General features: G+C 37.5%; 1 protein-coding gene across 4 annotated transcripts; it reads right to left on the reverse strand.

Moving 5' to 3' along the window:
• Positions 1-13,040: 13,040 nt before the first annotated feature.
• Positions 13,041-99,453, reverse strand: KITLG (KIT ligand). Of its 4 annotated transcripts, none has more exons than XM_078076396.1 (11): positions 98,849-99,453; positions 87,836-87,962; positions 65,800-65,913; positions 54,186-54,248; positions 39,759-39,929; positions 37,226-37,385; positions 36,441-36,524; positions 26,989-27,098; positions 26,234-26,301; positions 25,096-25,172; positions 13,041-18,202 (listed from the first exon to the last, which is right to left on the reverse strand). In XM_078076396.1, exons 2-10 carry the CDS (start codon positions 87,854-87,856, stop codon positions 25,133-25,135), a joined length of 831 nt encoding a protein of 276 aa, XP_077932522.1. In that variant the 5' UTR covers positions 87,857-87,962; positions 98,849-99,453; the 3' UTR covers positions 13,041-18,202; positions 25,096-25,132. The 4 variants fall into 4 exon arrangements, with proteins under 4 accessions (XP_077932522.1, XP_077932523.1, XP_077932521.1 ...); XM_078076397.1 differs by lacking the exon at positions 98,849-99,453 and adding an exon at positions 98,278-98,754; XM_078076395.1 differs by lacking the exon at positions 98,849-99,453 and adding an exon at positions 70,633-70,679.
• Positions 99,454-144,179: the final 44,726 nt, after the last annotated feature.

The following is a 144,179-nucleotide window of genomic DNA, read 5'->3' on the forward strand; positions in this document are numbered from 1 at the left end:
TGTGAAAAAATAAATTTGTGCTGTTCAAGCCATCCATTCTATGTTTTTGTTATGGCAACATGAGATGAAGAATATAATATATAATGATAATACCATTATCACTCTATAAGAAGAAAAAAAGCAAGCTTATAACCCATTTTCCAGCCTGAGTTTTAACTTCCTGAATTGCCTCAGAAACTTTTCTTGTTGGATTGTGAGCAATAGGACCCAATTGTTCCCAGGACAGATCTATAAAACAAACATATTCAACAAAGCTTCTCTGGAAAAGCTTCTTTGAAAAGTGTCTTCCTTTTTCCTTTCAAGGGGTATAGATGATAGATAGATAGATAGATGATAGATAGATAGATATAGATATAGATATAGATAGATATATCACATCTTCTTATCCATTCATCTACTGATGGACATTTGTTTCCATATCTTAATTATTGTAAATAGTGCTGCCATAAACACAGGGGTGCATATATCTTTTTGAATTAGTGATTTCATTTTCTTTTGGGTAAATATCCAGTAGTGGAATTACTGGATCATGTGGTATTTCTATATTTTAATTTTTTTGAGGAACCTCATACTGTTTTCCACAGTGGCTGCACCAATTTATATTCCCACCAATAGTGCACAAGGTTTCTCTTTTCTCCACATCCTCATTGACACTTGTTATTTCTTATCTTTCTGATTCTAGCCATTTTGAGAGGTGTAAGGTAATAGCTCATTGTGGTTTTGATTTGCAGTTCCCTGATGATGAGTGATGTTGAACATCTTTTTATTTGTCTGTTGTCCATCTGTATGTTTTCTTTGGGAAAAAAAATGTCTATGTAGGTACTCTGCCAATTTTTAAATTGGATTATTTTTTGTGTGTGTGTTAAGTTGTGTAAGTTCTTTATATATTTTGGATATTAACTTTTATTGGATATATTGTTTGCAAATACATTCTCCCATTCAATACGTTGTCTTTTTGTTTTGTCAATGGTTTCCTTCATGTGCAAAAGCTTTATATTTTTTGTAGTCCCGATAGTTTATTTTTGCTTTTGCTTCCTGTGCCTGAGGAGACATATCCATAAATACGTTGCTAAGGCCAATGTCTAAAAGATTGCTATGTTGTGTTTTAGGAGTTTTATGGTCTCAGGTCTCAGATTTAGGTCTTTAATCCATTTTGAGTTTATTTTTGTTCATTGTGCAAGAAAGTAGTCTAGTTTCATTCTTTTACATGTAGCTGTTCGCATTTCCCAGCACTGTTTATTGCAAAGGCTGTCTTTTCTCCATTGTATATTCTTGCTTCTTTTGTCATAGTTTAATTGACCATATAGATGTGAGTTTATTTCTAGGCCCCCTATCCTGTTCCATTGATCTGTGTCTATTTTTTGTTCCACTACCATAATGTTTTGATTACTATAGCTTTGTAGTATATCTTGAAATCAAGGATTTTGATACATCCAACTTTGTTCTTCTTTCTCAAGATGGCTTTGGCTATTCCAGATCTTTTGTGGTTTCATACAAATTTTAGGATTATTTATCCTAGTTCTGTGAAAAATACTATTGGTATTTTGAAAGGAATTGCATTGAATCTGTAGATTACTTTGGGTACTATAGACTTTTTAACAATATTAGTTTTTCCAATCCATGAGCATGGAATATCTTTCTATTTGTTTGTGTCATCTTCAGTTTCTTTCATCAGTGTTTTACAGTTTTCAGAGTGTAAGTCTTTCACCACTTTGGTTATATTTATTCCTAGGTATTTGATTCTTTTTGTTGGAATTGTAAATGGGGTTGTTTTCTTAATTTCTCTTTCTGCTACTTTATTATCATTGTATAGAAAGGCAACAAATTTCTATATATTTTGTATCTTGCAACTTTATTGAATTCATTTATCAGTTCTAATAGTTTTATGATGGAGTCTTTAGGGTATCATGTCAACTGCAAATAGTCATAGGTTTACTTCATCTTTATCCATTTGGATGCTTTTTATTTCTTTTTCTTCTCTGATTGCTACAGCCAGGACTTCCTATGTTGAATAAAAGTGGTGAGAGTGGACATCTTTGTTGTGTTTCTGATGTTTGAGAAAAAGCTTTCAGTTTTTCACCATTGAGAATAATGTTAGCTATGGTTTTTTATATATGTCATTTTTTAAGTTTAGGTCTGTTCCCTCTAAACTTACTTTATTGAGAGTTTTTATCAAGAATGGATGTTGTACTTTGTCAAATGCTTTTTCTGCATCTATTTAGATGACCATATTGTTTTTATTCTTCTTCTTGTTAATGTGACTGACTGATTTATGAATATCGAACCACACTTGTATCCCTGCAACAAATCCCGCTTGATTGTGGCAAATGTTTTTTTAGTGTATTGTTGTGGATTTGGTTTGCTAATATTTTGTTGAGGATTTTTGCATCTATCTTCATTAGAGGTATTGGCCTGTAGTTTTCTTGTTTATAGTATCTTCGCCTGGTTTTGGTATCAGGGTAATCTGGCCTAGTTGAATGAATTTGGAAGTTTTCCTTCCTTTCCTATTTTTTGGCATAGTTTGAGAAGAATAGGTATTAACTCTTCTTTAGATGTTTGGTAGAATATTTTTGTGAAGCCATCTGGTCCTGGACTTTCGTTCGTTGGGAATTTTTTGATTACCAATTCAATTTAATTACTAGTAATTGGTCTGTTCAAATTTTTTATTTCTTCCTGATTCAGTTTTAGAAGATTGTATGTTTCTAGGGATTTATCCATTTCTTCTAGGTTGTCCAATTTTTAATATAATTTTTTATCATCTCTTATAATTCTTTGTATTTCAGTGGTGTTGGTTGTTATTTCTTCTCCATTTCTGATTTTATTTATTCGAGCCCTCTCTTTTTTTCTTAATAGGTCTGGCTAAAGATTTATAAATTTTGTTTATCTTTTTAAAGAACTAGCTCTTGGTTTCAATGATCTTTATGTTCTCTTTTTAGTCCTATTTCATTTATTTCTGCTCTAATCTTTAATATTTCCTTCCTTCTACTAACTTTGGGCTTTGTTCTTCTTTTTCTAGCTCCTTTAGGTGTAAGATTAGGTGGTTTATTTGAGATTTTTCTTATGTCCTGATGTTGGCTTGTATCACTCGGTACACATTTCCCTCCTAGAACTGCATTTGCTATATCTCAAAGATTTTGGACTATTGTGTTTTCATTTTCATTAGTCTCCATGTACTTTTAAATTTCTTCTTTTACTTCTTTGTTGACTCATTGGCTTATAATAGCATGTTATTTAGCCTCCATGTGTGTCCGTTTCTTTCTTTCTTGGTTTTTTTTTTTTTTTGGTAATTGATTTCTAATTTCATACCATTGTGGTCACAAAAAGATACCTGATATGATTTCGATCCTCTTAAATTTATCAAGATTTGTTTTATTATCCTGGAAAATGTTCCATGTGCCCTTGAAAACAATGTATGTTCTGCTGTTTTTGGATGGAATGTTCTTTATATGTTTGTTAGGTCCATCTGGTCTAATGTGTTATTCAAAGCCACTGTTTTCTTGTTGATTTTCTGGCTGGATGATCAATTCATTGATGTTAGTGGGGTGTTAAAGTCTCCTACTATTATTTTATCACTGTCAATTTCTCCCTTTACGTCTGTTAATACTTGCTTTGTATATTTAGGTGTTCCTGTGTTAGATGCATAGATATTTATAATTATTATAATCTTTTGTTAGATTGATCCCTTTATCATTATGTAATGCCTTTCTTTGTCTCTTGCTACAGTCTTTGTTTTAACATCTATTTTGTCTGATACAAGTATCGCTACCCCAGCTTTCTTTTTTTGCTCTGTTTGCATGGTATATGTTTTTCTATCCCTTCACTTTCAATCTGTATGTCTTTAGGTCTGAAGTGAGTCTCTTGTAAGCAGCATATGGATGGCTCTTGTTTTTCATCCATGCAGTCACCCCATGTCTTTTGATTGGAGCATTTAGTCCATTTACATTTAAAATAATTATTGATAGGTAGGTACTTAGTGCCATTTTGTTAACTGTTTTGGGTTGTTTTTTTTTTTAGAAGTAGCTACTTTTTATTGAATTATAATTAGCATACAGTGTTATATTAGTTTCATGTGTACAACATGATGATTCAACAATTTTATACATTACATAGTGCTCATCACAGTAAGTATAGTCACCATCTGTCATCAAACAATGTTATTACAATATTATACACTGTATTCTCTATGCTGTACTTTTTATCCCTGTGACTTATTTTATAACTGGAAGTTTGTACCTCTTAATTCCCTTTTGTAGTTCTTATCTGTTCTTTTCCCTTCTCTTGCTCTCTTCCTTTGTGGTTTGATTGCCTTCATTAGTATTATGCTTTGGATTCCTTTTACTTTTTTTGTGTTTGTATTTATTATAGATTTTTGGTTTGTGGTTACCATTGGGTTCAAATATAACATCTTACATGTATAAGAGTCTGTATTGAGTTGACAGTCTCTTAAGTTAGAACACATTCTAAAAGCACTAATTTTTTACTTTCCACTTCACGTTTTATGTATTTGATGTCATATTTTACATCTTTTATTTTGTATATACTTGACTAATTTTTTGTAGATATAGTTGATTTTACTACTTTTGTGTTTTACCTTCTATACTGGCTTTATAAGTGATTAGTACCTTTATATTTGCTTTTACCTGTGAAATTTTTTCCTTTCATAATTTATTCTAGTTATGACCTTTTCTTCTCACTTAAAGAATTCTCTTTAACGTTTCTTGTAAGGCTAGTTTAGTAGTGATAAATTCCTTTGACTTTTGTGTGTCTGGGAAACTCTTTATCACTTCTTCTATTCTGAATGATAACAGTATTCTTGGTTATAAGTTTTTTCTTTTCAGCATTTTGAATATATTATGCCACTTTCTCCTGACCCACAAAGTTCCTACTAAAAAATCAGCTGATTGGGGCTCCTGGGTGGCTCAGTCATTAAGCGTCTGCCTTCGGCTTACGTCATGATCCCAGGCTCCTGGGATAGAGCCCCACATCGGGCTCCCTGCTCAGCGGGAAGCCTGCTTCTCCCTCTCCCACTCCTCCTGCTTGTGTTTCCGCTCTCACTATCTCTCTCTGTCAAATAAATAAATAAAATCTTTAAAAATATTTAAAAAATCAGCTGATTACCTTAATATGGTTTTCCTTGTATGTAACTGTTTTCTCTTGGTGCCTTTAAAATTCTCTCTTTATTGGGGCACCTGAGTGGCTCAGTTAATTGGGTGTCTGACTCTCAATTTCAGCTCAGGTAATGATCTCAAGGTTGTGGGATTGAGCCCCGTGTTGGGCTCCACACTTGGTGCAGAGTCTGCTTTTCCCTCTCCCTCTGCTCCTCCCCTGGTGCTCTCTAAAATAAATAAATAAAATCTTTTAAAAAGTTCTCTCTCTTTATTATTATTACTCTTTGCCATTTTAATTATTATATATTTTGGTGTGGACCTGCTTGGGTTCATCTTTTTAGGGGCTCTCTGTCCTTGCTGGCCCTGGATGTCTGTTTCTTTTCCCAGATTTGGGATGTTTTCAGCTATTATTCTTCATATAAGTTTTCTGCCTTCTCTCTCTCTTCTCTTTTTGAGATTGCTATAATACAGATGTTATCATACTTGACGATGTCACAGAGCTCCCTAAATGTATTTTCATTTATTATTATTATTTTTTCTTTTTGCTGTTCAGCTTGGTTGCTTTCCATTATCCTATTGTCCAGAATGCTAATTTGTTCTTCTGCATTTTCGAATCTGCTGTTGATTCCCTCTGGTATATTTTTGTTTCAGTTATTGAATTCTTCAGCTCTAACTGGATCTTTTTAAATATTTTCTCTTTTTTGAAGTTCTCAATGAGTTCATCCACTCTTAAGTCCAGTGAGTATCTTTATTACCATTGTTTTGAATTCTTTATCCAGCATACTGTTTATCTCCATTTCATTAACCTATAATGTTTATTTTGTTCATTCTTTTGGGACATATTCTTTTGTCTCAACATTTTTTCTCTCTGTGTTTTTTTCTATGTATTAGGTAGGTCAGTTATGTCTCCTGGTCTTGAAAGTAGTGACCTTATGTAGAAGAGGTCGTGTGATGCCCTGTAGCACATTGTCTTCTGGTCAACAGAACCAGGCACTTCAAGGGTTTCCCCTATGTGGGCTGCATGCACCCTCCTGTTGTGGCTGAGCTGTGGTTGCCTTCAGCCCAGTTAGCTGCAGTGATCTCCTTTGCTTGCTGTGGGCACACTGGGCAGGGGTTGCTCCCCGACTTAATTGAGAGACCTCTCTGTGGCCCATTTGGGCTCATTGGTGGGTGGAGCAGGTGCTCACCCTAGTTCTCTGCAATTAGCCTCTCTGTCACAGCAGAAGGTGCACCAAGGCAGGGCTTGCTCCCTGCTAGGCCAACAAGAGGACTAGCTGTAGGAACTAGAGGTGCACTGGTGTGTGGGGTTATCTTCCTGCACCCTCACCAGGGCATGAGTCACTCTGGTGTGGTGCCAGTCATGGCTGGGGCTGCCTGCCAGGTGCAGTGGGTCAGAAGCTGATTTGGAGGGATGCCTGTTGAGGCAGGCAGGTTAGATGCAGTGGGTTCATAGGGGAATACTGGGGCAGGTCACGTGGTTCTAACAGGTTCTGGAGGGTGTTAGCACTGGTTCCAGAAAGTGCCTAGCTATCTTGGTTGGGGAATGGGAAAACAAATGGCTTCCACCAGCACTTTTGTTCCTGGAGAAATCTCCTGCAGATCCTTGCACCTCCAGCAAATGTTCTAAGATTATTCAATGAATCTCCTTCACATATACCCCAGGCGCTTTTCAAACTGCTGCTTCTGAACTGTGTGTCTTGGGCCAAATTATTTAGTGTGCTGACTTTTTAAGGGCAGTGACTCAGTTTTCTACCACCCTCTGGCTCTCCTGGAGTTAAACCTGCTGGTTTTTAAAGCTGTTGGCGTTACGCCCCACTGATTTTTAAAGTTCTCAGAATTAAGCCCCACTGTTTTTCAAAACTAGATGTTATGGGAACTGTATTTCCAGTGCAGGTCCCCAATGCCAGGGGTGCTCATTGTGGGGTCTGATCCTCTTGTTTTTCCATACTCATGATATCCTTCTTGTTTGTGGTCAGTCTTGCCAGGCATTTGGTTCCCAGCTATGTCTCTATCCCTCCTACCCTTTTTGATGTGGCTTCCTCTCTATGATTAGCTGTGAAAGGTCTGTTCTGCCATTCTTCAGGTGGTTTTCAGAGTTAGTTGCATGGATGTAGCTGTGATGTATGTGTGTCCATGGGACAAGGTGAACTCAGGATTCTCCTACTCCACCATCTTCTTAAAATTCCTAGGTTTTTAATAAATAAATATAAAGATTACAGAATCTTTATATCCATTTAATATATTTGAATTAGGAGTTTACAATTTCTCAGTTGTTTTTATGAGCTATTCCAAAACATTTTTCCAGATTGGAGTTCAATAATATGTCTGAGTTTTATCACTTCTTTGTTCTAATGTGTTTTGATTTTTTGAGTTTTTAAAACTATATGTTAGGTGTCCTTAAAAGTCAGAAGTCCTTAAAATGTCATTATTTTCCAAAAGCCTTATGTTGGGGAGACTATCTTGTTACACAAAACCTCTTTAGAACATTTTATAGTATGTTTAAAGAAATGCTTGAAGCTGCTCTGTGAAAGACATTATTAGGAGAATGAAAAGATAAACCACAAACTGTAGCAAATATGTGCAGAACACGTATCTGACATAAGATTTGCATCGAAAATATACAACCTTTTAAAATCCAATAGTAAAGAAACAACCCAATTTAAAAATGGACAAAAGATTTGAAAAGACATCTCACCAAAGCAGATAAACAGATGGCAAGTAAGCTTATGAAAAGATGCTCACCATCATTTGTCATTAGGGAACTACAAATTAAAACAATAATGATACACTATTCCCTATCTATTAGAATGGCTAAAATCCAACAAACTGACAATAAAAATTGCTGGAGAGGATGTGGAGCAGCAGGACTTCTCATTCATAGCTGCTGGGAGTGCAAAGTGGTACAGCCACTTTAGAAGACAGTTTTGTGTTTTTTACAAACCTAAACATAGTTGTACCATATAGCCCAGCAATAATGCTCCTAGGCATTTACCCAACTGATTTGAAAACTTATGTCTCCCAAAAAATAAATGTTTATAGCAGCTTAATTCATAATCACCAAAAAACTGGAAACAACTAAAGATGTTCTTAATAGTAAATGGATAACCAAACTATGACACATCCAGACAATGCAATATTATTTTATGATAAAAAGAAATGAGCTATAAAGCAGTGAAAAATATAGATGAACATTAAATGCATATTGCTAATTGAAAAAAGCTAGTCTGAAAAGACTACATATTGTAGAATTTCAATTATATGACACTCTGGAAAACATGAAAACTGTAAAGAAAATAAAAAATCAGTGGTTTCTAGAGGTACAGGGGAGGGTAGGAATGTTGAATACATAAAGCACAAGCGATTTTTTAGGGCAATTAAGCAATTCTGTATGTTCTATAATGGTGGGTGTACAACACTACACATTTGTCAAGACCAGTACATTGAGAAGCCTAAAACATGTGTCCTCATATACAGATTTTCTGGTTCTATAAACATAGCAATTTTAGGGGCGCCTGGGTGGCTCAGTCATTTAGCGTCTGCCTTCGGCTCAGGTCATGATCCCAGGGCCCTGGGGTCAAGCCCCGTAACAGGCTCCCTGCTCTGCGGGAAGCCTGCTTCTCCCTCTGCCACTCCCCCTGCTTGTGTTCCCTCTCTCACTGTGTCTCTCTCTGTCAAATAAATAAAATCTTTAAAAAGAAACATAGCAATTTTATTAAATTCTATTGTATTTCCTCATAATTAAGAGGAAAAAAATGTATGGTTTTGTTTATACTTATATTACTGAGCATTTTCTGGTTGGGAAAAGCTACCAAGCCTTGACCAGGCATTAATGAAACCTGGTTCTTCCACTTATAATTTTATACATCAGGTGATTGTGATGATTGTGAGAATTTTCCACAAACTGGTTTCTGCCTCCATTCATTTCAAACCTTGTTTCTCATCCATCACCCACATACTTCTGGTACCAGGTTCATAAGACACATTTACTAGGGCATCCTGATACAGCCTCTGCTCACACAATTTTGAGTCATGGTGTCCTAGTGAATCGGTACAGTGGTCAGTGGGAGTGTTTCTAGAAGCCATTCCCACACCAGAACACTAATACCTTAAGGATAAATGGAAGTGGCTGCAAATTTTACAACAATATATTACTACATGAATACATTGCTAGCTCCTTCCTATGATGTATAAAAGACCTACAATGTGTGAGGACCAGAAATTTAAGTTTCTTTAGCTTCACAGAAACTCAGCCTCCAGGTGTTAGGAGCCTTTGGAAGTCTCTTTTATTTATTTAATTTTTTTTTTTTTCAATTTTCAAGGTAAAATAGCAATCAAGATTATGAGCTAAGAGTGAGAATGGGGAATGCAGTGGGGGGTTTGGGAGACAAAATAATGTATAAAATAGCTATGAGAATGAAAAAGCAAAAAAGACTAGAGAAGAGCAATAGACTAGAAATATAATTGTTGGAGCAGCATTAAGACCTACTTGACAGGAAGGAATCTATAGAGAAACTAGTAGGCATGATAGTGTATTGTATACCAGTCATGTTTAGCCATACAAGCACAGATAAAGAGTGGATGGAGAACTGTATTTGAGCAGGGTGTCATTTACCAGGCAAATATTAGGAACTGAGAGGGATCAAGAAGAAAGTATATGCAAGAGAATGATTATAATGTTGGATGGTGGATTTTAACCCATTTAAGGAGAGAGGACATCAAAGATTAACAGTTAGTGGAAAATGGTAGAATCATAAATTGACAGGCCCACTGGATCAAAGGGAGTAAATTGGAAAGATACAAAGTGATGGTCAGAGATGGAATATATGGAATTGAGATATGAATGCGTTACACTTAATGGAAATGATAAAGTCTATAGGAACACCATCAGACTAAGTGGCTAGGGTGGTGTTGAGAACTGGTTCATTAGGAGAAAAGTTCAAGGACCTGAAAAGACAAGATGTTGAAAGGATCACTTATGTGCATATCAAAATCCCAAGAATTAAGACCGGAATATAAATGAATTGAGTGACAGTGAACCCAGGCCTAACACCATCAAGAAATGAGGGAGTGGAACCTGGGAGTTATACATGGAAGCAACAGTGAGTGGCAGTGGATATATAGTCTAATAATATGAGATTGAAATCTGGGAGGGCTTAGGGAGGAGAAAATAAAACAGAAGCAGTAATGAAGAGCAGAGTACCCACTTCTGGACCCAGTGACAGTTATGGAGGAAACACAGCCACTAACTGAGAGGGCTGAAGAGGTAGATATATCCTCAGAAGAGATCCTCATTTTGAGTAAGATGATGAAGGAAAAGTTCTGAAAGTACATTGGATTTTGCTAAGTATGGACTGAAATTCCAAAGGGCACACATTTTATTACAATCTCAATGTCCATCTATAATTTCCTGGCCCTAATGGCACAGTGGATAAAGGCTTATCTGGGCTGATCCAGAGTGTTACACATTCTTCTAATAAATGGAAAAGGTAAGGTTAGAGAATAGTATTATACATATTATATTCATATACACATATACATACATAGAGACATATACATATATGATTTGCTCATGCCAAAAAGTTCTGGAAGTTAACACAAAGTAGTTAGTGGTGTTGATCTCTGGGGGAACAAAAATTCAATGTTAAAGGGAGACTTTTGCCATTATTTTATACCCTGCTGTAGTGCAATACTGACATGTACAATGATGTGAGACAATTGACATGTGAATACTTACTGACTCTTTAATATTAAGGAATTGTTCATTTTTCTTTGGTGTGACAAGTGTACTATGGTTATGTTTTAAAAAGTTATAATTTATAAATACACACATAAATATTTACAGGTCAAATATTTTTAGGTATTGACCTACAAATAATATGAAAAGGGGAGTGGAGAAGGAGTATAGATAGGAGACTTAGATAAAACAAAATCATTCAGTAGTGGAGTCAAGTTGAAGCTAAGTTATGCTTATATGGGGTTTCATTATACTAGTCTGCCCACTATTATATATATTTCAAAGTTTTCATAATAAAACATTATAGAAAATAACTTATCAGACATTAGGTAATATCTGTTCAGTTCAAATTTTGTTTCAATTACACACCTTATTATTTGTATTAAATTTGGGGAATACAGCTGTATAAATATTCATGGTCCTATACCTCACATTGGTCATGGCTTAAAGGGGAAAGAAATCAATTACTAATCCCCCCCCAAAAAAATTATGAGATGGACCAAGGAGGGCCTCGTAAGCCATGTTAAGGCCTTTGGGTTTTCTTCTGAAAATAACGAGAAACCATTTAGGTGTTTTAACAAGAGAAAAATAACATCACATGTCTCCATATTATTCGCTCTAACTTAAGGAACTGATTGAAAAAGGGTTAGTGATGTGTGATCAGTTAGAAGATTATAGTTGTCTAGGCTTATATTGGTAAAAGTTTGCAGCATAAACATTGAGCAGAGGAGGCAGAAACAGCAAAGTTGAAAAGAAATGGGTGAATAAATACTGTGTTATAAAGCTAGCGGATGTGGTCTCAAGAGTCAAAAACCAAACAGAGGTTAAGCAAGATAACAATTTATTGCCTAAATCACATGAGCCACCATGGTGTTTGATCTTGCCATTCTTCTTCTCAGAAACACGCAATGGGAATTTTCCCATGGCCCCTAAGAATATCTACCCTCAGGGCACCTGGGTGGCTCAGTTGTTTAAGCGACAGCCTTCGCTCAGGTCAGATCTCAGGGTCCTGGGATGGAGCCCCGCATGGGGCTCCCTGCTCAGCAGAAAGCCTGCTTCTCCCTCTGCCTCTCTGCCCGCTTGTGCTCGCTCTCTCTCAAATAAATAAAAATCTTAAAAAAAAAAAAAAAAAAATCTACCCTTCTTGTGGCATTCAAGAAGGCTGTGCTCTCTTCTCTCTTTTTGTATTATATGCTCAGAGCACGTTGGTTTGTTCCAATAGAATAAGCTAAGAAATTTTATTGCTTCTTGCTTTGGAAAGTGTTGCTCAAACTGGGTATAATTCTCCCGTCAAAATTTCTCTCACCCTTGTAAGTCTTAGCCCAAATACCAACTCCTTCATAATCTCACCTAGTCTATATCCATTTCTCCTTGCATGCTTTAAGGACATGCTCTAAGCTTTGCACTTAGGTAATTACTTCAGTGTGGTTTTATGCATAGTACAGTGGTTTTCTTATCTTTTCCCCATTAGAAACCTCTTGAGATCAGTGTTAACTTAATAGGTCAGGTAATCAAAGACAATTTTAGTAACCAGTGAATATTTATTGAATTAAAATGATTTATCTCATGTCCATATGACAACAAAATCTAGATTAATGAATTTCTATAGAAAAATTTGATTTTAGCTTAATTGCTCAACCATTTTTTTTTTTAAAGATTTATTTATTTGAGAGAGCAAGAATGAGAGAGAGAGAGTACATGACGGGGGGAGGGTTAGAGGGAGAAGCAGGCTCCTTGCTGAGCAGGGAGCCCGATGCGGGACTCGATCCAGGGACTCCAGGATCATGACCTGAGCCGAAGGCAGTCGCTTAACCAACTGAGACATCCAGGCGCCCCACCATTTTTTTTTTTTAAAGATTTATTTATTTTAGAGAGCAGGAGCATGAGGGGGAGGGAGAGAAAATCTCAAGCAGACTCCTTGCTGAGCGTGGGCTCAATTTCACGACCTGAGCTGAAACCAAGAGTCAGATATCCTGCCGATTGCGCCAGCCAGGGGCCCCCTCAACCATGTTTTAAATATGTGTGATAATCTTGAGATATCAAATGACAGGGCAAACTTCTGAGAGTGCATAAAATTCTTTATTTAGAACAATAAAGTATATGTATATATAATGTAATTTCAAATTCAACCTGTATAAAAAGGGGTCAGGACATATACCTAGTTTAAAAAGTACACATATAGTATATACACATACACATCACATTTTACAACCTTTTTTATTTAATTACACTTCAGTCATAATAAACTAGAATAGTGTTGACATACATTTACATTACAATATGCAAACTCCAATCTATGACTGAACTAGCAATATATCTATGCATCCATCTAAATGTCTGAATACTTTTCAAGTCCATCAATTTAAAAATAGTGACAAGTGGACACTATAATCACACATTAATCCTTAGAATATAGAATAGGATATTCTTATTGAAAGTTCTTGAGTCTTATAACTGAGAAATCAAGTAATTGAAAATACTATGGTTTTTAGGTTAAACAATTATCTTAATTTTATTTTTAAAAATAACATCATAAGGATGTAGTTGGAGATGGCAGTTATAAATTTACAGTGCTTAGGAAACATTTTAGGATTATGAATATCTACTTTAATATAAATTACTTCTAAAACATCTTTTAGGAAATTAAAGTACCATTATTTTATCTGTAACAAAGGCATTTCCAGACTTGTTAATGGAAAGCAGCAACACCATAAACCGTGTGATCAAACACCATAAATTACTAGAATTTCAATTTGAATGTTTATATTTTAATGCCAATTTCACAAAATAATACTGTTTCAAAGACAAGCTGGCTTAATTAAAATTCTTATCCCACTTTCTAATTTTAATATGTAATTTATGGATGACCCCTTTCCAAATGGATTATAAATTATCTTTTGGCACTCAAAAACTTTGAGCATCTTACATTTTATGCTCTAAGCTTTTAATAAAATGAAAGCATTTAAATAAGCTTAATTTGGTGCATTTCCAAAAGTTACACATATCTTATAGTATCTTTTTCTAAAATGTACTTGTGGTTTTCATTCTTCAGAGGCGATCCAAAAATGTTTACTTAAGCAAAGGAAAAAGCCATCTCTTGTGTAAATGGTTATCCAATTCACCCTACATGAGATTTAATTTTACTTTTACTAACGGATCCTATTTACATTACAAACAAGAACAGCAATGACTTTTTATGTTCAAATTGCTTATTCACAGAGATCAGAGTTCAATATTTTATATGGAATAATTTCAGATCTATTTTATTGTGTTTGTCAGTCATATATCAATAGGTTTCACACCTAAGGAGATGTGACCTCCAACTTCACCATAAAGGTGAATAAAAAATTGAGATCCAAAGAGAGGAAGTGACTTACCAATATTAGTTAACAGCAGAGTGGAGGCTTCTGACAATTTTCCCCCACATCCACCTTGCTATGCCAAACTGTCTTTTTGAAAAATATTTCTTAAAGAATAGGTGGGAATGGAAATGGCTAAATGCCTCATGTTGGAATTACATTTTGAAACCAAAACCTAGCTGCACAAAGACATTAAGAGATATCAATGAATTCTGAATGGATTTTTCTGTTACTTTCAAACCTCAGTTGAATTAGAATACCAAAATATGCCACAGAGTTTCCCCAAAGTACTTTAATACTCAATTAAATGTGTTTAATTCTTACTAAAAGCAAACATTGCATTATAAACACATACTTTCTCATACATTTTCATTCTTCACATACTTAATCCTTTTTAAAGAGAATAGGGTACTTATTCTATTATCATATTGAAAAAAATCAATTTGTCTCTGACTCATTAAAAAGTGGCAGTGTGGTAAGCACATAAGATTATAACACAAAATCCAGCAACACTTCAGTATCACTGAGCAGGCACCATTTATCACAGAGCCAGTTTCTTTATAGGCTTGCGTTCTACCAAAGACGTGCAAAGCTTTTAGTATAATTTAGAATCTGCAGACTTCTGAGATCATTTTAAAAGGTAATTTTGAAATGTTACACAAGATAACTATCAGATACATGGCACCAATTTAAAAGGTGATTTCATGGTTTATAGTATCATTTGTGAGTTTTCCATGATTTCTAAAGGATATTTAGGACACATATTGGATAAAATAAAGCAAAGATATATATATCTATATATATCTATATCTATTTATCTCAAAGCAGATATGACAATTCCCAAGCACCTAGCATCCAAAATAATGTTCAGCCTTTTTCTACTGTTCATGCATTTTATCGAACTTTAGTGTTTTAAAAATTGGCAATTCACATAACTCTCAATGAACCAATACATTTAATTAGGCAGAATATATTGCCCCTCACCTATCATGCCATATTTCATAACTTGCTGAATTTGTTTCTTTAACTCTATTGATTAGAACCATGTCCTTGAGTGTTAAAACCCAGCTCCTAGCTTTGAGAACAAAAGTGCATTTATTGTACTCTCAAGCTCATTAAACAGCATTTTCTCATGCCTAAGAGAATCGAAACCATTGGTGAAATAAATCAAATTATTAAATTGAGAAGTATCAATCTTCTCAATCTACACCTGACCTGCACACATAACTCATACTAATTTATATCTATTTTCCTCAAAACAATGTCACACACTAAGACAGGTCCTTTCAGCAATTAAACTGACCTCTGATTTTATTACTAGTCGATTGTATCAGGGGATATTTAAGGGCCTGAATAAGTCAATGCAGCTTCCCAAAGCACCTGGGTTGTATCTTAGAGAAATGACTACCTTTTAAGGAACCCCAGCACTTTAGAGAAAGAAGGATCATAGAAATCATCTGGGCTCTTTGGTACAAAAAAAGAGCAAAGGCCACTTCACTCGAGTTTTATTTGGATCTGCTTTGAACATAATCTAAAATCCAACTATGCTAGAAATTCTTGGACTTTTGAAATCAAAGGAAAGCTCACAGTTTTTCATGCCCTCCCTTTTTTTTAAATCACGACACTGAAAATTGTCATCTGAGGGGGTAGAGCATGACAATAATGTTATAACAAGAATTAAGTTATAATAGAAAGCTTTGGGTTCCTTTATGTATGTGTTCATGATATAGTAAAAGAATCTTCATCAAAATAAACCACAAGAAATCATTTTAGTCAGATGTTTCTTTGCCTATAAAAAAATTGGTAATGGAAATTCACATAATGTCTTAACAAGTTTTAGTTTAAAAGCATGATGTCCATCTTGGGAATTCTTACCAAATTCACTCTTAATAGGACAAACGCAGTTACACATTTTAAATAGCAAACTGACATGCATAACTACATAAAGCTCGCTATTTTTAATTCATAAACATTAATGAATATACAGTGCCTGATTTTAAATAAATGGATCCTTTAAACTGATAATGGTGATTATACGAGAAATAACTAAAATTTCCTGATTCCTTGCTGCCTTATAAAAGCCAAGTAACCTAGTTTTCAATACCCATATTACCATGTGGGTGTGGTTTTCTAATTTTAGATACTAAATATCATTTATTTTTACTTTCTCTCATGATGTAAATTGAAAATGGGACCGACATATATTCAGCAATTTCTCTTAAGTCCCTTTACATAACTCTGTAGTAGTTTTAGAATATAACCATTTCATAATATATTTTGGAAGCACAATTTATACACCCTTACAGTGGCAGGGGAAAAGGGTGTCGAATGTGCTCCTCAGTGACTGTCTTGCTGTTCAGTGTTCATAGCTTTGGGCCATAAGTCTTTTGGAAAGTCTCCTCTCTGCAAAGGCATCAATATTTTGGGTTTTTTTTTGGGGGGGGGCTTATTATCTTTTTTTACCTTTTTATTCAACTTAAACTAAAAAACAAAAAACCTAGTTCATCCATTTATTCCCCCACCCCATCCTTTGCAACCACCAATCTTTCCTTTGTATCTGTGAGCTTGGTATTTTTAATTTTTTTTAGATTCCACATATAAGAGAGATCATATGGTATTTGTTGTTCTGACTTATTTCACTCAGGATAATGCCCTCAAGATCCATTCATATTGTCACAAATGGCAAGATTTCATTTTTAGAGCTGAATGATAATCCAGTGTGTGTGTGTGTGTGTGTGTGTGTGTGTGTGTGTGTACATATACCACATCTTCTTTATCCATTCATCCATTGATGGACACTTACATTGTTTCCATATCTTGGTTACTATAAATAATGCAAAGAACATAGGATTTATACTTCTTTTAGAATTAGTGTTTTCATTTTCCTTGGATAAATACTCAGAAGTAGAATTCCTGGACAATATGGCAGTTCTATTTTAACTTTTTTGAGAACTCAAAATTTTCCATAGTGACTACACCAATATACATTCCCACCAACAGTGCACAAGGGTTCCCTTTTCTCCACATCCTCACCAATACTTATTTCTTGTCTTTTTGATTTTAGCCATTCTGACAGTGTGAGGTGATATCTCATTGTGGTTTTGATTTGCATTGCTCTGGTGATTGATGTTGAGCATCTTCTCATCTGTAGGTCTTCTTTGGAAAAATGTCTATTCAGATCTTCTGCCCATTTTTAAATTAGATGTTTTTTTTTCTATTGAATTGTATGAGTTCTTTGTAGATTTTAGATATTAGCCCCTTATCAGATATATGATTTGAAATCATTTTCTCCCATTCAGTAGGTTGTTTTTCATTTTGTTGATGACATCATTGTTCTAATTCAATACTGGCTCCCAGGCATGATTAGATCCAGCTAACCATGTCCATTTGTCTAGTGGGATATAGGTTTATGTTGAGAAGAGACTGAGATCAGACCCAGACCATTAATTAGCATCTACAAGGCTGACATGTCGCCCTACTCCAATTATTTTGTTTCCACTGCTTTCTGTACGTAGAGTTGCTGATGCTACTGAGTTTTTGTTTTTAAATTTTTTTCTAGATCCCTTTGAGAAAAATTAATTATTACCCCCCACTATTCAGGATGAAATCTACTTGCAGAGACCAAGATAACTATGAACTGCAGGTTGTAACTGAAAATAAAGCTATGTGGCTTTTCAGCAATTAGACATTTCTGGAGGCATGCAAAATGGTGCATGCAGTCTGGGACACGTGCTTTCTCTCCCAACATCAGTTGCAAGTTCTAAATGAGACCATAAGTCCCCCAGGTCCTTAAAATAGAGTCCTGCTCCATGCAAGTTCTTCTTTATAGATGATTAATTCAGTGCCAGTTTCACAGTAAAACACTTTGTTCCAATTCGTGAATCATCCATATAGAGTCATGGGTAGCAAGAACAGATAAAAATGCAGTCTGTCACTCCAGACAGATAATGAATTTGTTTAAAGCTGCTTCATTTATGAAGCAAACATGAACTGTTACCCGCCTAGAGAGGAAAGAAAAGAGAGAGGTTATGGTGTATCTGCTTTCTGCTCTTTTCATTCTCGATAGCTGAATTCATAGGACTACAGATTGAGTAATAGACTTAAAATAAACACTTCACTTACACAGCCTAAAAGAACTTGACAAATCTTTTCCTAGATGCAATGGCTAGTCACTCCCTCTCTGATCTTTCTGGTAATATTTAACATTATCTGAAATGATCTTACTGTTTGAGTCTCTCCTCCCATTAGAATGTATGCTCCATGAGGACACAGCTTTGTCCACCTTTTTTTTTTTGAAGATTTTATTTATTTATTTATTTATTTATTTATTTATTTATTTAGAGAGCGAGCAGGGGGGAGGGGCAGAGGGAGAAGCATACTGCCGGCTGAGCAGGGAGCCCTATGTGGGGCTCCATCCCAGGACCCCAGGATCATGAACTAAGCCTAAGGCAGACACTTAACTGACTGAGCCACCCAGGCACTCCTTTTATCTTTTTTACTGCTGAACTCCAACACCTAGAACAGTGCCTGACACAAAGGAGATACTCAGTAAATATTCCTTGAACATAAGGATGGATGAATGCATACGGTGGCTTTCACACCCGTTTGCATACCACAGATTGTTTCCATTTGTGGTAAGAGGGTTATCTTGTAGCCTTGAATTTCTCTAACCAGGCTATGAAAAGGTGGTGGGTAAGTGGTAAGGGGAGAGGCTTTGAAAGACAAAGGCAGTGTCTAGAGAGAAATGGAGTAGCATGAAGGAGATAACCAGTGGGGAAGTTGATCACCACCAACAAATAGCAGCCTTCTGGCCACTGAGCAATGCCAGAGTCTTGACTGCCTAGCCAGGTTCAAGCCATCACTTCTCCCAACTGAGGAATAGCTGCAACAAGATCGCTTTCAATACTGTCAGCCAAGAAAAGAAAGACAGAAATCCTGGCACAGCATCCTGACGAAGCCCCTGGGGAGGTTCATTTGGCCTAACATAGCTTCTTGTACTTGTTGAAACACGAAAGCCAGACACTGTTTCATTTCTTCAGAGCTAGTGTTAATCCACTGAGTTTTGGACTCGGCTTTAGGATTTTCAACTTTCAAGTCAAGTATCTATACTTCCTTAACTGTTTTTTTCAGTCACAACCCCTAAATAAATGTGTATGTTGCTTTTTCTTCCCTACTCAATACTCTTTCTCTTTGTCCTTATCAATTCCAGAGTCTCAGTTTTTAAATATTTGAGATCAATGCAGAGGTTAAATATAAATTGTGTAAAATTCCATAGTATATGTGATAAGTGCAGTATTTTTTCCAGTCTCTCTAAATGAATATACCAAAAACCATATTACATGACAATTTACCAAACAGAGAACTCTAGAAACTAGAGAACCTACATTTGGGAAAGGAGAATTAAATCCTGAAAGAAAAATTAAGAAACATTAATAAAACTTCAGAAATCCAAAATATAGAGCAGATATTTTAAAATAAAGCTTGATTAAAAAAGCAAAAGGGAATCACAAAAAGAAAGCAAAAGGATATATTTTTTAAAAAGCTAGTAATAGCTTAAAATTCTAAACTTAAGTAGAGAAGCAAGACTGGAAATCTATTTCTAGTTTTGTCCCCAGGTCTCTTAGCAAAGAAAATAAACTTGAAGGTTTGACAACTGTTTTCCCATAAAACAAAAGCTACAATTTTTATAATGATACCCTAGGTCCTAGTAACAACCTCATGAAATGAGCAGGGTGAGTCATATTATCCCCTTATTATCTGTGAAAAACCAGGGATTAAAAGACAACGGACTCATCCAGGAACATACAGCTTAACTAGTTGCAGAGCCACGGCCTGAACCCAAGTCTAATCCCTTCTAATCCTCTATATTATAATGTGCCTACAGAAGGAGTTCAAAGACAAATCCTCCGAAGCTCCAGAAATTCTTAGGAAACATCTAGTAAAGAGTCACAGATCTTGCCCAGTCCTGTGTGTGTGCTCAGTGACCAAACTTGACTCAAGGTCATCCATATTCCAACTCTAAGATCTATTATCTTCTGTCTTAGCTCAGGTCTGCAGGAAATGTCCAGGTTGTGTTTCTTTTGTGAATCTCTCCACCAGCCTAATTGTAATAAGAATTATTAAATAATATATTTATTTATTATTATTTTTAACACTTACCCATGCTGGGGTGTGTCAGTCCTAGTGTCTACAAATTCATGCTATTTACGGTCAAACAAACTGGGCCCTCTCCGTGACGATGCAGTCCTTCTCCCAAGGTCTCAATTTAAATTCTTTGTAGCTGACTCCCAAATCCCAAATCTATTATTTCCAGCCCTGACTGTTCTTTGAATTTCCAGTCTAATGTATTTGGTCACTGGTATTTCCTAACAGCTCCTTCCCTTATTTTTTTTTTTAATGGCACCACCACCTGGTTAGTCCCATAGGCTCTAAATCATCCTTGAGTACTACCTGTGATGTCAAGCCTCACATTCCACAGTAACCAGAATGTGTTGATTCTTTTACTGCATATCTCCAAAGTGGTTCATACTTTCCTATTTCCATGGCTGTGACCCTAGTACAGGTCATCCTGTTTGGAAGATTGGCCTCCTAAGTGGAACTCCCTGACTCCAGTTCACTGCTCCTATCCATGTGGTCTGGCCACACCAACATCTCATTACTTTCCTAAACCTTGGCTTTGATTGTATCACTCACATCTTTTCTAAGCCCTCCAACATCTCTTTACATTACTCAATACAGTATACGTCCTATACTTGGAATTTTTCAAACCGATGCCCACACCCTTGTTTCTCAGCCTTTTATCCCCTCATGTATGACCTTCCACTGGAGTCCAACTGTACAAATGCACTCTTGAACTCACACTCTGCACTTTTGGCCTCCCTGACTCAGTTTATGCCATCTGCAGTATCCGGATTACTCCTTCCCTATTGCTATTAAAATTTTACCAATCATCCAAGATCTGGCTCAGTATGCCACCTCCATCACCTACATTGTGATGAAGACTTTCTTCTGTTGCTAGTGATTTCTCTCCCTTCAGATAAGGCAACTGTGTATGGTCCATCCGTACCACACCTATGTTGAGGACACATCCTGCACAACCATAAGCAATGGTCTTGCCTTTGATCTCTTATTGCATTTGCCTTGTAAGCTCCTTTCATTGTTTTTTTAACTTCATAAACTTCTGGTTTCCTTTTAAAAATAGGTTATTATGCATATGCCTTATTTCCTTTTGTAGGTTATAAGCAATTTGAGGACACAACTAGGTTATATTAAGCTCTGCATCTAACAATCTACCTACTACAGCGTGTTGGAACCACATTTGTAGGAAGAATGAAGAGCAAAATTTTTCTATAAATATTTTACTTCTTTCTCAAACTGCTACATACAAGCTAATAAATGAAAAAAATTCTTGTGGGATGCCAGCTATGAATACTTGGCATCAGCTCGTTGATTAAATCAATTTTTAACTTTTTGTATGGATATTTTCATGTTTGGTGTTAAATAAACCCCACTCTAGTATATTTTCACTTAGAGCCAATTTCTTTTGTTTCTAGCTCATTACCTTGTAATCCTTCCATCTTCTTTTCTTGTTTTTAAAATATCAAACCAACCTTCTCTTCATTTTCCAATTATAGGTTATTTCATTTGAAGAACTAACTATTCCATTTTCTATTCTAGTATTCCAATATTTGTCTTAATTTTAGTTGGTGAAACTTACTTACACTTCAGGGAGAAATCCCTGCCATAAATCTGAGTCATTCCCTGAACTTTCCCCTTCCTTGTAAACCAAAAAAAATGGCTATAATCCAAATTATATCTAATTTTTAAAATATATAATAACAACTGCACATTACATTTCCATCTTGGTACTTTTTAATACTATTTTATTTCTTGGCAAATTTCCTCTCCTACCATGTCATATTCTGCTCTCCCAAACCTTTTTCTTTATCACACCCCTCTCCCCAAATTATACTTCAAGTTCTTTGGCAGGTTTTAAATCTCTGTTGGTATAGGGACAAGCAAAAGGCTTTACTCTACACAACTGGTACTCAGTAAATGACTACAAATGATACCTATATATTTTGACTTTGGGGTCTGTAGATTCATGATGACGAGCTGGATCTTTTGTCTTCCTTTTTCCTATCCTTCCCATGTCTATTTTTGTTTTTATTTTCATAAATTTTATTCTCTTGTTAATGCAATTCTGAGATTCTTCTCCATTTTTTTTCCCAACAAATATTTATTCATCATTTGCATGAACAAGGTATAAGCTATATAGTTTGATGGGATTCCAAAATGAAATTCAGAAACAAATCCTGTCCTGTAAGAGCTTATGGTTTAGCAGAGGACACAAAATGTCTACAAAAGTATTTGTGAAGTCTTATTAATGTGTATTACATTTCACATGAAATGTAACATGAAATATAATTAGAGGGCCATAAATTTGGGAAGTCAGCTTTTTGGAGATAGTGGTATCTGAGCTGAGCCTTGAGAGGGAGACCCTTGCAGACGTGATGAGTAAGGTACTTTATGAAGGAGAAAGCCACTTCATATTACTTATCCATTTCACACTGACTACTCATTAATGTGTGAGGAGTTTATTTCTAAATAATCCCGAGCTCCTTTTTAAACCTAAGTTGATTCATTGTAAACATGAACAATATTTCACATTTTAAGAAAAACAGTCATTTCCCATGACTCTCTTTCTCCTTGCTTTGGACGCTTTACTTTCCTATTGACCCAATTCAGTAAATTACGTGTGCGTGCACACAAACACACGCACGATGAAAATAAACCCAACTTCGCTTTCTTAAAGATTTTTAAAAATTTATTTTTTTGAGGTAAGAGATCTTACCTTCTTTCCACATATTTAAGTACACAATATAGCACTGTTGACTATGGGTGTAATGTTTCACAGCAGGTCTCTAGCACTTATTCATCTTGCAAACTAATAAAAACCCTACTTCAGAAGGACTGTCTTCCTTACCAGTGGTTAAACTTTCATTCAGGGTTTATCCACTCTGTCACACTCATTCAACAAGCATTTAGTGAGGGTCTGCAACACGTAGGCAACAAGTGAGTTGCTTGTGAAGGAGACACAGTAAGAACCAGCCAGGCTCAGTTCCTGTCCCTGACTGTTCCCTGACAACATATAACTACGCCTAAGTTGCTTGACTATGGTTGCTTTAAAATGCAATTGTTTTCCCTCCTAAACAGGTGCCCTGAGTTTTCCCAGCATAATCCATTTTCCAAATGTCATAGGACAAATGCCACAATTAAAAACCACATGATTAAAGACCTGTGTGCCAAAACAGGATCCCAGCGATCAGTGCAGTCCAAAACCAAACAGAGGACATTACTTGAGACTTTAAGACTCCATTAACCATGTAGTGTGTGGTTTGTAGATGTCTAGCTTAAGGGAACTGAAATGGCAGAGAAGCAACAGTGAGGCTCAGGTTGGGATTGAAGGGCAGAGAAATTATTTTTCCTAGAAACCTATAGTTTCAGCTTGCAGAGTATTGCTCCAGAAAATAAAAAGTATCAAGTGAAAGGTCTATTTGTTAACATTATTTGACATGAGCTTAGAGAGAAGGTAAGATGGTGAGCAGGAAAAAAAAAAAGTGCTATTTATGCTCTGGATATGATCAAGGGCACGATTAAAGGCCTAAATGAAGTCCGTGTAAATAGCATAGTTAAAGTGTTAGAGAACTATGTGACATAATTATTATATCATGTTACTTGGGGCTGTTGAAAAATGTTTTCCAACTACCAAAGTGAAGCCCTGGAGGAGTTAAAAAGCTCTCTGACCCAGCTTCCCTGGGGACGGTTCAGTCTGGAGATAAATCTCTGAATCTGGGACAAAAATGAAGCTGGAAGGACAGTGACCTATAAAGAAAAGGCAAAGCTCACGACAGACCATCTATCTAATAACCCCGGAGAGTAAATGATCTTCTGACAATGAGGGAATGCAGGGAATGAACTGAAGACCGAGGAAGATGAGAGGACATTCATGTTCCACTGTAATAAATGCACTTGAGAGCCCATGGCCATAAAAAAACGAACAGCCAGTTGGCAGCTGAAGTGGAAATGAGCAGAGCAGGAACTGATGCGGGGTCAAGTTAGCGCCATTCCGGGTGCTCGCCCACCCCCCCCCACCCCCCCCCCACCCCCCCGCTAATCTGGCGTCTGCAGCTTGGCCCCTGAGAAAGTAGACAGGAGAGGAAATAGGAGCATCAGTGCCTCCGGGCCGTGGTTTCTTGCTCTCTTTTCTCCCACAAGCCCTCCACAGACCCACACTATCTGTTTCTGGTTTATGTTTACTGCATCCTGGGCTCTGGACTGTGATGAGGCACAATTACTACCAGTCATGTGGCAGGTGGCACTTTACCTTGACAACTTTCTTCTCCTGATTTCTAAGATATTTTGGTCCTTTCTCTTTTTCCTTAAAATAGCAAGGAAACATTTTTGCCATTCACTTGTTTCAGCATCTAACAATTGAGATACTTTTTCTATTATGTTATAGTAGTCACACCTAACTGAAAGGGGTTTTATTTACTCTTCCTCTATTGATATTATTTTATTTTAGTCCTAATTTGTTCTTTCCCCTTGTCTAATTTTTTTCTGGCCTCAGAATTGTAAACACTCCACTGTTAATTTTTTGTATACCTCCATACAAGATGAATCCACTAATCAGGACCACTAATCATTGCTTGGCCTTTCAAAATGTCAGAACACACATAATTGAATTATGCATATCTAATTCACTGTAACAGTTTCAGTTAGCATACTGACATCAATTTAATAGTCAACTTAATAAATTTTATTTCTAAATTTTGGCATCTAAGATGCTGTATCATTTTTTAAAAATCTTTCATCTTGAATTCTAAAAACTTACCAAGATACGAAAGTAACAGTGTTGATATAAGCCACAATTACACCTCTTGAAACTCTCTCTCTTTTTCTTGCAACATACTGAAAAACAACAAGAAAAACACTTATTTGCTTTTGGACAGAGATTCTGAAGTACACCGTCATCTGGACATTGTATAAGGCAGTTTTTCTGTAAATACAGTAAAAAAAGATGGCAGAATTGAGTGGAAAGCTTACCTTCATAAGCAATACTAAAGAGAAGAAGAAAGACGTTATCTGCTTCAATATAGTCTTCCCAAGTAGTGTAAAAATTCTCTCTGCATATGCATATACACATACTAAAAATGCCTATCTGTACTTAATATGTGTATATTTATATACAAAGGCATGACAGAAGAGAAAGTAACATGCCAAATGAAACTATAACTGGAGGTAAATCCAAATATTAGTGTTCAGGCAATATGCGGTAAGGTAAAAAGTGATCAGCATCAGCTATAGTAAATGGAAAGTTACCTTAAAAACAATTTTTGTGTTTGGCTTTGGAGAAAATACTAAACAGATTGAGAATAGTTAAGGGCTCCAAAAACTAGAGTGAAGTCAAATACATCAAATATGCAAGAGAAAGTCACTGCAAGTATCCTGACTAGGAAGTAACCTTATGAACTGGGTTTTAAGGGAGAATGAGACAAAGGTACAGTTTAGAGGGGGAAAGGAAAAGCAAGATCCTGTGGCAGCTCAGCCAAGATATCATAAAGATATGAAGATGTTGACTATTGCCGAAGAGCTAAGAGACACAGAGAGGAGGACTCAGTATATCCTGTTGGTAGCATGGAAAGGAAGGAGAATATGCAGACATGCCTCCAGAGCCCCATGACTGGGCGTCTAAGCAAGATGCTGCTGCTTATAGAAATGGAGCTGAGAAAACCTCTAGTGATACCTTAAGATGGGTCACGAAGACACCAGTGTGAAGGTCTTCTGCAGGTAAGTGGAGATGTGGGATGGAAGCAAGTGTGAGAGGCAGGAAATGTGGATAAAGACCATCCATATGTGTTGGGAGCTGCCATGGAGAGCAAACAACTTCTTAAAGACATACGAGCATGTGCACGGTCAGTGAATTGGCAACGTCAAGCTTACTTATGCACATACTGAGCAAAACAAAGTACCTTATTTCATTATCCTCTTCATTAATCTGTATATTTTCAACTGTCCTTGTGAGATTTGGTTGTCTCTTCTGGGAAAAGAACAAGGATACATGTTATAAAAATATCAATAAATGGTATAATATTCAAGAGGTTAATGGTCTCTACTTTTATGTCAATAACTCCAATATCAGGGTTTTCCTTTTTTCCAGCATGCAGCATATAAAATACTTTTGCAATAAAAAATATGAATAATGCACCGTATTACTGACTCAACATTTTTAGGGGGCTGGAGGTGAAAAAGTAATAAAGAAACTGAAAGATTTAAATGGTAATCAAATTCAAAAGACATTTCAAAAAGTTGAATCACAATGATTTAGCACATTTCAGAATTTTAGACAGGTCTCTGTGAGAAGAGAACATAAGAACAGAAATCCAAAATAGCAGATAATACAAATGGCATTTCTATTTGGCTTTAAGCACATCATATGATTTGCAGCATATTTCTTCCTTTTTATATTTAGTGCAGGCTATTAAAACCAGTTCCCATTTCTTAAGTGTGCATTTTCAGTGCGAGGGGTTGTCTCCTAAGCATGATAAGGAATCAGGGGAAAACCTTAAGATTTAGAGTCTGCTGAGACTAAGTTAAGGTAGGACCTTTTCTCAGAAAAGGGCAGTGTGGTAATCGTTTATGTAAATATAGTATGCACAAATAAATACCTAAAGTTCACGAAGTTTTGATCAAGAAAAAAAAAAAAAAAAGGAATAGCAACCCTTACCTTCCAGTATAAGGCTCCAAAAGCAAACCCGATTACAAGAGAGAAGAATGCTGGCAATGCCATGGCGGCCCATTGTAAGTTGGAGTCTCCAATGGGGTTTGAGGCCTTCCCTGTAATTAAAACAGTATAGTGGTGAACACAGCATATCCCTGCTTGAGGTTGTCCTCTTATGCTGTGGTTGTTCCCAACTGTTTCCATAATGTATTCTTGACCTAGCTCTGTTTAAAATATTTGAAATGCTGATTTTTCTGCTGAGTATTGTTTTGGGACAGCAATACAAGTCCATGTCGTCTCCAAAATATGTTAAGTTGAAAAATAAAAGAAAGCCCACAGAACGATATCGGACATGGCTGATGTTGACACATACGGAACACAGAGGACATCTTCCTAAAAGTGATTTATACTCTCAAGCAAATCCATTTTCTATGACTTTAAAACCCTTTTGTTTCCTCACTCTTCACCCTTTGCCAAGAAATTGTAAAGAGGGCATTTTGCAACCTGGATCCAGGTCGGTATGCATTAAGCTGTTCTGCCTGCCACAAATAATAAGTCATTAAGTGTACTTAGTGGCTGAAGTATTTTAGGTACCTCATGCTTAGAGTCATGGCGTTTCCTCATCACATCTGCAGTGTACGTTCACTGGATGCCAGAGAGTGCCCAGCTCTGTGCTAAGGACTAAAGATTTGATTTTTCAGACCTTTTATGTTGGAAAGCCTGAGACCATTAAACACTAAAGAATGGCTGCAAGCACTGGTATCTTCTCATTGCTTACTTTAATAGCGAGAGACAAAGACAGAGACAGACAGAGAGAGGGGAAAAACATGTGAGATGAACTTGGGACTCCTTTTGATCTTGCTCAGCTCCTCCGTGAGCAGCAGAATGATTCATGAATTAAACAAAACACATCTACCACAAGGGTCTCTTCTCTCTGTCTCCTTACAAGGAACAACCTGGTTGTTTATTAGAGACACGGACTCATGTGCCAACCTGTACAAAAAGAACTGAAAATCTTCAGTTTTCTTTTGATGAAGGAATACATTTAGAAATTATACATTTCCAGCAATTATAGGATCAAAATGTAAACTAATCCAAGGTAAAGTGACTGTTTTGGGCTATAATATTTTGCAATATTTGGGATACTGTGTCAGCCTATAGTCACCTATTTAACATATTAAGTACCTAAAGTACATAATATAAAAGAAACAAACCACTGTATGTGTATAAACATTTACAGGGAGAACATGAACTTAGATTTAACCTGAGAGGCAAGAAACAAATCTTATCTACTGCAGAGAGAACAGGAATTGGCTATTTCCCCACCATTTGTAAACTGGGAGCAGGAAATTCACTAATTCCAGGACTCCTATTTCCAAAGGGCTCTAATAGGAAGTTTGTGTGTATGTGTTGGGTGGAGGGTGAGTCATGGGTGCCCCTTACACTTAAGGAAGGGCGATGGGGATGGAAGTGGGGTCTTCCATTCATATAACTATGAATCACTTCCTTGAGACTAGATTAGCGTATCTTCTGATCCACCCCCCATCCTACAGCCTCGTGGGAAATAAGTTTTAGGCATTTTAAAGTAGAATTCAACATGAATTCTTTCATCAAAATAAAGCAGAGTTATAACATGGGATTTAGTATAACTTAAGTGGTACTAAAATTATTGTAATAATATAGCTATTTTAAGGGTTATATAAGATTGTGTATACTAGTCTGGGATTTAACTACCATTTATAAAAGTGTTTTCTCTCAGAAAATGGATTCAGAATTATAAACAATTCTTGCCATTTTGGGAGTTTTAATACCACTATCTGTACATAACTTGGCTCTTTGCGGTTGTATTCCAGTAGCAAGTTTGAATTCTCCTTCATGGCCACTGGCTATATTGATGAAGGATAATTGGAAGGCGGGCAGGTAGGGACTTGCCCCAAGAGGAAACCACCCTTAAAAGGATTTTACACCGCCCTGGAAGGAGCCCTCCCCCCTTTCCCATGTGACAAAAACCTGATTGGATGACTGGCACAGGGAGGGTTAATCAGATTGAAACAGCCTGTCAACAAGCCCATAAAAATCCCTAGACTTAGAAACTCTGGTGGCAACCCCTTTGGGTCCCCTCCCTCCTTGGGAGCTTTGTACTATCACTTTGCTACCACTCAGTAAAGCTTGCTTTGCTGCCCACCACTCTGTCTGGTCTACCTCTTCTTTGAAGTGGCGTGACCAAGAACCGTGGGCACAGAGAAAAAAATCCTGCAACACTACAGCCCACAGCGTCTATTGGGACTGCTGTGTGGTTATGGGATAGATTTGACCAGGTCACCTCCTGGAGGCATACAGAGAAAACAAAGGAAGCTATTGATATTTTTGTCCCCAGACTCCAATGGAAAATGAATGAGCTACGATGATGCTATGGAGAATTCTATTACATATGTTTGGATAGCCAGATGCCCTGGAATCAAGGCGGCCAACACCCTATTCTTCCTGTTCTTTCCAAAAGCCAAATCTTGACTTGAACCATTCAGACCACAGGAAAGACAGGCCCATTAGCAACAAGCAGAATTGGCTTACTAGAGAGTGAGATATTCTGGGATTCCCCACTCACAATCTTTCTCAGGTAGGACAGCCCCTAAAGAAGGTGTTCCAAACAAATCCATGCTGGATGAGAGACTAACTAAAGAGAACTCACCGCACTCTTCCAGAGTAGTGACTTTTTAACCACTTTAAAAGTTCCATTCCCAGGACTATGGCCCCAAAGTCCTAGAATCTGACTAACACACTACAGCAGTCCACCTGCAGGAGACAGAGAGGGAGGGGCCTGATAAAGACAGAAGGGGAAAGGGACCAGAGGAACTGAGCTTCACCTTCTTGAGGGGTCAATGTTAGCTTGCTTTTGTTATTTCTCATTAATGCAAAGAGTTTTAATAGCCAGCCTTCAATTCTCTCCAGTGATACTGCCATCCCTCTCGCAGAGAGAGAAAAAGGATGTTATCAGAAAAGGCCTATTCAGACCTCCAGGGCATGACTCCCAAGAGTTTCTACTGCTGCTATCTATCAGGGATCAATGAGATTTAAACTGTGTGCCTCAAGGCCCAAGTGGTGGGTATTTGGTGTGGATGCCCAATCTAGTACAAGGCTTTGCTTTTATGTAAAGATTGCCACGGAAAACTTGTAGGGTGAGGGAGCACATCTGGACAGGATTTGAGCAATCCCAAATCCCTGGGTTGTTGTTGTAATTGTATCTCATTATTATGAATGCCCAAAATTCGTGGGCACTGACTTGTTTGGTTTGACGAATACCCAACATCTGTTCAAATACAGAACATGTAAAACTGTGCTACAATTTTGCTGAACTCTTTTTTGAATGATTTTGCTTATAGGCATCACCATGCCTGTGAACATAGACCTCTTGGTGCTTAGAAAACCTTCAACTCAGTACTCCTCCTTAATTCAGATTCAAAGCTCATTGTAGGCTTGCCACAAGTACTGACCCACAGCCTTGGTGCACCTATTTGATCTAATAATGACGAACACATATTATACATAAGGCATGGCTCCACATTCAAGCGTGTTAACACATTTCAAACTCAGAAAACTCTATGAAGGAGGTACTATCATCCTTCATTTGACTGGCAGGTCCAGAGAGATTAAGTAACTCACTCAAGGTCACACAGTTATCCAAGGGCTAACACTGGTATAGAAGCCCAAGCAGTCTGAGTCATAGACTGTCTTTTTAGATGTATGTAATGTCAAAGTAAGGACTTCTTCCGTAACATTTAAATACTGTTTGCAAGGATCTTAAACATTCTTTTAGTGTGGTATAAAGGAAATTACTATTATTTTGAAAGCACAACTCCTTTAGTGGATAACTTGAACACTTTTATAAGGGAGATTCATGGGATAATATAAGATACGGAGAGGACACTCATATCTCAGGACTCCTTCATATACAGTGGTCCTCCACCTAGCATGGCCACTTTTTGGGATTTTATCCTGCAAACCAGCCTGGTCACTTCAAATTTCTCTGCCCATATTCCCCCCAAAAACCTTACCTCCTTTATGCTACAACTAAAAACATTTACATGCTTCTATTAAAATACATATTGTAATATATACACAATACATATGATAAAATACAAGGACTGTTTCTCTTACAAGAACATAAGCTCTACAAGAGCTAGTCTTTGCGCATGGGTATCTAAGTGCCATATTGATGAGTGATGTCTCCTGACAAAAAGCAGCAAATTATGCAAGACCCATACTTTTCTACAAAAAGGAAAAAAAAAAAAAGGAAAGCAAAACAAAGAAAAAAGAAGGCTGACCATTCATTTTGTAATAAAAAAAATGAATATGTGTTTTATATTCAATTGTCTTTTGAGGTAAGTAGAAAAGACTTTTGCTTCCAACCATGATAATAGCAGATTAGCCTCCCCAACCTAAATAATTATTATACTAGACAAATTATTTGAGGCAATTATTTTCATACACTAGACAACAGGTAGCTCAAAAATGTAATCCCTAAGAGAGTAAAAACACATGGTGAGGCCCATGATTGTCTTCACTTTCTGGCTGGGAGGTATGGAAGATAGAAGCCAATTAGGGTTCAGTGGTCTCACTGAGATAGGGAATCAGAGACTGAAGTTCAGGGTCTCCAGGTGTGGCTGGAGTTTGTAGGGCAGGGTTGCTGTGCAGAAAAGGAGCTATGCAGAAAAGGAGCACCAGAAATCTCTGGAGGAATATCCTTGTCATTGGTTAAAAAAATAAGCTGTACATCCGAAGGAAGAGACTTCATAAAACCTGGTAATAAACAATACCTGGGAAGCTATGACTTGACAGTCAATCAGAGACAAAGGGTCTCTGACAAGCAAGAATGGGGAGATTTTCTAGGCATTCAAGAGGTATCTCAGAAATTCCATACCTTCGAAATAAGCCTATTCTCCCCCTTTCCTCTAAGCAAGCTTAAAAACAAGACTGGGAAGGAAAATAATCTGCCACTAACTGAACTGCCTATCTGTACAAAACTCAAAAGTCTCTAAAGTAATGCTACAAAATCTGCATTCTCATAAACATAGTATCCACAACATCCAGCATGTATTCAAAAATTACTAGCCATGTAAAGGAAATGCGACCCAAAATCAGGGGGAAAAAAGCAGTCAATACACACCAACCCTGAGACAACCTAGATGTTGAGATTAGGAGACAAGAACTTCAGAGCTTTAGAACTACCGTTGACCCTTGAACAATGCAGAGGTTAGGGGCACCAAGCTCTTGCAAAGTTGAAATCTACATATAACTTTGACTCCCCTAAAACTTAACTACTAATAGCCTACTGTTGACTGGAAGCCTTACCAATAACAAACAATTAGAACATATTTTGTATGTATATCTATTATATACACTGTATTCTTAAAATAATCTAAAGAAAATGTTAAGAAAACCGTGAGAAAATACATTTATAGTACTGTAAAAATCTGTTTATAAGTGGACCCACATGGTTCAAGCCCTTGTTGTTCAAAGGTCAACTGTATATCCAGGGGCCAAAAAAGAAAATATTATCATAATGAATATGCAGATGGAAAATCTCAGCAGGAAAATATAAAAAGAATTAAATGCAAATTCTAGAATACAAAATACAAACTTAGCAATGAAAAAATGTACTAGATCCAAACCCATAGAATATATATCACCAAGAGTGAACCCTATGTAAAACAGGTACTTTGAATGGCTATGATGTGTACATGAAGGTTTATCAATTTTAACAAACGTACCTCTCTGTGGGGGATGCTGATAACAGGAGAGGATGCACATGGGTGTGGGCAGGGTGTGTGTGGGAAATCTCTGTACCCTTCCCTCAATTTTGCTATGAACCATAAACTGGTCAAAAAAAAAAAAATTAAAAACAGCAAAAAAAAAAAAAAATGTATGGATGAAAAGTTCAACAGCTTACAGATGGCAGAAGAGCCAGGAAACTTGAAAATAAATAAGTAAAAATTATGCGTTTTGGTGAACAGAGAGATTGGGGAGAGGGAAAAAAATCTGAACAAAACCTCTATGAACTGTGAGAAAATATCAAACTACCTAATATATGTGTGATTGGTATGTGTGTGATTAAATATACTACGTGTGATTCTTTTGAGAGGAGAGAAAATGAAGAAAAAATATTTGAAAAAGTTACAGAAAAATTTTCCCCAAATTTTGGGGTCAATACACTTATATATCAAAGAAGCTTGACAAAAAGCAAAAGAAAAAAATACAAAAAAACCCAGTCCTAGGTACACCTTAGTCAAACTACTACACAGAAGAAAATTTTGAAAGGCAGAGGGAAAAAATGACCCAGCACATATTAGAACAAATATAAACTCTGAATGCCTTTTTGTCAGAAAGAATAAAAGCAGGAAGACAATTGAGTGACACCTTTAAAGAACCGAAAAAAAATTCTGTGAACCCAGAATTCCATATCTAGTAAAAAGCACCTGTAATACTGAAGACATTTTTTTTTTTTTCCTTATGTAGGCTCCACACCCAGCACAGAGCCCAATGTGGGGCCCGAACTCATGACCAGGAGATCAATACCTGAGCTGAGATCAAGGGTTGGCCGCTTAACAGACTGAGCCACCCAGGTGCCCCTGAAGACATTTTTTAATTAAAAGAAAAAAAAAAAAGATGTTGCCAGTAGATTTACACTACAAGAAATACTAAAAGAAGTTCTTCAGTCTGAAAGGAATTAATACTAGGTGGAAAGTTGGGTTTACAAGAGGGAATGCAGAGTTTAAGAAATAATATATGGGTAAATATAGAAAACAACTATATTCTTTTGCTTTTTAAAAAAGACATAGGATAGTTTAAAGCAATAATTATAAGGCTATCATGAGGCTTATAACCTAGACTATATGTCAACATAGCACAAAAGAGGATTCTCACATTTTTTCTTAAGTGCTACAATATTAAGTAGACCATTGCAAGATGTATATTGTAATTCCTAAAACAACCATAAAACAATGCAAAGAGATCTGTTGAAAATAAAATAATAAAAAAAAAAATTAATCCAAAATCAACCTGGAAAGGATAAATACGCAAATGAGGCAAATAGGAAACAAAATGGTAGGCCCAAATCCAACCATACCAATAACTATATTAAATATAAATGGATAAAACACTCTAATTAAAAGTCAAAGACAGCCTAGCTAAAATAGCAAGGCCCAACTATATACTGTCTACCAGAGATGTTCTTTAAAAATAAAGATAGTAGGTTGAAAAGAAGAAAGGTATACCATGAAAACAGTAAGCATAAGAAAAACTGGCTCCACTATTGTAGACAAAATACACTTCAAGACAAAGAATTCTAGCAGAGGTAATGACAAATATTTCACTAACAATATAAAGGTCTGTTAATCAGGGAACCCATAACAGTAATCAATCTATAACCACCTTATAATACAGCTTCAAAATATATAAAGTGAAAACTCATAATCAAAAGGAGAAATGGCCAAATCCACAAGCAAAGATTTTTAATGCTCCTCTCTTAGTAATTGATAAAAAATTAGACAAAAAATTTAATAAGCATATAGAAGATCTGAACACTATCAGCCATTTTGATCAAATTTGAGAATGCTACACTCGATATTTGAATGATACACATAAGTTTCAATAAATTTTGAAAGATTACAGTGCATATTTTCTGATAATAGAATTTAGAAACCAATAAGATATCTAGAAAAACCAAATATTTTTAGACATTAAATAACCCACTTTTATATTACCCATGAATCAAAGAAGAAATCACATGGAGAATTAAAAAATATTTTTAAAGAAATGATAATGGAAACACAACATATCAAAGTATGTGGGATGCAACTAAAGTTGCTTACAAGAAAATTTGTAACTTTAAGAGCTTATATCAGAAAATTAGAATGGTTTAAATCACTAATTAAATTTTTCTACCTTAAGAACTTCAGCTATAACTTAGCTGAACAAACTAAACCCAAAGTAAAAAGAAGGAAATAATAAAGATTAGAAATCAATGAAATATAAATTAAGAAGCCAAAAGTTGCATCTTTGAAAAGATTAATAAAATAAAATCAGTAGTTAATAAGAAAGACCTTAACTGGCTAACACACAGTCCTTTTTTAAAACTTTTCAGATCTGATGTGTTTTGTAATTCAGAATTTCAGATTTTAGAAGGTTCTGTCTTACAGATATTCTATATAATATCCTCAGTGAAGTCTAGGTAGCACGCTGTAATCAAACACAATATTTCTGTAGTGAAATCTATAAATATTCACTTTTAGAAGGAAAAAGACTACAAATAGCCTTATCTCAGTTTAGGTCAAGTCAGGTTTTGGTGGCAAAAATTCCAAAACAAATGGATTTTAGAGGTTTTTAAAAAATTTCTGAATTGCAGAATTGCTATTGTGGATTTGTACTAAATTGATTACTCCTTTTTATAGGTAGGTCCTCTATGTCCCTGAACATATGACAGTGCCCAATTACTAAGTCTTCAGGGATGACATTCTTAGCTAAGATCATAGGATGAATTTATTTTCCTTCTACAGCTTCCATGAAACTAGAGGATCAGAATATTTAGTAAAATCCGATGACCTTTATAATGACCTTGCCTGTATTTGAAAAGAGGACATGAGACTTCCAGGAAATTGGGTTCTTAGTCAAAGAAGACAGAAATTTCAGGCAAAGAAGCATATTCTCCTCTATATAGTAAATAAAATCATCAGACATACAAACACATAATAGTAAATACTGATATATACAAAACTGAAAAATATCCTTGGAATTCTATATAACGGACATCTACACTTTCAATTTTAAAATTCCATTTTTGTCAGGCAAATTCCACAACAAATATATTAAGTTGACAATGAATAAAGCTTAAATCATATTTCTAAAAGTAATTATATGACTTATTTAAAATAATCTTAGCAGATTTTGACCCAATTTTCTAAAGATCATCTTGAGATGTAGGGAAACCCATTTCTACAAAGCTAATATTTATTTATTTAAAAAAATATTTAAGGAAGATTTATTTATTTATTTTAGAGAGAGACAGAGCACACAAGCGGGAGGGGCAGAGGGATAGAGAATCTCAAGCAGACTTCGAGCTGAGTGAGGAACCCATGTGGGGCTTGCTCTCACGACCCTGAGATAAGGAGCTGAGCCAAACCAAGAGTTAGACGCTTAAGAAACTGAGCTACCCAGGCACCCCCAAATTTTTATTTAAACTCTAGTTAGTTAACATCTAGTGTAATATTGATTTCAGGAGTAGAATTTAGTGATTCATCACTTACATACAAACCTAATAATTCTCAAGAAGACCATAACAGGAAGAACAGTAACAGAACAGTATTAATAGTAATAACTGCAGAAATTTCCTTTAAAGCCCATGCAATACTCCCATAGGTGCTAATTGGAGCCATGCATGCATTAAATCAGATGTATGTACTTACTATTACTGCTACTGCTGTCATTCCTAAGGGAGCTGGCTGCAACAGGGGGTAACATAAATGGTTTTGTGACACTGACTCTGGAATCTAAATAGAAAGCAATAATGTGTCAGTGTTGTATGATGATTTACATAAATTACAGAGTGTGCAAAAGGTTGAAGTGCAATACCAGAGTACTTTCAAGGTCTGCCTCCCCAATTTTGATTATTCAGATCCTATTTATTTCTTACTGGGTCCTGTTCTATTTTTATTAAGAAATTCATCACAGTCACCTTATAGAACAAAGATTCGTTGCCTACACATGTTAATAAATCTAAGTAACACAAGTTGTTGGTAATTAGTCTTAAAAAAAAAAAAGCAATGGAAGTAGATTTTGTACTACAGGGACCCAGTGGGAAAAAAGGTCTCAATACAGATTAACTGGTGAAGATCAGAATTCATGACTCAGAGGTAGACCTTAAGGAAAAGATTTGAAAAGGGGACATTAAGAAAACTGAAGATGAAGAATAACATATACTACACAATACTAGCAAATTCACTATATCCCATATTGTTTACCCACACAAAATTCTTATATTTGGAAATGATGAGTGTTGCTTTGGTTTGAAAACCAACAAATCAACTGATCACTTCTTTCATGCCATTGATATATGTCTTTGTATTAGACATATACACATACATCTTTCTCTAGCTACAAATATATTTGAGTCAGAGGTAGATTCTTACCTACACATACAAGATTCAAGCTTGCTTTTGGCATTTAAATTGGAAATTCTTATATATCTTACCTTTTTCAGGACTTAATGTTGAAGAAACCGCACATTCACTAGTTTTAGATGCCACGGTCTCCAAGTCCTTGAGGGCATCAATGGATCTATTAAAAATCCTGAAGAATTCTTCAGGGGTAAAATGCCTGAGTTCTGGGCTCTTAGGTGTTTTTTTTACGTTCTAGAAGAAAACAGGTTTATATTTTTCAGATAGTTTACAGATTTAACTGATGTCAAGGTAATAGGCTATAAATACATTCCCCAAAGATTCAAGTAAAACTAATACTTTTAGACAACTGTTTTAACACCCATAATTCAAATTGGTACTACAAGATAGTGATCCCATCCAGTCTGGTCTGGGGCTCAACTCCAGATAAAGGAATGGAGTGGTGGAGGGGGTAAGGTGAATAGAACATCAAAACAAAATAATGTTAGCAAGAAATTAGAGACACTGTTCTTTAGAGATGCTCATTAAAATAATTATTCATTAAAAAAAAATACCCCTCTGTAACACATGCTCCAAACAGCCCAAAATTAAAAAGTCTGATGATACTAAATATTGGCAAGAATATGGAACAAAGGGGACTCTTACATACTGGTGGAATGATATAAATTGGCAATTTGGTATCATCTGGTAAGGCTGGACATGTGCCCGTTTTGTAACCCAGAAATTCCACTTTTAGGTGAATACTCTAGAGAATTCTAGAGTATTGCACATATGCACCAGGAGACATATAAGAAAGTTCTTAGCAACAGTGTTATATAACACTTACATCAAACAACAGAAGAGTGGTTAAATCATGAGAGACTCTTAACTATAGGAAACCAACTGAGGGTTGCTGGAGGGAAAGTGGGTGAGGATGGGGTAACTGGGTGGTGGGCATTAAGGAGGGCACATGATGTGATGAGCACTGGGTGTTACAAGCAACTGATGAATAACTGAACTCTACTTTTGAAACTAATGTTGTACTATATGTTGGTCAATTGAATTTAAATGAAGAAAAAGAAAGAAGAGTGGTTTAATAAATATTGGTATATTAAGTCCACTCTATAAGCAGGAAAAACTTAATTTCAGCTATATGCCTCAAAGTGGATATATCTTATAAGCATAGTGCTGAGCAAAAGAACCAAGTTATAAAAGAATAAAGAGTATGATTAATTTCTAGAAATTCCCCAAGAAAGCAAACCAGACTATATTTTAGAAATTCATACATGCATGATTATCTATAAATAAAAGTAGGTAATAATAACACCTATGTAGCATTTGCTATGCACTACACTAAGTGCTTTATACATATTAACTCCACCCCCAAAACAACAAAGAAATACCACCTGGGTTCTAGCCACAGTGCCATGATTAGTAAATGTATACTCTTCAGTATTTGGGATGCTCTTCTCGACATCGCCATTTACCTAACACTTAACTCATCTTTCAAGCCCCAATGGGTGGATTATTTCCTTCATGACACTGTTCCTCATATGCCCTACTTTTTGTGACCTCTTGCCATCAGAACACTATTTGTACTAACATGATATAAAAAGACATGTTAACTCTAAGATGTCATAGACTGTAAGACACACCAATTTAGAAATTAAAAAGTAAAGTAATAGAAGTGATGAAATGTAGTGAGGAGGCTCTTAGTACGGTAAGAATTCTGAGTTTGAACACAAATGGGACGGATATTGGGTCTTAAAGAGAAATTGGAATTTGAATGAGAAGGAAGTATTTAAAAGTACAGAATGATATTTAAAACCTTAGGTTTAAACATCTAGAAGGCCTGTAGGGTAGACCCTGAATTGTGAACTCTATGCCAAAGCAGGTCTCCCAAGATCTATTTTATTATAGATGTGGTATTCTAAAATAATAATAAAAATGTTAATTAGGATTTATTTTGCCAGACATGGTACTAAGGCATTAATCGCAAATTATCTAATGTCAACTCCATGAGATGGATCCTGTCATTATCCTCATTTTAGGCATAAAGAATGTGAACACAGAGAGGTTAAGTTCACAAAGGTAACTAGTGACAGAGTCAGGATTTGAACTCTAACACCTCATTCTTAATCTCTATACACTGCCTTGTCAATAAACTTCAATCTCACAGCACTGCCATGCCCACATTCTGAAGCTGGTGACAACTAATCATCAAATGACCTGGAGATGTTAAAATGCACTTCATTGTTGTGACATGATTACTATGGATAGGAGGTCTAAGTGTTCATTATAGACAATTTTCCATTTAAATGTAAATGAACTTTTGTAACCTAAAAGGTGGGTTATGAGGACTTCACGCACGAAATAAAGGTCTATTTTTTTTTATGTTTAGACGGAATAAATTTAATTTTTATATTAAATGACATCTAAGCCTTTATGTATGTTTCAGTATTGCAGTGACTACAACCACCTATTTTCTGTGCTCACCTTAAAAAAGATTTTTAATTAAAAATATATAAATTAAAAATTTCACAAATAAAGATATTGTCACCCTTGCCGAGGTCAGCATAGGTCTTGGGGAAGAGTAGTAAGAAGCAATCCCAAAGAATACAAAGTTACCTCAAATAAGTGTTCTTCCATGCACTCCACAAGGTCATCCACTATTTTCACAAGTTTGTCTATGATAGAGTAATTACTCAAGCCTTCAGAAATATTTGAAAACTTGTCCAGAAGATCAGTTAAGCTGACTGACAACTGTTCCACCATCACGCTTATCCAACAATGACTAGGCTGCAAGAAAGTGAAAGAAAGGAAGATAAAGGCATCTATTGTAAATACAGTAAACTTGGAGTACCCTTCTTCAAAGACATCAATGTTTCAGTCACTGCTGGACAAAGAATTTCCTTATATCAGAACAGGTCAATTCTTGTGTTTTGTTTAACTTAGATTTAACATCTGCTTCAAAATTTGCAAATGAATAAAGACCTGAACAAAGTATTGCTGGTAAAGAATGTTGCTCTTCCATGGAAGTAAATTAAAGACGAAGCCAAGTCTTACCCTTGACAAGGTTTACTTACTTTACTCACAGTGTTTTTAGAAAAGCTTTATGCAGAGGGAGTTACCAAAAAAAACCCCAAAAAACCCCCCAAAAAACAACATTATTGTAGGAGAGAGTCCTAGCCCTCAAGGACTCGCAGTCTTTTGGTGAACTGGAATATGAAACAATGGATTAAAATAGCTTATTTTTCCGAGGTGCTTGATAGATTTCAAGGCTTCTTCATAGATAAATTCATGTGTATGTTTAAAAAACAAACAAACAAACAATAGCCCTGGCAGGAATGTGGTCTCAGAGAGAAGCATTTTTGCCTTAGCAGCGGGACCAGCTACATAATTTGTGGAGCCAAGTGCAAAATGATAACATATTCACTGTTCAAAAATTTGTCCAAGAATGAATGATTACAAGATGGTAACAGCAGAGTATTAAACCAAGCACGGAACCTTGCCCATGAAGCTAGCCCTGCCCATTGGTTAGAAGCTCAAATCTGTACACTCAGGTATAACTGGGTTCGATTCTGGCTAAGAAACTCCAGACACCTGCATAAATTCTCTGAATCTCTCTATAGAATGGGGATAATAGAACAAGGTAGTTGTGAGGAGATAATGTACATAATTTGAATGTAAGTTTTATGAAGGCACTATTTTTTTTTTTTAAATATGGCCTAGAACAGTGTCTCTGGCATGTGAAAGTTGCTCAGAAACTATTTGTTGAACAAATGCATGAGTGAATAAAAAATGAATGAGAAAAAAATACTCTGTGTCAGGGGTCTACACTTTCTGTAAAGGGCTAGATAATATTTTAGGTTTTGCCTGCCAAGAGGCAGAAATAAAGGGTATTATGTAGGTGCATTTATACAGAGAAAACAAATTTCTACAAAACTTTTATTATAAAATTAAAATGTAGTAATAATAATTGAATATAATGTCTTTTGCAGAATAATCAAATTTAATCTTTTGGAATATAGGTCTACCAATAAGAATGGAATTCTTTATTTTGGGTCAACATTTTGTTTAGCTGGGTTTCAAAGTATTCTCGATTATCAGACAGACTACAAATGTTCATCTGTAAAAACCAATCTCAGCTGGCTGGCCATATAAAATCAGGCAGTGGATTAGATCTGGCCTACAGGGTATAGTTTACCAGCCTCTGTTATAAATGGCTCTGGGCCAATAAAGGTTTAGATTATCAGGAAAAAGATCTCCTTGATGTATTATTAAAATCCATTCTATTTTTTAAATTAGTGTAACATTACTTAAAATAATTACTTAAAATAAGTTCATATACTTTGTATACTTTAACATTATGTTTTCTTACATAAACATCTTTTAAGTAGAATCTCTGATTTTTTTTTTTTAAACTTGTCTAAAATGTAACAAGTGAGAAAAATAAGATTGGGGATAGCTATAATTGCCATGGTGTATAAGATACTAAATAATTTAAAATAACTTCTGCTGTAATAAAAATATTATAATCAGGGCGCCTGGGTGGCTCAGTTGGTTAAGCGACTGCCTTCGGCTCAGGTCATGATCCTGGAGTCCCGGGATCGAGTCCCGCATCGGGCTCCCTGTTCAGCAGGGAGTCTGCTTCTCCCTCTGACCCTCCCCCCTCTCATGCTCTCTCTCTATCTCATTCTCTCTCTCAAATAAATAAATAAAATCTTAAAAAAAATTATAATCATAGGGAGTACCTGATGCCATGTAAAATGAATCAAACCACTAAACTTGATTTCTCTTCTTACTAGCAGAATATCTCTATGGGGGAAGGCCAAGTGATTTATCCTAAATTATACAAGGGGGCCACCTTCTATTCATTTAACAGAACAGTTTTAATTAATACAACACAGCCAAAAAGGAAACGGGTTTATCTACAAATTGGTAAGCCCCAATTCCTGGAAGCACTAAATGTCATTCAAAACTTTCAGGAGTGTTGGCTCCGGCTTCAGAAAAGTATAACAAACAAACCCCCAAATGGGAATTAGTTCAATTAGGCCATTTCACTCAACTCATCAACCGAGTTCTCAAAGACTATGTGTTTCCAAAGTATGTTCAGAATGGATTCTTTGTTTTGTTTAATCAGTGCTTATCTCAAGCACATGTAAGTTCACATTTGCATCATTCACAGGTCTCTTTCCAAAATGTCAGTCTTTCCTTTGGGACTGAATCGCTCTCCAAGTCTCCATCCATTTAAACAGTGATAATTCCCTTTTAGATAGTCAGCCCTGTCAGCAAGGGGCAGATTTCCTAGAATCTGGGATACAGCACATACTGCAAATACTGTTTGAAGAGTATTTATACGGGAGGGCAGCCTTCCCCAATTAATTCATTCTGTTGTAATGGTGCAAATTTTTCTGTGGCAAGCTGATTCTAGGTGTCAGTCTCTTTAAATTCTGTCTTCACTCCACTTTATAAATATGCTTGCCTATCCTTTCCTCAGATCTTCTGATATAGAGGAACCAAAATCAAATTCCCTTATTCTGAACTAAGGTACTCCTTTAGCTTCTGCAGTCTTGGCACCTTAAGTGAGCAGGTTTTTTCTTTTTCCTTTTTTGTGGTTAAAGTAGAAACGATTTTGTTTATAGGTTTATTTTTAACCAGGCAACTCTGGGGTGCTTTACTACCACCACTTCTGTTTATCTCTATTTTCAGCTGAACTCTTATGTTTGCAGTCTGTATTCAAGTTCTTTTTTTTTTTTTTAAAGATTTTATTTATTTGACAGAGAGAGATAGCGAGAGAGGGAACACAAGCAGGGGGAGTGGGAGAGGGAGAAGCAGGCTCCCCGCCGAGCAAGGAGACCAATGCGGGGCTCGATCCCAGGACCCCGGGACCATGACCCGAGCGGAAGGCAGACACTTAATGACTGAGCCACCCAGGTGCCCCGTATTCAAGTTCTTATTTAGCTATGACGACTCCCTCACAGCCACCCATGGTCCCCCACGGTCCCCAACTTCCATACACCTAATCAACAGCTGAAGCAATCAACATTTCCCAGCAAAGTTCTCAAGCCTAAACTTCTAATTTCTTACAGTTAGATCCTGGAAATCTCACCATCTAATCCTAGCCCAAAATTTGCCCTTTAAAAATTATGAAGAATTCATTGCTAGCTGATACGAGCTACTACACTGCTGAAAAACACATTTCTAAACATCTTGTAAATTATATTTCATGCATTATTCATTCTTGCCAAATTTCCTTGGAAAAAACGATATAATCAGTTCAGAGTTCTATCTTCTCATTAATTTGCTTAAAGAGTTACATGTTAGCTTTTTAGGATTCTTGGACTTATTAAAGATAGATCTAAGGCTGAAAAAACAATTAAATATCAGCCAGTTTTGACCTGTCTGCAAGAGAGAAAACCAGTTTTGACTAGATCATCAAGCAGTTTCATATCTTCCTTTTAATTAAATATAGTCAATGATTTGCAAAGAGAATGAAACACAGGAAACTCAGTATTTCATTTGTGAGATGATAGATCTGCTTCTTGACTCCTCCAAGATGATGATTAGGAAACGGATGATTGAAGGCTCTAAGTTTCCCAAATATAATTTTTCCTTTTGCCTTCATAATAGGCATTATTATCACTATTCCTTAGCTTTTAGAGACCATTTTAAGCTTAAATAGTTCTGTATAAGTATCAACTCACAACATTCATCAGAAGAATGTAAGATACAAATAATGTTCTCTATTTTACTAGCAGAAGAATGTGAAGAATTAGGAAAGTTGATAAAACCACACAGGAGGCCAAAGAAGTGAGGTAAGAGGTACCTCTCAAATTTTTGAAGTACATACAATTTAATTTTCCATTCACCTATATATACCTACAAAACAAAATATACTCCTTGCTTTGAAAGGGAAAATCTGTCTGGGTTTTCCTTAACTCCAGACTCTCAATTTCTTATCTTCTTTCTTGGTAGCCTCCATCTTACATTTTCTGGGTTAATTACAGCAACTCTGGCTAAGACAACTGGAAAAACATGCTTTCAATTCCTATGTAACATGTATCATTCTAGAATGCTAACTGAATTAATGCATCGGTAATTCTTGACCTGCCACCATGCCACCACCATTAAAGATTTGTTTAAAAGCTGTAAATTTCCTAAGGGATTTTAAAGCACCATGACCAAGTTAATGATTTAACTAAATGATTAAATAAAAGATATAAAAACTCCTATACTTAAAAGCATTCTAAACATAACTAGAATAGGACTGCTTCCGAATACCAATAATAAAAATATCTTTGCACATTTTAAAACCACACATAAATTTAAAATAGGCCATATACGAGTATATAAAATACATAATATATGATATGTGATATAACACCTCTGCAGTCCCAGAACTGATACATTTGAGACCCTGGCTGAAACTGTGTACTTTACAAACATCCTGGGGACTTGCTCAGTCTGGCATGCTTTTCTCTTCTTCTATCCCCTGCTTCATTCAAGAAATTGTTCTGGTTTATTAGCTGAAAGAATTTGACACAATATTCTGCATCAGTCTTAGATGCAGAAGGAGTCTCTAAGAGCAGGTACCATTAGCTTTATGGAATTAGAGGCTGAAACTGGACAAAACGACAATAACATTTCTTCACGCACACACTTGGCGCTACTCTCCATTTGGTAGCTGTAAGTATAGAGATACCTCTGTGCTTCCTTAGTGGGTCCCAGGTAGGTATCTCCATTGTGAGAGTTCCCTACAAAGGAGTTGGGATAATGTATCCATTAGAGATTTTCAGGGAGAAAAGCACTGACTCATAAAACCATGAGCCCTCTGAGGAATATTCACAAGCATGCACCCTGTCTTCTAATCCAACTAATCTAATTACCAGCATTACTGCCCAGTTAGATTGTTTTTGTTTTCTTTGATGTGTGTGTGTCAAAACCAAGTCTAGCCAGAATTAGAGGTATGAATGCCCAGGGCACAAAGCATTCCTTTCTTTCCTCTTGTGCTTCCAGCATTTACCTCCTGGCTGAGAAATCAAAAGAACCTAGAGCCATGCCATTGAGAATCACAATAGTTTAGATCTGGAAGGAATACTGAAGACCACCTGCTCCAGTCCCAACAATTTCATAAATGAGAAAACCAAGACCTAGAGCAGGGAAGTGGTTTGTTCAAGGTTGTACAATAAATTTAAAACAGAAACATTAGAACACCAAACCAAGACTCACCTAGTTCTTTTACCAGTGGTACAAAGCACATGCAGCTGCAGTATTTTTTCTGCCAAGTTGGCCATGAGTCTTGTGGTCTCACATCTGGACCAGGCATATTGGTCCTTAGACTCAACTAAGAGCTCTGGGGAACAAAACTGACTCTTTCTGTGTTACTTCAGTGAATTCAGAGTCATACTGATGAAAATAAATTTCTCTGAGCCAATTGTCACAACCAAACAGCAAATGCCAACTGCCTTTAGTGGACTTCCTTTATTCTCCTTCTAGTATTTACTCTTAGGGCTGGAGAACAGACACTCCCCTGCTACTTTCAAACATTCCACGGCAGGCAAATTTCAAACATTTCTATAAAAGCACTTTGCAAAACAGTGTGTGCTCACAATCCTGGTGTGGAATCTCTAAAATCTTACCTCCCTTTTGGAGGAGCTGGGTTTTGTCATGATTTATTTTGGTCTTCTCCCTAAACAATTAATTTGGGTCTTCAGTATTCACTTTAGGCATCTAACTTTCATTTTCTTGCTTGAATTAAAGTGATGTAGAAACCTCAATCTGATTAAGATGGTAATCAGCCCAAACACTATAAATATATGTTGTTTCCCAGGGCAGGCCTATAAATGGTCCCTGAGCCAGACACAAAATAGCACAGTGAGGAAGGAATAGCATGGTAGGTAAGGGCAGAAATGATGAACTAGAAGCTCAGTGTCTAGTCCCAACTGTTAACACACTTTGTGATTTTAGTCAAGTCACTTAATCTATTCAGAGCTTCATGTTTCTCCAGAAAATAATGGGGTCTATCTAATCTGTGCTAGCTAATACAGGGGCTATTAGCCCCTGTGGCTACTTATCACTCAAAATGTGGCTAGCATGACTAAAGCACTAAAATTTTAATTTTACTTATGATTCAGTGACTGGAGAAAGGTTTTTTTAAAGAAGATTTTATTTATTTAGAGAGCACGTGCAAGCAGGAGGAGGGACAGAGGGAGGGGAGAGAGAAAATCTCAAGCAGACACTGTGCTAAGCATGGAGCTCCACAGGGGCTCGATCTCACAGCCCTGAGATCACCACTGGAGCCCAAATCAAGAGTCAGATGCTCAACCTACTGAGCTACCCAGCTGCCCATGCCTGGAAAACTTTTAAGTGTATTTGGAAAAAACTTAGGTATATGAATCTGCACTATCAATGGTAAATTTTATGAAAATCTAAATATGGAGTAAATATTTCTGATGAAAATTTAATGTCTGCACAGAAGTATGCTATAGGTATGAAATACACAGTGGATTTTGAATATGAAAAAATTTAAAATATTCCATTAATTTATTTTGATAAGGTAGAATGTTATTTTGGATATACTGCAATAAAAACTATTTTACTTATTCCCATGTTCCTTTTTACTTTTTTTTATTTTTTTATTTTTTTTTAAATTTTTTATTTTTTTTTTTAAGATTTTATTTATTTGCGAGAGAGAGAATGAGAGACAGAGAGCATGAGAGGGAGGAGGGTCAGAGGGAGAAGCAGACTCCCTGCCGAGCAGGGAGCCCGATGTGGGACTCAATCCCGGGACTCCAGGATCATGACCTGAGCCGAAGGCAGTCGCTTAACCAACTGAGCCACCCAGGCGCCCCTTTTTACTTTTTTTTTAAATGTGGTTACTGAACAATTTTTAAGATTACATATATGGCTTCCATTATGTTTCTATCAGAGAGTAATGGTCTAGATATTCTGAAGAGTGTCTTAATATAATCACTTATTAAGATGGGCCCTGTACTTTCAGTACACAAAAGAGCCACTTAAAAATAGTATTTAATATTCTATTTTATTCATTTAACATTTTATACTTACTCATTTTAAATACATACTTTAAATACATACAACATTTTATACTTACTCATTTTAAATACATACTATAGGAGGTAGAAGTAGATAAATACAGTGTCTACTTGGCTGATTTAATCTATTTCTATAGGAAGTACTTCTAATCGTAAGGGTTGAGCCTTAGGTATGGATCCTATGAACTTGCCCTGTGGCCCTAACTGATTGGATAATGGCAGATCCCTCAGCCAGTTGGACCAGTCGGGAAGTCTCCCCCACCCAAACCTGTAAGGTAATAGAAACTAAACAGTCTCTGAGCAGCTCTACAACTGCAAATATATAAAGCTGGGAGTCTGGGGTAGCTACATTTCACCAGGTGACTGGAACACAAAGAAATTCTGCACAGACAAAACAGAATAAGGCAGAGATGCAGAGACTCAGAGAGAGGAAAAGGAAAACCTGGTAGTTTTCCAATCCTGGCGGAGTCCCTTCATGAAGCCTGGCCACATCCTCGCTTTTTTACTAGAATGTTGTTCTTCAGCATTCTTATAACTGGAATTTTTCTTTCTTTCTTTTTTTTTCTTTCTTTCCTTCTTTAAATTAAGTTTCAATTCATCACTGTTAGTGAGAACCAAAGAACTCTAAACAAATAAGATGGACTCCTTCAAGATTTGGAAATCAGGACATTTTTTGCTAACAGTTAAATGTTTACTGGTAAGCAGTTTTTGAGTAACACCTACCTGCTTGAATGGCGAAGAATACAGAGAAGTGAAAGATTTGATCCCTAATCTTTAGATAAATAAGATACAGTAAAAAGAGAAAACATAACAAAATAATGATAACATCTGACAAATGTATATATTCTATATCTTGGGCTTTTCTGATCTTAATTATTTCTCACAACACTTTGAGACAAATATATAACATATACAGTTTTAAAGAGCTCTGTAAGCAATATATGATCAGGTACCCAAAAGGAATAGCTTCTGGACAAATTCTATAAAAATTCAGAGATGATGAGCTAAAAGGTAAGGTCCACAGATCAGATACCATGTTGGTGGTTATTGACCACCATGTCTCCCGAACCAAGTGGAGCAGGGGTAATGCCAGTTTTTACTGGCCAAATGATACAGGGAAGAGAGCATAGTCTTGAACGGTAGGAAATGGGCCTGGGGAGAAAGTGGGATCTCATCCTGACCTTGGATGAGAAGACCATGAGGTTGCCTTCAGCTACAAGATATTGCATGATTCTGCAGGTAGAAATGGAATGAGTGGATGGAAGAGGAAAGGGCATTCGTGGCAAAGGGAAGTAGCACTGAGCAAAGTCTTGGAGTTGAGAATAAGCACGGTAATTTTAGGAGGCAGGGATGCATCTTGCTGGGGTGGTGGGTTTGTGTTGGGGAGTAATAGATATTAAGATGAGCTGGTTAGGATGAGGCAAGATTATGAAGAGTCATGAACATCAGATTCAGGAATTTGGCATTCAGCCTTTAGTCACTGGAACAATGAGAAAGTCCTTAAATACGGAAATGACTCAATGAAAGTAGTTTAACAGGCGCCTCAAGGAAACCATGATTCCTAAAAATTGCATAATACTTTATACATAAGATTTTTAATAAAATGTACATATATCTAAAAAAAAGACAGCAATAATGTTGTGCAGATATTATTTGAGGAGTTACAGGCACTCAATCAATACAATAATCTTGTGGACTCTATTCAGGTCAAATTTGTGCCTCAGGGAAACAACAAGACATTACATAAGAACTTTTCTCCTTCCTTCTTCACTTTCTCTCAGCAGATATTCATGAAGTGCCTATCAGTCATTAGGCACTGACGATATAAAACAGAGCAAACAGAGACAATGCCTGCCCTCATGACGTTGACAGGTTTAAGTGGAAGGTTATCAATTAAATAAATCCACAAACGGAAAACTGCTACTTCGAAGAAGGTCACAAAGAGTGTTTTCCAACCAGAGGATTTGGTTTCATCAAGGAGGAAAGGGAAGGTTCCCTTACACAAGTGAAAATGAAACCAGCAGTCTGGAGTTACTGGAATCAAAGGTCTGATTAGGTACAAAGGAAGCTGCGCACAGAGGAACAGGGGCCACAGGGAGCACATGGGGACGTGGGGCTGGAAAAGGATTTGGAAAGGTGCCACATCATGAGGGTCTCGGGGGCCTTGTTTCAGGAGCTCCTTTTTTCTGTTTCCTAAGAGCTACAGGCATACAGACATTCAAAGCATATGAAGAAGGAGGGGTAAAATAATTAGGTATGTGTTTGTTTGTTTAATCACTCTGTCTACTCAAAAAGAGTCAAAACCTCAAATGGGAAGTGCTGGAATGGCAAGGGAAATGGGAGGAGCCCAGAGGCAGCAGGACCCAGCAAAAGAAGGCCGGAAGAATTGAGAACTGGAATCCTGCAGACCCAGGGAAGGGTGCTGCTCAGGGAAGGCGGCCCGCAGGATGATGCTTAGAATGATATCCCATATTCCCAATGACTTCTTTGTTCAACCTTGCCTTTAAAAATAATTAAAAACTGATGTGACATACAGTAAAGAATGATTTAGGTAAGAATCATCAATGGATGCTAAATTTTTAAGAGAAACTTTGATGAGGAACTGTACATGGTCTTAAGACATCTCCCTCAAATATTGCTTGAGAGTTGCTAACAAGTAAATACACAGAACTAGTGGAACACCTTAACCAGGGGATCTGTTTAAGCACCTCAAGGGGAAGATGGTCACTGTGTGCCTCTAGGTGTGATAACCTGAGGATGCTTCATCATTTACGCAGTACCATGGCTTGAAATACATAATCTGAGGAACTCTTAAAGTAGACTAAAGAGACATGAGATATTAGTTTACACAAACTTAGTGGGCTTAAAACGGCACCAATTTATTATTTTACCCTTCCTGAGGTCAGAAATCTAACACAGGTCTTACTAGGCTCAAATCAAGGTGTTCACACGGGCTAGGTTTCTTTTAGGGGCTCTACAGGAGAATTGCTTTCCTTGCCTTTTCCAGCTTTTATTTTATTTTATTTAAGATTTTATTTATTTATTTGAGAGAGAGCGAAAGAGAGCACGGGCTGGGAGAGGGGCAGAGGGAGAGGGAGAAGCAGACTCCCTGCTAAGCAGGGAGCCCAGGCTCAATCCCAGGACCCTGGGATCATACCTGAGCTGAAGGGAGACACTTAACTGAGCCACCTAGGCGCCCTGCCTTTTCCAGCTTTTGGAGACCACCTGCATCCCTTGCCCTGTGGCCCCTTGCCCCATTTTCAAAGCCAACAGTGCAACATCTTTTAATCGTTCTCTCTGGCTCTCACACTCCTGCTTCCCTCTTACAAGGATTCACAAGATTAGATCATGCCCATCTGGATAATCCCAGATAAACTCCCCATCCCCAAATCCTTAATTACATTTGCAAGTCCCTTTTACCATGTAAGGTGATATATTCACAGTGTAGCACATCTTTGGGGAGCCATTATTCTATCACACGTAATATCAAAAATGCAAAAACCATTATCCTAGACTGGATCTTGTACTGGAGGAAAAGAAATACTTAAAAAAAAAAAAAAGATAAATTTTGATAAAACTGAAATACAGCCAATAGATTTAAATATTTGGGTTACTGATAAATTTATTGAAACTGACAACCATACTGTGGTTACATAAGAGAAAATCTTTTACTTAGGAAATAAACACTTAAGTATTTAGGGGTAAACAGCCATTAAGTATACAAGTGACTCAGTGAGTTTAGAAAAATAACAGCCTGTGCACAGAAAGCAAGCATTTAGTAAAGCAAATGAGGCAAAGTGTTAAAAATAGATGAATATGGGTTAAAGAGTTTGTGAGTGTTCTTAGAACTCATAACTTTTCTGTAAATTTGAAATTATTTCTGAATAAAAAGTTAAAACTGATGAATCTAATTAAAACTGAAATGTCTTTCTTAAATACTACAAGCAAGTCATAGTTTATATCATTTTATAAACATTAGAATGACTAGATCTGTGGCACAAATTCAGCAACCCAATTTTTGGTCTTCCTGTGGTAACATTACTGGTAAACAGAAGGATCAGAAATGTTTAGGATTTTTATGGTTAGTGACTTAAAATCCTAACAGTCTGGCAATATTATAGTTTCAAGAGTTTAAAATAGAATTGGTAATTATCATCAGATTTAAGTACCAACTGGTTGGTCACATCCTGCTATTTGTGAGAGAGAATCTGCTAGGTAATTTTCTAGGAGGTCTCTTAGAATAGTGCGCCCCCCCCACCCCACCCAGGAGTATTTAGCAGATTTTTAAAGCAAAAGCATGACAATGAACTGTATTCTATTCTAGAGCCTTTTTCTGCCTGGTGCCTCAAGCAGAATTTTATTGCTTTGGCCCCAAAGAATCTTTCTGGTACCCATTCTGATTTCTACTCCGCCCTCTATTGTTTAGAAACAAAAGATAAGGCAGCTGGGATTCTGACCACTGACAAATCATCACTGGCCTCTCCACTGGGAAACTCCTCTGGTCTTGGCAGAAACTCACATTTTAAAATAAAGGTAAAACAAAGCCTACGACCAGTTTCTGCCCAAAGCCTTCTGCACGGGCTTATTTTTCTTGCCAATTGTGGTAGCCAAGAACAAAGTTTCTCCAGTTGTGCCAGGACAGTATGCCAAGATCAAATAATAGTGGACTTTTCTCAATTACAGAAACACGAAAAAAAATGTGGCAATGAATCAGCTTTATTTTTACAAGTTTGGCTCTTGCTACCACCAGCCCATACTGAGATCTGTGATTTAGCACAATCTATGATTATACCAGCACAAACTAATCTATTTTGTTATTTTCAGTTTAACATTAAGAGCTGCATGATTTCTTTGAGTCAGTTTGGCAATCACACACCTAAATGCTTCTCCAGTCAGGGTCAGGATACATCTTTATTACTTGAATGTTTCACTTAGAACACCTTCCTTTGGGGCGCCTGGGTGGCTCAGTCGGTTAAGTGTCTGCCTTCAGCTCAGGTCATGATCTCAGGATCTTGGGATTGAGCCCCATATCTAGCTCCCTCCTCAGCAGGGAGTGTGCTTCTCCCTTTCTCACTCTCCCTCTGCTCTCCCTCTCTCTCAAATAAATAAAAAATCTAAAAAAAAAAAAAAAAAAAGACGAAAACCTTCCCTTGCTATTGTAATTATTTAGATACTCACATTCTATAACCCAAGGTTAAATGTCAGATGACCTAAGGTTTCTTTTTAAGACTGTCACATTTTAGTTGTATAACCTTGGGTAAATACTTGTAAACCTCAGTTTGTGTCATTTGTAAAACAGAAATCACACAAATCACAGTAGCTATCTTGCCTTCCTGGAAGGGTTTTTCTAATCATCCAAGGAGATAAATATGTGAAATCATTTTGAAAATTAAAAAAAAAAAAGCATTATATAAAGGCCCAATCATCCCCCCACACCTAGTTATTATTAAAGTCTTTTGCACATAAGGCTACGTGATGTGTTTGTTTCTTAAAGTATCTGGTAAGGTGCTGGCTCCATATTTTTTCCTAAACAAATACTGTACTTGTTCCCTGAGTAATTGAATGATTAATTAACTTCCAGTCTGCTATGATTTTACATTCCTATTTCCAGAGAACTCCCCCTAATTCAATGGGACAGACACTGACCTAGATTTGAGGATATCTGGTTCAACATGAAGAGAAATGTTCTAAGGAACTTTAGATAGTTCATGCTAACTAAAATGCTTACTTTCCTAATGAAAAGAAATAGGCCTTTGGCATTCTCTTGAAATGATAACATTAGAGTCAGTCTTTGAAAGACTTTTTAAGCACAAGCACTTAGTGACGTGTTAGCACACTGAAACTGGTAATAATTTTGATTGACTAACCCACAAAAAGTACTCAAAGCCTAAGACAGCCTACACAAAGTAGATCTGTAATAAGTACTTCATAAATCATGGAAAGATGTCTACTTGCGGAGTCACCCAAATGATTTTAAATTAACTCAAGGAACACAATACAGCAGTTAAAATGAATCAACATGGATCAGCACATGTCAAATGTGTGTTACAAAACATAAGCAAGGTGCAAAGTGGTATATACAGTATAATGCTATTAAGTCTGCAAAAAATACAGTAACTTATGTGTTAGTACAGATTTGCAGTAAATGGAAAAGAGCAGGCAGCGTTACTATGGGTTGTTGCACTCGACACAACCCCAAGGGATGCTATCCCCATGCCAAGCCTTGAAAACATGCAGTGGAATGAAAAATTCCAGCACAGAAGACTTGTTCCTAATAGTCAAATTGTCTGTAAGAGACAAAGTGGGGACCAGTGGAGACAAGAAAGAGGCAATACAGGGGTCTTTAGTAATATTTATAATGTTTCATTAAAAAATATATTTGAAGCAAATATTGCACCACGGTAAGGTTTAACAAGCTATGCGGTGGGTACATAGGCATCTCTATGCTTGCAAGATTTCTTCATGTATGAATTCTGATAACTTGTAATCGGGAAAATAATTAAAATTTCTTGGTTGCAGTAATAAAGGTGTATTTATAATCATAACCTCATATTTATATTGTAAGTTTCTCAGAATCTTTTGACTAATAAATTCTGAGATAAAATACATGGTGGTCTCAAATTAAATAGGAAAGAGACTTATAAAGGACCTTTTCAGAATAAGCAAAAAATGTGCCCAATTTTACACTCAAGCATTTTTTAGGAGGAAGCTAAAGGAAAGAGAAATCTGTGGCTAGCTCTAAGGAAGATGATCTTTTTCACTTTAGAATTAACAGGTCTAAGACACGTGCTGAAATGCTTACCCTTAAGTAAAGTTTAGCAGTCACTTGAGGATAAAACAAAAACAAAACCATCCAAGTTGAATTCCAAGGATACTTTCTTCAAATACTGACAATTAGCTAACTCCTAAATGGCTGGTAATTTCCTGTCTCAATAGAATGATCCCATCTCTTTTGTCAGCTACTAAAAAGGAACTCAGAAATGTACAGTTTACTTACCAAAACATCCATCCCGGGGACATATTTGAGGGCTATCTTATAGTCTTTTGGAAGATTTGCCACCTACAGAGACCAAAAAAAGAAGAAAAAAAAGGGAAAAAAATCCATGAGAAAATTCACACACAGCAATTAATCATACTGTTTTTAGTGGGAAAAAAATACATACAAACCTGTTATAGTGTTTTTAAGTTACCATTGCATTTCAATATTTACATAGTAATTTTCCATTCTTGATTTCCTTTTGTAATCAAAAGCACTCTCCAAAAATACAGTAATAATACAAGTCTTTTAGACTTCACATTCAGTAATGAGTATAAGTATAATCCAGTGAGTTTTGGAAACATCTAAATTTCGATTTCTATCTGTGGTCTTGGAATCCCTTCCAGGACTGTTTTCGTACTGTTTCACCAAAGAATCAGTAATACAATGTTCTGTTTTGGTTTTTTTAGTCAATCGTTCTCAAAGTGATGTGTCAACATCACCAGGGAACTGCTAAAAATGCAAATTCTCAGGCCACATCAGCCCTACTGAATCTTACTTAAGTCCTCCAGGTGATTTTGATGCAAGTTTGAGAACTTGTTGATCCTAGAAAAAAATGTCAGTGAAACTCAAAAGAACGCTACTACTCATGAAATGCAAATGGTTTCCAATTAAATAATTTGTAGAGATTCAGTTCTGTGAGATAACTTAATCTGCTTACATAGGCCTGAACATTGGAAATGTGTCAAATGTCTGCCTAGCTTCTTTTAAAGGCTTTTAAAAAATATCTAACTCATCTCCATCAGTCACTGTGGCATGTGTTGAACAAACACCTGATTTGTAACCAAATCAAATTCTGTACTTTGGTTTCTTTCTCTTATCTATAAAATGGAGATGAAAGTACCCATGTCAAATAGCCAATTTATGAACTGTGATAACTGAATGTGCCAAACACATCATAAACAATCCATATTCTATACTGAGGGATATATTGGCAACTGACTTCCCAGGTATGGATCCTGGGGTTCTAGGTTCTCTTATCAGAGTTCTAGGTTCTAGATTTCTAGAGTTCTAGGTTCTCTTATCTCCTTTCCTACATACAGCACCAGCTCTGTCATACCACCATGATTACAATTTCCAGCTAAATACAGCCAACAACTGATTTAGACCATGAGTCTTAAGACAATATACGGTGTAAAAAAGTGGTTTTGCACTATTACATCTTTAGTAGGTCTACCTTACTTTTGCAGATTTTCCCCTTCATCCTTTCTCTGAAATCTTTGCTCTTCCCCATATTAAGGTAGGATCTTGCTCATGTTTGCTGGACTAGGTCACCTCTGACAAGTCTCCCATAACACAATCTGTAGGTTTCTTCCTGGCCATGCCAAAAGCTTCTAGAATCTGAGAACAATTTGGTGAGAAAGGAATATAGGCAAAGGCCTAAGTGAGTCAGAAGGGAGCCAAGGTAGGAACTGATCCCTCTAATGGTACCACCTCACACTCATCTCAGTCTCGAGGCTGATATTTTCTCAGTATGTGCCAGGTACTGTGCTCAATCAGGGCTTATGTTGCAGGATCACATCCAGTCTTCTGATCCCTGTGACATATTATCTCTATTGAACAGACAAAGAGGTTGAGGCTCAAAGAGATCAAGTAACTAGACCAAGGTCGCACAGTTACTGGGTGTCAAGTATGGACTAAAACTCAGCTCTCTGACAGTCAAGCCTCCCTCGCCACTGTGGTTGTACTACACATTTCATCCACTCTCTGCACATCTGTCCTGGGTACTTCCTTCCTCTCGGTCAAATTTCCCACCAGGCTTCTAAAATTTCTTTTGTCTTTGGATCTTCATGCCCATTTTTGAAGAGCAAAATGACCCATTTTATGTAAGCTCTGCTGGCAAAGACACAGCTGACACTTTTGCAGGTAGAAACACTGGAATTAGACTGAGCAGCAACATTTTACTATGTTATGAACCAACCATGTCAATTAAAGCCATTCCAGATGGAGAAACATGACAAGAAGTGGCAGGTGTTCTGAACACAACCTGCTTGACATTCTAGCCCCTCCTTAAGAATAATTCACATTATCTGTATCTATCTACCTATATAAAATTGACAGAATTAGTATTCAGAAAGCTTAGGACCGGAGTATATACATAAACCTAATGAGCAGAAAAAAATGTAAGGGATATGGCCAATTCCATTTTATTAGTAATTTATATATAAGAATCAGTTGAAAGAAGTCAAAGAAACCTTACTGAAACACACTGAAATCTCCATACCTTACTACTTGGAGGCGGTCTATAGTAATAATTTCTGTCTTAAACTGATTTACGGAGATTTAATTTCCGATGGGATGAAAATTCTATTTTTGAAAAATGCTTTGCAATTTATAACAAGTTTTCATATACAGCCTTTGCCATGATCTCATGAGATATATACTATTAAGCCTGTTTTATAGATGAAGACATGGAGGCTCCGGGGGGCTAACTGGTATCTCCAGGTAGCAGGCATCAGGAGTTCTTGATGGAGGGAGGATACAAACCCAGCCCTCCATGCTTTGCTCAGCACCGTCCTCTACAAAGCAGTCTCCCTTTATTACTCTCTTGGCTGACATTGGTTCTTTTCCAATTACATTTGGAAGAGAACTTGGGAAGTCAAGGTGTAGATTTTTATGGTTGCTTCATGAATTATTATATGACTTTCTAAGCACTTGGGAGTGTGTTGAAGAGCACTCAGAGAACACAGATATTTTTGTGATAAATTCAGCTTCTTTGATATACATTGATCATTATAGAAAGTCTGACAGTGCAGAGGGAGGGAGCCTCTGGCCTGGAATTTAGAAGATGTTAGTTTAATGGAGGAGTCATGGCACAGGTTCTGGGGACACACTGTTGGATCCAGGGCCTCCTGCGTGTTAACTCAGATCTTAGGCAAGTTACTTAATCTGCTTTAATTTCGACATGTGTAAAATGGGAATCATAACAAAAATCTAGCTAGTGAATTTCTAAAGACTAAATAAGGACTAAATAACTCATTTAAAACACCTAGTGCTTAAGCATGGTATGTACACGAAGATGAGTTTCTATTAATTGCAAGAGAGTGGGACATTCTAGATGGAGGAGGGGTCATATGCAAAGAAAAGGAAATGGGAAAGCACAGGTGTGTTCGGGAGACCACGGACAGATAAATCAGGCTCCAGCAGGTAAGAGAAAGGAAATATGCCAAGAAAGCCACATTAGAGAAGGACTTTACTGTTGGGCTAAGGAGGCCCAATGGGAGGCAGTGACATTCAGTAGGACATGCTCTACCACCAAACCCTACAAGCAAGTCACTTCTGCCTCATTTCCTCTCCACAGAACTTCTACCACTTGTCTGCAAAATAAAGGGTACTAGGTAATTACTAAAAATGTAGTCAGATCTAAGTTTCTCATGGAAGTAGTGGTGCTACACCAGGCATCCAAACAAGGAGGGATCAGGATAGTAAATTCAGGAAGACAGGTTTGGAAGGTATGGATTGGACTAAGGATAGAACGGAGACCAGGAAAAGTTTAGAAGACCACTAGAAAAGTGCTGAATGTGTATTAAATATTTATATAGAGATTGGAAGATGAAAAAACCAGAAATGAGGTTTAGATTCCAGGGAAGTAGCCTGATGATAGGGTTAAATGGATGAGTAATCTAAACTATAGATTTTGAAAACAAATCAATTCTAGTAAAATAAGTCCAGGACAAAAAAACCCAAAAAACAAAAAAACAAAAAAAAAACCCAAAAAACAAAAAACAAAATGGAACTTAATTGATGGAGAATTTTGCCAAAAGCCAAATTATCCTAATGAGCTTTTGTGATTTGGCGTTTGAACATGTCAATACTATGCCAGATTGTAAAATGCATAAAACTGCAAAAACAAGTCACTTTATGATGGGCTTGCTCTACTAGATGGGCCCCATTGGGTGTCTTTAGGATTGACCCTACTCAGTGACACTGGGAAACACAAAAACAAAACCAAACGCATAAGGGAACATCATGAGAAAACGCTGAAAACTCAGCCAAGAAAAAGTCTTTTTATGCCAACAAGCACTGGCTGCATACCAGGTCCTAAAGGTATTTGGACTCAGAAGAAAAAAGAACTCATAGTTAGAACGCTTAATGCCCTCTCTAGATCACTAATCTAAAATCTTTGGATCTCATGATTCAAATGTCATCGAGGTCTCTAAAGCTCATGAAATCAGTGGCTTCTTGGACATCTTTGCTGAAACACTTCCTTGTCTCAGTTGTTTCTCCCTGGTGCAAGGTTAAGAATCAAAATGCAGTAGTGGTAACTCCTGATTCCCTTGGTACTGTACATAAAATGTTGTGCATAAGTGAACGTCTCTGGAGAAAGAGTTCACAGTTTCCAGAGTCTCATCAGACCCAGAGAAGTTTAAGAATCACTGCTACAGAGGGGGGGAAATCTATGCTTATATTTAAATATCCCAACTCACTCATGTATAGCAGCTTAGTATAATGCTGGTTTTCAGAAATAACACAGGAGAAAGCTTTTTGCTTTTTTATTTTTCCTTATAAGTCATCCCCTGTTAATACTAACAATTAAACCCACCAGGAGAACTGTCTTTAGTTTTCAAAGGTATTTGTTTTTTGATAATAACTCAGAGCTTAAAAAAAAAAAATAAGATGACAACTTTACAAGACTTTTCTGAGTCCTCTTTTCTCAGTGAAAAATACCTAAATAGTTAGAGGACTCATCTCCCTCCAAAAAATAATAAAAAATAAAAAAAAAATTTTAAAAGAGAGATTAAAAGAAGATCTACAATAGGACCACTTCTTAATCATAAGGTGACTACTACCTAGGAAATAAAATTCAAGAGGTTACAATGATAATTCTTAAACTGCAGTTGATATTTAAATCTTAAATTAAGACATTGTAAATTATGAACTAGGTTCATGTGTTCCAGAGACAGGTAGTTATGGGTTTGAACTTCTCCACTCAGTTTTCTATTTCCAGGTAAGGATGGTCAAGTTAGTTATCACTAGGTCTCAGCTTCCTAATCAATAAACTGGGGGTAAAAATAATTACCTCCTAGGTTTGTAATGATTAAAGGACAGCATCCAAATAAAATGCTTTGCATGGTTGCTGGATACTCACACAATAACTTGCTTTAAAAAGTCAAGGAACAAGAGCTATAGTACCTAAGTGGTTCATTCTATAAAGGAAGAATGATTTTTTTCTTCACAATAAGACTGCCACATTTGGTAATATAGCAGGGCATTTGTCAGTTTTTACAAATATTCTTTCCAATACACTTCTGTCCTTTCTTTGAATACTGCTAGTCCAAAATTTAGTTTTAAATAGAAGAGGAAATTTCTACCGCCTGCAGGAGAAGAAATTAAAATGCTAAGTGTAGCAAACTAATAAAAATAAACTAAAAATTATCCAGCTGCCAAACCATTGTTCTTCAAAGGTCCAAAATAGAAAAAGGAAAACCCAACCCCAAAAGACTGTAGGAGATCTCTGCTTTCATTTTATTTATTTATTTATTTTTTTTTTTTGAGAGAGAGAGAGAGAGAGAAAGAGAGAGAGCATGCAGGCACAGTGCGGGGGTGTGGGCAGAGGGAGAGAGAACCTTAAGCAGGTTCTATTCTATGCTCAGCCTGGAGCCTGACACAGGGCTCAATCTCAAGACCCTGAGATCATGACCTGAACCGAAATCAAGAGTTGGATGTTTAACCAACTGAGCCACCCAGGCGCCCCCATGAGATCTCTGCTTTTATTTTATTTTTTATTTTTAAAGATATATTGAGAGAGAGAAAACATGAGTGAGGTAAGTGGGAGAGGAGGAGAGAGAGAATCTGTCAAGGGCAGAGCCAGATGTAAGGGACTCAATCTCATGACCTTGAGATCATTACCTCAGCTAAAATCAAGAGTAGGAGGCTTAATTGACTGAGCCACCCAGGTGCCTCTGAGATCTCTGCTTTTATTTTTTTATTATTTTTTTTACTAAAAGATGTTTTAAAATTTTTATTTATTTATTTGAGAGAGAGAGAGAGAGAGAGCATGAGCAAGGAGGAGAGGCAGAGGGAGAAGCAGACTCCCCACTGAGCAGGGAGCCTGACACAGGGTCCTGGGATCATGACCTGAGCCACTTAACCAACTGAGCCACCCAGGCACCCCTGAGATTTCTGCTTTTAAAGAGAAGATATACTTAGAAAAGCTCAGAATTCATCTAGAAATGGAAAGACTCAGAGACTCCAAAACTTTATTTTAATGCAGTAGTAATTCTATTTGAAAAACATTGTACTTGAAGAAGAATAAAAATCAGGATTATTCAAAACTGTCCAAAGTGAAATTTATCTGAGATATTTTTATAAACTCCCATTACGTTACACTCTAAGAGTCATGTGTTAAAATAAGTGCCTATCATAAGACCACAAAAACCATGAATTCCTGAGTTTTAATTCTATTCTGATTTGTAGACTGACCTGGGAAAGACAGAGTAATTTCACCTTTATAAGATGGAGCTGGGAAGCAACCTGCCTTGAACATTTTGAGGAAGACAAATAATTACTTAGTAGATATTTTAAAACAAAAAAGTTTTTAAAAAGCAACATAGTCACATTTAAATTCCCCCAAATGAAAGAAAACTATGATCACAAATGAAGGGAACAGTACGAAGAACAAAAGAGGAAACCAATTTGAACTATTTCAATATTTGGATGCCTCCTTCTAGAACACAACTGTTAAAAGCTGCAGCCTAATTGTCCCAGAGATACAAGTGTTTAAAGTTTGTTTCATCCTCTTCCCATATACTTGACCCTTTCCTTAGGTAGGTCTGAGTTTGTCATTTAAAACAAGTCTTGCAACATTTTTTAGAAACAAAGCAAAATGTTCTGTAAATAGATGAACTATTCTGCTGAGCAAACATGCCAGAAGGATTTCAAATGAAAACCATGGGGACTATAGGGGCAGCACAAAGTGTCCAAGAAGAAATTAAAAAAAAAAAAAAAATGACCGTAAGGTCATAAATCATGTGCTTCTGTGACATGAGAACCATCCCAAGGAAACAGACTTCAGATCAGTGGGCACAGTACCAGTTGCACCTCATGCAGAGGAGGAACCGGTAGAGACTGCAAAGAAATGATTTCAGTCAAAGAGATTACTGGGATCACAAGGTAAGAAAAGTGGTACTGTCAACTTACTTTTTTTCTCTCCAATCGAATGTACCAAGGTTGTGCCTGTAAAGCAAATCCCTCTGTTCTATGTAACCTCCTTGAGGCAGGGCATTGCTGAATTATTCTAACAGGTGCAACCTGACAAAGTATCATTATGGAATTGCCCCACCGTACTTCAGAGAGAGGCCGTGATTCTCTGTATCTATATAACTCTGAAGTCCCTCACGTTGCTGTCTGAATTAGTCAAATTAATGAGTTTTAGGCTAAGGATAAGAACACAGTTTTGTTTTTGTTCTTTTTTTTTTTCCCCCCAAAATGAAAAAACCCCAACATTAGAAGTATGATCGCCTAAGCAGTTCTGGCACTTCCATGCAAATCCCTATCACCTACGATGCTAGTTGGAAACACCCCATCCTCACAAGCTGAGACTCAGTATTTCCGCAGTGGGAGCCCTGGCAGCTGTACTTTTCATAAGTATCCTAAAACGTGGTAATTGAATGATTCTCAAATGATATCCTACAAATGCTGGTTTATAGCAGTGACTTCCAACATTTTTTCAGCTCAATTCTTTTTTCCACATCAAGTCTTATTTGGACATCCAGATACACAAATGAAGGCAGAGTGGCTGTGTGGACGCTAGGAGCCACTTTGAAAACTACTGTTGTAGAAGGCACAATGCTGGTAACGGGACCCAGAGCTGGGCTTCACCATTTCTGGGTCTCAGTTTCCTTATTTATTTATTTTTTTTTTAAAGATTTTTGTCAGAGAGAGAGAGAGAGAGAGAGAGAGTGCAAGAGCAAGTGAGCACAAACAGGGGGAGCGGCAGGCAGAGGGAGAAGCAAGCTCCCCGCTGAGCAAGGAGCCTGACATGGGGCTCGATCCCAGGACCCTGGGATCATGACCTGAGCCAAAGGCAGAGGTTTAACCGACTGAGCTGCCCAGGCGTCCCTCAGTCTCTAAATTCCCTTTCAGCTCCAGTATCCTCTGATCCCACAACCACTACTACCACTTCTAATAGCTAATATTTAGCAGGCACTTGCTGTGTTCCTAACACTGTTCTACTGATTCAATCCTTATAATCACTCTATGAAGTACTATTAATCTTAATACTGATAAGGAAACTGAGGCCCAAAGAAGTTATAGGACAATAACTGTGATAAAAATAAATTTACATATACATTCTCTTATTTAATCTATAAGATAAAATTGAGAAGTAGAAACAGATTTAGAAAGGTAGTTATTTAAGGTCAAAAAGCTGGGATTTAAATGCAGGTCTACCAAATTCCAAAATCCATTCCTTAACCAATATATTGGCACAGGGTGGTCCTACATGAAATCTTTTAAATGGCATCCATGTATGTGTTGTTACTGTGGTATTAATGATATGCATTCATATTTTTATGGAGATAATTTATCTCCCAAACTAGATCATTAACATTTTGAGGTCAGGGATTATTCTTCTATTTCCTACTCTATGAAATATGGGTTGTGAATTATGTAGGTCTTTATTCAGTTAGAAGTAATCTGAGTCCTATTTTTTTGGGGGGGGGAGAGAGAAAGAGAAGGGGGGAGGCATAGAGAGAGGGAGAGAGACTCTTAAGCAGGATCCACACCCAGTGTGGAGCCCAACATGGGACTCAATCTCACAACTCTGAGATCAAGACCTGAGCTGAAAACAAGAGTTGGACACCTAACCGACTAAGCCTCTCAGTCACCCCTGAGTCCTATTTTTTACTAACTTGATTTTTTTTTCAATAATCCAAATTAAACACACTAATTTCACTAGATCAACTCTAGAAATTAAAAAATTTCCCTGAGTCATTTGCTGGAAGGGAGAAAAAAACCCTCTTTTTTCAGTCTAATGATTTTACATTTGCTTTCTTGGGGTGAGGATTTATCTTTTAGTGTCAATATTAATAAATATCTCTTTTCCAGGCTCTTCTTTCTCAGTGATGCTTCTTGCCATTTTTCATTGTATCAGCAGATAGGGACCAGACTGAAAATAAGCAGATGGTCAAAGACAAGGATGGATAATCTTGGAAGGTGCTTGTAATACCTACTTACACCACTTGAAAAAACAGGTTCGATATTTCACAGGAAGTAATGCTCATTAAGTAGTTTTCCTTAAACACTTAGCAAGTAATAATGCATATAAGTAATTTTTCTTTTTTTTTTTTTTTTAAGATTTTATTTATTTATTTGAGAGAGAGAGAGAGAATGAGAGAGCACGAGAGGGGGGAGGGTCAGAGGGAGAAGCAGACTCCCCGCCGAACAGGGAGCCCGATATGGGACTCGATCCCGGGACTCCAGGATCATGACCTGAGCCGAAGGCAGTCGCCCAACCAACTGAGCCACCCAGGCGCCCCTAAGTAGTTTTTCTTCAATACCATGTTAATTTTGGATATGCTTGGCCTGTGGTCAAATATACCATCCATCATCTTCCAACTATGATTCATTGCCAATATATTTGATATTTGCTCCTTAGGACCACTGCAGATCTCCACTGATCATCCTCAGCTCCACAGTCAAGCCCCATGAGAGCTGTAATTTCCCAGTTGTGAACTACTTTAAGCATCATATTTTTGAGACTCATGTTAATCTGACATCCATATAAATTTATGTAACATAGATAAAACTAGTCATAATAAGAATTGGGACTGAATTAGGATCAAGACACTTTGGTCTCCAAATTTTGACTGAACAGACCATCTAGAGCAGTAGTTCTTAAATCTCCTTTCAGAAATTTCTTTAAAATGAGATGCCCGGAGCCCTTCTTCAGACCTATCATTGTATCCGTTTCTTAGAGTGCAGTCCAGACACCTGTAATTTTAATAAGCACCACAGGAGATCATGATGTTTACCACAGTGAAGCACATTAGGTCTTCATTCACTGAACGAACATTTTTTTACCAATGAGTGCCTTTTACCAACATAAAATTTATAATATAAGCATATATTTTCTTTTTAGTATAGTTTCTTGGGTCACAGATTAATAAGCAACTTGAGGAAGAGGTCTATGCTTTATGGTCTTTGAAAAAAACAAAACAAAACAGGGGTGACTGGGTGGCTCAGTTGATTGAGCGCCTGACTCTTGGTTTCAGCTCAGGTCATGATTTCAGGTTCTGAGTCCCGCATCGGGCTCTGTGCTTAATGCGGAGTCTGCTTGAGATTCTCTGCCTCTCCCTCTGTCCCTCCCTGTGCTTGTGCTTGCTTCTTAAATAAATAAATAAAATCTTTGAAAAAAAACAAAAACTTTTCTTACCTCATCCTTAATACCTAGATGGGCACATAGCAGGCAAATGCTACATTGCTTTGATCACCAGCCCCTCAAATAAAACGTGTTGATATATCTTCAGCTACTGCATCAGAGAATAATTTTTAAACCTGGACCCTGTAGACATCCTTCTAAGGAATCCACATAAACTGTGTGTGTGTGTGTGTGTATGTTACTAACTGCATTGAGGCTAAGCCAGAAAGACTCTGACCATAGAATTAAACTTCTGTTTTGAAATTTGGCTATAAACCCCAAATAAAACATAAACCAGGAAATATATATCAAGAGTAGGGAAAACAAGTATCTCAACAAATATAATTTTCTTTCTTTTCTCCATTTCATGACCCTTATTTCTTCCCTATGCTCGTATCATCTGTTCTCTAGACAATTTTCAAATAACAGAATGCCACGTGGCAATTTTGAACCAGGCACTTACAAAAAATGCTTCTCAAAGTTTGCTCATCCTGAAGTCACACATTGTAGCTCAAATGGGCATGTAAAATCTCCCCTAGATCAGGAGAGCTGGGTAGAATGCATTCCAGATGCTCTATTATCTCTCTCTCCTTGGTATGCATTTTAAGAGAATCATGGCATGAAGCTAGCCATGACCAAGGGGCACTGGTGTAAAATGGCTTTTGCTGAGGGATGAGTTCCAATGTGACAAATGTGGGAGATGAGTCTGTTCAACATTTGGGTAACGAATCACTTCTCCAGCTATGTTCCCAGAGGGAGCACATACCCACCCACATGTGACGGGGTCTTCATGCTGTTGGAAACGGGAGAATGGCTATCTCAGGTTTTTTTTGTTAGGCTTGTTAGAGAAGAGAAGGAAGGCATGGAGGGGACAAAAGACACACTGAGGAACCCACTACAGAGATAATGGGGAACAAGTTAGTGCTACCACATCAGCACACAGAGAACTCTCCAGTGTCCTTCGCTGCCTGTGACTGAGACAAAAAAAATGAGCAAAGAAACAAAGTCACTGCAGCGATATTACCAATTTTACCAACAGATTCTCCTTCATCGTAATATCTCCCTACTTGCTCTCTATACACCCTTTAGAATAACTCATTGATTTCTTCCTTTGTCTTGGAAAAATACTAACTTGGGACAAGAAAAAAATGAAATCTTTTCAAAAAAACACAAGGAAAAAAAACCCCACAGCTATTGAAAGCATTCCTTACTTACCAATTTTGTAACGTCTTTCACATCATCAGTTACACGGTTCCTGCAGATCCCTTTAGTTTTGACCAGAGGATTAAATAGGAGTAGTTGAAGATAAATGCAAGTGATAATCCAAGTCTAAATGAAAACAGAAAAATTGCTGGTGATGACCAGTTAACATCTGCAATCAAGCAAGCTCTTACATCTTATATCATAATGTGGAAAAGACAATCTACATTTAAAAAAAAAAAATGCTACTGGCTTAAATACAATTCAGTGTTGAGTAATTGAAGTATGCTCACCAAATTTTTAAAAAATTGTCCTTAAAATGTGGTTTGGGTTTTTCATTTCTATGACATTACTGTTAACTTTTGTCCAAGCATTCTAGAGCCAATTTCTTAATGGGAATTAGGAATGAACGTGCAGCAACACATAAAGGATCTACCACTTGAGGTGATTTTCTAAAAATTAGGAATGCATAAAATTCATACCTCAAGGCACCAAAAGAAACTTTCTCTACTTTAAGTGTAGACTGTTTGGCAAGTAGCAGCAAACCTGAGCAGTGCTTTAAATCTAATAGTGTAGGACAGTACACCAAAGTGAGGGAGAGACATGTATTTTTATTTTTTATTTTTTTTATTTATTTTTTTTAAAGATTTTATTCATTTATTTATTTGAGAGAGAGAATGAGAGAGAGAGAGAGAGAGCACATGAGAGGGGGGAGGGTCAGAGGGAGAAGCAGACTCCCTGCCAAGCAGGGAGCCCGATGTGGGACTCAATCCTGGGACTCCAGGATCATGACCTGAGCCGAAGGCAGTCACTTAACCAACTGAGCCACCCAGGCGCCCGAGACATGTATTTTTAGATCTAGCAGAGAATTTAACCTTTTATGAGACATCAAATGAATCAGTTTTTAATCACAGCTTTTTAACCATTTGCTATGGAAGAACATTTCCTTAGTGAATAGGAAGAAATTCTTGAACCCTAGCGTGACGTAATCACCTACACACGTGCGCTTACACATACCTCTCCTTGAAAATAACACAACCATGTTTTATAGTTACTTTTATGCAGGACTTGTTTTTTCTTATTATATTATATTTGAGGTTTTTAAGAAATCGGGCATCCAATTCTCTTTTTTTAGTAACTTGAGAGCCCATAACACAGCACCTTGCATATTAAAAGTTCTTAATAAATATTCGCTGGATGAATCAGTGACGAAGGTAAAAATGGTCTAATGCTTCAAATTCAAATCCATTTTATTGAGCAGATATTATGAGATAGGGACTGTGACAGTCACTAGAGAAACAAAGGTGATGAAGGTGCCCTTGCAACTCAGAGGCAGGTACATAAATAAAATGCACACTCTGCGATAAATGCTTTGGGAACACAAAGGAGGAAGCAATTAATCAATTAACCTTAGGGAGGAGAACCCTTGGCAGGAAGACCATGCCAAGAAAAGCCAGAGAGAAAATGTGACTCTGGCTGGCTTTTGGAGGATAAGGAGGAGTTTGTAAGAGTTGACAAGGAAGGGATGAAAATTCCAGGAAAGACAAACAGCATGAGCAGAGGCATGGAGATGTGAAGATATTTTAAAATGTCAGAGTTCTTTTATGAGTTAACATTCATTTATGGCATCTTAAAATTACACAAAGTCCATCTGCGCATGGCTAGAAATCTTCCCTATTTATGTAGCTGCCATGTATTTAAAAAAAAAAAAACCGGGGCGCCTGGGTGGCTCAGTCGTTGAGTGTCTGCCTTCAGCTCAGGTCATGATCCCAGGGTCCTGGGATCGAGCCCGGCATCGGGCTCCCTGCTCGGCGGGAGGCCTGCTTCTCCCTCTCCCACTCCCTCCCCTTGGGTTCCCTCTCTCGCTGTGTCTCCCTCTGTCAAACAAATAAAATCTTTAAAAAAACAAAACAACAACAGCAAAAAAAAAAACGGATTATTTTCCACTAATACCTGCATGCTAACTAGATATTATACTGGACCAAATGATGATTATCATTTACTGAAATTTCTGAGACTACAATGTTACCTACATAGATAATAGTGGCTTGTAAACAAAATTCAAACTTTTTTATTGTTTTACCAATGTGATCTTCTATTTTAGCAGTAATCCCGGTTTAAGTTTTGTTAAAGCTCCTTTCAGCACTGTGGGGTCACACTCTTCATAGCACTGTCTCCCTTGGACTTAAATGAAGACTAAATTGTGCAAATGATTTCTTGGAAGCAACCAGGATGTTCTTTGGTAGGTGGTAAATAAACTGTGGTATATTGGACAATGGAATATTATTCAGTAGTAAAAAGAAACCATCTATCAAGCCATGAAAAGACAGGGAGGAAACTTCAATGTATATTATTAAATGAAAGAAGCCAATCCAAAAAGGCTACATACTCTACGATTCAACTATTACGACATACTGGAAAAGGTAGCAAAAAGATTAGTGGTTGCCAGAGGTTGTAGGGGGAGGAATGAAAAGGTGGAATACAGGATTTTTAGGGCACTGAAAATACTCTGTATAATGGTAGGTATGTCATTGTACATTTGTCCAAACTCATAGAAGGTACAACACCAAGAGTAAACCCAGTGTAAACTATGGACTTTGGATGATTAAGATGTATCTGTGTAGATTTATCAATTGTAACAAATATACCATTCTGTACACGTGTAGGGTCAGGAAGCATAGGGGAAATCTCTGTACTTTCCTCTCAATTTTGCTGTGAACCTAAAACTGTTTAAAAAAAAAAAAGGCTTTAAAAAAAAGTCACGTTGGGGGCACCTGGGTGGCTCAGTCCATTAAGCATCTGCCTTCGGCTCAGGTCATGATCCTGGGGTCTTAGAATCGAGCCCCACGTTGGGCTCCCTGATCAGCAGGAGCCTGCTCCTCCCTCTCCTCCCACTCGTGCTCTCTGTCGCTATCTCGGTCTCTTTCTTTCTCTCAAATAAATAAATATTTTTTTAAAAAATCACTTTGATTGCTGTGGTGAGAACCAACTTTAGGGCAGCAATAGGTAGAAACAGACCAGTTAGGGGCTCTTGTTACAACCCAAGCAAGAAAGGGTTGTAGCAATGCACTGACCAGAAGTGGTTAGATTCCATGTCCCCTGTAGGCTCAGCCAATAAGATTTCCTGATAGTTGGAATGTGATTTGAAAGAGTCAGAGAGGACTCCAAGGATTTTGGCTTGAGCAAATGGAAGGATGGTGTTGCCATCAACTGATATAGGGAAGGCTCAGGGTAGAGAAGGCCTGGAGGGGAGATCAGGAGCTGAATTTTGAGTGTGCTAAATTTGAAATGTCTTTGAGATACCTTAGGGAGGATATTAGAGGTCATGATATTTGAATCTGGATTTAGAAGGGAAGTTTGGGCTAGATATATAAATGATAGCCTTTGATGTATAAATGGAATTTATTCATCATTCAAAAGAGTGGATGAACCCATCCAGGGAGTGAGGACAGACAGAAACAAGAACAAAGAATTGAGTCCTATGGTGCTCTAACTAGAAGAGGTCTGAGAGAAGATTTAGAACTCACAAAAGAGCTGGGGAGCTTGAGAGAGAAGCCAAAGGAGTAGGAGGAAGCCAAGTTTAAAAAAAGAAAAATTACCTGGAGGAGGAGGTCAAACTATGTCAAATACTCGTAATAGGTCAAGTAAGAGGAGAACCGAGAACTGACCCCTGGACTTGGCAGGATACAGCTCACTGGTGACATTAATAAGAACATTTTTACTGAGGCAGTTATGGAAAAGCCAGTCTGGAATGAGTTTAAGAGAACATAAGAGAGTAATTAGAAACCATGAATGTAGACAGCTCTTTTAAAGAGTTGTCCTTCAAAGGAGAGCAAACAGACAAACGAATAAATAAATAAAAACAAAGTGGGGTAGCAATTGGCAAGGACTTGGGGCGAGGGGCGAGTTCTCTCTGTAAGCCGGTAGAAACATCAGGTTGTCCATATGCCTGTGTGGATGACGCAGCAGGTGGGTGTAACTGGCAACGTGGATTAGAAGAGAGGCAACTTCTTGAGCAACGTTCTTGAAAAGGCAAGAAGGGGTAAGATCTAGCTGTCAATCACAGGGCCTGGCTTTAAATAAGAGCATGGACAGTTCATCAGTGCTATCAGACAGGATGTTGAAAAATGTGAGTGCAGATGCTGGTGTTGTTTCAACAATACAGTGAATAATGGCTACCATTTACTGAACATTTATTATGTACCAAACATTTTGTATATCTTATCACAAACTTTAAGTTTCATATATCCTAATTTTATTTTTTTATTTTAAATTTTTTTTTAAGATTTTATTTATTTATTTGAGAGAGTGAGAGAGAGACAGAGATCATGAGCAGGTGGAAGGGTAGAGGGAGAAGCAGACTCCCCTCTGAGCAGGGAGCCCAATGTGGGGCTCGATCCCAGGACCCCAGGATCATGACCTGGGCTGAAGGCAGACGCTTAACCCACTGAGCCACCTAGGTGCCCTTTTCTAAAAAAAAAAAAATTTTTAAAGATTTTATTCAAATATTGTCACTTTAAAGATGAAGAAATTGAGCTACAGAGAGATTTGGACTTCTAAGTGATAAAAAACAGATCTGTCCAATTCTAAATCCTGTCCTCCATCCCATACTGTCACAGCATTCCCACAAAGAAGTCAGATCACTGGTCAGGGCTCCAAATAGCACAGCTCCAAAACTTCAGTGATTTTTCAGATATCAAGCATATAGAGACAAGTATGTTCCATAATCCATGCCACAGCAGAATAGTCTGCATTTTTCAGGATACCACAATTTTTAATATATGTTCTATCACAGTTTTAACAAATATTCTAATACAGACATCTATAATAATTGCAAAATAATCTCACCAGGGTAGCCTCCATATCCTTTTTTTGCATCAGTTATATACAAACACCTGTAAAGATAGGATTTTGCTCATTTTATAGGAATCTATTTGGCTAGGGCTAAAATTAAATCTGTTAATACAGTCACACATCTCTGACAAACTATTTCTTGAAGCACTTCATTTAAAGCTGTTACATAAACTTGTAATTTATTTTTGTATATACTTAGCTAGTAGTATGGGATATTCGCCTTTTGTAACAACAATTCACTCTGGCATAACTAAACATTAGAACAGAGGAGGAGTCATGGGAGTAATGTCCCTCATCAGTATTCACGTGAGAGGAGAGGGCTGAAATGCAGAGCTTACTTCTTTATATAGAAAAGTAATTTTTCAGTATTAGTCTATATAGATTATAGACATTTTTCTAATATATAGTACACACATTTCCTTTATTTCTTAAACAGTGGGTAGAAGTATTAAACCTTACTTTTTTTGATGATTCAGGTTCATGAAATAAAAGACTACGTGAAATAAGCCAGACATAGACAGATATTGTATGATCTCACTTACATGTAGAATCTAAAAAAAAAAAAAAGAAAAAAAGAAAGGGAAAGGAAAAAGAAAAGAAAATTAAAGAAGAGAAGAGAAAAGAAAAGAAAAAGTCAAATTCATGGTAACAGGGTAGAATAGAGTGGGGGTTACGAGAGGCTGGGGAAGACCTAGATCAAAGGGTACAAACTTTCAGTTATAAGATGAATAAGTTCTGTGGACTTAATGTACAACACAGGGACTATAGTTAATAAGACTATATTATATACTTGAAGTTTGCTGAGAGTAGATCTCAAGTGTTCTCACCACACACAGAAGAAAAGGGTAACTATGAGGTGATAGTTGGATTGTAGTCAGTTTGTGATGTATACTTATATCAAACATCACACTGTATACCTTGAATATATACGATTTTTGTCAGTCATACCTCAATAAAGGTGGGTAGGGGGAGAAAGCATTTCAAGTATGTAGTTGTGACCGCCTTTCTCTAAGTAGCTCCAAAGTACAGTATTTGTTTGAAAGACTGTTTTTCAGATTTTATTTTTTGTTGGTTTCTCACTTTACCTGTTTCTCCCAGGCTGTCAGGTCAATATCTGCAACATATTTTACTGCTAGTATGCCTATTTCTAGCCTCCTGTAGTCTCAATAGCAACACACAACACATGTGTTGTGGATTTGATGGGGGTGGATTTGATAGGCAGAGTAATGGCATAAAGATGGCCAGGCCCTAATTCTTGGAACTTGTGAATTTTTTCCTTGTATGGCAGAATGGACTCTACAGATGTGATTTAGCTCAGGACCTTGAGGTAGAGAGACTACTCTGGATTCCCTGGGTTCAAAAGAATCCTATGGCTCCTTACAAATAGAACCTTTTCTAGCTCTGGCTAGAGAAATGCAATAAGGGAAGAAGGGGTAAGATGTGACATGATAAGGACTTTACTTGCCATTGCTGGGAAGGGGCCAGGAGTCCAGGAATGCCAGTGGCTTCCAGAAGCTGAAAAAGTCAAGGACCAAAGTCTACCTTAGAGCCTTCAGGAAGGAACATAGTCCCACGGACACCTTGATTTTAGCTCAGTAAGCCCACCAACTTTGGATTTCTGAATCCCCAAAACTGTAACCTAATAAATTTCTATTGTTTCATAAGTCACTAAGTTTGTGGTAATTTGTTACAGCAGCAATAGAAAACTAAGAGCTCAAGAAATTTTGAATGAATTAATGGATGAATGGCATAGTATTGTGATGTCCAAGCTTTCCTGGTAAGGAAAATAAACTGCCCCTGTCAGTATTCTGGGCCCCCAACCCCTGCTTTAAGCAAAGCAGCTTGGTTTTTTTCTGTTTTATTTGTTCATGCTTCTGGGTAAGATTTTATTTGAACAAAGGTTTCCATGGGCAAGAAAGAAAAAAGAAAACACATGCTTTTGAAAACCGGTGGTAGCAGAGAGCAGAACGTGGATCCCGGAAACCTCTTGAGCCCTTTACCGTGTGACCTCAAAGAAGCCAATTAGTCTTTCGAAGCATCTGTTTATCAGTGTAGAAGATGAGAATAAGAATAATTTTTGCCTTACCTACTTCATGGAGCAATGGTGAGGATCAAATGAAAACTTTTCAAACTGCAGGTGCTGTGCAATTATTTGTTGTGTGGTTTATGGGTTTTGGATTGTCAAGGAAACCAGGGAAACAAGGACTTTTCAAACTGAATAGGGAAGAGGACTTTATAGAGTCAATCTTCCATGAACAAAGAGTATGACCTTTAGTATACAGATATTTTGACACTGATTTTGGATTCAGAAGCTTTTTTCAATTTATTTCTCTGTTCTCAACTGTGTTTAGAGTAGTGTCAGTTAACAAATGACTTCCAGTTAAGTGAGGTATTTCTGTGTAGCACCAAAATACTTATCTTTGTTTACAGGTGCCTAAATGTGGGGGGGTGTGCTCGTGCACACACCCTATCGGAGATAGAATGCTGAAGCAAAATGTCCCTGTGTTTGTGACTTCTGCTCTAAAATGTATCTTTTCAGTTTGGGCAATCATCTCACTGTTTTTTTTTTTTTTTCCTCTAACATTCTCTGCTTCTGCCTATGACATTTTTCTTTGGCTACTTTGTTTTAGCATCGTACAACTTTTCTCTCTAGGTCACACTCATTGTGTGATAACCTCTCATTTCATGATAACCTTTCATTGCACAGACACACTGAACTAATCTTATTGTCGGCAGTTCTAGATGTTTTTATTTAGAGGCATGCGTCAAAAGTGTCCCCCACATACTCCCCACATCACACACAATTCCAATAACCCTTTCACTGCTAAAAATTGCCTTTACATTATTTACATGATGAAAAAAAAAAAGACTAAGAAATGTGGTTGTGTTGTTAGAACTAAGCCACATGAAAGAAACAGTTTTGGTAGAGGGAAGAAAAGTGACAAACATTCATACTCCATTATGAATGACAGATACAGCAGATCTTTTTCTGGGAGGTTTTAACAGTGGCAGATAGTACTGAAAAGATACTTTGAAGAAGATGGGGGAAAGCTACAGGAAGATGAGGCTGGAGACCCTGAAAGGCAAAGGTCTTACCGATGGCTCATGTTTGTTGAGAACCAGTCTCGGCAGACCCCGGTGCGAAATTCACCCAATCATCAATTCTTTCTGAACCTAAGAACCTTCCTTACAATAAAAAGCCACATGCCAGGAAAAGGAGCTTCAAAGTCCCTCTAAAGCAAACTATTTACTTGATCTGAACATGTGTGTGTTATCACAGAAGTTGCTTTGCACACTTCTTTCCTTTAGTACAAACGGACATGCAGGTAGCCCAAGTACATCAGGGTAACAAATGCTGTTTGAGAAATCAGAAAATTCCAAGCTTCTAAACTTGGAGGAAAACAACAACAATGACAAAAACCAAACTTTTCTCTCTGTGAACTTGAGAAGCGATTTTAAAAATATGCGTTGCCAGGGCCCACATTACACACTTCCCAAAGTTGGAGAGGTAGTGGAGTGTCTGTGTAGCTTGTTTTCTTTATGCACAGACCTACAGAGTGGTATTAGGTCTGCCCCGAACAAAACAGCAGCTGCTGCCAAAAACAACATTCATCTTCGCTTTAATCTTGAATGCCAGCTAGCAAAGCAAGCAGTTAGTTCCCTTGTAGCCCAAATGTGCTCTGGAAGCGGGCCAACTGGCTTCGCTACCCAGAACCAGGAAAGCAAGTTACCAAGATACAGGTATAGTAATTAGTCTTGAGTTCAGGTCTTTTGAGGTCATATGAACAACATCCTTCAAAAATAACCTTAATGTAAACCAACAACAGATTCTGGTTCAGGGAAGAACCATTTAATTCTACGTGACTTCTTCCTTCAGATGTTTAATTTTTAAAAAATATACCGTTACACATTATAGAGAAAATACCTAATCATCCCTACACAGGCTCAAATTCTTCTCTAGTGGTTGTCCAATAAGCTCAAAGGGGCAAAGGAAACATGTAATAGTAAAGTTGAGAAAAAATAAATCTGCTACCAGGAGATTGTTAACAGGATAGCTAAGTGAAACTCAAACCAGCTTCTTCGAGTCCAAACTGGTGCACTAAAATCTTGTGAAGATACACGTCCGCATCTCTCCATGTAGATCCTTTTGTGAGGTGAAATGAAAATATCCTAAAATATGGATGATCACTAAAATCTGTGGTGAATATGCTCTACTAACGAAAACTGAACAACCTAGAAATAAATTGTTTAATATAAAAAGATAGGCAACAGCTTTAATGTAAACAGTAAATTCAAGAATTTCAATGGGAAAAAAATGAGAAAAATTACCCTTGATGGTCAGTCCTTACTCTAAATGTAAACGCTATTTAAAGGGAAAATGACTCACATACACTGACGTCTAACTAAGGGCCACACATAGGAGGAGCAGTTTGCAGATATTATTACATGTAACCTTCCCACCAACCAGAGTTTGCAGGTGAGTAAGACATGCTTCAGTGGGTTTAAACCAAGACCTATACTATATATTAGGAAGAAAAATACCAGGCCAGTCAGATAATAAAACTGACTTTATTTATATTTAATGAACTATTCAATTTTATTTAAAATACCTATGCAGTGGATGGCATATAGGTCCATTTGGCTGAATCAGTTTTTGATTGAAGTCACAGTGTCAAATTATTACTAGGCTGGGTAAACAAGTAGTACAGGTAAATCAAGCTATACTTCACTATAGCTTTTTAAAAATTTTCATAGCTAGAGGGAGAGGAAAAACAAGAAACAAATGTGTAAGTTGTTCCTTCTGGTAAAAACAAAATTGAGTACTTTTCAGACTTCTAAGAAGAGCTACCTATACATTTAACAAACATTTATGGAACACCTGATAAGTATATAAGTGTATAAGATAAAGACAGAAGATATTGATTTTGGCCTCTGGAAGCTCAAACTACTAGGGAACACAGCAGGGAGACAGGCAGAGAGGGGAGGGTCCCAGGAGGGACAGCTAAACCTGACTTTGGGAAAGGGGAACTGAAGGAGGGGCTCAGAGAGAGCTCCTGGGAGAGGACCTATTCTTCAAAGGTGAAGTTAACCCAATCAAAGAGAGCAGGGGTGAAGACCCCTGACAGAGGAAAGAGCAGGTGCCCACAGAAGTGAGAAAACAAGGCATTTTCATAGAACTTCACATTGATGATATGACCGGAAAATGAGTTTCAAGGAATAAACAATAAAATAGACATAGCTAGAGAGATAGGCAGAGGTCCTCCCAATTCTGATAATTGATTTGGATTTTATCTTAGAGACATGGGGCGCTCTGGAAGGACTTTAAGCAGAGGAGTATCAAGATCAGATTTATTTTTGAAAGGCTTATCAAGCATCAGCCTGAAGGATAGACTGGGGGGCATGGAGGTCACTGAAGTCATCAACTGGGGCAGAGGCAGTGGGAGTGGAGGGAAATGGATAAGTTCAAGAGGATATGGAAGTAGACTGGGACATGGGTGACTGACAAAGTGTGTGGGGTAAAAAGGGGAGGAGTCACAAATGACCTCAAGTTCCAGTTTAGGTGACTGGGTAAGAAGTAGTGCTTTTCACTGAGCCAGGATATGTAAGAGAAGTGGCAGCTGGAGATTGGAAGTTATCACCCAAAACCCTGCAGGACAGATACCACATCTAAGGAGGAAGAAGAACTATCTGCATAGATGCGACAATGAGAAGCCAAGCACAGGAGAGGCAAATCAGTTGACTGTGGGATCTGCAGCCACTGTAAAAAGAAAGCACAAAAGGGCAAGTATGAGCAACAAAACAAGCACTAAAAGATGTCAGCCTTGGGGTGCCTGGGGGCTCAGTTGGTTAAGCGTCTGCCTTCAGCTCAGTTCATGATCCCAGGGTCCTGGGATCAAGTCCCACATTGGGCTCCTTGCTCAGTGGGGAGCCTGCTTTCTACCCGCGCCTCCCCCTCCCCACCGCCTGCCGCTCCCCCTGCACTCCCCCTGCTTGTGCTCTCTCTCTGACAAATAAATAAATAAAATCTTAAAAAAAATAAAAATAAAGATGTCAACCTGACGGTTGCCGAAAAACACCTCATGGAGTTGACACTGACAAGGATCATTTCTGTAGGACTGATAGAATTGGAATCCATCCACCGTGGGTTCACAGGGATAAATGAGTGTGGGGAATCTCAAGGATATACCAGGAAAGCTTGAAAAGGAAGGAGAGCAGGTAATTCGGAAAGGCTAGAGTATTAACTTTGGTCTTAGTAGAAAAGAAGGCAGCTCAAGAACAGTGGAGCTATCGTGATAAGCTCAGCCTTCCTCTTTCTTAAATGGTCTGTGCCTGGGAACAACTCACCTGTGGCTACTGAAAGCCAGGTGAGCTCAGAGGCTTCACCACTGTGTGAAAACCCATGCAACGAACTACCTCAGGCTAGAATCTAGGGCCTAGGTGTTCAAGTTTTGTTATTCCTATTTTGTAAGACACTTACATGACAGAAGAAGTATTTATGCCAGCAGCAGACCTTATTTCATTAGAAACAAGGGTAATACAGGTCATTAGCTCTTCAAAAATATAGCAGTTCTATAAAAACACAAGGAGAGACTTCCCCTGAACAGTATAATCCACTGTATTCTAGGGAGATACTGATGACTAATTCTAATCAATTTTATGAGGAGGATATGTAACAAACCAAACTACTCTGGAAAATTGGTGGGTGCTAGTTTAATGTTGAACCTAGATTTACATATTTGTTGCCAATTCTCTTTGCGAGTAAATATATTTTCAAGGAAATAGGAGATAGGCCCCCCAAATTGGCCAAAGTATAGAAACATAGCAAAAAAAAAAAAAAAAAAAAAATCATGACAGTTCTGAAATGCACCTCCAGTACTCCACCGGCCCTTGTTCTTTTTGGACGGCGTTGTTCACTATTATGTCAGTTAGTTGCTCTTAAAATTAAACCACAATATGTACTCTTGAGCGTTGTAGCTTTCCAAAAAAAAAAAAAAGGGTATAAAAACAAATTCTAATTTATACTCTTTCAACTACATGACTCACTTCTGAAAGTGTAATCTCAGGTAAATCAAAAAGCTCTGCAATTTTTCAAAATCTGCAATATCTTGTGCATTCTGAACAACTGAGAGATGGAAAAATGAATGTAGGTTCCAGTTGCTATCTGATCCCATGTACTGAATCTGGACTGAAGGACTGAAGTTCCTAGAACTTCTTGTGTTTTTTGTTCTCCTATGGTTGCAATTAAATGTACTCAGATGTCTTGTCAGATCAGCTACCAGGAGTCTGACAAGTTTGGTTTCTCAGGGCCTTTTAAGTTTTAAGAAAACTTAATCTGAGGAAGCAAGCTCAGGAAATCGCCAAAGTTTTTTTCCCCACCTAGGCTTTTTTTTACTACATTAAAATAAACGAAATCTTCGTACTCCGCTTCCAAACAGCATCAGAACCAGTGGGGATTAAAGGCATGAGCTAAAGCACACTCACAATCTTGATCATTTTCTACATCACATCAGATGGCAAGCCTGATTTGCAAAGGTCATGGCCTAAGCATTCCTGATTGCTCAGTGTGTGCTGGACACACCAACTGCCTTTGGTTAAGTTGAATAAACTGTTGAAATGTCCCCCCCACTTTCACTCAAAATGCTCTAACTGAAACAGGGAGTCAGCTGTCTTTCCTTTAGATGAAAGTGTGTAATCATCTGGAGGTGTTTACTGAGATTGTAGATTCCTGAGCATCATACAGAATCTAAATTTCTGTACATCTCAGGAATGTACACTTTTAACAAGCCCTCCATGTGATTTTTAGGTATCCTCTAAAGTCTGAAACAGGCTATTTTAGGCTGTCCTAGCTCAGGGGTACTGTATCATTAGGGAAAACAGAAAGGTCTAAAAAGGTATACAAAGTTGCATTTGGTTCAAGGGCTACATATTAGAAGCTCCTGATTTAGATCAACTTGAAAGAAGAAAAGTGAAATGTAATGAACAGTATAGGAGTAGTGAGTGTAGAGGATACTGTGGATTGGCTCTTTCAAATTCCACTCCAACCCTCTCCTAGCATATTCTCCACTTCTGCTCCTTTGCAATTAGCTACAGTTGCAGAGGTGACTCGGCCAATCAGGTACAACCCTGCAAGACTGATATGGGAAGGATATTTTTGAGAAAAGAGCTGGATGCTGGGCATGCATTTTGCTCACTCGGATGGTAGTGGGAGCAAAGAGTCCCTTCAGTCAGGAGCAGTAACAGCTTCCTGCACTAGCTGTAACAGTTTTAAAGGAAGCAGTGGACTTAACTGGGTTCTAGGTGACCAAAGGATTCTGGAAGCTCAGCCTCCTCTTCTGGCCCCTCCAGTGGTTTTATAAGCCATCAAATACCTTTCATTATATCTCCCCTTCTGTTTAGCTAGAATGGATTATACCACATGTACCTAAACCCTAAGTAATACTAGGAGAAAAGAACCCAAGTTATTAAGCAATTATTTCTCATAAAGCTTAGTCTAAACTTTCCTTAGGAATTTTGCAGTAGTGTTCCAAAATTCAAATTGTAAGATAAGCATCATTTTAAACTTTAAAAAAAAAAAAAGCAATTTTTTGATTGGCAATCCATGAGAATGTTAATGTAATTCTGCTACCTAAAGCACAACAAAGCATTTATCCTTGACATGCCCAGGACATGTTCCTTTGGTAACAAGACAATTCCAACTGAAAGTTCATTGTTGATGGAGCTGATGTTTAGAGCAGAAGAACATCAGCAAAGACATGGATTCTAATCCTAATTCCATCACTGACATGCTGTAAGCTCTGTGAGCCTCAGTCTTCTCTTAGGGATAGCATTTCTTTGGGTTTTTGAAACGATTAAATAAGACAGTGTTATGTAAAGCACCCACAAGATGCCTGGTACTGACAGATCATGACATGACTGCCATAGTTATTTAATCATTACTACTAATCCTTTAGATGTTGAAGTCAAAACTAAAAGTTGTATTAATAGTGAAGGTCACATTCCATGTATGTTCTGCTCCCTGTAGATTAAAGATCAGCACAGGAAGAGGATAAAGAGGTTGTGAAATTCCCCCAGGGCTTGGATTTGGATCAGCTCTCCCAAAGCACGCAGGCCCATCTTGACCCGGTATAAAAGTGAGGCTGAACTGTTTGGGTAATGGGTGAATGTTAACCTAAACAGCAGAGTTTCAAAAGTCAACTAGAGCTTCAGTAATAAATTCAAGACAGTTTTAGAAAACATTCGTGTTTACTCATGCACAGAGAAGCCCAACTTTGAATCTCTACTCTGCTGCTGACCAGCCTTGTGGCCTCTGAAAAGTCACTTCATCTTTCTCTGCTTTGGTTTCCTCACCGGCAAGATGGGCCTAATCGTAGAACCTACTTCCCAGGCTTGTTGAGGGCAAAAAGGAGTTCTAGTTGGAAAGCACTTGGTATAGTACCAGACAAATCGCACACCCCTATCCATTCTTCCATGGTTATTATTGTTGCAATCTTTCCAACCACACTTAGCACAAGCATCCCCAAACTCGAAGCACGAAGCACGGTGGTTCAAGCCAAAACCCTGGGCCCCATCCTTGATTCTTCCTGTTCCCCTATTTCCACAGCCAGGCTGTTACATCCTAGTTCTACCAGCAAAATAAATCTTGCAACATTCACCTTTCTCCATCTCCTCCTGTACTGCTAGAGTACGAGCTCCACTCCTGCCCAGGAGGCTTTCAAAGGCTGCTAAATTAGCCTCCTTTGCTTGCATGCTTGCTACTTAACAATAGCGTGGTTCTCTGGCAATATAAAACAGCACTTGCTGCCTGCTTAAAATCTCGGAATACCCTTCTATTCCATTTACAGCAACATGCAAGCTGCTGATCAAGGCCTATCAGGCCCTATTTAACGTAAACTTGCCTACCTCCGTGCTCATATCTTAGCACACAACCCTTTCTCTCCCCACCAGACCCAACAGCCACACCGGCCTCCTTTCTGTCCCTGAAACACCTGAAATATATTCCTGCCATAGGCCCTTTGCACTTGCTGCTGTGAGCTTTCTCCTCTTGGGCTCTGCAAAGGCAAGTCCTTCTCATCATTCAGGATTCAGTGTGAACACCACCTGCTCAGAGAAACCTTCCCAGGTGACCTATCTTAAGTAGCCCCAAACGTTCTCATATCACAGTTTTATTTCCACTGAAGCACTTTTCATCGGACATTATCTTCATTATCCAATTAGTGGACTTTTTGATCACCTGTCCCTACTGAAAAGAATGTCAATGGTGTGAGGATGAGAATTGTATTATTCTTGTTCTTCACTTTTATCTCCAGTACCTTGAGCTGCCCCTCACTCATAGTGCATGCTCCTTCACATTTGTGGATTGCATGCAGTGCAAATTGCCACTGAAGTACCCACAAAGTTCAAATCCTCTCTTCTATAGAACAGGCCATGATGGTTACAGTACAAGCTTGGGTTTAGGAACTGGGGCACAGATGAGGTCTGGATAATGTAGGATTCAATTCTCAGCAGATGGTGTCCACATTCACACAACAGAATTGCAACATCACCCACCAGTTTTGCTTATAATTTGTCTCCTGCACTTGAGTTGGAGCACGATAAGGCCAGTACTTTTCAGTGCCTCACTGTTTTGTCCAGAGTGGGTAGAGCAGGGCTGAGTACAGAGAAGACTCTCATAAATATTTTTTAGTTGAATGAGTACAGGATAAACAGAAGAGTTTTACTCATCAGCTGGCCATAAACCACTGCTGCACTTCTCCCTCTAGGGTCCAATAACTGCTAAATCATAACGACAAGTTTGAGTAATGTTGTGACATTGTCTTAATTATTCAAAATGGGACATCAGCTAAAGGCTTTTTGGTTTGAACTTCAAGTCATTTTCTCTGTGCCTTTAAATACTTCTCTAGCTCCAAAAAAATATTCTTTAAACCCTCAAGTTCTTACTCTAAAATGGTAAATTAGGATATAAAACCAAAGGTAGACTGTAAGCTCCATGAAGCACAGCAACAAGATAATTTTTGCTATTATATTTCTAGCCTCTAGCACAGTGTCTTGCAGTAAAAATACTAAATAAATCTTTAAAAAAAATTGAGAGAGAGAGAGAGAGAGCTCACACACAAAGCGGGAGAGGGGCAGAGGGAGTGAATCTCCAGCAGACTCCCTGCTGAGCATAGAGCCCAATGTGGGCTAAATAAACAATTTTTAATGAACAACTAGTAGAAAAATGCCTTTCCCAGCAGATGTGGCCAAAGTAGGATAATAGACCAAAGTGCTGACCTTCCTGTAAAGTCCCCAGAATCCCCCCTCTAAAGGAACTAGGTAAGTTCAATTTTGGAGTTACTTTCCCTTATTGACCCAACAGGTATTAAAACAAAACCACAACAAAAAACTCCCCACAGATCTGGAATGTAGGTACTTTGCTGTAGTAAGTTCAATGGAAGTCTCTGAGAATTCTACAACTCTGTACTTCAGTTAGAATTCAGAATATGGTAACTATAAATTTCTCCCTGTCTCCCCAATGAGTTGCAATGGATCAAAATTTCTAAAGCAGCCAATAAAAAAAATATATATATATATTCATGGGGATTCTGCACTGGGAACACATGCGGAGAAAAGGACTTCACTTGGGAGAAGACATGTTCAGAAGTGATGACATTAGGTTCAGCTTTTAAATGCTAATCTTATGGCTTCCCAAAGCAATGGTTGACTTATACCTACTAAAGCAGGCCAAAAAAACTTCATAGAACTGAATGTGGTTTTTTTTGTCATCCAGATCCATTCCTAGTTTGACTTAAGAGTAAAAATGGTACCTTTCTTCAGAGTAACTGAGGCATACTATTACTGCTCCTCTCTCACATGACCTGGATGTAAGAAACAGAAAGTTGCATGCCAGAGGACTCATCAGCTGACTCAAATGACACTCTCTGCCCCCCCCCAAACAGGCTTTAGGTGTACCTATTAGTGTGAAAATGCAATAATAAGTGGCAGGCTCTTTTATTGTGATTTTTCACCATGATGTTCATGAAATTATACTTAGCATTTTCCATAATACCACTATGTAGAAGGAGACTCCAAATCCAGTAGAGAAAGGAAGATGTACAACAGAAATTAAAAAGAAGATCTTTTCCAATGTAACAGGATGTAAGTATTGGCATCATAGATTTTTAAAATTTTTAAAAGGATTCTGAGTTCATCTTCAAAAGAAATGTAAACTGTAAACTATTTTGTGTTCTAAAATTCTCCCTCAAGTTGGATTTGGAAGCTTACTTGATAATATTCCCTAGTTAAAAAAAAAAAAAAGAATATGAAAAAATATTCTTTAAACCCTCAAGTTCTTACTCTAAATAATGCCGGGAGAAAAAAAAAAAGGAACTTTTTCTTGGGTCAGGAAAGAGGGTGAGTGGGTAGCCAATTGCAAGATAATCCTTTGGGCTTCTTTTCAAAGCAGCTGCTTTGCTGGGGAATCAAAGGAGGATGGGGGAATAAATGTAAACAGGGGGACTGCTTGGGTAGCACAGAGACTCTCTCACCATAGGGGGGAAAATGGGGATCTACTTCCTCAGGAAGTGAAGAGAGGCCTGTGTGAGCAGTGCATCCAGCTAAGTGAAATTTAAAAGATATGCTTCAGCTGCTGTAGGATTTAAGTGCCAAATCTGCACAAATAATTTTGCACATCTACTTCATTGTTTAATTTTTGTGTGTTAGCTCTCATTTAGGGTACTTTTTGGAGCTTTCACTTGCAAATTAGGGCAGGAGGTAGACTTTGCTCTTTGTGATATAGTAATTACTTAAAATCTGAGAAGTTTTATAGGGTCCAGAACTGTTAACTTTTTCGTTCTATGCCCCAAACTGAGCTAACCTGATTAAAAAAAAAAAAAAAGAAAAAGAAATAGACCACGCTACAAGTTTACCCACCTTTCAAACTTCAGAACTTGGAAAACTTGGCATCAAAAGAGTTTTAGGAAGTTTTTAAAGTACACTACATGTTGCTACTCCAGCGCTGTACGGCAGTTATATTACCTCTCTGGGTCACTAACATGGTGGATTCTCGTCACAGAAGAAACGTGAAAACATCACTTTTTATTACTCCTTCTCCGACCTTCCTCCACACGTAAATAGATCTTTGATCTTAAGTACTGAAACATCATTTTTTGCTAAATTCCTTAACCACCCCATCTTAAATTCTTAACTACTCAAATTGAACCATCTAAAGCTTCTATTGTCATATTTGTCTTCCCTCACTTTCCTAGATAGAGATTATACACATCAGTGTCTGAATCTATAGGACACCCTGTCCTTGTCTACTGCACTGACTATTAACTAGCACAGACTATGAAAAGAAAATCTAAAAGGAAGCATCTTGAATGCGGGTAAGCTGTGGAAGAAGAATCTGTTTACTCTATTTACAACAGTCTTACTATTATTATATATCAAGAAAAACACCCTATCTAGGCAATACAAGATGACAAAGACCAGTATGAAGCAAAGGCTTAGGAGCGAACACACCAGGTCTGAAGACTGACGAGATGTTAAGATGTGGAGTAAGTTGCCCAATCTCCCCAAGCTCATATTCTTCTTCTGCAAAGAGGAATATCCACACTACCACTCTCATAGATGGCGAGAATTGGGGGAAGATAAAGTGTGTATTTTCTTTATCAGCAACAGCATTACGTCTAACATCTTTTCTGGCTCTTAAACCTTCTATACATCTTGAATTAGCAGACACTCACTGGCACTTGCCATTCAACCTATTGTATTATTTCCTTAAAGATGGCCAGCAACTTGCCCACCCTCCTTTTTTTTTTTTTTTTTTTTAAATCCATGGTCTCCATGCTCTTCTAACAAACCTAAGTGGCCCATTTCTCTCTCCAAACAGAATTAGGTTTGAACAATGTATGTTTGTGTGGGCCAGTGCTGAGGGTACGTTATATGTATTTCTTATTGACATCAATGCATAATAGTAATGTTCTAAAGTTCTTCCTACCTTCCAAATCACTCTCCTTATATCAACTGAGGTCAGACATCAACTGAGGTCAGCAGGCATAAAGATGATAAATACCCAGATCCACTCTTAGAATACTGATAGGTGTTCGGAATGCTACATCTAATCACACTTTGGTTCAGAAAATCTTTACCAAGATTTTGGTGCTGAGCCACTAACTGGAGATACCAATTATGAGGCAATTTAGCCAGGTAGACAGGTAAGTAAGAAGATAATTTCAGTACAGTGTTTTCACACTATATGATTTTATTTATTTTTTTAAAGATTTTTTATTTATTTATTTGAGACAGAGAGAGAGAGAAAGAAAGTACAAGTGGGGGTGGGCAGAGGGAGAAACAGACTCCTCACCAAGCAGGGAGCCCAATGTGGGGCTTAATCCAGGACCCTGAGATCATGACCTGAGCCAAAGGCAGACACTTAACTGACTGAGCCACCCAGGTGTCCAGTATGATTTTTTTAGAAGATTTATTTATTTTAGAGAGAGAGAGAGTGCGCAAGCATGTGAGTTGGGGGGAGGGGCAAAGGGAGAGGGAGAGAAAGAATTTCAAGCAGACTCCCTGCTTCACATAGAGCAGGATGCGGGGTTTGATCTCATGACCCTGAGATCACAACCTGAGCTGAAACCAAGAGTCAGATGCTTAACCAACTGAGCCACATAGGCGCCCCCATTTTTTTTTTTTTTAATGCTATGGAAGTACAGGGTAAGATCACTAAACACAAGGGAAGTGGGAGTGAAGAATAAGGGCAAACAAACATCACAGAGGGCTTCTGAGAAGAGAGACTGTCTCAGCTAGACAAACGGCAGATGGATGAGGAAGGGCCCACAGCACCTTCAAGACCAAGTGCAGTGTGGTAGGTACATCACCGTACCACTGTACGTTATTAGATGACACTGTAATAAAATGCACCACTCAGAGCGGTGGAAATAAGCAACAACCAAATCAGAGAACTCTGTGTAGTGCATTGAGGGTTTGGACTTTATCCTGCTCATAATGAAAAGTCAGGGGAGGATTTTAACCAGAGTAGTTACATAGTGAGACTTCCTCTAATCACTCTAGATTGTGTGCATTAGAACTTTTGAAATGACAGAAATCACCATTTGTTTTGTTAGATAATGAAATGGACACCCTTGGAGGGACTAAAACACCAATGCCACATAGTTAAAACCAAGACATGATCTTCAGTGTTAGCAAATTCTTGTTCTGATGTTCCTGCAGAACCCCTCAAATGCCAGGACACAGATTTTCAGAGAAAGATGCAAGTACAAGATCCCTTGTACTCCAGCTCTCCTCCTAAATCACTTAACAAAAATAATGTATGTCAGTGATTCCATCCTGTTCTCCTTTGAGTTTGAAAATAATGGACGTTGTATATATTAGCATTTAAAAGAAATTTTGCTCCTTGGTTTCACAGTCTTGGTTCAAGTTTCTGTGTTAGATCTACTCTGAACTGAACCCAAAATTACTTCACACATTTCTAGATTGGTTATTTAATCACAGAGGTAGCGATGATCAAAGATTCAGTCAAGAAACCTCTAGAAACTGCCTTAAGATTATACACTGTCAGAAAACAGGAGCTGTTTTTAGTCTTTCACAAATGCTTAAACAAGTCAGCACTCCATCAAAGGAACATAATGGTTTCATGTTCTGTCAAAGAATGTAATGCTTGTTTACCTGAAGATCTGTCTTGATTGACACAAAACTTACTTGAAGATTAACCTGGACAATCAAGCCCTTACTCTTGAAACACAATTACCTACAAGAAAATAAAACCTGAATTCATACTGAAAACACTCCCAAACTGTTGATTCTGACACAGTATTAAATTAAACACAGGAAAAAAATGTTTTGAACGCAAAAATGCATTTTGCTTGAAAGCAACTAGCATTTGCCTGGGTATTTGGCTCATTTAATCCTCACAACCATCTGAGGAATTAGACACTATTATAAACTTCATTTTACAAATGAGATAATCAGAATGTTACAAGAATTAAGTGACTCAAAGTCATCCAATCTGAAAAGGTGACTGCAGATCCAGGAGTCTCCAAAGCTATCACTACACACTATACATAAAGTTGTTTCAGGCTTATTCTGGAAGACATTAATAAACACAAAGCTTTTAAGGATTTGGAAAGTTTGAATTTTTTTTATCACTCAAGGCTTAGAATAATAATATGACCCTAAGCCCCTGAGTAAAACAGCACAGTCTACAGAGCACTACTCTAGTAATTACCTCTCTCTCACACACACACAAGCTTGTGAGGTAGTCAAGACCTATGTCAGCATCCGTAGTTACAAAGGAGGGTGCTGACCCTGATCCAGACCCCTTACTAATCTCAGTTTACCATTTCATAATCCCATTTCCCATAATCACCCATAATCTCTGCTTTTCAATGACAACAGATTTTTAAATTATTATAGCCACCACACAAATGGAACAAACCAAAACAGTACATAGTCTGATGTATACTAATCTTTTGCTGGTAAAATACAGCCCAAAAGATTACGGATACCACCTATCAAACATCAGTTCTGGGTCAGCGAACTTCCATATATTATCTCATTTAATCTTTGTATTCTTCCAACTGCATACTATTACCCATAATACTCCATTATACATATGAGAACATCAAGGCCTAAAGAAAGAATGTTAATAACATGCACACAATCTTGGTGAATAACAGAGCTAGGACTTGGGCCTCCTTCTAACCCCAAAGTCTGTGCTCTTTCAAGTATCTTTGAGGCCAATGAGTCAAGCACTTTTGCACAAACATATAATTTTGTGCTTAACAATATAGTAGGAAAATGTGTTAAGCCTGAAAATTATTTATAATAGTGTAATTCTGCGAGTGACAATCACAAAGCAGGTACACAACATACTATTTCTAAGTTAAAAAAGTAAGGAAGGGGGAAAACAAGGAAAGGATGGGGTTGGAGGGAGGAAAAGAGATGAGAGAGGCAGGAAGGAAAGCTGCTAAGAATTATTATTTTATGGAAGAGAAAATTCTGGGTAAGAAAAGGTAAAGCAAAGTTGAATAATTTACCTAAGATCCCTCAGCAAGCTAGAATCAAAAGCCAGAGGGAAAGCTTTAGGAGCTCTGACACAAAAACTCTTTTCACTTTCCCTTGACAAGTGGCTATATTTCTGCTGATGCTGAAAATGACTTCTCCTCCCAGATAGGGAAAATAGGAAATCACTCACCAATTCATGGAAAGGACTCATGTTCTGTCCCTCCAGTTCCAGGTGTAGCACAGAGTTTAGGAATGCAGACTCTGGTTCCAGACCGCCTGGTTCATAAAGCAGCTCTACCTCGTATTAGCTCTGTGACCTTGGGCACATGATAGAAAGAAGTAACTTTGCTCCTAGGTAAACTATCTTGCAATTATAATTATGCACATTTAGCTCTTTTTCCATTTTTGTTAAAGTAGGGAATGAAAACAATCAAATTATTCAGGACTAAAGTGAATCTGAAGCCTGACTTATCTGGATGAACGGCTTCAACTTTCCCTTTCATGCTGACAGTGGAGACTTTGCAATTAAGAGAAGTCATTGATATTGATAAACTTACCATTTGTTTAATGCTCATTATAATAGCAAATGTTTGATTTAGTATTTCCAATGTGCCAGGCACTGGACTAAGGGATTTTTGTGGATTATTTAATTTAATCTTCATAACCACCTTTGAGAAAGGTACTATTGGTCTGCCTGTTCAGCAGTTGGGGAAACTGAGGCTCAGGATTACGTGCTTAGCCAACCAAAGCAGGCCATCTAACTGGTGTCTGTTTGGTCCATCACACCTCTGTTCTGTTGTCTCCTTCACCTGCTCTCAAATGATTCCTTCTAGCTAACACTTTCATTTCCAATAGAGTATTACTAAGTTACATAGTGATACCGCTCATAAGGGTACTCGGACAGTCATTTGTTTAAACAATCAAAACATCAGGGTAGAAAATGATTTTTACTGTTCATGCACTTGGACTGAACTGACAAGGAATTACAAAGCAAAGGTCACAACTTAGATGGCTGATGGTTTTAAAAGCCAGACATAAGCATAAGGACATTATTATTAAATAGTTTTCTAATATGATCACAGCCACTTAAAATTGTCTTCAAAAATAGCATGAAAGAGGGTCAGAGCAAACTGATTAAAGTAATCCCTGATGCATCACTTTTTTCCCCCCAAGAAATTTTTTGAAACACAATTTTAAAATATTTTAAAATCTGCCCTCTGCCAAAAACAGTATCATTTTCTTTGAAAGACACCAAGGATTTGGCAGTAATTCTTAATTCCATAAAGTAAAAGGCATTTTTAAAGTTTCTAAGGGGGGGCCTCCCTCACAACAGATGAGGCCTGCATTTGATGGCTAAGGACACAGGGGTGGAAGAGGCTGGTGACCAAGCCCAGGCTCCCTGACTTGTGGGAGTCTTGTTGCTCATCACAACCATTTACGCTCCTGGGTAGTGCTGAGGAGGTGGTGGTCAGAAGCACTGGTCCCTCATGCAGACACTCAACTTTGCCTGTTCTCAGTCTTGCCCATATAAGATTAAAAGACATCATCTACACACACACAAGCTCAGGTCTTTCAGATCGCATGGATACGTACATTTACACTTAAATATGGGTGCATTCTATTGCAGTGGTTAGGAGGAATCTAGTCTTTAGAATTAGACAGGCTTGGTTTGTAAACCAAGCTCTTCCACTTACTTGCATTTTTTTTCCTTTTAATCTTGGGCAAATTTTCTTAATATCTCTGAACTTTAGTTTCCGTATTTGTTTAAAAAAATCAATATCTCCTTCTTAACATTTTCTTTCTTTTTTTTTCTTTTTACTAGAATCAAATGAGATACCTGTGCCGTCTGTGGCATGGTGCCTCATCCATGGTGAGCAGCCAGATACTAACTTATTAACTAGTCATATCATTTCCTTATTCAATAAGCTATTCTTTCTCTTGTTAAGCAACTTGTCTTTTGGCCTATTTTGTACAACTGTTTCCTTTCTCAGAAAGGGAAGAAAGGTAAAGGAGATCAAATTGGGGGAAAATTTTTTTGAATTTACTAAGAGTGCTTATGAGTGTTAAATAAATAAAGTAGATAATATATAAATAAGGCAGTTAAGGCATTAATCTCTAAGGATTATTTTAATTCATTTATTTAGAATGCAAGTCTTATAGCCAAAGCCAGGTATTACTAATAATGAATTTATTCCCTATAGCATGTGGATTTGCGGTAATGCTCCATGATTCACTAATCTAGCAGAGAATGAAATGATTATTTACTAAGTGCAAGTCACTGTACTGTTAGACACTATCTTACTTAATCATCACATCAATACTATGATAGGTAGTTATTTCTGCACCCATTTTAAAGATCAGGAAAGTAAAGTTCAGAGAAAAACACTTACTACAAGTCATACAGATAATAAGTGGCAGAACCAAGAATATATTTGATGTAGAACTCAATCCAATGTTTTCTATTTTCTTGCATGGTCTCCTGTTTTGGTTAGTAAATGATATTGCATATTCACTGAAAATTAATGCTGCAAATGGTGAACCAACTAGCCCTTCCAATCATCAACCAAACACATGTTTGTATAATAGACTCAGTATGGTAATTAAAATTTGCCTTCTGTTAAAAAAAAAAAAGCTTCTTAAAAATATATCAGCACTGAACAACCTGAATCAGGTATCTACTCATTCCACAACATTCAATATGTATTTACTAAGCATCTACTATATATAAGCCACTCTGCTAGGCAACTAGAATCATGAAATTTTTGTTGTCCAAATTTTTTTTTTAAAGATTTTATTTATTTATTTGACAGATAGTGAGAGCAGGAACACAAGCAGGGGGAGTGGGAGAGGGAGAAGCAGGCTTCCGCTGAGCAGGGAGCCCGATGCGGGGCTCGATCCCAGGACCCTGGGATCATGACCTGAGCCGAAGGCAGACGCTTAATGACCGAGCCACCCGGGCGCCCCTGTTGTCCAAATTAATATCATTGGCAGCTGTTTTAATATCTGAACTGCTTTTCTTTTTTGATTCAATGTTTCTATAAACAGAATGTATATCTTTGGGGTACTGAATAAGCCTCATGGATTCACTGTGGTTGGGCCAGCTGAATCTCTTTGGGTGTTAGTCTTGGCAATAACCACTTGGAGTTGGCAGAAGAAAGACCTTATCTCAGTTTCCTCATCTGTGAAATGGGATTTGAAAAAATAGTACCTACCTCCCAGAAGAAAAGTTCTATGAATTAATTGATCTTGGAACAGTTTTCTACTAAGTGCCATTTGGCATGAACTTAGTATGAGGGTGATTTGATTTTATAAAACAGTGACGGAAACTATTTAAAACAGCCACACATTTAAATGTCAAACACTTGACACAGAACTACAGTAAATTTCCTTTCTTCAGGCTGAATCATTTGTGTGTGACATTTGTACAGAAGTACAAATAATGGTCAAATCAGTTTGGGATTTAAAAGTGTATTGAAATGTTTAGGAGTAAAAAAGATCCAAGTTTCAAATAGTGGGGGGATGTCTACTATTTTCTAAATATTGTTAAGACATAGTACTATGGTCATGGAACATTATAAACAAATGTACTAAAATCTTAAAAATATTTTCCTGGGCAGGGGTTAAAAAAATGAAAAATTTTAAAACTTAAAAAAAAAAAAAAAAAAAACCTGTTACAATTATTGCCAAAACAAGAATTATAGAAACCCTGTTTTGTGGCCCTGTGGCTTTTCTACATAGAATTTATTTCATCTAATATTAAAAACATGCTAATAACCTGCTTTTCATTTTTTGCGAATGTTTTCAAGCTCCCTTTTTATTCCTGCAGTTAAGTGCCCATTTTAGACCACCTGGAGGCAGAAAGCACCAGCCACCCTCCTCTACTATGATAATTTATCTTTCTAACAAGCAGTCAAATAACGTGTTGGTCCGTCCTCTACTTAATGGAACAACACATCAGAGATGTCTGGGCAGGGCCAAATAAATAGAGCAGTTTTCTAAAATCACCAGAAGATCCAAACTAAAGCAATCACAGGAAGCTTTAGTTGATCATCAAAAACGTAAATCCCTAATGTGTTGACTATTTCAGAAGCAGTAAAATGTAGGTTGACACAGAACCCTAAATAATGATGTGTGACTGCCAAGGCTTGTTTTGTAATCCTTGGGTTTTCGAGATCACATTAGAAACCATTTCATATGAAACCTTGCCACCCTTCCTCCCTCTGCTCTCATCTGAAGGTCTGCAGTGAATATAAATTTTGATAGCCATCCACATGGACAACACATCCCAGGAGGGGTGCAAGGCCTTTATAACACAACCCACTTTCTCTTCAACACTCTTCTTGGAAATCAAGGAATCTGTGTGTTTTCACAAGGCAGTTGCTTAGGAGGGCATTGAGAAAGGGACCCCAAGAAGCAGTGGAAAACTGCACAAGAGGGACCCTTACAATAGACAGCCACTATTAAATTGTCATTTCTATAGGTGAGCTGGTTACTATACCGTTCAAACGCTTACATGAGGAGAAACAAGCCAATTATGAGAGGAGTCTCCGTCCTGGAGTTTAGTCAAGGCACTTAAAATGGAAAGGTCATTGGCTTCAGAGATTTTATGTCAAGGTAAAAAAAAAAAAAAAAAAAGAGGGAAAAATTCTCAGCACCTACGGGGCTTTTGTTCAGAAGATGAACTTTTGCTCCGGAAAGGGCGACAGAGTGTGTGTATACAAGACAAACACAAGGGCCCCCTCTGGGCTGTGCTCTTGCCTCCCAAGTCTGCAGGGGGAGGCACATTATGCAGTGGGGACCGCCCTTTCTGTAAAGGTGAAAGAGACCAAGGCTTGCTTTTTCAAGTGAGCACTGGCAGTGGGTTTGCTCTTGTTCTTGCCCTTTTCCACGGGAGCAAGGCATTCTTTGCAAGGCGACTGCTGGATTTTTGAGCTGCCGGTCTGGGCACCAGGAACAAAGAAAAGGAACCCTAACTGCCCCCATCAAGACCGCGTTCTAATCCTCAGCACTCAAAGCCCCAAAGCAATAGCTACGCCTACAAAGTCAAGTGCTGAATTCCTGCATCCAGGTCGCTGGTATATAGCTACTGCTATATGTTTAACTCTCTGGATCTCTGCCTTTTGTTTTGTCTGTTTTAGTAGGTAGAGCTCACTTGACTCTGCAGGCATTTAGAGTAGAAGAGCCTACTGTCATTGTCATGACCATATTTTCTGAGGAATCCATGGTCCGTTGTCTGGAGGAGAGGTCCAACTGATCTTCTAATATTCTCATGTCAACAACAAGAAAAGGACTGTCATCGCTCCTGACTGCTAAGGAAAACCTCTTGCTGGCTACTAGGTTTGCCCCAAACCTCAGCTAATGTCAGTTTTAGAGAGAAGCTAAGGAAAGAAGGCAGGCGGACAGGCGAGAGGTGTTCCAAAGACTGTAGTAGATCTGCAAAAAGCCAGGGCAAGGAAAGACTCGGCCAAGGGTCATCCACGGAAACTGTCTTTTCCCTCAAGCAAAAGGGCTACTCCCTCTTTTTTCAGCTTCTGTGCATCCAGCTACAGACGCCTCCTCTTCACTATCTTCTCAGGATTAACTCTAGGGTGCGATTCACAGTAATACTACTACCACTCAGAGACTTGCCTGTGACTTGCCCATGACTTGCCCAAGACTTGCCCAAGACTTGGGCAAGACTGGAGCCAGATCTGCACTGAATAGGACCCATTCCTCTGATTCTGCCCACTAAAACTTCTCCTGCATGACCAGATTCTCTCCATTTTCCACTCCCTGCACATAGATGCTGGAGACTGCAGGGGCAGCAAAGAGAAGCAAATACTGGGAGGCATTCATTACCTTTTGTAAGCGTACCTCCTCTGGCTGTCTGACCTTGCCTTAGGATTCTTCCTCCCCTAGAGAATTTAAAGGTAAGAAGAGAGAAAGATCCTCTTCAACTATGGATATTGCTAAAATAGGAAGTATAAATATCATTCTTATTATAGAGAATTATCAAGTAGTAGGTGAAATGGCTAAAAGTACAACGTCCTATAACTTAAATCTCTTTCATTTCTCCCCATTGACCGGTTCATAATTATAAAACAATGGTTATAATTTGCATTCACACCAAACCAAAGCAATGGCTACATAAATCTCCAAATCAAAGGAAGCTTAAATGCCATGTGGTTCAAACCTCTTTTACTAGTATCTTAGAAATCGAAAATTTTAGAACTGGAAGGTGCTTAGAAATCACCTACTCCTACCTTCTCACATTACAGTTGAGGAAATCCAAGTTGGAAGAGATTAAAAGGCCTTCCCAAGTCATACAACTTAGTATCTGGGCTAGTAAAAGAACTCCATCCCCTAATATCCAAGTCAATGTGGCAACCTAGAAAAATAGTAAAATGTAGCCAAAAGAGAAAGAGAGCTACATAAAGAACAGTCTTTCTTTAGATGACATACATTGTGATTTTAAAAAAAGAACCACGAGGCCTAATTATAAGAAAATCACCCACCCCCACCCATCTCCTTTTTTCTGGACGGAAGGAAATAGGTAGAGATGAAATAATGACAATTTTCTCAAACTCTTAACCTTTGTAAACAGTTTTTAGTATACACATACTTAAGTGAAAAGGCAAAAACATCTTGCTGCATCTATAAATTGGTAAGGCTATAGTCAATGGTTTCTATGAAATGAAGTCTATACAAAATAACTCTGAAAACAGCATAGATTATAAAAGCATCCTGGTGTTCCCTCAATTTGTTTTATAAACTGTTCTGATTACACAGGTGACTAACACCAAGTCTCTTGCAGCTGCTCATGATTCATGTACTGGAAAACAAAAGATCATTCCTCAGATTTATATCCAAATGCTTTACACCCTAATTTACAAAGGGGAGCATTAAGGTAATCGAGAAAGGCAAAAAAAAAATCTTACAAACTTGCATAATGAAAAAAAAAAAAGTTACTGCATGTTGCCAGGTTAAGGACACCCTGCAGAAATGAATGCGTGGCCTCCCTCAGGAAAGCAAGTATCTTTAGTCTACAATAAACTCTCAGAATCATACGGAGGCAACTTAGAAAGCAAGAGTCTGGAAGTATGGAACTGAATCAGATATGGTAACAATATTTCCAGTTTCTACTTTTATTTTCAATTCTAATGCTCTTATTTAGTTTTACCTTTAAAGAAAAACTTGAAAGGTTAAACATCGCTCATGCCACATAGTGCCTTTGTTTTCACACAATCCTAGTTTGATGTGTGTTAATCACAGTCTGTAAACAGATAACAACCTATAATGGGAGGCACTGAATCCATAGGTCCAGATTTTATAAAAACTTGGTCTCTCTGCTTTGCTGGTTAAGCATCATTTAGACGCAATAGCCAGTTTTTCACTGGCTTATTAAGTTGCCGGCAAGGCGATTCTCTTCTCAGGGGCAATAAATTCTGATTGTAACTACAGTAAGCCACTGTGCTGGGATAAAGACCTATATAAAATTTTGTTTAATTCTTTACAATCATCACATGAGAAGAATCTTTATAACTACTTGATAATCATCATACAGATTATAAACTGTAAATCCTAAGAAGTTTAACCATTTGCCTGAGGGTCATTTGTTTTACCAGTGGTAAAACAGAAATCAGAATTTAAGTCTTCAAAAGCAAGAGCCTAGGATCTTTCCATTATAGCTTAGGTACTCCCTAGACACGGATGGGGAAGGCACATGCAATGGGGTTCAATGGACCATGCAAGAAACTTTCCTCCAATATTCTGACTAGCTATTTAGGCAGGAATTTTTTTTTTTTATGTTATTTATAGTGATGGAAGAATTTCAGTCATTTATAATTAAAGAAAAAAATGTGACACAATTGCTATCTTCAAATTGGTAGTTAGACATAAATAAAATTTAGCAATTTTAACTGGTTTGGCTCAGGCCCTCAGATTTCCATATGGTTACTTTCCTTGTTTTCTATTAAATGTAACTGACTTAGCACTTTTAAAGTCTTGGCAGAATGTATCAATTAAAAGTATATAAATTAGAATTATTCAAAGCATGCATTCCAAATTGAGTGACTTTAAGGACAAAATTTAAAAATGCTCTTTTCATAAATGTTAATTTTTTTCTAAAAACTTGCATCATCACATAGATGACAAATTTCATGAAGACAAAAAAAGACATATTCCAATTTTCTTTGGAATAACATAAACTAACAAGCATTCTATTTGTTTCTCTTCTGAGAATTAATGTGTGCCTAAAATGGCCTTTCTACACTGTTTGCAAGATGAATTTTTCCTGTTTTAGTATTTCTAAAACTGACAGCAGTCATGAAAACTCTCACAAACCATCTCAAAACTAAAATATAAGTACAACATTGATAAACATGGCGTGAGGCCCATTAAACTGACAGCTCTTTTCTAATTGGTCTTGCCAAATATGCTGCACAATTGTTATTTAATATACCAGTATATCAGAGCATTACATTGAAAAAAACAACTACATACTGAAATAGATGTTCTTTCTAAACCAGTGCCACAATTCTCTTCAGAAACTGTAAAACCACACAATATGAATAAAATACAATCAGAAAGATGCAAAGCACATTCATTTCTGTAGGCTCCTGACTCAATTTATTGTTACAATTGCTCCTAAGGACTATTGCCCGTTTAATTCTTTTCCAAATACTAAAGTCCATCACCCAAGCTAAATAAATGACAGAATCATTTATCAAACCCCAAGTGGTTGTTGATGGAATTTCCACACTTACTTGGCTTGAGTGAAAAGCCAGAATGCCTGTGTGTCTCTGGGATTCTTGGAGAAATTACAATTCAAGTTAAAACTTATTATTCATATTGCTATTATTAAATTCTCATTTTGTATCTTGGGTAACGGAAACGTACAGAATCATTGCCTTATGATAGAACTCTGGTATTGATGCCATATTCATAAATGATTACTTAAACTGTTGAACATTAATAGACATTCCTCCCTGGCAAGGATAACATTAGATGCAGTAGAACAAATGACCTTACTTACTAATGTCTAATTTCCTTATGCTATTCTCCATCCACATAGAAATTGCACAGAAAATTTCTTTCTAACTTTTGGATTAGGAAAATTAACAATTTGAAGGAGGATCTAATCCCCCTCCCCTATTTCCATGATTTTATTTATTTCCTACTATTTCCAAGTGTCTTCCTTTGCAGTGGCAAGAATGTGGAATTGCTAGAAGTATCCTTAAAGGAAACCTTGAAGGTCATTAGATCCCAGGCAATGAATGCCTTCATTCAACAAGGGCACTGCCCTCCTTTGCCTGCAAATCCTTTAACATCAGCAAGATCCCCCAAGGGCTTGCACTTTAACTTGGTTGGAGCAGGTCACATTTCTAAAATACTTAGTCTCAAATGTCCCTGGTCGGCAGCACTGAGTCACTAACGCCACAGCGTTTCAGGCTAGATCAACCTCTTTCTAGTTTTCAATGGAATTATTCCATGTAATCCGATTTACACAGCCATTTAATCAAAGCGAGAAAGGAGATTACAGAGCTCACATTTGTTTTGCAAAGCAAGGGTGCAAGGATCATCAATCCTCCTGACTCTCAAAGTGACATGGTAGTACATCGTCTCCCTTTGGAGTGTTGGACATTAACCTGATCTGTCTCCTGTGTTCTTGTTTAAATAAGAAGGTTTAGGCTTTTTTTTTTTTCCTGAACTAGAAGGTAGCGGTTTCTCCACCGGCTCTCACCACTACCATTCAGGTGAGATGCTACTGTAACAAGAATTGGTCCCCTGCCCTTATTATTCCACAAAGCAAAAAGCTTGTACAAGTCAAATAATTACATTACAACTTTTTCTTTTGGTGCCAGTCTCTAACATTCACATTTCAACAGCACAGTGTGGTGATCCTGGGTGTGGTGTTCAATGCTTTGCCTATAAACTAACCTGCTTGCCCCAGGAACATGTGCTCCCCTCCTTAGTCTTGGGCAGCTGCCCTCCAGACTGCACAAACCTTTCTGCCAGGAAACGTCCCTTCCCCCTGCCCTTTCCACCTGTGCATTGGGCTCCATTCTTCCTACTTCCTTCTGAATGTGTACATTTCCCAGGCCCACACATCAATTTAAAATAGGATAGGAACCAATTCATTCAGTAAAGCATTTTCAGCACATGGATACCTTCATTCTAAACAGACGATTTGGACAAATTCTCAATTTCCTTTTATCCCCACCACTTCCAGCCCCTCGGAATTGCAATCTCTGATAGATCCTCTTGGGGGGTGAAAGGGCAGCTTTACCCAACTCGGGGCAGATACACAGATAAATTCCTAAGGGGAGAAGTGGGAAGAGGTAAGAACTGCCATGGAGAAAGGAACTCTGAGTGGGAGTACCATGGCAGCCCTTTCCAAACTGTAAGCCAGATATCTGCTTCAAGGGGGAAAAAAAAATTCTAATTGTACCCCTGGGCGGTGCTTTACTCACAGTGTTTATGTATAATGCACAATTTAGCTGCCCTGGGAAATTACCTCAATAACTATCATTAGAGGTGCCTATTTAAAAAAACAAAACAAAATCACAACAAACTTTTTTCTCTTCTGTACTGGAAGAAGGTGGGTGCAATGTGGTGGTATTACCCCCCATCTATGGCTCCCTGGAAACTCACCCACAGCCGCAAACCTGGCAAAGACGGCGCAGAGCCAAGTTTCCCGGGCTGGCCGGGCAGGTTCTCCGCCCTGCGGAGCGCCGCTGCTAAGGAGCGACTGCACCCGAGTCCGCACGAGCCCCGCGCCCACCTCGGGGCTGCACAAAAACCTGGGTTCGAGAGTGAGCGAGCGTGGTGCGCTGGGAGCTGTTTTGTAATCTCCCGGAATCCACGGGAAAATATCTCCCGTGCAAAGAAATGCCTTCTCGTGGTAACTTAACTCTCCGGCCAAAGAGCAGATCCTTCCATTTTACAGGAACTGCGGTTCCCGACTGACAGCTCCAAACTTAACGGCAGCGGCTCCAAACTTGACACCAGCTCCCTCTCATCGCTCCCACTCCTTCTCTCTGGCTCACCGGCCAGGGCGGCTCCGACTCGCACGCCACGCCCGCCTCCCTCTCAACCTCTTGGCTCGTCCCGCGGGCACAGCCCCACACGCCCCGGCAGCCGGTGCCGAGACCAGCCGGCCTCTCCCAGGCTCCGGGCGCGATTTTCTAGGAGAGCCGGCAAGCTCCCGGCGCGCCCTACTCACTTGTGTCTTCTTCATAAGGAAAGGCAGCGCGGTGATCCAGCCCAGGCAGCGGTGTGGCGACTCCGTTTAGATGTTCTGGAGCTCCAGCATATTGCACGAGCAGCGGCTGCAGCTAGTCCACGCATTGGGTAGCCCGAGCGCAGCGCCCTCTCCACGGCCCGTGCTGCCCGCGGCGCTCCTCGTCCCGGCACAAGGCGGCAAGTGAAGCCTGGGCCGGCGCGCCGCCAACACTTTTATACCGGTCCCGCCCGCCTGCTCCGGACACGCCTCCTTCCCTTCCGGAGCCCTGGGGAAGCGAGACGGGGCAGGGGCGCGGGGGGGAGACCCGAGAGGGCAGCCAGAGCGCGGCCAATGCCCCCGAAGTTGAACAAATCAGGCCAAGCGCTTCCCCTCGCCTGGCTGCCGCGGGCGCACACCAGAGAGAAGCCACGGGGGCGCCGAGGGTGAAGCTTAACCTGCAGCCGCCTCTAGCGCCGCGTGCCGGGTGCAGCGAGTCCCAGCTCGGCCTCTCAGCTCCGCCGGGGTTCACCTGGCACCGCCCGGGGACAGACGCGCGCTAGCGAGAGCTGGGAGCTCCCCCCTTTTACACTGGGGCGGTTCGCTAGAAGAGTTCACTGGGTGCCTAGCAAAGAATTCAGCCCGCCCCGCCTTGGGGGCGGGGGTGGGGTGGGGGAGCTTAACTGGAATCTGAATCTGTAGTTAGGCCATTGTCTTATCTCCTCTATTTTCTTTTTTAATAATTTAGTCAATGAATATTTATAATTAAAAAATTGTTGACTCGGGGTTAAGTATTGCTAAGGGAGATGCTATTTTCAGAATGGTTTACTGCTGCTTCTTTAGAAATTAACATTAAAAGAGAAGCCATAGATTATTAAATGTGCAGGTCGATAACAGCAAGTGTTTGAAAGTTGTACTTTTTTGTTAGAGATATATTCGAAATTAGAAAGATAATGAAAAAACAGTGATAATAGCTAACACCATTATGTGATGCACTTAATTACATACCAGGTGTCATGCATAGGACTTTTGGTAGATTCTTTTAGTAAATCTTTTCCTCAAATCTATTGCATAGGTCCTATCATTTTTATTCCCATTTTTATGGATGATGAAACAGAGGCTTAGGTCAATTTTCCCAAACCACAGCTAGTAAATGGTACAACTTAATTTGAATTCGGAGCCCTCTGGCTATATAGCCTTTAAAAAAATACTTAGAACAAGTATTTTATTGCCTCTCCAAAACCCTTCTATTTTCGTTCTTGTAACTGGAGACCATTAAAAAGAATTGTGTTAATTTTTTAAAAGAAAATGTTAACCAGACATAACATCAATAATTTTTGGGAACAAGAATAATGTATAAATTTAGGAATTAGGTATTTTAATGAGAGTAGGATTCCAAATTTGCATTAATTAGTTCAGTGTGCCTTTGTTAAAAAATAAATATGCCCAACTTATAACCATGAGAGCAGAAACTAGGTAAAATTTGAAGTTCACTGGGTTAGTTTTCTATGGCTGCTGTAACAAATAACCACAAATTTAATGGCTTAAAACAACACAACTGTATTATCTTACAGTTTGGAGATTGGGAGTCCAACATGGATTTCACTGGGCTAAGTGTTGGTGGTAGTGCTGCATGCCTTATAGAAGCTCTAGGGGAGACTTCCTTGTCTTGCCTGTTTCAGCTTCTAGAAGCTGTCCACATTCTTTGGCTCATGGCCTCCTTCATCTTCAAAGTCGGTAAAGGTGAGTTGAGTTCTTCTGGCCTCAAACCACTCTGACTTTCCTTTCCATCTCCCTCTTCTACTTCTAAGGGCCTTGCGGATAATCTGGGAAAATCTGCCTATTAGCTGGTTTACAATAATAACTCCATCTGCAATCTTAATTCCCCTTTGCCATGTAACATAGCATATTCACAGGTTCCAGGGATTAGGATGTTGACATCTTTGGAGGGTCATTATTCTTTTTGCCACATTCACTTAATAGCAAACAAATTTGGGGACTTGGTATGTCACTGTGCATCCTTCAGCAAGTGCTTTGCTCCACGTGGCTGGAGCTCCCAACTAGAAGACCACTTCCCTGTCCATAGTTAATGAAAATAAATGTTTGAAAAAAAGAACCACAAGAAAAGTTCACAGTATTAAACGATTGTTTTTACTTTCAATCAGAATGGTGCTGCAAACCACTTTAAGCAGAAGTGGAAAGAAGCCTGAAAACAGAAGTAAGTATGACAGCATTAGAAAATCATTTAATTAATGACTCCACCCAGGTAATCCCAATTTTAACCAGCCCTTGGGGGTAATTTTGCTATGCCAAAATCTTCCAAACACTTTATACATATATATATATATATATATATATATATATATATATATATATATATATATGTGTGTGTGTGTGTGTGTGTGTGTGTGTATCACATTATATATATATATAATGCATAAAGGATCTACACTCCTGAAATGTATTACTATAATAGAAAGGGAAATGAGTATGAAAAAGATTGTTTCAGATTCTGCTGCAGGCTCTATGACGTTGCCTCAAATCATGGGTATAGCAGTGTGACATGCATAGCTGTAAAGGTTCCCAGGATGATTTTAGGTGGTGCACAGATTAATATTTTTGTTTATTTTATCAAATGAGTATGAATTAAAATGTATATATTTTTATATAATATGCATATATATCACATCAAACAGATGATTCCAAGTTGTTTCTTAGAAAAAAAATTAAAGGGTCAATTTAAAGACAGTTTAGTGTATAATATTAAATAATAACTAGTACTAAGGGAAGGCATATGTGACAAAAATCATGAAGTTGGTAGAATTACAAAAACTTGGCAAACATCAATCTAACCATACTAATTTTATGAAACTAATAGAAAGGAAGGGCTAATAAATTAGGCCAGGTTTAAAGAAACCAGGAGGTGAACCTCTCAGAAATTCAGGTGAATTTCTTTGTATTCAACTAAGTCATTCATCTCAGTACTCAAATATATTCATCTTCTACAGTGTGCTCTCACCCTCTCTCCCCCCTCCTCCCTCCTTTTCCCTTCTCAATTCTGTCTCCTCCTCCCACCTGCATAGCTCAATGGCTCTAGCTACATTTAAATCATCACTGACTTTCTTATCCATAACTATATCCTTTGTTTCCTTCATATTGCTCACCACAGTTTTGCTGCATAATCATATTATTTGAAATCAAGTCAAGAGAATAAAAAGCAGATATCAAAGAGATTAGAAAGAGCTAATATGCAATTCAAAGATTCTCCAGCAAGCTCATGGGAGGTCAAAAGTGGGTCAGAAAGACTGAGATCTCCCTTGAAGGCAGACCTTTGGAGGAGACACAGGCCAGTATCCAGTCCCTTAGCAGAAGAAAACCAGGAGCTACTTAAAAGTGAACAAGTATCAGGGCTATGCCCCAAGTGGATAGGGGACATGGGGAATGTTTTCTTGCAAAAATAGTAGGCTCCCATAATAGGGTTCAGGGAGTTCAACATTTGGTACATTTTTTAAAGTCTCTCCATGATAATCTCATCTTTACTTGCATTCTTTCAATGCTACTTTGTCCATCATGCTGTTTTGATTAATTGTTGGAAACAGTTTATGTTTTTTAGTTTAGTATTTGTTGTTGTTACGAGACAGGTCTAATTTAGTAAATAAGTCTTGTAAGTCTTGTCTCATGCATGTGAAACATCTCTTGTTTATTTACCATTTTGTGACTGCCCTGTGTTAGACACACATGTTGTTTTCAATACCTTTCTTTAAAAAACAGGCACCCCAAACTAAAACTGTTATTGTCTGACCAGGCCACACCAGAGGGTTGCCATCCATTCCCATCTTTGGGAGAGATGGAAATGGAGAATCACATTTTGATTATGTAACTTCCTCTGCTGAAAACTCTTTGGTGGCTTGTCATTTGCTCTTGGGATAAAGAAATAAATACTTTAGCAAAGGCTTCACAGCTTCCAGGGTCTGGCCTCTTGCTGCCTTTCCAAGTCAATTCATTTTGTGCTCCCCTGCTCAGACAAGGGCCTTCTTTCTGTTCCTCATAATTTCTTCCCATTTCAGAGCCTTTGCATATCTCCTTCCTTTTGCCTCCACTTACACCACTTTGCTCAACCCTTTTCTCTTTGACTAGTAAATATCTTCTCATCCTCATTAGCTCTCAACTCAATATTCTCTATATTCTCTTCCTTAGGCAGGCTTTCTCTAACCTCTGATTCGGTCAACTCCCCTCTTAATATAAACTCAAGTATGAATTCCTTCTCTTGTGTAGCACTTAACAAAGCAGCTACAGTTTAACATTTGTCTGGGTGAGTATTTGATTAAAGTCATTGACTATGACTGTCCTCACTCATTATTTTATCATCAGTGTCAAGTCCAGTGAGCAGAACATAGTGAATCTTTTTTTTTTAATTTTTTATTGTTATGTTAGTCACCATACATTACATCATTAGTTTCTGATGTAGTGTTCCATGATTCATTGTTTGTGCATAACACCCAGTGCTCCATGCAGAATGTGCCCTCTTTAATACCCATCACCAGGCTAACCCATCCTCCCACCCCCCTCCCCTCTAGAACCCCATAGTGAATCTCTTAATACTGCTCTAAGTTACTGATGCCAGACATGAGGCAGGGATTGTGCTAGGCCCTTAGTTTATACTATGTCACTAACTTCTCACAACAATTATGTAAGAGAGATAATTTTTCTATTTGATAAATAAGGAAACTGAGAACCAACAAGATAAAGTAGTTTTTTAAATGTCCTTCAAACAGTAAGTAGAAAGAGCATTGCTTTAATCCAGGCATATAGACTATATGGTAAGCATTTATTATCTGCCCAACACACTTTCTTATTCTTCTTCTCTGCTATCAGCACCCCCACTTCCTTCCAGTAGAATTCACAGTGGATTTCATGTATTTCATGAGGGATTGTAATTCACAAGGCTCTTCGTGGGCCCTCCCCCCCCACCCCCCTGCAGCCCCACGTAGGAGTTGGTGAGGTTGGAGTACATCACCCAAGATGGACCCATCAGAATCCACTGTGGGACTTATCTGCTAAAGTTAATTGGAAAGATTACCTCTTTCCTGTGGAGTTGCCAAACTACAAAAATGTGAATCTTCCTTTATCCTTATAGGTGTGTGATTTTACCAGCCTTAAAAATGATGAAAAAAACATCAGTTTATGGAGTATTCTTTGAATAACCCATATTCAGAGAGTATCATCAAACCCATTTGTTTAGTTCATTTTTTTCTTGGTTATGGAAAAAAGATTAGCAAATACTTAAATTATTGGATACTAAATACTTAAATTATTGGTAGTTGGCCTTCTTTTTCTTTTGTGGCTAAAAATTAACCATAGGCCCAATTTAAAAACCAACAGTAAATAATTAACATTTCTGAAAAAAGTTGAACCTGGATAATACCAAATCAGAGGGATTTTTAAAAAAAATTGTTTAAACTCTTTTGTGAAATTCTAGAAATGTTAGTAATATTAGCTCAGAATGTTCTATTTAGTGTTATCAATAAATATTGATCATATATCAAATGGAGTTTGATTGACAAAATAAAAGAATTAGTGTTTCATGGAGATAATTGTAATACAGATAGAAAATGATCTATCCATATCAAGATAGATCTATCTATATCTATCAAATAGTCAAGAAGATATTAGCTATTATGGCCCAAAGAAAAAGTGATATTATCAAGAAATTCTAAAGGAATAAACTTATTTAAATATTCTAGTAGGAATATGAGAGAAAAGAAATCCAAAGGATCTTCATGAAGGAATTTCTTGGCATATTTAAAATTATTAATTTAACCTTATAGAAATAATTCATATCATTTATTCATTAATCAATTTGACAAATATTTTTGAATACCTCCAGATGACTAATAATTTCCTTTAAAAGACAATATCCATTTCCATTATCCACTGCCCTACTTCAGAGGCTTATGAATCTCACTTAAACTATTTCATCAGATCCACCAGTGGTCCTCCTGTCCCTGGTCTTTTTTTATTCCAGTCCATTTCAACTTCACTGCCAACATTTCAGTAGCATCTGTAAAAATCTAGTCACAGCACCTCACTGTCTATAAATGTATTTTGATTCTCAGTACCTAGAGAATGAAATCCAAAGTTCCTCACAATTTGGCCACAATATTTGTAGCTCCCTACGTTCATTTGCTATACCAGCCACTTCCATCCAACTAGCCATATCAGACCTCTTAACATTTTCTCTTTGACGCCTTTGTTCTTGTGTTCACATTGTTCCTTTAGCATGCAATAGCTTTTTCTCTATTTTCTGCCTGAAATCTCCTTTTCATCATTCAAATCCTGGTTCAAATAACACTTCCTCTTTGAAGCAGAGTGTCTGTTCATTCTTTATAACCTTAATTAGGTTTATAATTAATGGGAAAATTAATTTATAATACATGAATCCTCAGTGAAGGAGAAAAGGATATTGTTCAAAATGTGATGAGTAAAAGAGTAAAGTGAGCTGTGGGAATTTGATGGGAACATTCTAGAGAGAGAACAGGAAATAGGGCTTCATAAAACAACTATGTTTTCATGTCATTATGTTTGCTACTAAAAGTTTAACAAATATTTTTTGACTCAAATTTATTTTATAATAAAGAAGGTATTTTGATTAACTTATATAAACATTTTACTTGTTTTTTTCTAATCCTTTGAGATTTCAGAAACTTATTTCATGAACATGTAGTTTTTATTTTTTAAGATTTTATTTATGTGACAGAGAGGGAGAGAGCAAGCACAAGCAGGGGGAGTGGAAGGCAGAGGGAGAAGCAAACTCCCTGCTGAGCCCCATGTAGGGCTCTATCCCAGGACCCAGGGATCATGACCTGAGCTGAAGGCAGACGCTTAACCGACTGAGCCACCCAGGCGCCCCAACATGTAGTTTTTAAAACTAGAAGACAATTTTGATAAATGTAGTTTTCATAGTTAATCCACAGATGAAGAAACTGAGGCCACAAATGGATAATTTGAATGAAGGGCAGAATCCACATCTCCGGAACTGACTTATGAAACACTAGTCCAGAAGCACTACCTCTAAGGAATCAAGATCCAAGAGTAAATATTCCACCCTTGTTTATAGTAAAGAGTGATTTATTATTAATAAGAAAATGATTTAAAGATTATTCAGAAAAGGATTTCTAGCAAAGAAGAAAAGTTGAAATTGATTTTCTAAATGATATGTATATTCTGGGAATATGCTTCTCTATAGTCTGTATTCCCAGAATATTGGACACTATTGAACATATATATATTTTAGATGTTCAAATACCATGAAATGTTACAAATTTTATATATTTTACCAGAGGTCCCTCTGCTCCATGACATTTTAAAAATATGTTGTCTAATTGTACATTTTTGCATAATTTTCCTGGTTATGACTTTCATGTATGTCTCATAACTTTTATGTGTCTTAGATAAATTAATTAATTTATGTTGCTGTTTTTGGCAGTGATGTTACCCTCTTCAGTTATCTGATTTTAAAAGAGATTTGTGGCTCCAACTGTGGCAATGTTCTTTTCTATATTCTTCTTTTGAAATGTGTTTTCTAATGAATCACTTAAATGAGAAGTTTCTAGAGCATGGCTTATTTCCTAATGGACAAGTTTGTTCTGTACAACTTCTGAAAAAAGTATTCTTTTTTTTTTAACATTTTTATTTATTTGAGAGAGAGACAGAGAAAGTGAGAGAGAGCACAAGTGGGGTGAGGGGCAGAGGGAGAAACAGACTCCCCGCCAAGCAGAGAGCCCGATGTGGGGCTCGGTCCCAGGACCCTAGGATCATGACCTGAGCCGAAGGCAGACGCTTAACTGACTGAGCCACCCAGGCGCCCCTCTGTACAACTTTTGAATGGCATTGTTAATAAAGAGTGTAGAGACATAGATAAATATACTACTTTGTAAAGCTCTATGACAAGATATAATGCACCTCCCTTGGTTATCTCTTTCTATAAGAACTATAAACAGGGAATGTCAGAGAAGCTGTCACATATTTGGAATTTTTTTCCTTTCTTTTTTTGGGGAGTGTCTTTAGGTGATAAAGAATGGGTTTGACATTAAGGTGGCTAGGCAGCAGATAACTTTACTATTGTGGGTTCCACAGTCTGAAATAAGCAGTGTAGATACTTTTTTTTTTTTTTTTTTTTTGGTGGATGTGCAACTTAATTAGACAAGTAGCAGATTTTTCATGTCTCTCTCAGCGTCATCAGACCACTTATCAAATTTGGATAAAAGACATTTGTTCACAATGTACCTCATTGTCTGTGTTTTCCCTTAGCTAGAAACTGACTGTTTGTAATGACCCCATCTTTAGAGGTTATGGGGATCTTGACCAGTTTTCAACCTATTCTCCAGAGGCCTTGAGGAAAGAGAGGGCTTTCAGAATCTAGAGATCCAACTTTAAAATGGCTACTAAGCCCTGGACATTGTCATCATTAGCCACATACACCAGCCACCCTCACCTACCTTCCTTTTCTTTATTCGGTTTCCATTCAAAGCTGCCATTCCATGCTATAAAGGCTCTTACAGCAAATTGGAGATACCACTTTCTTATTCTGAAGACCACACTCCAGGTGAGACAGTGTGAGACAGTAAATAAAAGTAAAGTCATTGCTGTCAGAACAATTAATTTTTAAATATGTACTTTCTTTTTCACTTATAAAGAATGCATGCTTAAATTGGATTGATTATTGCTGTGATACCTTTCATTTACCTTAAAATATATAGGATGGTATCGTGTGTGTATGTGTGTGTGTGTGTGTGTGTGTGTGTGTGTGTGTGATTTAATTGAAGGTACATCCCCCAGGTGCTGTAAGCATTCTGTTGAAGAATTTCAGTCCAGGGCTAGCTTTCTAACTAGAAGTTCCATGCTCTAGAGAATACTAATGCCACTACTTCTGTTATCCATATCTATACCATACAAATCTACCTTATTTATAGATGTTGAAAATATGTTAGAAATAAAGATGTTAGATAGCACTCATAAACAGCACACTATATGGCAAAATAATTTTTTTTAGGCAGGACAAGGGTTGCTTAGCTCATTGGTAATATTAAAGCTCTTCAGGATATATGGATTGGATAAAACTGTTTTAGAGGCATAGACAGGAATAGGGTATAAGAATTCAAGGAAGTAATGATACTCATCACCTGAGCCATAAAGAGACTGATTCTAGTCACTGGTGTGGGAGGATTTCTAATGATGTGTCTGTCTTGAGTAATTATTTCATGCAAGATGTTAATGAGAGCACTTAACTGTACAAAAAGCTGGGACTTTATCAAGCTTTAAAGAATATGTTGAGCCTGGGTGGCTCAGTCGTTAAGCATCTGCCTTCGGCTCAGGTCATGATCCCAGAGTCCTGGGATCGAGCCCCACATCGGGCTCCCTGCTCGGCGGGAAGCCTGCTTCTCCCTCTCCCACTCCCCCTGCTTGTGTTCCCTCTCTCACTGTCTCTCTGTCAAATAAATAAATAAAATCTTAAAAAAAAAAAAAAAGAATATGTTGTATGACCTGAGTTGTATCTATTTGTCAATATACTGGTCTATATGTGTTACAGAATTTGGTCTGTGATTTGCATTCAGTGTGATCTGGTGGCCACATAACATACCACAAATAACCTAAAAGTTGTGCATAATAAATTGGCTTGAGGTCAGTTCATAATTGTTTATAATACTCACCAAATGCTAAGTACTTTGCATATATTATTTAATCTTTATAGTGATCTATACAATAATCCTTGCAATACTCCTAACACAACTGTTACTTTTTGGATTTGGTAAACCATCTATGTATAGGGTGCTGTTAATCATTGCCATTATTTGGATAAAGAGAAGCAAGATGATCAAATTCACCTGTAAGGTGGGTACAATTACCCTGTTTTACAGATTAGGAAATTGAGCCATAGGGAGTTAAGTGATTACTGAAGGTAACAAAGCTAGAAAGTGACCAATCTTGGATTTAATTTGTTCCTGAGTGACTCTAAAAACCTATCCTTCTAATCATGATGTCTTACTGCATCCATTAATGATTTCTTGTTAAATAGAAGAATTTATGAGCTAAGAAGTGAGTTAAATATTTCTGATAATGCAGTATTTACATTGTAGAGTTTCTTGTGTGGTCAAAAGGTGGAAAATAACTTGTCAAGTCCTAGGGCATGCTGGGTAGCTGTCAGGACCATAGGATAATTAGACACCTTTCAAAGGAGTATTCTCAGCATGGAAAATGTCCTTAAGGACTCTGATTCAAATGACTGATTTCATGACAATGAAGGACTCTGAAAGCAGAACAAGGTTCTTTTATGTAGAGCAAAGGAAATAGTCTAGCATTGAGTCTTTTCAGGGCAAACATTGGAAGCTGAAGATTATCTGTGCTGATTTTTACCCTAATCCTTGTTATTGGGTTTCTGGTTACCTGACCTTAGTATAGTTTGTACAATATCATCTCTGTAACGTTTGTGTTTCTCGGTTTATCTTGATCAACTATCAGTGCAAAGTGGGAAGCTGCCTTTCATCTGGTTTCCAATGGTGCTAACTAGAAAAGGAGAAACTAAAAAGTTTGCATTGAGCAGAAATAAAGTAGTAAAAGTATTAAAGCACCTGACAGTGAATCTAAAGGAGGTAGTTGAAGAAGGAAGGCTTCCTAGGGAGAAGGTTCACTAAAGAATATTGGCACCATAGGACACTGCGAACAAAGAGGGTTGACTAAAATCTTGATTTGCAGTGGTACAAAGTTTTCCTATCTGAACTTCAATAAAGAGTTTTTGTCAGTTCATGCTTATGCTGAAGCTGTTCTCCTAAATCTAATATATCAAAGATCTGTCATCATTAAGGAAGATAATCCTAAGAACTCTTAGCAATATAAGCAATGCTAGCAAAAAAAAAAAAAAGAAAAAAATAGAATGTGTAATGCTACACAAGCTTTTCTCTCTGGAAAGAAAATAGAACAGGTTTCACTTTTGGAGACCAGCTAAATCAGGTGGAAGAGCAGAGAGAGGCTTTGTAGCTAAGGAGGGAGAAGAAAGTGAACAAGGGAGCTGTAAAACACAAAATGATTTATTTACAGCTGTTTGTTAGATGAAAGGAGGAGGCATATTTTACTTATCTAATGTGCTTCATTTTTTTAGTGGAAAGAAGATAAACTTTTCAATAAACAGACCTGGCTTTAAAGCCTGGCTTCACCATTTTCCACCTGGGAAATTTACAGCAGATTCTTTAATCTCTCCGAGCCTCAGTTTTCCCAGAGGTTAAATGGAGCTTCCAGTATCTGTCTCCCAGCAGTGTTGGAGTCTGTATCTGTCACTAATCTTCCATTTTTGACTTTGGCCAACTCACCCTCCTGAACGTCAGAAGCTCCATCTTTAAAATGGGAATAATAATGTTTTCTGGCTCTAATTGAGACCTTTTCCCCTGCACATATGGACCAAACATATAGGAATGATACTCTTGGTAGCTTTTGTTCCATCAAACGAGAATAATAATGACTACCTAGTAGTGGCACTTTAAAGATTAGACAGTAATGTATTTCAGATCCCTAGTTTATGGTAGCCAGGCACTAGATAGTGCATAATATGCATGCAGTAAATATTAGAACTACATTATTAAATTCACACAAGATCCGTAGGTGGCATTGGCTTACTCAATACTTGCTTTCATAGAAAAAAATATATATGCCATAGTAGATGGTTTAAATTTCTCATATTTAAATTGTGTTCTCATATTTAAATTGTGTTCTCCATTTTTTTCCAAAGCATAATCATATCCTCATAGAGAAGGGCACACATACATTATACTCCCTATCTTCCAGAAAAGAAGGCTCATATTTAAATTGGGTTCTCCATTTTTTCCAAAGCATAATCATATCCTCATAGAGAAGGGCACACATACATCATACTCCCTGTCTTCCCAGAGAAATTTAGTGATATTTACCAGAGATGATACGACTTTAAGTAGGAAGTCAGACTTGGATTCTGGATTCCTGAATTCCATCCTAGTGATCTCCTCACTACACTGCATTCTCTTCGTTCTGTGGGTCTGGCACACCTTTCTAGAAATCCTCTGTTATGGTAAACTGTAAGAGCAAGAAAAAAATAATTAAAATAGGCTTTCCTATTATGAGTTCATGATGTGTTGATATCCTTGGCTTACTGTTTTTTAAATGTAAAAAAAGAGATAATGAATTCTCTGTAACATTTAGAGAGGAACAGAGAGAACACACTTTTGCTAAATTGAGTGGACTCGTGCCACTATCAATTTTGAGCCTTGACCTGATTTCAGACCCTTGAAAGTTGAAAATTAGCAAAATGTTTTGCCATTTTTCAGAAACAAAGATTGAAGCTTTTAAGATCACAAATCAAATTCATCAACTTTAGATAGCTAAGGAAAAATATTTTGATCAACAGAGAAAATTAGAGTATCAACAAAGTTATTTAATTTTCTTTGAAACACGTCTGCTTATAGTACATGGTTACTGAATACATATTGTTTAAAATCACTGGGCTTATAAGAATCAAGGCTAAACTGAGTTAGATTCCTTAAGGTAGTTTATTTTGCCCTGCCAAATACTTTACTACTTGATAGTTTTTTTCTTTGCATTATTAGAATACTTCTAGAAAGTATCAGAAATAAAAAGCAATGGTAAATGTAATATACTATCTATTTTAGTTCAGTTCAACCTACAATAATTTAATTCAACCTATAATACTCAAAGAGTCCACTCTCTAGGGCATAATTCTGGCCCTAAGATAACTAAGGTCTCTGAAGAATTCAATGTCTGAGCTTTATGACAATAAAATCGTATAGTTACTAACTTTTATTGATCTCTTGCATGCATCAGCCACTCCACCAAGAGTTTTGCACATATTTTCTTATTTAATACCCCCCACAACATCGTTTGGAGATATATTAACCCCATTTTATAGGTAAGGGAACAGTGGCTTAGATTAACGAATATATCCAGGTATACACAGTTCCTAAATGGTTTAATTTATTCACCTAATTCATATATTAACACAAATATGCAGACACAAACCAACTTACTTATGCAAGTAGACACAAACAATTGCAACTTAAAAAGAAAAACTGAATATATTTTCCCCTCTTTAACTGAAACACAGGTGTTTGCTGTTACTGTTGTTTCTCCTAACAGCTTGTGCTTAAATAATGACTGTGTGATGGTAGCATCGTTGTTGTACGGAAAGGGCAATGCTGTTGGTGATCACAGAGGACTGCAAACGCCTTTCATGGCCATTAACTCAAGTCTTAAATGCTCCAGCCCTATCACTACACTTTGATCACTTTGTATGATAAATTTAACCAAAATGATATTTAAATTTTAGGTTGACTTCGTAATAAAACTTCTCCTCTTAAACCATCGTTGTGCTTTTCCTAGGGAATTGTGGTAATAGCATGCTTTGAATATACTCAGAACTGTCTTTTATAAAAGGATCCCAAACACACAAGGCCGGAGAGCCTCAGACATGAGTGCATGAGGGGCAAAAGGGTAGGAAGGAAACATGAAGTTTTAAAAAGAATAGACTCCCCCCACCCCCGCCCCCATTTTATTTAGTTTTCAGATAGAAAACTCTTAATAGAATATTTAGAAAAACAGAGATATCTAATTCCAAATAGGGGATTGAGTGACTGTATTAGTTTATTAGGCTGCCGTAACAAACTACCACTGATTAGGTGGCTTAAACAACACAAATTTATTTGCTCACAGTTGTGGAGGCTGGAAGAGTTGGCTGCTTCTGTGGCCTCTCCTTGGTTGTGTGTCTTCCCATGGTTGTCCCTCTGTGCATGCATGCCCTGGTATCTCTTTGCATGTCCAAATTTCTTATTATAAGGACAGCACTCATATTGGACTAGGGTCCATTCTATTGGCCTCATTTTAGCTTAATTACCTCTTTTTTTTTTTAAGATTTTATTTATTTGAGAGAGAGAGAGTGACAGAGAGTGCACAGGTGGGGAGGAGAGGGAGAAGCAGGTTCCCCACTGAGCAGGGAGCCCAATGCAAGGCTGGATCCCAGGACTCTGGGATCATGACCTGAGTGGAAGGCAGACGCTTAATGACTGAGCCACTCAGGCGCCCCTGCTTAATTACCTCTTTAAAGGTCCTCTCTTCAAATAAAATCACATTCAAGCTACTGGGGATCAGGGCTTCAACATATGAATTTTGAGGGGAGACACAAGTCAGCCCCTAACAGTGACCTTTAGCTGCAAAGAGCTGAGTTCTTACAGATCTAGAATTTCATGTCTCTTTTACAAAATGTTCACTGTAGCTACATTGAGCACAATCTAATTTACTAATATGCTTTTCTTTAGTTATTAAAAATTATATTCCTTCTTTTCTCTGCTATGCAGAGTGGGGTTCCTATTACGGTGTCTGGGTTCCCCTCATAAATTAAAGTGAAATTTCCACAATGTCTGGAGCCCCAGATGTCCTGCAAATGAAGGAGGAGGACGTGCTCAATTTCCTCGCAGCAGGAACCCACTGAGGCGGCACCAACCTTGACTTCCAAACAGCGCAGTACATTACGAAAGAAAAAAACAAAACAAAACAAAACGATGGCATGATCTCATAAATCTGAGGAGAACCTGGGAGAAGCTTCTGTTGGCAGCTCATGCCCTTGTTGCCACTGAAAACCCAGCTGAAGTCAGTGCCATATCCCCGGGGAACACTGACCAGCGAGCTGAAGTTTGCCGCAGCTGCTGGAGCCACTCGGCTCCTGGAACCTTCCCTCAGCCACGACCTCCGGTGGTTCCCGATCCCGGGGCGGGGCGCCAGGCGCTCACGGAGGCCTCGTAGATTAACGCGCCGTCGTGGGGCGGCAGAACACAGACTCTGCTGTGCACGGGGCGGGCACTGTCATGTCCCTCAGAGGGTCTGATGGGGTGGATGCCCCGGAAGTTCTGCGCATGCGGGGCACCGTTTCCGTGAACCCCCGTGGGAGGTCCCACCTGGTCTCTGCTTCTACGCAGATCCCGAAGGGACTGGAAAGGAGGAGCAGACCCCTGCCGAAATGGCTGGGACCAAGGAAGAATTTCAGGGTGAATGGACTGCTCCGGCTCCCAAATTGACTCTTACTCAACCTGAGGGCCCAGACGGGTGTGAGGGCGTGCAGGTGTCCTCTGCATCTCTTCCATGGTTCTCTGCTGGAGTGGAGTGACCAACCTGCCCGGGAACACTGGACCACAGCACCACCGTTCCAGCGACTGAACGGGTAGGAACAACCACCGAGTGGTCTTAAAGCTATTCTTCCACACGCACTCCTTATTTTTTAAATGCTAATTTAAAATTGTTTTTGTTTTTTTAAAGACGTATTTATTTATTTGAGACGGTGGGGGAGGGGCAGATGGAGAGGAAGAATCTCACGCTGACTCCTTGCTGAGCTCAGAGCCGGTGGTGAGGCTCAGTATCAGGACCCTGAGATCATGACCCGAGCTGAAACAAAGAGTCGGTCCCTTAATAGACTGCCATCCAGGCGCCCTTCTTCCACACACTCTTAAACAGAAAATGGAAATGAGGTTGATGAAAAAGAAACAGTTTCAAAAAAAAAAATGACATTCCTAAATTAGCTTTAGTAATATATATTATATCTGTGTGTGCATATATCATATACACAGGCAGGTAGAGAGACAGCTATGGTTATAGTTGCCTTTTATTCACTCACACATTTACAACCAAAAGTATGCATCCATTTATTAACCAATTAGATGTAACCAAATGAATAACCCAAATCACACATTTTCACCATGCTAGATGCGTTCTTTTTTAAAAATGCATTTGACTAAGTTTCTCTTTTAGATTAATTTACAAATTCATGTTACATTAAGCCTGGTTTTTGGATATATTTATATAGACTAAAATAAATTAAATGCAGTTGTACTCAGTTAAAAGTTATCTCAAGTACATTCAGCAAGAGCCTTGCTGTTGTGGATTGAATTTTCCAAACGTGGCTGTGACAACGTTTCCAATTCCACACTCTTGCCAGTTCTGTCAAGAGGTGAAGTCTGTGTCTCTGCCTGTCTCCCACCTTCATCTTTAAAACTTGGTGGGCCTTTATGCCTGCCTCAGTAAATAGCAGAAGGGATACTATGGGACTGCTGAGAACAGGTCCCAAAAGGCAACATAACAGTTATTTTTATTTGCTTATTTGACTATTTTTAGGTAAGTTCTTCAAATATGTTTGATTTTTTAATGCTGCATGTAGTTCAAAATTTTGCTTAATTTCTTTTTAATGATCCATATGATAAATATTGATGTTCTCATCTGATACATTTGTTTGCTATTCTGTAGAGAATAGCCATCTGTTTTTATTGTGGAGGTAATATCTTATGAATCTTGAATCTGTTTACTGTCTTGAAGTATGACATAAGCCAGCACAGCATACCGAAAAGTTCATTAATATGTTGGCTGTTATGAATTATGAATATTTTACTTTTCTAGATCAGTTACTTCATTTATTAAAAAATGGGAGGTTATACCAAGTCAGTATATGACCATGAAATTACCTTGTTAAATCCTTTTTAACAAGATCCTGATATGACTCTATGGTTAAGAAAGTTTTTGGAGTAATTTCTAGTTGTTCAATTCCTTAATGTAGGAAGATTTCAAACTCAGTAGAATTACATTTAATTCTCAATCATCATCAATAATGGGAACAAGATAATAATAATTAAAAGGGGTGAATAATCTCCAGATGTTGTACTTTTGGATTTCAAATGAGTTTTGCATTATTTTGTCTATTGTTATATAGTCCTAATTATTCTTTCCCATTGAGATCTAAAATTTAGTATTAATTATAAGATCCTTATCAACCACATATAGTCCCATCAAAATTTTTTAAAAGGATATACTTTTCATATGATGTAGTCATTCCACTCCTCAGAGAGATGAAGGCATATGTCCATACAAAGACTTAGATACAAATGTTCACAGCTTCTTTATTTGTAGTAGCCAAACAATGAAACAACCCAAATTTCCAATAAGTAAATGGATAAACGATTTTACATATATACAATGAAATACTGCTCAATAATCAATAAAAACCAACTAGTGATACACACAAAAAAATGCATGGGTCTCTATTATTAAAATATCATATGGAGTGAAAGAAGTCAGACCAAATAAAGGAGTACACACTATATGATTCCATTAATCAAAATTCTAACAAGTGCAAAATAATCTATAGTGACAAAAACCAGATCAGTTTTTGCCTAGGGACAAGTGGAGAGTGGATGAGAGGGATACAAAAGTATATGGGAAACTTTTGATGTGATGAGTATGTTCATTCTTGACTAGTCTGATAGATCCATCAGTATACGCATATATTAATACCTATCAAAATGTACACATTAAATATGTCCTTTTTGTGTGCTAAATATACCTCAAAATAGCTTTAAAAATAATATAAAAATCTTTAAAATAAACAAAAGGTTGCGAGAGCTATGTAAAGAAAATTTTAAGACTTAAAATATATGTACAGTATCTGTGGACATTTTATTAAATTCTTGGCACAATTTTTATGCCTCTACTGAATGGCACGATGAATATTTCAGTTTCTAGTTTTAATAATTATGTAGTTTTTGAGTTTTTTAAATAATGACTTTACATTAATTTGAACTGTATATCTGAACAATTAATATACATCTATGCTCATAATGAGTAATAATATATAATTTAAAAATTCAAGTGTAACCAGTGTTAATTTATTGCTACAGCAATATTCAGTTTGCTGTCTTGCTGAAAACTGTGGTTTTCTAACCTGATTTAATGCCAGTTGATTACTCAGCATAAATATTTGAACCACATTGTGATACAGGTTGTGGGTAGTGAGATAATTTAAAGAATCAGAGAAAGTTTGAAATCAGATAAAGGGGTGAAGACTCATGTAACTATAACAGAAAGGGCTAAATACTTTTAAAGAATTACAGAAAAATAATTACAAAAATAATTATTTAAAAAAATGAAGAATTACCAAAACAAAAACAAAAAACCCCCCAGATTAATTCCTGGGGCAACTCATCATTTTCAATGGATAGGTATTACATTCCTATAGATCACTTATGTCTGAAAAGACCAGGGATGTCCAATGGAAGAAAGGTTATTTGAGTTGGCATTTGAAGGCAAGATAGAATCTGAACATTAGGATTTGGTTTGGAGAAAGAATATTTCAAATGAAGGGAACTATGTATGCAAAAACAGATGGCTAAAAATGCCAGATGCCTGTAAAAAATTTTGACTGGTTCAGGTTGGCTTGAATATTTCTGCATGAGGGCCAGTGCTTGGAGTATAGTTGGAGAGGTAAATTGAGATTAGATCATATCTAAAACACTGCTTATTTGGTTAGACTTGAGTTGGTAAGCTACAGTGAACCATCGAAGTTGTTGAGCATTTTCATGTCATGATAAGATCTATATTTTAGGCAAATGATATGGCAACAGAGCATAGGAGAAGTTGTAGGAAAGAGGAAAAAAAATTTTCTGCTCTAAATAGTTTTTCATTTTTGAAGTTGTCACCTATGTTGCCAAAAGATACTTTCTTACGCAGATAACATATTGCCTTTATTAGGGGTGCCAAGAAAGAGGAGTTAGTTATTAGAAATAGGATAGGTTGAATAGCTAGTGACTATACAATCCACCTGTAGACTCTGATTTACTTATACTCTGATCATACTGGCATACCAGGTCATACTCTGGATGAGAGGGATATTTATCTCCCCTACTAGGGCAGCTTTTGGCTAATTATAACTCCCATGCTAAGACAGGGTCAATTAAGAGACAGGACTATGAACCTGGCAGACAGAAAGGATCAGGTAGGCATGATGATACATCTGTGGAAATTAGGTAAAATTGGGATCAGCATGCAAATTTAAACTAGGCAGTGGATTAGAAGGAGTTATGAGGGGTGGTGAGGGGGGTGCGGGATTGGGAGAAGAGAGAATTTTTAGCATGTGCCAATTTCCCTGGTGTAAATACTCCTACCACAATCAGTTTGAAGCTACCGAAGTGGGATCAACAGGCACACAAAATTTTTGAAATTGAGACAGTCCATTCTTGTGAGCCAGCATGGGCCAGCTCCCGCCCTCTACAGTACTGCCACAGAGATTTATAACTCAGGCAGGGGTAAGGGACCAGAGATCGGGGAAGTAGGCAAACAGACTGGGCAAGACGTTGTCTGAATCCAGGCAAGGCACCTGGGTTGTATATACCAATATCATCAGCAGGAAAAAGCTGATTATATCCCTGAAAATTATATGAACCATGGCCTCCTGTTCTTTTCTTCAATCTCTGTGGGGGTAGGTCAGAGGTGGGTGGAGGCAAATTGGAATATCTGCCTGAGTTGTGAGCAGGGGCCTAGGAAGCATCTTACGGCAGTCACGGTCTTCTTTCTCCTGGATAGTTACAATGGGTTTCTGGATCATTAGTAGGGTCCTCCTTTTGATTAGAGGCTTCATTCTTAAGCCTATAAGTATTTCTCCATTTGGTAGTGAGTTGCCTGCTTCTAGCCAGTTTTTTAAAATGAGATAAATGAGATAATTTGTACAAAAGTCTTTCAGCCTGCCTCTCTCTCTCTAAATGTTCTGCCTTGCTTAAAGCAAGCTATCATTCCAAGTGACACCATTCACAAATACGGTATTACAAGAGTATTCTTTAGCTCACATTCTAGAATGGGAGGTTTCAGGGTTTAAATCTGTGACATTGTTTTATTTCCAGAAGAAATTTACAACCTAAATAATAATAAAAAGAATTCTGAAATGACCTGGTGACTATAGTTTTCATCACTCTGTAAGTGTTTTAAAAATAACTGTCCTTAACATACCAATATTTTTTATGAGTTTGGCCTTTGCATACAGTTTTAGTAATAGTATTCCCATTGATAATGTCTGCCAATTTGTTAGAAGTTTAGGGAAGCCCAGAGAAGCCTTCCAGAATGTCAATAAAACAATTAAATATGGTATTTAAAGGATCCAAATTTTGTTAAAGATTAAAACTAAAAATTTCTTAATTAGAATATTCCCTTTTCCTTTCAAATGTTTTTTGTTAGTTGAACTAAATATTATTATGCAAATAGTTGTGGAAATAGTGTTTTCCAAAGATACACATCCGCCTTATACCATAAAAATTTTTGACTCAATTTAAAGAAATGGTATATATACAATTAATTATGTAAAATCATTAGAAGTTGTGGAATTGGAAGTAGTTTGTGGTTGGGTTCTCTGTCTCCTGTGAAGGAAAAAAAGAGATAAATAAACAAAATTTTAAAATATTAATTTAAAAGGCACCCTGCCCAAGCCTACTGCCCATTTCATTTTTCGTTCCATAACTCTTAACCCTGCGTTACTGCTTTTCCATGCTACCAAGCCTTTCTCCACCTGGCTGAAGAGTTCAAGTCCAAGCCTGTCTCTGATAATGTACCTGAGCCGCTTCTCCAAAGTCCTTCCCAAGGCACTAGGGCTTCAAGCTTTCTCCCCCTTGTAAAGTCCAGAGGCTCTCCCAAGAGAAGTATGAATTTACAGCTGTAGGCCCTGGTCAACAACATTTCTATCCTGCTCCTTATGAATCCGCAGACTATGGTGGCATGCTATAGGCCTCATTGTGAGTTGTAAGGTTCTTTGTTTACCACAGCATTATATACTGTTTATCCCACCCCCCCTCTTCTTTTTCCTGAGAAGAGCTTGGGAGGTAGGTTTGGTATCCCATTTCCCTTGAATTCTGTGAGAAGCCGCCCCTGGAGTATAAACTAGTATTATGTTACCCTAAGCCATTTCTTGGCTTTTCTGTTAAGAATTGCCTTCCCTCAAACCTTTAACCATGCTCCATATACTCCCTATCCCCTTTCCTGCTCTATTTCCCTCCCTAATATTCATCACTGACTGGAATGCCTTATATTCTACTTCTATATTTGTCTATAGTTTGTTTTTTTTATTCCACTAGAATGTAAATTTCAGAAGATCAGGGGTTATTTCTGTGTTGTTTACTGTTGTATCCCTGGCACCTAGGGCCATGCCTGTGCACAAGTAGGTACTAGACAGTTCTTGAATGCATGAATAAATACAAGAATGAATGAATAAACTCTGGAAGGTAGGGTTCAGAGCTGGTAATAGGGTCAAAACTGTGGCTTTCTAGTGGCCAGCTTCATAAGAAATAAGATGAACATAATTTCCAAGCGTGGCTATTATTTATGGTAAATATATGCTTCATTCATTCATCTGTTCACTTAAGAACAAACATTTGTTGAGAACCTTTTGCATAAAGGCATTTTTCTATATGCTGGAAGTTGGTGCAGAGTTCCAGGTTAGTAGGTTTGCTAGGGTAAGTAGGGTTCAGAAATGATGTGTGTTATTATGATATACTGCATGGATGCTTACTTCATGCTGGCTGAAGGAATATATGAATGAATGCTAGAATAAGCATCCTGATAGAGGTATGTGTAAAGCAGGGGGCAAAGAAGCTGTGAGTGCCTTTAAGGAGGTTGTGAAGAGATCTCGGCAGACATGGATTTACTGAGGAAAAATCATTTATTTTATATACCAAAGGAGTTGTTGGCAGTGGTCACTCTGAGCTGAGGGAACTAAATGGTCAAAAATATGAATGAGGAAGAATAAATCATTTCCGGGAGAATTGCCAAGTTATTTGTGACCAGAGATTGGGAATGTAGGTTGGGGCAGGATTAGAAAGTATCTTAAGAATTTTAAATTTGTATCCTCTAGGTAATGAGAAACTACTTAAGGTTATTAGGTGAGGAGTGACATGTATTTTATATGTTTCAGAAACAGGAACAGTTTTGGTGCAAAATGTTTGGGAATGGAGGAGGAAGGAGATTTCATATAGAGATGCCTGGTAGGGAGCCATGACTTTGGTCCAAGTGAAGATGATGGGGTGATAGCAATGGGAGCAGAGAGGAGGTATTAGAGTAAATAAATATTTTGGAGGTGGAATCCATAGGATTTGAAGAGCAGAATAAGGAATGGCAAAGTTTCTAATTCAGGGAACTTATATATTGTTTTATCTTTAACTCATATGATTAATACATGGAGTAGAGGGAACAGGCTTGGTGGGAAGTTGGGAGGGAGACACCAGTTTGCTATTAGACTTGTCATGTTTGAGTTGCCAGATGCTATTAGGAAGATGACCCCTGGGCTCAGTGTAAAATGGGGCTGTAGAGGAAGATTTGGGTGTCATTGCTGAGGCTATAGGATTTTATGAATGCCATCAGATAGAAGTTACAAAGCAAGAATAAAAGCACTCCTTGGATGGAATTCTGAGATACATGAGTATTTAAGAGGAACTGGTAAAGATGGAAAATAAATACTCGGTTTCACCAGAACCAGAGGAAAGAGAAGGGAGGGGAAATCTTTGCAGAAGGAAGAATCATCAACCAAAAACTGCTGCAAAAGTCAAGAGAATGAACAATTAAGAGTTTTGGGTGGCCTTTAAAAGAGACATTTCAGTTGGGTGCTGGAGGTGACAGCTGGGTTGTGAGGTCTAGAAGGTGAGAAAGCAATGTGAATGCTCTGCGTTTTATATGAATGCATAGCAGCATCCCCTATTGCACCCTTGGCCCCTCTCCATGTAACGCTTTCCACAAAAACAGATTCGCTGTCATGCAGGGCTTACAACTGAATTAATTTAGGGGCACCTGGGTGGCTCAGTCCTTAAGTGTCTGCCTTCAGGCTCAGGTCATGATCCCAGGGTCCTGGGATCGAGCCCCGCGTCAGGCTCCCTGCTCAGCGGGAAGCCTGCTTCTCCCACTCCCGCTCCCCATGCTTGTGTTCCCTCTCTCTCTGTGTCTGTGTCTGTCAAATAAATAAATAAAATCTTAAAAAAAAAAAAACAATTGAATTAATTTAGTACCTTGTACTCACATGAGAACTCTATAATAGTATTCACAAGTTATACAATGTAACTGGGAATCCTTTCCTTTTCCTTTAGCACCCTCACAGATACTTTTTATGACTGAGGAATACCACTTACTGAACAAAATGTGTTTGAGGAAGTGAGTGAGGAAATCTTCATTTCTGAAAAAATCAAGGGTAGATGCTCTGATTACCAATAGCAGTAACCTATCTGAGGTGTCCTTGATGTACATTTAATTGCTTCTGAGCTGATGATAGTAGCCTCAGTCACCTATGTCATGAAAAAAATTGCTGAGATCATTTTATAAGCAGAATTTTTGTCCAAAAGCAAAAGGACAGAAAGAACACACATACCTAGGTATCTGTGTGTGTAAATGCATAGAAAAATCTGAAGAGTATGCAACCAGTAGTTATTAGTGAGTAACTTTGGGTAGGGGAGTGAGATTAAAGAAGGGACAAAGGTAGAACTGTACTTTTTACTTTATATTCTCTTGCACTATATAAAATTTTCAATCAACATCTATTCATGCATTACTTACACAATTCTTTTTTTTTAATTTAAATTTTAGTTAACATACCATGCAGTTTCTGGAGTAAAATTCAGTGATTCATCACTTACGTACAACACCCAGATGCATTACTTGTACAGTTCTTTAAAAGAAGTAGTATCTCCTTGTGTGAAGACTCTCTTCCACAACTACCACAGACAAAATACTAAACAGAGAATATAACGCATTGAGGGTTTAAACATCTACTTGTTGACAGGTTAGTCATAATCATGAGCTTATTGGTGAAGGGAAAAATGTGAGCAAGGCTAACCAAGGGTAATATAGATAGATAGATAGATAGATAGATAGATAGATAGATAGATAGATAGATAATTGACAGGTAGCTAGATAGATAATAGACAGACAGACAGATAGACAGATAGATAGATATAGTTAGCCAAATTTTGGTGTTCTTTTCAGCAGCCAAATGGTACAATATACTTTCCCAGAGTGTAGTCCTCTTGCATGTGAATCACAAGGGGGTACTCAGTAGAAATACAGATTCCCAAGTCCTGCTCTTGATCTACCAGATAGGATGCTCTGAGGGTCAAACCTGGGAGCTTGCATTTTTAAAGAACACTTTTGGCAGTTCTCATGTATACCGACATTTGAGGATCATTGGTACATAAAGAAGAGTACTAACTTGGGAATCTGTGGGCCCAAGTTTTAGTCCTAATAGTTACCATTTAGGTGGCCTTGCACAAATGGTTTGTCTTCTCTGATATTCACTTTCTCTTCTGACAATTGGCATTCCCTCCCAGTTCTAGGATTCTGTGATATGTCTGATTGTAAGCATGACATGAGGCTGTGAAGGAGAAACTTACCTGTAAATAAATCTTTTTGTTACCATGTTTATATTTGTGCCTGGTCCTACCAAGTAAGATGCTTTTAGTGAAATTGTATTTATTGTTTCAAACTTTTAAAATCTGAGATTATCAAACCTTCAGATGCTTATCTGGGACAGATTAGGAATTCCTGCTGCTAGTGGTCACGGGTGTCAGTCATGGGAGGAATCCTTGCCAATGTGATAATACAGCAGTCATTAAAATTTCTATTATTCGTCCTGATTTGTAAATATTTAGATGTAAAGTGTCTGTAAAGTGACTGGGGCAGACGATGGGGTTGGCTGGGGAAGCACAAGTAATGAAGGGAGTGCTGTAAATGTAAAGAAGTTTATTTTCTCAATGTTGGAGGTTACTGAAATTCTAAGTTTCCTTTAGTGTGGGTATGATCTTTCTCACCTCCTGTCTTTGTGTAATAGCTGGGTAGTTAGGTCTCCTGCAAGCTTGCTTTGCCCTTGTTCTGGTTCTTTGGACCAGATTCCCCATCTGCTGGTCAGCAGTGATTGAGGGTTAACTTGGTGAAATGATGGTAGAGTCACACCCTAAGGTGAGAAAGCTGGAGCAAGCAGTTGGTGAACATCAGGACAGGGATTCTTTCTTCTGTTGATCTTTCCTCTGCTTCTAGCCTAGAGAAGAAAAATGGTAGAAGGATTGCTGTACTTTTGGTATTTCACTGTACAGAAATCCATGACAATTTCTTATATTTGTTTTAAAATTACAATTGTTAAGGACAAAAAATGTGGTTTCCTTGTTATGTGCAACACTCTACTGAATTTGGTATAGCCTAGTATATCATAACCATAACAAAAATAACCACACGCACACACACACACACACACACACACACACACACACACACATAAACAACACCCTGAAATTTTCTAATGGTATTTAGCATACCAAAGTCCCAGTTGTATTTTGTAAGACACTGTGTCCCTTTTTGGCTGTGTTTCCTTTTCTTTTCTAGTGCTAGAGCTGTTGCCCTCCCTTTTTCTCTCCCTCTCTCCTCCATTTTCTCTTTCTCTTCCTTCCTCCTTTGAAAACTGGTCTAATATATTTGAGACACAATGGTATTTTTTCGTAGACTGCAGTGATTTAATACATGCAGTGAGGCCATATTTTATTTATTTGTTTATTTTTAGTGGGGCCTTATTTTAAAAAGTGCAGCTACTTATGAATTCTATGGCAAGGGGAGGCTAAGGAGAAACAGGTTTCAGTTTGAGTGGAGACTCTCCTTTTGTTTGGAAAAATCACCTTAATAGGGCTATTGCTTATGACAAGGCAAAGTCCAGAGTAGGTTGGGTGAGGTTTGCACAAAGAAGAAAAAATGCTATGCTACCTAGTGAAAAAGGTGGTGTTCATTGAGTAAGTTGGTAATTCTGAGAAATCATTAGGCTAACTGACTACTTCCTCTGGCTGGTGGATGATAGGGACAGGGGACAGGGGTCACTGGGGGATGATGAGAGAAAGTAAAAGACCTTGAGTTGTAGAGATCTAAGGCTCAGCCCTGGAGACCAGGGGAAAAGGAGGGAATTTCTTTTTTTTTTTTTTTTTTTTTTTAGGAGGGAATTTCTCATGGAAGAATGTGGCCCATGAACTTTAGGATCTCAATATCTGATTTTAATTTTTTCCTTATAATTAAGTTTATTTATCACTAAAGCCTGGATTAAACTTTGCTGAGAGAAATTACGAGACAATTTTTTGATCACGGTTGTACTGAGCTCATGGTGTGAGAGTAGCTGTTTTGTTTTTTTCCCCTGAGGTTAATGGGACAGTAACAACATTCTTCCAATGGTTGTCATCCGTCAGTGAATTCTGTGAGTTGGCCAGCAACAATGACAGTGGCTTATGAAAGAGCAAGAAATGAGTGGTAACACCCAAGATTGGCCAGTAGAATACACAAGTATTCTCCAAGGTTGACTGTGATATTAATAAAGGGGGAGGTGAAAGGGCATGCATATCTGCAATCTTGCAAGGGGAAGAGTTAAATGATTTTTAGCTGGATATTAAAGGAAAGGGAATCTCCAAAGTTGCAAACTTGAGACCCCTCAGATTAGTCATAGTATATTGTGTTTTCAAAATGCCTCCTATTTAGGATTATCGATTTTGTAAACATGAATATCATACTTTTACATCCTGTAAGTTAACATTTAAAAAATGTTCTTAAGGTTAGGGATAGCCTGTTAAATGCAATTTTATATAGTACTATATCCTATGTGATGGGATGAGGGTTAAATTTTATCCATACAAGACTACTATTTGATTGCAATAAAAAAAAGATGGGCAATGGAGAGACTGAACTCTCAGAGGTCATCTGACTTTAAAAAGATGAATGGAGTTTATTTGATTGACAGATCTCATAAAAGAGAATTTTGATGGAAAAACAATCTGACTTTGTAATCAGTCACAGTGTTGTTTTTCACTATCACCCTGGAATTCTGCCATTGATACAATGCCTGCTTTGCAATCTGTTTTTTCTTAGTCACTGCTTTCTTCTCCAAAATTCTCTTCAGATTAAGAAATACAAAGCCACACTCAGTAACACTGATTCATGAATAAAAAATTCACAATCCATAGTCCTTCTATAGCTCTGAATTTTTTTTCTCCTCCTTGAGCTTTTTCAGTTTAAAAATAAATAGAGACACTTCTGGGAAGATTAACTTAATTTGTTGTCATCAAGTTAAAAATCATCCATTTCATATTGGCCTCATTCTAGCCCAAACAGTGAGGGTTTTATAGATAATATTCCTTAAGCATAGTTTTAATCTTTGGGGAAAAAGAATCTTTATTACTAGTCAGTAGTCCAGTTCTTGGGATTAGAAGGTGCACATGGGTATGAATTGTGGCTGACACTGCACGCCCTATATCAGTGATTGTATCAGGAGTCGGGGGCCTTAAAGGGAGATACAAATTGGTGCCACAGACTTGGCGCCAGGCACAGACAGGGCCTGGCTTTTAGTCATGACCAGTGTTGCACTGTCAAAGTGATTTCTAGATGTTGTGACCTATTACCAGCTCCCCTGCCCTGGGATGCACAGCCACTATTGAATAAACTTGCTGTTAATTTGTCTTTTTTGCTTTTGTGTTCCTTTATTTTCCTGGCCTCCCTTCCTTCATTTTAGCTCATCACTAGTTACAAGAGTATCAGCGGCAAAGTGACTGATTCTTGAGAAGTTGAGTGAGGGACCATGATTGAAATAGAATTAAAGAACAAGCTCCCTAACCAGCCCTCCTGCCCCCACCAGCCATTGCAGGAAACTTGAAGGAGCACAACCTCAAAAAAAGTGGACATTAGAAGGGGACTCTTAGGAGGGAGAAGGTATTGAGAAAGAAAACTTGACAGATGAGAGATTTTCTCATAGGATGTCATGACAGTAAGGGACATATGGGTGTTACCTGGGAAAGAAAACATCATAGCTGAAAAATTGAAGGGAGCCAGGCAGAGAAGGAAAAGAAGGGAGAGAGCTGGTTAGGAAGAGAACTTTTCTGTAATTTAACAGCCTTCAAAACAGAGGCATTCCCAATAAATAAATATCTATAAAGATATTTATTATGAAAGTTCATAAAAATAAATTTGATTATTAGATATGAAAATCAAATTTCCTTTCTTCCTTCTCCAGTCTTCAGTACCTAATGGAGAAGGGCCTCAGAGGATTTTCCTTAAGTCATTATTTAAAAAAAAAAATCTGTCCTCTTCTCTTCTGCCATTAAAACTTTGCATGGCAGTGGACCAAAGTACATTGGAGTCATATTGGGGAGATGCTAGCAAGGAAAACTTACGTCAACGGGGATGCAAATGTTTCTGTTCCTGTCTATTCTCATGGGCCTTAGTTGAACTAAAGTCACCATCAGCATTTTTCTTAAGCTGCATTTACTGTATATATTCAATTTTAAATTAACTGCACAAGGTTTATTTACTTCATGGATTATCTAAGACTCCTTTTTAAATATCCAAATATTAAGTAGGGTTTTAGTGTTTGAATTTCTTCCCATTGTGCAGTTGATGTGGAGTCATGGAGAAAGCTGTGGTGTGTGTCAGCAAAACATAGGAAAGCTTGATGTGAAAAACAAAACTCAAATATCCGGAACACCTAAAATCAAATACAGTATGCTTCATATCATCTATGGTTTGAGATTATTTATGTCATTAAAATTACTCCTCTTCATAATCATGGATAACTGCCAATTGCCCAAATTCTGGTCCCTGGAACTCATAGATAAGCAAAAAGACTATCAAATACTATGAAATCACTGATAGCTACATTCTTAAATGACCAAACTTTTGATATTTTCTCAGAATCACTCTTGGTCTCATTTTAAAATCCAAGCAATAGTTGAAGAAAACTTCTCGTTTTCTGTACTTAATGATGGGTTAGAGTTATTACATATACATTTTTGCAAAAGTTAGGCCACTTCTGCCAAGATAAATATTGTGTAACTCCCTAAACTATTATAATGGCCCAGAAGTAAACTTACAACAAATAAAAAGAAAACAACCCTTTAGAAAAAGCATGATCAGCAAGGCAGACAGTGCAATGCATTCTTGATAGACATTTAATGCATACTTTATCTTAAATGGAATATAAAAAGAAAATATTTTTGCTTATATTTTGGGATAAGATCTAAGAAGTAGCTCATATGTTTGTATTGTTTTAGTTTGCTCACGTTAGAGAGGAATGGTATAATACCGATATGTCCTCTTGACTACTTTGTTAACCATATTTATAATAGTCAAGCAATAGTATCTGAAGTCTTTTTTTCTTCTACTTTGGACTGTGGTTTGTTTCCCCTAAAAGTTTCTCTGGTCATCTTTCCATTTGAGGTCATTGTGTTGTTATGTGTCAAGTTGACTGAGCCACAGCGTACCCAGATATTTGGCTAAACACTATTCTGGATGTGTCTTTGAGGATGTTTCTGGATGAGACATCAACATTTAAATTGGCCGACTGAGTAAAGCAGATTGCTCTCTTCAGTGTGGGTAAGGTTCATCCAAATTGTTGAAGGCCGGATTGGAACAAAAAGGCTGAGTAAAGAAGAATTTGCTCTCTTTGCCTGAGTGTGTTTGAGCGGGGACATCAGTCTTCTCCTGCCCTTGGAGTCAGACTCAGACTGGAACTTACACCATCAGCTAGACTGGTTCTCAGGCCTTTAGACTCTGACCCAAACTTATCCATGGGCACTCCTGAGTCTCTAATTTGCAGAGTGCAGATCTTGGAACTTCTCAGCCTCCATAATTGCATTAGCTAATTCCTTATAATAAATCTCTTCATTTGTAAATATATTCTATTGGTTCTGTTTCTCTGGAGAATCCTAACTAATACAGTCACCTACTTAGCTTTCTCATGAGCTTGTCAATGAGAGCTATGCTTGACTATAAAAACACTAGTTTCAAAGATTTGTACTCTTTTTCTGCAAAGTCTCTTTAAAGAGAGCACCAAGAGGGAAAAGCAAAGGAGGGCCATTCCTATACATGTGCCTAGAAGCTGTCCCAGGGCAACCCCATTTAAACAGAGAGCTGCTTCACAACACCTACCTTGAGCTCATTTCATGTAGCTCTATGTCTGTCTCTCTCTGGCTTGGAGTCCCAAAATGCTTTTAGCATCTGGCGGCCACTTGCTCAGTTCTCAAGTACTCATGCTCAGCTGAGGACACACTCAGCCTCTAGAAGATTTACACCCGGCCTCTGAAAGTCATCTTTGCTCTTGTTATTTTCTAAGCCCACCAGTTTGGTTGCTTCTACTGGGGTTGCTTCTGACTTCTTCAAGGGTCTTTACTCTCATATGGATGGATGGGCTTTGGAGACCTTGGACTTCCAAGATATATATATATATATATTTCAGTGATATATATTTCATATATATAAACACACACATTTTTTTTTTCCATATCAGATGTTCAAAAGATCCCAGGACCCAAAAAAGGATCTTTGTCCTAGGGAGTTGATATGCTTGCTCGTTCTTTAAGGCATTCTGGTTCTTTTCTTTCCTGCCCAGGAAATATATATCAGTCAAAAGCATTGTTTGCTTTGTTGAGCCCAGGAGTTCACCAGTATTTTAGCACTTTCTTAACCAAATGTCCTCCCCTTAACTGAGATGGTTGCATATACTTACTCTTCAGAAGGATATATCAAGCATTCACAGCTGTCTCAGGGTGAGAAAAATAGCTCAAGGTTAAGCCCAACTGTGTAATTTTCCAAGGAAATCCTGTAGTCCCTAAGTTTTCAGGGTAGGACATATACAAGTGCACTGATTATTGAAATTTTAGGATACCTCATGTTTCCTAAGCATGCATATTAGCAAAAGATGTATTTTTCCTGTTTCCTCCAACATGTCTCCTTCCCTCATCCCACCTTTATTTGGGGGCACTAAGGTTCAGTGTTAAGATTTTCAATGATTTCCAATAAATACTTATGGAATACCTCTGTTCTTTTAATCCCTGGATTTTTCCAGTTGTAAGCTACAGTGACAGGATAAAGCCACTGCCATAATTTTTCCCTGAGTAAAGGAATAATACTGCAATACATTTGTGTTCTGTCAATTTGCTGCTATTTCACCATGACACCTTTGAAAGGTTTTTCTTAGTTATGTGTTACCTAACAGTAGGACTGGTCCTTGTCTGCATTGAGCTGTCAGTCTAGCAGGAGAAAGCTTCACAAATAAACAGTGATAATCAAAAGCGACAACTGTAATAATGGTGTCTATAAAGTGCAATGGAACTGAGCCTAGGGAGCAATTAACTCTGCTTTCACGCATGAAGGTCAGGGAGGGCTAGGAAAAGCTACTGAGAGACTTTTCTCTTGGGTCTTGACATGAATATAATTTGGCCAGGGGACCAGTGGGAAGGGAAAAGAGGGAGATCTGACAACTGTAAAATACTTTAACACTTTAAAAAATTTACAGAGGCATTCTTTCTTAAACCAATGTTTGAATTAGAGAATTTAAGCATTCCTATTAAGCAATGTCTTTTAAATGCTTGCAACCAAGAAATTCTGTGCCAATTTTTTTTTAAAATAGAGAAACAAACAGTTGTATGCATTCAATGCTTTATTAGTTTTAATTTTAACTAACAATGTAAAAACATTTTAAGGAGTAATTTTTCTTTTGCTTTTTATGCAGAGGCATTCTAACTTCTTTGTCTAATATATATGGAGTGCTTTATATACTTTATCTAATGTATACTTATTCTCTTAGAAAAGGATTTATGCTTTCTGTGAAATGGGATTGCTACTGCCAGCTACTATGTGATTTGATTTATTATAAGAGTTTGTAAGTTAGACTCATTATCACACTCCTTACAAAGGGTCATTCTGGAAAAAGTTTGATTTAAAATTTTAAAGTTGTTATAATTACTGGTCAGATCCTCCTGAAATATCTAGTGCTCTATTCCAATAAAGTGTCAGGACTCTATATTTTTTGTGCCTTTATAGATGATGGTTATTTTTGGACTGTTTTGTGAGGAAGTATATTTGAAGATATTTATGCACAATTTTTGAGCACCTACAAAATATCAATGTGCTCAGTACCTATAACACAGTCCTGAAGAAAAATAAGCTTGTAGACAAAGAATTATCATTCAGTAGGATAAGTGCTATAAAAGAAGTATGCATAAAATATCAGAGACTCAAAAATTATGAAGCACTAAATTCTGTTTAGGGAGAGGTAAGATGGCTGAGAATGGTTACCAAAGGGAGAGGATGTTTGAGAAAGGCCCTAGGGGAATAAGGAGAGTATTTTAGTTGAAAGCAACATCATGAGCATAGTGCATGTGAGGAATGGTGAAAAGTCCTATGGGGCTGGAGGTGAGACTGGGAATGAGGCTGGGGGCACAACAATGTAAAGGGTCTTTATGTATCACTTAAGCTGAAAAAAGAAACAGCATGTACTAGAGAGATCACCTTGATAACAGAAAGGGGAGTGGGTCCTTTCTAGAAAAGAGCAATGGCAGGAATACAAGTTAGTATTTAATAGGCAATATGAGAGTCTCAAATGCAATACTCACAATGGAAAGAGACAAGACAGGCGGGATATGAGAACTGTCTGGAGATGGTAAACTTGACAGGAACTGGTGGCCAATGAGGGAGAGAAGAAGGTGTAGACATAAGGGAAGAGGAAGAGTGGTAAATAACCAACTTTTTACTTTGGGAAATACAATGAATAGTGGTATTATTAATTAATCTAGGAAAGATAGGAGGAAGAAACAACAGTACTTAGTTTGGAAAAGTATATGGACACAGGTTTCAATCTTGGTTTTCCCCTCTATTACTTACTAGCTATAGGAAACTTGGCCACGCTCTGCAACCTCTCAGAGCCTCCATTTCTTCTTTTAAAATAGGGAAAATTATACTCTCTTTGAGGAGTTGTTGAGAGAATTAAATGACAAAGATGTATGTAAAGTGACCAGCGCTTTCCTGAAATATCAGAGACACTTAATGTTATTGTCACTTCTACCTTCTCCTTTTGACTTTGAGGAGCAGTAAAGATCCAAAATAGTTAGCCAGTTAGGTAGCTAGAGCTGCTGTTAAAAAAAAAAAAGGAAAATCTAGTCAAAGGAAGACAACAGATTCTAGAGATTTTTTAAAAATAGGATCTAATGGGGCACTTGGGTGGCTCAGTCAGTTAAGTGGCCGGCTCTTGATTTCGGGCTTAGGTCATGATCTCAGGGTCCTGGCATGGAGCCCTGCATTGGGCTCTGTGCTCAGTGGGGAGTCTGCTTGAGGATTCTCTCTCTCTCCCTCTCCCTCTGCCTCTCCCCTCATTCATGTTCTCTCTCTCAAATAAATAAATCTTCTTTAAAAAATAGGATCTAATTGATTTAAAGTTCTAAATGTTCTTAGATTGTTGTTAGAAATTATATTGGTATATAAAAATAAAGCAACTCATAAGTCCTTAACATGATGCAGTCCAGAGAAAAATAATTTGACCTTTTTTACCACTCTATTACATTATCTGCAATTAGTATTATTTAATCCTCATCTCTATAGCTACTATAGAAATACATTATATTCCAAACAGCTTATTTCTGTTGGTTTATTTTCCCAGTTAAGATAAAATTCAGCTAAGGATTATTGAGGAAATGAGAGCCACTAATGTTAGCCAGAGGAGGGAATATATTTTAGAAAGTAAGTATGTTCTGAGAGTAGAACATCAAGATGCGATTTGTAGTAATATTATTATTATTTTTTTTTATTGCTGTAAGATATGAGAAAGGCAGAAGGAAATGGTCATTGGCATGCAGTTGGCAAATGATAATGATTTGCTGGCTGAGTAAATATTTCCATATGTCATTGAGCATTTTGAAATGAGTATATTTTAGACTTCTTCTTTTTTTTTTAAAAGATTTTTTATTTATTTATTTGACAGTGAGAGAGTGCACAAGCAGGCAGAGTGACACGCAGGGGGAGAGGGAGAAGCAGGCTCTCCACTGAGCAGGGAGTCCAACACAGAACTCGATCCCAGGACCCTGGGATCATGACCTGAGCCAAAGGCAGACGCTTAACCAACTGAGCCACCCAGGTGCCCCTAGACCTCTCTCTTCTTCTAAGTCATTATTCATTGAGCATTTTTTTCTGTTATAAGTATAAAACACAATTTTTTCCCCACAGAATTTCTGAATATTTATAAATGTCTCAGTGTTAGATTCGATCTCCTGTATAGATTGATTCCAAAAACCTTTCACCCATTTTTCTCTTTTATTCCCAACCACAAGAGGGCATATATTTCATCTTCTCTTAGAAGTTAATAGAGAGGGTACATACTGAATGGAGCACTGGGTGTTATACGCAAACAATGAATCATGGAACACTACATCAAAAACTAATGATGTAATGTATGGTGATTAACATATAATAAAATTAAAAAAAAAAGAGGTTAATAGAAAAATATGGGCAATGTGTGCTGTTTCCAATCTGTTCAGTTGTCTACCCTGTCCTGAGATCTCAGATTGAGAGAGGTTCCCTACCACCTCATGATTGCCTTTGGTATGGAAAAAGGTCTATCTTCTTATTTCCAAACATTCCCATTTAGTATCATGAATTTATTAGGTACCATCCAGACTTGGGTTTGTTTTCTTTCCTTCTTTCTTTCTTTTTCTTATTTTTTTCTTTTTCTTTCTTTCTTTTTTTGTTCCTACTTTGTGTTTTTGTTTTGTTTTGTGTTTTACCTGAATCATCCCCAGTATACCAAGCAAAGAACATGGCTTTACCACCTGTTATATCAAATATTTTTGTAACATGTTAAACCACCTTTCTAAATGCTGAGTGCCATCTTTCTATAATTCTGCAGTTTGGTCAATAGGATGATGTTCACTCTGATGATAGAACTTCATCATCCCACCTAATAATTATTTTTCTTTACTCTTTTTCCAGAAGAGAGACAACTTGAAATCCTTGGAAATTCCCAGTTGACTGGAAGATCTAACTTGAAAAGAAACAGAATGGTGTTTCAGAGTAGTTTTGGTCAAGCAGTAGCTTTGGATTTGTTACATTGTTATTCCAGATATAAGTCTGTTCCAAAACAAACTGATTTAATTTTTCTAAATTAAATTCTCCCTTCCCTTAGAGTTAAGAGGTGTTACACTACCTCAAAATATGCCTATTGTCTAGGCTTGCATGGCCTGTAGGAAGGCTGGAGTCTCTGTAGCTGACAGCATGCATTTTTGGCTTCTCAGACTTTCCATGAAGCTTCCAGGGGTTTGGTTTTTGGGTTTTAGTCCTGAAACATTCCAGGCTCACCTACATTAGGTTACTGCTTCCTCCCAAAATGTTTTCCAGTCCCCTGAAATGTCCCCTCATTCTGAAGTTATGACACTCCTCTCTTTAATCCCTGTAAGACCTTCTCTCTCTAAAATAATCCAGCTTCTTTTAAATTAAATTCAAGAGCAAAAGTCTTTAAAACACAAAAATCTTGCTTGTCTCCTAAAGAGGGAGGAGGACAAATGGTTCTCATTTTCCTGGTGAGCCTATAGAAAAAGGTCCCTTAGGTTGAGCAGATTTTTTGTGGGTGTATTTTTATGTGTGCAAGTATCAATAATTCAGTATGAAGTGTAATAGTCAAGTAGAAAATCAGGTATTCATTCCAAAAAGATTTTAGGGGACACCATTATGTTCTTGGTATTGTAATTGGCATTGGATTTGGGGTTCAGCTGTGAATCAGAACTTATATTCTATCAGGAAGTTTTCTGGAGCAAGATGATGATTAAAATGATTGTAGGCACTGTCATAAATGTTGTATGTAAGCTATTTTATTTAATATTTGTCATAATCTTATGTTTAGATATAAATTATTAGTCCCATTTTATAGATAAGGAAACAGAAGTGGAAAACACTTAACTGGTTTGCCAAAGTTTAAATTGCCTATAAGTGCTTGAGATATTATTAAACTCCGCATGTTCAAAACCTGTTCTCAGTGCTGCCACACTAGTCAGGATGGGAAGATAGATTTTTTTTTTTTTTAAATAGATGGAACATCTTGATTACTTCTTTTGAAATATGCTTAAGTTGCAGGTTTATTTAGTGACAATTAGACACACCAACTGTTATGTGTTGAATTGCATCCCTCTCAAATTCATATGTTGAAGTCTTAACCCCCTGTAGTTAAAAATATGATTTTACTTCAAAATAGAGTTGTCATAGATGTAATTAGTTAAGTCAAGATGATGTTATACAGGAGTAGGGTGAGCCTTTAATCCAATATGACTGATGTCTTTATAAAAAGGGGAAATTTGGACACAGATACAGGGAAAATGCCATGTGAACATGAAGGCAGAGATAGGAATGATATACCTACAAGCTAGGGTAAGCCAAAGATTGCCAGCAAAATATAGAACCAAGAGAGAGATGTGAAATAGATTCTTACTCAGAGCCCTCAGAAAAAATCAAATCTGCTAACACCTTAATCAACCTCCATAACTGTGGACTTCTGCTTCCAGAACTGAGAGACAACACATGTCTGTTATTTAAGCCACCTAGCTCTGGTACCTTTTTACAGCAACCCTAGCAAACTAATATACAAGTCATCTAAGGCAACACATGAGAGATGAGAGATTGATGAAAATGCTCCCTTAATGTACTGTATTCACTGATGATGAGAAACAACACATTGGACAGATTACATATTGTAACATAATAACAATAAACCATTTAGTATGCATGTTTATCCATGTTGACAGTCTTTATAGCCACCGTGTATATTTTACTTAGAGAAGTTGATTCACTTTAAAAAATCAATAATTAGATTTATCCATCCTATCCCAGTAAATGCTTTCTTGTTTCATTGAGGAGTTTAATCAAAGGGAAAGGGGGAGACCTATTAAAATAAATTTTGAAAACAGAACAAAAATTATTAAATACAAAATCTGAAAATAAGCATTCAAGATAGACAGCTGTAGCATTTTGCATTCCCATCAGCAATGAATGAGAGTTCCTACTACTGTACATTCTCACCAGCATTTGGTGTTGTCAATGTTCTGGATTTTGGCCATTCCAGTTGGTGTTTAGTGGTATTTCATTGCTCTTTTACTTTGCATTTTCTTGATGACATATGATGTCGGGCATTTTTTCATATGCTTATTTGCCATCTGTATACATATATATTTTTGATGAGGAGTCTGTTAAGGTTTTTGTCCCATTTTTTAATTGGATTTTTTTTTTCATTGAGTTTTAAGAGCTCTTTGTGTATTTTGGATTACAGTCCTTTATCAAATGTGTGTCTTTTGAAAATATTTTCTCCCAGTCTGTGGCTTCTCATTCTCTTGACACTATCTTTTGCAGAGCAAAAATTTTTAGTTTTAATAAAGTGCAGCTTATCAAATGTTTCTTTCATGGGTTGTACCTTTGGTGTTGTATCTAAAAAGTCATCACTATTCCCCAGGTCATCTAGGTTTTCTCCTGTATTATCTTCTAGGAGTTTTATAGTTTTCTGTTTTACATTTAGGTGTGAAACTCATTTTGAGTCCATTTTTATGCAGAGTGTAAAGCTTATGTGTAGTTTTTTTTTTTTTTTTTGCATGTGGATTTCCAGTTGTTCCAACATCATTTGTTGAAAAGACTATCTTTGCTCCATTGTTTGCCTTTGCTCCTTTACTAAAGCTTGGTTGACTGACTATATTCATGTGGATCTGTTTCTGGACTCTATTCTGGTCCATTGATTTTTTGGTCTGTTTTACAAATATCACACTGTCTTGATTAAAGTAGCTTTATAAAAGTCTTGAAGTTGAGGAGTGCCAGATCTCCGACTTTGCTCTTCTTCAACATCATGTTAACTATTTTTGATCTTTTGGCTCTTCGTATAAACTTTGGAATCAGTTTTTGGTATCCATAAAAAAACTTGCTGGGAGTTTTTATTGGGATTTTATTGGATCTAGAGGTCAAGTTGGGAAGAACAAACATCCTAATATTGAGTCTACCTACCCATGAACATGGAATGTCTCTCCTTTTATTTGGATCTTCTTTGATTTCTTTCATCAGTGTTTTGTAGTTTTCCTCATGTAGACCTTATGCATATTTTGTTACTTATACCTAATATCCCATTTTGGGGGAGTGCTAATGTACATAGTAAGATGTTTTTAATTTCAAATTTCACTTGTTAATCGCTGATATATAGGAATGCAATTGACTTTTGTCTGTTAACCTTGTATCCTGAAACCTTGATATAATTACCTATTAGTTCCAGGAGGCTTTTTGTTTTTGTTGTTGTTGATTCTTTTGGATTTTCTACCTAGACAATCATATCATCTGCAAACAAAGACAGTTTTTTTCTTTCTTCCCAACATATATTCTTGTTATTTCCTTTTCTTCTCTTATTGCATTAGTTCGGACTTCAGATATGATGTTGAAAACGAATAGTAAGAGGGGACATGCTTACCTTGTGTCTGATCTTAATAGGAAAGCTGCAAGTTTCTCACTATTAAGTATAATTACTCTTGATTTTTTTAAAATTTTTTTATTGTTATGTTAATCCCCATACATTACATCATTAGTTTTAGATGGAGTGTTCCATGATTCATTGTTTGTGCATAACACCCAGTGCTCCATGCAGAACGTGCCCTCTTTAATACCCATCACCAGGCTAACCCATCCTCCCCCGCCTCCCCTCTAGAACCCTCAGTTTGTTTTTCAGAGTCCATCGTCTCTCATGGTTCGTCTACCCCTCTAATTTCCCCCTCTTCATTCTTCCCCTCCTGCTATCCTCTTCTTTTTTTTTTTCTTAACATATATTGCATTATTTGTTTCATAGCTACAGATCTGAGATTCAACAGTCTTACACAATTCACAGCGCTTACCAGAGCACATACCCTCCCCAGTATCTATCACCCAGTCACCCCATCCATCCCACCCCACCCCCCACTCCAGCAACCCTCAGTTTGTTTCCTGAGATTAAGAATTCCTCATATCAGTGAGGTCATATAATACATGTCTTTCTCTGATTGACTTATTTCGCTCAGCAAAATACCCTCCAGTTCCATCCACGTCGTTGCAAATGGCAAGCTCCCATTCCTTTTGATGGCTGCATAATATTCCATTGTATATATATATACCACACCTTCTTTATCCATTCATCTGTCTGTGGACATCTTGGCTCTTTCCACAGTTTGGCTATTGTGGACATTGCTGCTATAAACATTGGGGTGCACGTACTCTTTCTGATCCCTACTTTTGTATCTTTGGGGTAAATACCCAGTAGTGCAATTGCTGGGTCATAGGGTAGCTCTATTTTCAACTTTTTGAGGAACCTCCGTACTGTTTTCCAGAGTGGCTGCACCAACTTGCATTCCCACCAACAGTGTAGGAGGGTTCCCCTTTCTCCGCATCCCCGCCAACATCTGTCATTTCCTGACTTGTTAATTTTAGCCATTCTGACTGGTGTGAGGTGGTATCTCATTGAGGTTTTGATTTGGATTTCCCTGATGCCCAGCGATGTTGAGCACTTTTTCATGTGTCTGTTGGCCATTTGGATGTCTTCTTTGGAAAAATGTCTGTTCATGTCTTCTGCCCATTTCTTGATTGGATTCTTTGTTCTTTGAGTGTTGAGTTTGATAAATTCTTTATAGATTTTGGATACTAGCCCTTTATCTGATATGTCATTTGCAAATATCTTCTCCCATTCTGTCGGTTGTCTTTTGGTTTTGTTGACTGTTTCTTTTGCTGTGCAAAAGCTTTTTATCTTGATGAAGTCCCAATAGTTCATTTTTGCCCTTGCTTCCCTTGCCTTTGGCGATGTTTCTAGGAAGAAGTTGCTGTGGCTGAGGTCGAAGAGGTTGCTGCCTGTGTTCTCCCTTAGGATTTTGATGGACTCCCGTCTCACATTTAGGTCTTTCAACCATTTGGAGTCTATTTTTGTGTGTGGTGTAAGGAAATGGTCCAGTTTCATTCTTCTGCATGTAGCTATCCAGTTTTCCCAACACCATTTGTTGAAGAGACTGTCTTTTTTCCATTGGACATTCTTTCCTGCTTTGTCAAAGATGAGTTGACCATAGAGTTGAGGGTCCATTTCTGGGCTCTCTATTCTGTTCCATTGATCTGTGTGTCTGTTTTTCTGCCAGTACCATACTGTCTTGATGATGACAGCTTTGTAATAGAGCTGGAAGTCCGGAATTCTGATGCCGCCAGCTTTGCTTTTCTTTTCCAACATTCCTCTGGCTATTCGGGCTCTTTTCTGGTTCCGTACAAATTTTAGGATTATTTGTTCCATTTCTTTGAAAAAAGTGGATGGTATTTTGATGGGGATTGCATTGAATGTGTAGATTGCTCTAGGTAGCATTGACATCTTCACAATATTTTTTCTTCCAATCCATGAGCATGGAATGTTTTTCCATTTCTTTGTGTCTTCCTCAATTTCTTTCATGAGTATTTTATAGGTTTCTGAGTACAGATCCTTTGCCTCTTTGGTTAGATTTATTCCTAGGTATCTTATGGTTTTGGGTGCAATTGTAAATGGAATTGACTCCTTAATTTCTCTTTCTTCTCTCTTGTTGTTGGTGTATAGGAATGCCACTGACTTCTGTGCATTGATTTTATATCCTGCCACTTTACTGAATTCCTGTATGAGTTCTAGAAGTTTTAGGGTGGAGTCTTTGGGGTTTTCCACATAAAGTATCATATCATCTGCAAAGAGTGAGAGTTTGACTTCTTCTCTGCCGATTTGGATGCCTTTGATTTCTTTTTGTTGTCTGATTGCTGTGGCTAGGACTTCTAATACTATGTTGAATAGCAGTAGTGATAGTGGACATCCCTGCCGCGTTCCTGACCTTAGGGGGCAAGCTCTCAGTTTTTCCCCATTGAGAATGATATTTGCTGTAGGTTTTTCATAGATGGCTTTTATGATACTGAGGTATGTACCCTCTATGCCTATACTCTGAAGAGTTTTTATCAAGAAAGGATGCTGTACTTTGTCAAATGCTTTTTCTGCATCTATTGAGAGGATCATATGGTTCTTGTTCTTTCTTTTGTTAATGTATTGTATCACATTGATTGATTTGCGGATGTTGAACCAACCTTGCAGCCTAGGGATAAATCCCACTTGGTCGTGGTGAATAATCTTTTAATGTACTGTTGGATCCTATGGGCTAGTATTTTGGTGAGAATTTTTACATCCATGTTCATCAGGGATATTGGTCTGTAATTCTCCTTTTTGATGGGTCTTTGTCTGGTTTGGGGATCAAGGTAATGGTGGCCTCATAAAATGAGTTTGGAAGTTTTCCTTCCATTTCTATTTTTTGGAACAGTTTCAGAAGAATAGGTATTAATTCTTCTTTAAATGTTTGGTAGAATTCCCCTGGGAAGCCATCTGGCCCTGGGCTTTTGTTTGTTGGGAGATTTTTGATGACTGCTTCAATTTCCTTAGTGGTTATAGGTCTGTTCAGGTTTTCTATTTCTTCCTGGTTCAGTTTCGGTAGTTGATACATCTCTAGGAATGCATCCATTTCTTCCAGGTTATCTAATTTGCTGGCATAGAGTTGCTCATAATATGTTCTTATAATTGTTTGTATTTCTTTGGTGTTGGTTGTGATCTCTCCTCTTTCATTCATGATTTTGTCGATTTGGGTCATTTCCCTTTTCTTTTTGATACGTCTGGCCAGGGGTTTATCAATCTTGTTAATTCTTTCAAAGAACCAGCTCCTAGTTTTGTTGATCTGTTCTACTGTTCTTTTAGTTTCTATTTCATTGATTTCTGCTCTGATCTTTATGATTTCTCTTCTCCTGCTGGGTTTAGGCTTTATTTGCTGTTCTTTATCCAGCTCCTTTAGGTGTAGGGTTAGGTTCTGTACTTGAGACCTTTCTTGTTTCTTGAGAAAGGCTTGTATTGCTATATACTTTCCCCTTAGGACTGCCTTTGCTGCATCCAAAAGATTTTGAACAGTTGTGTTTTCATTTTCATTGGTTTCCATGATTTTTTTTAATTCTTCTTTAATTTCCTGGTTGACCCATTTGTTCTTTAGTAGGATGCTCTTTAGCCTCCATGTATTTGAGTTCTTTCCGACTTTCCTCTTGTGATTGAGTTCTAGTTTCAAAGCATTGTGGTCTGAAAATAGGCAGGGAATGATCCCAATCTTTTGGTACCAGTTGAGACCTGATTTATGACCTAGGATGTGATCGATTCTGGAGAATGTTCCATGGGCACTAGAGAAGAATGTGTATTCCGTTGCTTTGGGATGGAATGTTCTGAATATGTCTGTGAAGTCCATTTGGTCCAGTGTGTCATTTAAAGCCTTTATTTCCTTGTTGATCTTTTGCTTAGACGATCTGTCCATTTCAGTGAGGGGGGTGTTAAAGTCCCCCACTATTATAGTATTGTTGTCAATGTGTTTCTTTGCTTTTGTTATTAATTGCCTTATATAATTGGCTGCTCCCATGTTAGGGGCATAGATATTTACAATTGTTAGATCTTCTTGTTGGATAGACCCTTTAAGTAGGATATAGTGTCCTTCCTCATCTCTTATTACAGTCTTTGGTTTAAAATCTAATTTGTCTGATATAAGGATTGCCACCTCAGCTTTCTTTTGGTGTCCATTAGCATGGTAAACGGTTTTCCACCCCCTTACACTCAATCTGGGGGTGTCTTTGGGTCTAAAATGAGTCTCTTGCAGACAGCATATAGATGGGTCTTGTTTTTTAATCCAATCTGATAGCCTGTGTCTTTTGATTGGGGCGTTTAGCCCATTTACATTCAGGGTAACTATTGAAAGATATGAATTTAGTGCCATTGTATTGCCTGTAAGGTGACTGTTACTGTATATTGTCTGTGTTCCTTTCTGGTCTATGTTGCTTTTAGGGTCCCTCTTTGCTTAGGGGACCCCTTTCAAGATTTCTTGTAGGGCTGGTTTCGTGTTTGCAAATTCCTTTAGTTTTTGTTTGTCCTGGAAGCTTTTTATCTCTCCTTCAATTTTCAATGACAGCCTAGCTGGATATAGTATTCTTGGCTGCATATTTTTCTCATTTAGTGCTCTGAATATATCCTGCCAGTCCTTTCTGGCCTGCCAGGTCTCTGTGGATAGGTCTGTTGCCAATCTAATGTTTCTACCATTGTAGGTTACATATCTCTTCTCCCGAGCTGCTTTCAGGATTTTCTCTTTATCTCTGAGACTCGTAAGTTTTACTATTAGATGTCGGGGTGTTGACCTATTTTTATTGATTTTGAGAGGGGTTCTCTGTGCTTCCTGGATTTTGATGCCTGTTTCCTTCCCCAAATTAGGGAAGTTCTCTGCTATAATTTGCTCCATTATACCTCCTGCCCCTCTCTCTCTTTCTTCTTCTTCTGGGATCCCAATTATTCTAATGTTGTTTCGTCTTATGGTATCGCTTATCTCTCGAATTCTGCCCTCGTGATCCAGTAGTTGTTTATCTCTCTTTTTCTCAACTTCTTTATTTTCCATCATTTGGTCTTCTATATCACTGATTCTCTCTTCTGCCTCATTTATCCTAGCAGTTAGTGCCCCTATATTTGATTGCACCTCATTAATAGCCTTTTTGATTTCGACTTGGTTAGATTTTAGTTCTTTTACTTCTCCAGAAAGGGTTTCTCTAATAACTTCCATGTTTTTTTCAAGCCCAGCTAGTATCTTTAAAGTGATGATTCTGAACTCTAGATCTGACATCGTACTAATGTCCGTATTGAGTAGGTCCCTGGCAGTCAGTACTACCTCTTGTTCTTTTTGTTGAGGTGATTTTTTCCATCTTGTCATTTGTCCAGAGGAGAATAGATTAATAAGAGAACAAAATGCTAACAGGGTAACAACGTCCCCAGAAAATGTACTCTAAACAAATCAGAAAATACCTGAAGCAGTGGGAAAAGAAAGGGAAAGAGAGAAAAAAGGAAAAAAGAAAAAAAAAAAGGAAAAGATAAAACTCTTGATTTTTTTGTAGATATTCTGTATTAAGTTGAGGAAATTCACCTCTATTCCGGGTTTGCTTAGTTTTTATCATGAATCATTGTTGGATTTTATTAAATGTTTTTTCTGCATCTATTGATGAATTACTGTGACTTTTCTTGTTTGTAGCCTATTGAAGAGATAGACTACATTAACTGATTCTATTTCCAGTTTTATAGATATAATTGACATACATCACTGTATAAATTTAAGGTGTAAAGCATAGTGGTTTGACTTATATGTACTATTGAAATAATACATTAATTGATTTTAATGTATTATTTCAATAGTACAACTGGCCTTGTATACCTGGGATAAATCCCATTTGGTCATGATGGATATACTTTTAATACATTGTTGGTTTCAATTTGTTAATATTTTATTGAGGATTTTTACAACTATGTTCATAAGAAATATTGGTCTATGGTTTTCTTTTATTGTAATGTTGAACTGGTTTTGGTAATAAGATAATGCTGGCCTTATAGAATGAGTTAGAAAATAATCTATCTGCTTCTATTTTTTGGAAGAGATTATAGAGAATTGGTATAATCTCTTCCTTAAATATTTGGTAGCATTCACCAGGGAAAGCATCTGGGCCTTGTTTTCTTTTTGGAATGTTATTAATTAGTGATTTAATATTTTTAATAGATAGAGTTTTAGTTGGATTATCTATTTCTCCTTTTGTTTGTGTTGTTTTTTATGTTTTGTATATTTGTGTCTTTAAAGAGATCGGTGTAGGGGTGCCTGGGTGGCTCATTCAGTTAAATACCTGACTCTTGATTTTGGCTCAGATTAAGATTTCAAGGTCCTGGGATTGAGCCCCACATTGGGGCTCAGCTTGGAGTCTGCTTGTCCCTCTCCCTCTGCTCCTGCCCCTGCTCACTCATTCCCTCTCCCTCTCTCTCTTCCTATATAGATATATAGATATATCTACATATATATATATATATATATATATATATATATATATATATATAAAATAAATAAAATCTTAAAAAAAAAGAAATTGGTGCATTTACCTATTCATAACATTCCTTGATTATCCTTTTTATGCTCATGGAATTGGTAAGTAACGACCCCTTTCATTTCTGATACTAGTAATTTGTGTCTTTTTCTATTCTTAGTTAGCCTGGCTAGGAGTTTATTGATTTTATTGATCTTTTCAGAGAACAAGCTTATATTTTTATTAATTTTCTTTACTGATTTCCTCTTTTCAATTTTATTGATTACTGCTATAATTTTTGTTATTCCTCTTCTTCTACTTGCCTTAAGCTTACATTGCTCTTCTTTTTCTATTTTCTTAAGGTGAAAGTGTGTATTGCTGATCTTAGATTTTTCCCTTTTTCTAATACATGCTTTCAGTACTATAAATTCTCTGCTAAGTACTGCTTTTGCTGGATCTTAAAATTTATCAGTTTTGTTTTTATTTACATTTATCTCAAAATATTTTTAAGGTTTCTCAACATTTCTTCCTTGACCCATTAATTTCATTTTTTGAATAATTGTAAAGACACTATTAAGAGTTCATTAAATACCAACTACAATAAACTAAAAACTCAAAGTTCTATATTTTTTGTAGTATAGGAAATTAAATTTTTATTCATTCTGACTTTTATTAGTGTGCATAAAACTGCATCTCATATATTTTTTAAAAATAATTATGATGTAATGAATCTAAGCCCCTAAGATAAATA

The sequence above is a fragment of the Halichoerus grypus genome, chromosome 6 (genome assembly GCF_964656455.1).
Source record: "Halichoerus grypus chromosome 6, mHalGry1.hap1.1, whole genome shotgun sequence".
NCBI lineage: Eukaryota > Metazoa > Chordata > Mammalia > Carnivora > Phocidae > Halichoerus > Halichoerus grypus.

Bases quoted from the DNA above. Each gene is read 5' to 3' on its own strand.
- KITLG (XM_078076395.1), bottom strand. From the start codon at position 70,662: ATGCAAAAAAAGGATATGGAGGCTACCCTG. The intron at 37,386-39,758 runs GTAACTTTGTAT...GTTTTCTTCTAG, and splicing joins TGGAAGAACACTTATTTGAG to AACGTAAAAAAAACACCTAA. The intron at 26,302-26,988 runs GTAAGGGTTGCT...TTCTTTTCCCAG, and splicing joins TTGGAGCCTTATACTGGAAG to AAGAGACAACCAAATCTCAC.